Source organism: Pinus tabuliformis, chromosome 9, assembly GCF_031772625.1.
Source record: "Pinus tabuliformis cultivar Carrire ecotype Pingquan chromosome 9, CPIR1, whole genome shotgun sequence".
In the NCBI taxonomy this organism is placed as follows: Eukaryota; Viridiplantae; Streptophyta; class Pinopsida; order Pinales; family Pinaceae; genus Pinus; species Pinus tabuliformis.
In genome coordinates, this window is record NC_142307.1 from 5,277,148 (window position 1) to 5,421,326 (window position 144,179).

A 144,179-nucleotide genomic window follows, 5' to 3' on the forward strand; every position below is an offset into this window, starting at 1 on the left:
GGTTTCCTTTCTTGTAGCTGCATTTTCAACATTTCATTTTCTTCCTGTAATTGAGCTCTTCTGATGCCTTCTATATTCCTGACCATGATCAATTCTTTGCCCATCTCTCTCAACATGTTCTCCATGTGCCCAATGTCTTCTACCCCTTTTGATTTTGCAATCTGCATCCATGTATGGGTCCAGACTCTTTCCTTTTCCAGCTCGAAGAAAAGAGGCACTGCAAACTTTTGTGGGATGATCTTCCCACCTTCCAGAAGGTTGTAGTAGGAGCCTAAGTTAGGCTGAGGTCCAGGCTCTAGTATTTATTTTTCCTTATCTTCCTCTTGGGTCTGTTCTTCTGCCTTCTTTTCAAGTTTTTCAGTTTCTTTGAGCTTTGCTAATGTCTCCTGTAGAGAGGTTTGTGCCTCCTGTAGGACTGCTTTAGAGTCCATTAATTTGATCCTTTCCTTCCAAGTAGAGGTCTTAGGACTTCCTCTCTCGTAAGTGATGGATATTTTGGAGGAAGATTCCTCCTTTGTTATAGTAGGTGCATCCTCAATGATGATGGGTTCTTTCGAAGGTGGCTGAGGCTTCTCCATCTTGATTTTGGTGCTTTTTCTAGCTTTGAATTACATAGATGTTTGTTTTTTTCTTTTCCCTTTTTGCTTAGCTGGAGAACTAAGTGCAGCAATAACAGCTCCCGCTTCCCTTGTTAGTGTCTTAGGAGACACTTGTTCTTGTTGTTTTCCTTCTTCTGATGCTATTTTACCTATGTCTGATGTCTCTGATTTTGTTTCCGTTGTCTCTAATGTTGTTTCCCCTCTACTTGTTGAGTTTCTGCCTTTCCTGTGGCAGCCTTTTTCTGAGTTGTCTTGGGCTTTTTCTTTTCAGTTCTTGTCCTTTTCCTTTTCTCTGCTGTGGTCTTTCCTTTTTCTACTTTTGATGTTGTTTTCTTCTCTGCTTTAGGTCCAACTGTGGTTGTGTCAGGTTTCTCCTCTCCCCTCTGCTTTTCTTCTTCCAATTGAATATTCTATGCTTCCTCATGGATTTCCTTCTCAAGTTCCTCTTTCTGCTCCTCCTCTTCACTGTCAGATGGACTAAGGTCATCAGTGAGAGTTTTTATGTCATCTTTTTTAGTCATGTTCCTAAAAATATCCTAGGCTATAGGGATTGTGTATGGGTGTAGGGCATCCTCCACCAGCAATTTAATAAGCCCATGGTGAGCCAGATGGTCTGAAACCCCTGCATTTAATTTGGTGCTACACTCTATCAAGGATTGGAAGAGAAAATATGGAAGACTGAGTTTCCTAGATGCAAGTAGGTCCATTCCATATCTTAGTTCATGTAACAATCGTAAATGATAACCATAGACTATATTGTATCTTCCTTCACAAGAGATATATGTCATGATCTAGTAGCTAACCTCACCCCATGGATAAGGTATACTTGTCGTTTTGATCCCATTCTTATCCTCCACTGGATGTTCATCAGGCCGGAAAAAGGTCTTTTTAGCAACCTGTCATAGTGGTTTTTCTTCGTTGCTCCAGGGGAGCCCAAGTGGAAGACTTGTAAGTCTCCCGATGAATTCTAGTGTAAGTTTTATGGTTAGACCCCTGAAACTGACTGTAGCATGTGTTTTTGAATGGGGTCTTAAAGACAATAAAAATTCCTCTGTAATTTCCTCATCATACCCATGAAATTTCTCAAAGAAAGGCATCCAATTTGCCCTGGTAAAGAGGGCTATCACTTCTGGGTTTTCATGCAATTTGGTGGAATTCAGAGGCCCTTTTCTCATAAATCCCCCTGTCATGATGTTCAGTGACTGCTGAAAATTCTCAGGTGAGGAGGAAGGCAGCAAATTTCAAACCCGAAAACAGAGGAATAGCTGAGGTTTTTTTTCTGGAACCAAAGAGAGTTTTTCGTGTTTCCTCTTTTTAACAAAAACAAATTGTAATTTTCCTACCTTTCAAACTCTATTTTCAACCTTAATTTACTTTTTGGGTTGTTTGAGGAAATCAATATCTTTTTCTTTTAGAAAAACACAGAGAGCAAGACAGTGTTTTTCTTTCACACAGTAAGCAGACCACCCAATGCAAATTCACTGTTTTACAGGCTTAATTTCCTATGGTTGCATCACTTCTTCATATAGGAGAATACCACGGAGGAGAAAGAGACAGACTTTCAGTGCAGAGAGTAAAATGGAGAGACTGTATATATTTCAAAGAAAAACACAGGCAGACTTCTGTTCTCACTTTCCCTTTCTTTTTCAACTCAGTACTTCGTTTCAAATCCACCACCTTTTGTAGATAATTCACATGCAGAGTGGGTTGTCCGAGCCTACCTTCTTTCGAGCTCGAATTTGGCACAAAATCCCGAATTTTCTCTTTGCAGAGTTGCTCACTGGCCTTCCTATAGAAAGGCTCTTGTAGACTGTGTTTTCGCTCCTGTAGAGTGCGATAATGCTCTTGTAGAGCCCGATAAGCGGAAGGGTTTCAAAACTGGCAGAGAGCGACTGTTTCGAGGTTCTGAAGGTGGTAGGTGAGTTGTTGCAGCCGAGAACTCGTCGATGCAAATGAAAACAAAGGTGGTGGAGGCTTCGACTATAACATACTTAAGCTTATGGCGTGTTCTGCAGTGACGAGGTGAGGTGGCAGGAAGGGTACGTTATCCCCATCCGGACCGTTGGTCCCTACTTCAGTGCCATTATGATACTTCATGCCGCCTGCCCGCAATCACTTCCATCATTCCCGTTATACGCCGCCACCACTACCTGTTTGAGTTTTTCTTCCCGAGTTGACTGAACACACGTGCCGATTGCATCCACTGAACGTTGTTTGAATTGGACGAGGCTTGTTCGAACTGGACAAGGGTGGCCAGTTATCTGGCCACCGATTTCGTTTAATCGCGACCATCTCAATGGTTCATGCAATTTCTAAATCATATTCATGCAATAGAGGAACGGGTTTAGCCACTTACCTATTAGTCGCTACCGTGCTTTGCATGTTCAGACTTTGGCACTTTGTTCTTGGATTGCTGTTGTTGTTGGCGCTCGTGGCTTCTGAACTGGTGGCTTGGCTACCTCATGCTAGTGATCTTTGATCAGGAACGGCTCCTTGCACGTTATATAAACTTGTGGCTGCATTGACCCTGCCTCTGGAGCTTGTTTTGTTAAAGGGATCAGTTGTTATAGGAATCGCAGGATTTCCTGTAACTGCTTCTCCCTCTAAAATTTTTGGCTGAGGTTTGAGCAGAGACTGAAAAGATAACTGAGGAAGGTTCTAAAGAAAAGGAAAATCAATTGGTATGCATCATGTAAGAAACAAGTTAAGAATGTTGTTGTTTATTCCTCATTCATTTTTTATTTTTTTAAACAAAAGAAACAGGATTTCTGTGTTTTCTTGTGCAGGGAAGAAAGAAGCGAGTGGAAATGCAGTGGTGTAGGGATGGAATGGAGAGTTAGGAGGATGAATGGTGGCAGGGAGGTCCACAGGTCTTCTGGACAAATTTCTAGCCCTCTGATTCTTTTCTGAACTTGATTTCGAGCCCTCTGTGGTTTCTACAGGAGCCTCCTGTAGAATGCACAGAGCTTCCTGTAGGATGCAAAATTTCCAAAACAAGTGAGACCAGGGCCTAGGAAAAGACAATGGCGATGGAGAAATGAGCTATCAAGGGTGTATTCAGCCTGGCCATGTCCTTTTTTCTTCTATGACCCTCCTGCAATCTGCAATGCATTCAAAAGAAGTTAGTTTTTTTGTTTTTTTCTCTGTTTTTTCTTTTTCCTTTTTTCATTTTTTTTTTTTTGAGACAGTTGGGGTGCCTCCAGGAGGTTTTCACCCTCATTGCCTGCCTTGAGCGCATCTAGGAGGTTTTCACACAGGGATCTTTTATTCTCTTTTTTTTGTTTTCTCTCTTTTTTTTGTGTTTAGAGTGTGGGTGGAGTGGAGGCAGAGACCTGCTCCACTACCAACACTGTTTTACTCAAATTTTCAATGAATTGTTGCTTGGAGAGGGGCTTCCTATAGATATTCAACCTATGCCCATTGATGAGCATGGAGATGGCTTCTTCATCGATGGTCCGGATTAGAACTGAACCATTGTCATTGCATTTTTATACTATGTACAGTCCCATCCATCTTATCCTCAGTTTGTCCTTGAAATCTTTATATCTTGAATCATACAACATCGCCCAATCTCCTTCCTGGAATTGTTTTTCTTTGAGGTGTTTTTCATGCCATATTTTCCTTTGAGGTTGGACTACCTCTGAGTGGAGAAGGGCCTGCAATCTTTGTTCATCCAATCCATTTAGCTGAAGTAACCTTTCCTTTTGTGCATGGCTGAGATCTAGGTCCAGCTGAGCTGCCATCCTTAAGGTGCTATATTCCAATTCTATTGACAACAAAGCCTTCTTCCCATAGACCAGCTTGTAGGGCGTGAACCATGTGGTGGTTTTCCAAGTGGTGTTATAGGCCCAAGTGGCCTCAACCAATCGATCTGCCCAATCCTTTCTGTTGCTGCTCACTACCTTGGTCAAAATTCCTTCCAAAGCTCTATTAGTGACTTCCACCTTCCCATTCAGTTGCGGATGATAAGGGGTGGAATTTTTGTGCTTAATTTGTGGTGTGTGAGCAGGTCTTAAATCAGATTGGATGTAAACTGACTCCCTTGATCTGTGACTAATTCTCTTGGATATCCAAACTTGTAGAATATATTCTCCCTCAAAAACTCAACTACTTTTTCTTCTATTGCTGCCTTGATCGCCTTTGTTTTTGCCCATTTTGTCAGATAATCAGTGCACACAATGATGTAAGATTTTTGTTTTGAAGGAGGGTTGATAGGACCCACAAAGTCCATGCCCCACTTCTCAAATGGCTCGAAAGTCACTTGAGGTTGCAGGGGCATCTCATCCTTTGGAGTAGGTTTCCCCATCCTTTGACATCAGTCACATTGGCTGATATATCTCCCGACATCTTGATGAAGAGTGGACCAATAGTAACCTGCTTGCAGAATTTTGAAGGCGGTCCTCTTTGCTACAAAATAGCCCCCACAGGGCCCATCATGATAGGTTAGGAGAATGTCAAAAACTTCCTCACCCCTGACACATCGCCTCAAAATCTAATCTGGGCCAAGTTTGAAGAGATTGCCCCCAATCCAAGTGAATGGAGCACTTTTCCTCACGATCTTGCTTTTTTCTTTTGAGGACAGGTGTGGCGGAAACTGTGTTGAAACTAAGTAATTTTCTATATCAGCAAACCATGGAGAGAGTACTGAGATAGCAAATAGGTGTTCATATGTCATTTCATCATCCACCGTTCCTTCTTCACATGTAGGCAAATCTAATCTAGACAGAAAATCAGCAACAACATTTTCCTTACCCAGCTTATCAACAATGGTTAGATCAAATTGCTGCAATAAAAGTAACCATCTAATAATACGAGCATTTACATCTGGTTTGTTCATTAAATACCTAATTGCAACATGATCATTGTGTACGAATGTTTGATAGTCGGTGATGTAGTGTCTGAACTTATTTAGAGAATGGACTACAGCTAGGAGCTCTTTTTCGATTACAGTGTAGTTTAATTCTTCCTTGGAAAAGTTTTTACTTACAAAATATATGGCATAAGGCAGCTTCTCATCAACTTGCCTAAGGCTGCTCCTATCGCTTTGTTCGAGGCATCTGTATGAATGTGGAAAGGTAGGGCCCAGTTTGGACCTCTCAAAATTGGGGCAGTCACCAGTTTAATTTTCAAGGTATCCAAAGCCTCTTAGCAGTTGTTAGTCCATATGAACTCAACATCTTTCCCCAAAAGACCAAACAATGGAGAGGCTAGCTTACTAAAATCCTTAATGAATCTTCTATAATACCCTGCTAAGCCTAGTAAACTCCGAACATCTCTTACCTTTTGAGGAGGTGGGACCCTTTGGATGATGGCAATTTTGTTGGGATCCACCTGTAATCCTTGCTAAGAAATTGTATGACCTAGCACGGTCCCTTTAGTCATCAGGAATTCGCGTTTTTCAGGACTGAGGGGCAAGTTCATTTCAATGCACTTGGCTAAAAATTTTCCCAAGTTAGTCAAAGCTTCCTGGAAGTTAGAACCATAAGGGGTAAAGTCATCCATATATATTTCCACTAAATCATGGACCAATTCAGCAAATATACCCAGTACTGCTCTCTGGAAAGTGGCGGAGCATTGCACAACCCAAAAGGAAGGACCGGGTATGCAAAGGTACCCCAAGGACAAGTGAAAGTGGTCTTATCTTGGTCTTTCGGGCTAATTTGGATCTGGTTATACTCGCTAAACCCATCTAGGAAGGAGAAGAACTTCTTCCCCGCCAGGCCATCTAACACTTGGTCTATGAAAGGCAAAGGGAAATGGTCCTTCTTGGTGGCCTTGTTTAGTTCTTGATAATCGACACAGATTCTCCACTTCCCATTTTTCTTTGGCACTAGCACCAAAGGAGAGACCCATTCACTGTCAGAGATAGGGTAGATGAATCCTGCATCCAACAACCTTTCCAGTTCTTCTTTGACAATGTCATTAAGGGATGGATTCAACCTCCTTTGAAGCTGCCTGACTAGTTTACAATCTTCTTTAATGTAAATGTGATGAGTACAAACTGAAGGGTGGACTCCCTTCATCTCCTTATAGCTCCGAGCAAATGCATCCGAGTGGTTTTTCAATAAGCTACACAGTTCTTTCTCATGAGAGGTGGATAGGGATGAGTTGATCTTCAAGGTTCTTTCTAGGCCAAATTCCACATTCTTAACTCGGAGAGAGGTCGGATCAGCCACACAGAGATCAACTAAGGGATTGGCTTGGGTTTCTTCCACTAGCTCTTCTAATGGCAACACACTAGGGGGTGGATTCTGAATCAATTTTTCAATAAGATCATCCTCGGTTTGTGGGCCCCCCATGGTAGCTTCTACTATACACAATGGTGTGGAATAGACTTCATCCTCATCTTTCTCCTCCAACCAGAGAGGTAAATCATGTTCTAACAAAGGTTGGGCGGGAAGATATAGGACTATTTGCTTTGACATATGCCCATTCTTGATTGTCATGTTCCTAGCTTGACAATTGATGTAGGCATCTACAGTAGCCAACCAAGGTCTTCCTAGGATGAGGGGATACCTAGTGAGCTTTGCCTTTCGCTGGAGAACTAGGAAATCAATAGGGTACTCCCAAGAATCGATGGAGACCATTAATCTTCCATAATCCCCTCAGGGGTCACGGTGGAGCGGTCTGCTAACTGCAGCACGGTTGTGTTCTTTCTCAGGGAGCCTTGAAGGTTGAGCTTGAGCATAGTGTCCTTGGTCATCACATTAATGGCAGCCCCTAGATCAATCAGGGTATGGGGGATTACGGTGCCATTGATGTGGACATTGACTACAGGACTTCCAGGGTCTAGATATTTCGGACAGATCGCCTGCCCCAGCATCAAGTCGGACAGTTGTCATATGACATTGATGGTTGGAGCATCTCTCCTGCGCCTGCCTGGGTGCCTGAAGCACTTCTCCTTGATCATTTTGTTGTATATAGGCACATCCTTTATGGCTTGGAGAAGTGGTATCTTTACACATAACTATTTTAATTCTCCCAAAAGTTCAGTTCTTTTGGGGTCAGTTGTGTGGTTCCAGTTAATCTCTCAGGAAAGGGTGGAATGGCCTTTGGTTCACCTTCCTGTTTTTCCTAATCCTCCTTAGGGGGAGGTTGGTTATCTAGGAGAACCTTCCCAGATCGTAGGTTAATCTCCTGAATCTCCACAACATAGGTCAGGCATGATGTTTCTCCACTATATACCTGCTGGGCCTGTCTGTTATTGGGATTCGGGTTCGATTGAGCAGGTATTTGAGGTTGCCTTGGTGGAGCAAGAGGCAATGGTTGTGGTTGAACAGGTAGTGGAGGTAAAAGAGTGGGAGGAGAGTTGTACTGGGGCCTCCACCCCTGATGTGGTGCATTCCATTGAGGCTGTGGCTAAGCATAAGAGTGAAGCGAATGAACAACTGGCTGAGCATGGTATTGAGATGGATATGACCAAGGAGGGGGTGTGGACCAAGAAGGATGAACAGGGGGACCCAAAGAAGGCATGGAAGTGGCTTGATTAGGGTTGTAATAGGTCTGGGATGTCCCTTGCATTCCTTGCTGGTAAGGTCTAGGCCCATGTGGCCTCCTTTGGTTCATGAAATAGAGTGGTTCAGTGGCTCCTTCGGCCCCCTGATATGTAGCTTTAAGTCCGGGAAAGGAAGGGCACTTATTCGTAGGATGGTCTTCTTCACAGACTAAACACACTTCTATAGAGTTCAATGGACATTCGTTCCGAGGGTGCCTTCTAGTGCACCTAGGAAAAAAGATGGCCAAAGCCCTCTCGTCTTCCTCTTGATATGCAAGGTATCCATTTGCATGGAAAGAGACTGCCTCATCTTGCTCTTGAAATCTTCCAGCCGATTCTCAAATTCACTTCTAAGGGATGAACTGGATGATGATGTACTAGCTAAAGGTTGACTTCCCCTACCTTTCTTTCTGGCTGACCTAGAATGGTTTCTAAACACAGTGTTTATGTCATCATAAGGTAGTTGGTAGATGTCTCCCCCCAGCCAACAAATGGAGGGTATCTAGAAGGTCTTCAGGGATTCCTCTGAGCATAACCAACTTCAGAGATTCAAGGTCAAGTGTGCACCTGGCCCTTTTATAACTGAGCTGAAACCTCTCTTCATAGTCTTCTAAGGACTCATCACTTCCCATGGTCATTCAGAAGATTTCTTCCTTGGTATCCTTTGATCTACAGTAGTCCCGGTATTTGTTGTTAAAGGCTTGTTGCATCTGAGCCCAAGTTGTGATGCTATTTCCAAGTAACCCCATGAACCAGCGCAATGCTACATCCTTGAGGGTAGAAGGAAACAATTTCAACTTCTGAAAATATTCTGCATAGTCATAGGTTCGACAGAGAACAACAAATTCAAACAAGAAGGTATCAAGATCTTCGGTAGTCAATACATGGAAGTGAGGTAAGGCTGAGGGACTTATGTTTTTCATTTTAGTGTCCCCATTGATCTCCCAGATAGGAAAGGCACCCTCTATTCTTTCGCCATTTCCTCTAACGTTTCTGTTTTTAGCCATGGTCTCAGGAGGAATGGTTTCTTTCTCTTCTTCTGTTATAGGATCTTCGTATATCTCTGGAGGTTCACCTATAGGTTCTTCTGGATCACTGCCACCAAAGAAGAAAGAAGGGTGACTTAGTGATGTGGTGGGGGTGTTAGGTAGGAATTTTCCTGAATTGTCTCTGTTCCTACGAGGCATGAAAGGAAATCTCTTTTTGGGTGATTTTTGTTTTTTCTACTTGTACCTGCAAAACTGAAATGGATTGAACAACAAATTGCAACTAACTGAAATGAATCTTGGTTAAATGGAAATTGCATAGTTGAAATGAAAGTAGGAGATAACTAATCTACTTTGTTGGAATGGAAATTGCAGAATTGAAATGAAAGCAGGAAATGCCTAATCTACACTTGCTGAAATGAAATTGCAGAATTGAAATGAAAGCAGGAAATGTCTAATCTACGCTTGTTGAAATGAAATTGCAAAATTGAAATGAAAGTAGGAAATGCCTAATCTACGCTTGCTGAAATGAAATTGCAGAATTGAAATGAAAGTAGGAAATGCCTAATCTACTTTTGCAGAATTGAAATTGCAGAATTGAAATGAAAGCAGGAAATGACTAATCTATTTTACTGAAATAGAAATTGCAGAATTGAAATGAAACAACTACTCTATTTTCGCTGAAATAAACTACTTGGCAGAATCTTGCAGTAGAAAATAGAAGAAAAGCAGTAATCACAAAATACTCTGACGATTCCCCGACAAAGGCATCAAAAAGTAGTGAGCACCAGTATTGCAGCAATTATGCTACAAATCTTGGGGCTTCCTACCTTACTTTTATCAACCCAGTAGTTCGTAACAAACTTGGAAGCGATGGTGTTGTATGCACAAGTACTAGCTCTTACTGCAGGCTGTCACTTGATCAGCTGGCACAAGTTCGCTAGGAGTTTAAGCCAACTTCTATGAGTTTTCAGAAGAAGCTTTGACTGTGATGAAAGAAAACTAACTCTACAGGGGCTAATCTATTTGCAGAAAGAAAAGAAGAACTGAAATGTAACGCAAACCCTAGCAAACCCTAATTTACCTATTAACTCTACTTTTGTAAGGAAAGAGATAAAAACTGAAGAAATGAATGCCATTAACTACTGAAAAGGTAAATTGCATTTATTCAAGCTACTTCTAAAAAGAAATGAGAAGAAAACATCTTTTTGTGCTTTTGAGTGTTTTTATGTGAAATTATTATGCTTGTGATTTATCTAGTTGTGATTGTGCAGAGGTTTGGTGGCAAAGGAAGATGGAGTTGGTTGTTGCAGAGGTGAAGGAAAGTGTGGAGAGGTCCTAAAAAGCCCTTAGTACCCTTCTGGAGACTTCTATAGCGATCGGACTTCAAAAAATCACTCACATGAAATTCTACAAGAGGCTGCAGGGGATCTCCAGGAGAATATACAGGAGGAGGCTAAGAGCTATTTTTGGAATTTTGAAGGTGGAAAAATGATAGGAAAGGGGAACTGAAGGCTAGATGAAGGTGTTGAGGTGTCTAGAACTTGTCAAGGAAGATCAAGAACGAACGTGATGGTTGGATTTGTTCAAATGGCAAGAAAGCAACTTTATGGAAATAAATGCAGAAATTAAGGTAGATTGGCGAAATGTTGCGAATGAGTGGGGAAATCTATGAGAGGGGGGGTTGGTGTTGGTTGTTCTATGGGTGTATGGTGAGCTTAGATGTCCTGTAAGAGATCTGCACATTTATTTATCAAAACTGACCAAAGCAAGAACTAATTATACCATGAAAACAAAACTTTGTCTAGCTTGACCTCATTTCTTACCTATAAACAGAAAATGTTGAACAGTAACCGATGAACAGAAAGGCATGTAGAGAGATCTATGGGAAAAGAACAGGAAATTATCTAAGCAACTGAATCTAAACCAATATCAACTTTCCAAATCAAATTATCACACTAGCAGTTGCATGGAAGAACAAAAACTGTGTTTTTGGTGGCAGCAATAGTGCCTTGACCTCAAATCATAGTCCCAGGAATGGATAAAGGAGATCAGGGCCTGATGTTGGCCTTTTTGAATCTTATTCTGTCACTGCAGTAACTTACTTAAGCAACTTGAAACAAAAACAACTATACTAACCATCAAAAGCAATCTAATCTAACAAAGTAAAATGAATCTATGCAATATAAATTAACTCATGAATTGAAGCAAAAACATATAAGTACACAGTAGGAGGTGCTTGGTAGCTTGCGTTGGGCCCCAACCTAAGAGCTTCAGCCCTATGAAATAGATTAGTGCTGGTTCAAAAACTATTTCATCCTCATTATCAAAAATAACAGTTACATTACATAAACTGTTCTAAAAAAGGAACTCGAAAATAAGTTGAACACAATGCTACACAAAAGTGCGAAAATCTACTAATAATTGGCTAACTTACTGAGGCACTAAGCCTCCTTATTTATACAAATGGGGACCTCCAATAGTCCTCCTAAAACCAAGGAACTCGGCACCCCAAAACTGAAGATAAATAATAGTCCTACTTTACTTGCTCGGCTGCCCCTTGGGATGATGAATGTGGACCTTTGTGCTCCGAGTTGCTGATGGAAGATTTGAGGGAAGGGGTCATAAATGAAGGAGACACCCCCCCTACAAATCCTCTTCCCTGTTTTCCTCGAGTTTTGGCTGCCATTTTCTCATAAATTCCTTGACTTTGTCCAAAATTGTCAAAAAAATATGCGTAAAACATTCATTAGACTGCATGGAAAAGTGACTAACCTAGTTCACTCTATTAGCATAAATATATTCAAAAACATGCTACAAACTAGTGAGAATGGTGGATTAAGTCGAAATAAGAAGCCGAATGAGCCCATATAATTACCCATTCTAGGGTTCATCATCTTGTAAAGCATTGGAAAGAATTACCACTCATCAAACTCTCAAGATAAAAGGACATATCAAGATAAAAAGGTTCAAGAAGTGAAAGATCACATTGAAAAAGAAGAAATGAATCCGACCATATCTTGTAATGCATTGGACGGAATTAGCATTCCTAAAACTATCAAGATAGAACGACATATCAAAAAGAAAAAGGTAATAGTGTTGATTGATTCAGACAGTACCCATAATTTTATTCATTGTAAGATAGCCAAGGAATTAAATTGCTTCCTATATCCAACACGAGAGTGTCAAGTGATGGTTGCAAGTGGAGGAACCATAAATTTCTTTGGGAAGTGTCATAATTCAAGCTATCCATGGGAGAATATGTATTGAAAATCCCAATGCTTTCCATTCCAATGTGTGGTGTTGATGTTGTTATAGGTGTCCAATGGCTACAATCCTTGGGTATAATAGCTTTTAATTTTGATGAACTTCTCATGAAATTTTATTCGGAAGGAAAGGAAGTTGAATTAAGGGGTATCACAGGGAAACCGAGAAAGATAATCAGCTCTAACGGATTGACAAAGCTTCTAAAGAAAGAAAAACGAGACGTAATTGCACAATTATGTTCGCTAGAGGTTCCCACATCGAAATCATCTATTTCTTCAAATCTCCAAAAAGCCTTGGACAATCATTCCAAGATATTAGAGACTCCCAAAGGCCTCCCACCTATTCATGATCATGATCATTCTATTCATTTGATTCCAGGAAGTATTCCTCCAAACATCAGGCCTTACACATATCCCTATGCCCAAAAGAGTGAAATTGAACGTATGGTTGCAGAAATGCTAGAGTTTGGTATAATTCAACCTAGTCAAAGTTCTTTCTCTGCTCCAGTAGTATTGATGCACAAGAAGGATGGGTCATGGCACATGTGTCCGTACTATAGAGGACTCAAAAAACTCACAATTAAAGATAAGTTTCCCATTATTGTCATTGATGAAGTATTGGATGAATCCCATGGATTAATTTACTTCACCAAGTTGGATCTTCATTCAAGATAACATCAAATAAGAATGAAGACTATAGACATTCTGAAACAATATTATTGAAGAAAGATTCATTTTCATGGACTCCAGAAGCAATGAAGGCCTTTGAACATCTTAAAGAGGTAATGTGCCAAGCACTGATCTTAGCTACGCTAGACTTCACAAAAACCTTTATTGTTGAATAAAGGAAATGGAATTGGTGATGTTTTAACGCAAGAAGAAAGACCCATTGCTTTCAAAAGTCGTCCAATCAAAGGAAAGTATTTACACAAAGCTATTTATGAGAAGGAAATGTAGGCAAGACTATATGCACTTAAGAAATTGCGACCTTACATAATGAGAAGATCTTAGTTCAAACAATATTGCTAGAACTTGACTAGGAAGGAAAAATCATATTGGAACCTGGAGCAATCACAAAGACAAGAACCTATCAGCTATGAAATCGATCAATTTCAGAGTATCTCATCGAGTGGAAGAACTTACCCGCTGAAGATTCCACATGGGAGGACAAGAATTTTATACATAAACATCCATAACTACTCAAGCATTGAGAACAACACTTTTTGAAGGAGAGGGACATGTTAGGTCTCTATACTACTAGTGTAACCCCTTATTGTTATTAGTGCATCCCCCTTATTATATTGTTCTGCCCATATAGTCCCCCTATTGTTATTATTGTGCCCCATAGAAGCTCACTATTGTTATTATTGTGCCCTTACATTATTATTGTTATGTCAGCTCTGATTATATTAGGACCCCTTAGACTCCCATATATAGAAAGGAGGTCTTGTCATTTGTATCATCCAAGAATTGTTCATTTGTGTAATGTAAAGGAGGTTGCCCCTACGAAAAAGCTGATTTATAAGACGTTTATCTATCTTTTATATCTTTTGGTGAGATGGTTTCATAAGATCCCTCTATAGAAAATGTGTGGTATGTGTGTAGATAATAAATATTATAATAAACAAAACATTAATTTACAACATCATGTTTGACATCTTGAAAGAGTTTTTATGATTTTAATATCTCATCTATTTCTTGAAATTTGCAAGTTATAAGAATGGAAGTAAAGATATGAAAATAGTGGTTGATTTTGAAAGATGTATACATAAAAAACAATTAAAAAAAATAGATAGAGTCATAACCACACTAATGGATTGTTCAAATAATAATATATTTTTAAATAATGAATCCATACATGTGAGGATAGTTTTAGATAGAGGAGGAATGCCCTGTTATAGAGTTTTATGAACCCAACGTTTCGGACTACCAAGTGAATCCATCATCAACAGATGCGTCAATAGATATTCTAAAGATACTAATGATGTATCCATGAGCTATATTTTAGGGTATATATATATGGGTTATGAAAGAATTAATCTAAGAAATTAGGTCGGCCATTATCCAATTAATTTTTTAATATTCAACTTTTATTATTATTATTATTTTATTTATTAATTATTTACTTAATTTGTTTAATTATTTATTATCTAATTAATTTGTGAATTAATCAAACAAATTAATTAATTAATTAAACAAATTAAATAATTAACTAAACAACTTATTAATTAAACAAACTAATTAATTAATTAAATAATTAAAAATAATAATAATAAAAATAAAAATCTGAATATTAACACACTAATTGGATAATGGCCGCCCTAATTTCTTAGATTAATTCTTTCATAACCTATATATATAACCTAAAATATATCTCATGGATACATCATTAATATCTTTAAAATATTGATTGACGCATCCCCTGATGATGGACTCACTTGGTAGTCCAAAACGTTGGGTTCATAAAACTCTATAACAAGTCATTCCTCCTCTATCTAAAAATAATATATTTGCTATCTAAAAATAATATATTTGCTTTACACAATCATACAAATTATAATAGATTAAGTTTTAAATAAAGTAAATAATAACCAATAAAATAACCTGTTTTCTATCCTCGCAAAAAGTTTGTCTAATAATTGTTACCACTTGCCTAATTCTCATTTTACAAAGTTACTAATTAGTCTTAATTTTTTTGAAAACATTGTCAACATTAATTAAATTCATAAATTTTCATATCTTGGAGTACTTGATTACAGCGACTTCATTATATCAAAATATTTAAATAGCATCCAATCCTTAAAATTACATATATTCCATATTACTAAAAGTCTCGTCATAATCTATATACCTTTATAGAATTTGAAATGCATTTAGATTAGCGAAAACAATGCCATTGTAAATATATAATTTAGAAAAATGAGTATTTTGTAGAGAATTTTAAACTTGCATGAAATGCATTCATGCTAGCAAAAACATTGCAATTGTAAATTTGTAATTTAAAAAAATAGATAATTGGTAAAGAATTTTTATTAACAAACTTTATATCCAATTTTTCCATAATTGTTATTATGAAAACATTCATTTCATAACTTTACAATTAACCAAATTAATTTTTATTATTATAATATATGTCGATTTACTTGCATCAAATATATGGTGCCCTTCAAATAATAGGGTATATATCCACTTTTCAACGCTCACATGAAAAAAAAATCAGCCTATCCATCCCATACTACTTTGTTCAACCACATTGCTAAAGATCCCCATTTCTAGATAGCAACCATTCATTTGACGTGTTTATAAAACTAATGGACTACAAAACATGAGCCTTATAACGCTTCGATTGCCTACAAGACATCAAGATAACACACATTATAAGCAATACACGTTTAAGAGATGGTAGTTTAGTGATTATATACATGTCATCTAGCTCTCCACTTTGTTTTGTTATCCCCCACAATGTCTCAGGCTGAGAGGAATCGACAGAGGTAACCACAGACCAAGCTTTTAGTTTGGTAGCTAGCCTTACCAAACCAGAAGAGGCTCTCTCTATGGAATCACAGCCAACAGATGCCTGAGATGTAAAGGATTTAGGCTAGATATGTTTAGATCATGGTTTGATTGTTTGTTGGATGATGACTTAGGTCTAGGGAGCTAGATCTAGGCTTTGAGAATCAGATTTGCAGAGATGTAATGGGGCAAGGTAGGCACACACTTTAGCATTTTAGGGTTGTCATTGTGTATTTGGAAGATAGGTGGGTTTTCTAAACGAGCATGAGTCTCATGAATTCGTTTATATTAGAAGAAAAATGGACAATAATGTGAAAGCTTCTCCAAAACAAAGCATTACATGTTGAAAATAGCAACAAGAAATGCTAAATATAGAAATGCTAAATTTAGCACTGCTATAAGTCGCATTTCGGGATACCTTCGTATTTTAGTTAGTCCCTGAACTGAAATAGAGAAGTAAATATTTGAATTTGATCTTAGCATTAATTCATCTTGAGTTAATTAGTTGTAGAAAATCAAACATGAAGTCTATGTGGGGACATGCAACAATTTCTCCATTGATTGAAAATTTTATTCATCAGTTAAAGAGATAAGGATGAGTTGTAATATTGAGCTGTAATTAGTTGGATCAGTTAACTAAGTCAAGTCCAATTAGATTAATTCAAACAGTTTGTTGAATTAATTGTGAGTTCAGTTAGTTAATGCATGCATACATGTAACTACTGCACTTCAGATAACTGAATATTCTTTCATAAATAACTCATGCATGTTAGTTCAGACAGAGACCCAATTGAGATCAGATAGAGGGACAATGTACTATCAGTTGCAGGAATATTTCATTGTGAATATCTCTTGCATGCAGAAGGAATTCATTCCTTGGAGATTGTGCAGTTACTTTTTCAGTTAGTGAATGTGATGAGGCCAATTCACACATGTGGCATCATTGGACCCCAAGAAAAACTGCGCAAGGAAATAGGAGGCTTGAAGGGTTGAGGGAAGACATATCTAGTGTCTACCCAGTCTGTGAGCTATATTGTTTGATTTTAGAGAGAGCAGGATAGCTTGTGAGCTGATTTTTTTTGTAACTCGAACATATTTCCACTTGTATGATAATACAAAGTTTGGGGTTTAACGTTGAGGCTTTCCCCAAGTTATTTTTCTGTGTTATGTGTGATTGATTTATCATTCTCAGTTATATGTGTTCTCAACTGATCATGCTCAAATTGATTAAGCTTCCGCAAAGTTTGTTGTAGAAGTAGATCTTATATTTTGCTTTAGTATATTGCATAAGCTATTGATCTACAGTGGGAATTTCTACATGGTATCAGAGCAAAGGTGATCAAAGCAAAGAACAGTCTACAAGAAGGGAGAAATTCGAAGGTTGAAGTTCTTGAATATAGTAATCGAGTTCTTATCATATCTCAATTTCACCAATGGTGTTCAACGGTTTAAGACTCGAGTATGCCCTTGATGGCAACTCGAATTATATAGCTTGGAAGGATCGCATGGAAGCAATATTAGAGGATAATGGTCTAAAGGAATTCATTGATAAAGAAGTCCCCAAGCCAATTGATCTACAAAATTGGTGGAATGGGAGAAATGTGTGGCTAGAGCAAGGAGAATCCTTTTGGAGGGAGTTCGATACCACATAGTCTTGAGTCTCCATGGGAAGGAGACACCGTTTACGATGTGGAAAACATTAAAAGAACTATATTAGAACAACAACGATCAGAAGAAGCTGGCGCTGAAAGACAAGCTTCGGAAAATCAAGTGTGAAAAGGGCGACACGATCTCTACATCTTTGAACAAGGTCACCACCTGCAGGGATGAGCTTGGAAGTGTAGGGATCACGACAGCCGATGATGACATGGTGAGTCTTGCACTCCTCGATCTTCCTAAGAGTTGGCATAGCTACTAAAACTCGATTAATGGAAGAGAAATATTGCCATATTGGGAACGAATTTGGTTGGATCTGATGCAAGAGGAGATAGCAAGAAGCACTAGAGATGGATCCTCATCAAAACAAGATGATGAGGAAAATCTAGCCTTGGCAAGTAAGGCGAGGAAAGGGAAAGGAAAGCGTCCCATCCCAAATCTGGTTCTTCCCATGGTAGGAAGAAGTTTGAAAAATCGAAAGTGCAATGCTTTCATTGTCATGAAGTGGGCCATTATGCTACGAATTGTCCACAGAATAAATCCAAGAAGGGTTCCTCGTAGGGCTCTGATGGTGAGGCACTGGCCTCACAGTTTGAGTTGGATTTCTCGCTTATCACATGCATGGTTTCATCCATGGTGGGATGTGTGTGGTACCTGGACAGTGGAGCTTCATTCCACATGTTAGGTGACAAGAATCTTTACAGTGCCTTGGAGGAGAAGGATCTCCAGATGTGGATCGAGAAGGGCGATGATGGAAAGTATCGTGTTTCAGGTGAAGGTATGGTTTTGTTTCAGAGGGAGCATGGAGCTCCCCTCACCCTGACTGATGTAGAGTATGTACCAGGTCTGAAGACGAATCTTGCGTTTGTCACTATGCTATAAGATAAAGGCTATGATGTACTCTTTAATAAAGGAAATGTATTCCTGAGGCATATCGGTATTGGACAGACCAAGCGAATTGGGATTCGAGTAAAGAATCTCTACAAGTTGGAGGTAGACGATTGTGCTGCATTGAGTTCCAACGCTGAGATGGTGTAGAGCCAAGATGTTAACGAGCTATGGCATAGAAAACTGGGCCACTTGCACCATGGAGCCCTGAAGATCATGCAACAGAGTCCTACCAGACTACCCAAGGGAAAACTGGAGCAGATGAATACATGCAACGGTTGTACCTTGAGTAAGTATGCGAAATCTTCCTTTTTGGATTGAGATAGTAGAGCTGGAGCAATCCAGGAGCGAGTTCACTCAGATGTTTATGGACCATTCTCTACAGCCTCCACCGCTAAACAAAGGTACTATGTTATTTTTATTGATAATTTTTCTCGTAGATGTTGGATCTACTTTATGTAAAAGAAGAATTAGACCTTCTTGAGGTTTTGTGAGTTTAAAGCCTTGGCGGAGAAAGAATCTGAAAAGAAAATAAAAGCCTTGTGTAGCGACAATGGTGGAGAGTATGTCTCCCAACAGTTTAAATACTTTTGCGCTGCAGAAGGAATTAAACGGGAATTGACAACACCCCATAACCCATAGCAGAATGGGGTGGCCGAAAGGATGAACAGATCGATTGTGGAAGCATCTCGAGTGATGTTGCATGACCAAAGCCTACCACTGCATTTGTGCGCTGAGGCATGCAATATAACAGTATACTTGCAGAACAGAAGCTCGCACTGTATATTGGGGATGAAGACACCTATGGAGGACTTTTTCGGGAAGCGACCAGATGTGAGTCACTTCCGAATCTTTGGATCATCAGTTTACTGTCATGTGACCAAAGATGCCCCGAAAACGCTGGATCCAACAACGGAGTTGGGAATACTTGTCGAACACACGGATACACCCCATAACTATCGGGTGTACTTGCCTACCAGTCAGAGGACAGTGGTACGCAGGGATCTTAAGTTCGACGAGCAGAAATCCATGTGATTATCACTTGAGAGGGAGCTCAAGTTGCATGCAGAGGGGGAGCTTTCAGTTCCTAAGGAAGAGGAGCCTTTGATTGATTCGGAGCAGCCGCATGCAGAGGATCCGTGAGTGGAGACATCCACTCATGCCGAGACTTCCAGAGATGAGAGGAAACGCTCAAGGGACGCTGACAGGTTGATGCTGGATGCGCGGGAGAATGTGGGACAACCATCTTCTCAGCGCAGACAGAGGAGGTCGCCAGAGCGGTACACTGGGTACATGGCCCTAGTTGGGAAGTGTGTAGATATCGAACCTTCTTCATTCGAGGAGGCAGTGAAGCAACTAGTGTGGGTTGATGCAATGGTAGAGGAGTATGACTCTATCATTCGAAACAGTGTGTGAGATGTTGTCCCAAGACTTCAGGGCAAGTCGGTGGTAAGTTCCAGATGGCTTTACAAGATAAAGCAGGCAGCTGATGGCAGTGTTAAGAAACATAAGGCAATGTTTGTTGCTCGAAGTTTCTCACAGGTCGAGGGGATCGACTACAATGAGACCTTTGCTCCCGTAGCAAGATATTCATCTATCAGATCGATGTTGACACTATCAGCTCAGGTGGGTTGGAAGATCCACCAGATGGACATGAAGACAACATTCCTCAATGGGAAGATTGAGGAGGAGGTGTACATTGAGCAGCGAGAGTTTCGAGACCTTCGATCGTGAGTCGCATGTGTGCCGGCTCAAGAGGGCTTTGTATGGGGTGAAGCAAGCACTTCGTGCTTGGTACACCAAGATCGACAATTATTTCACTGGGTTGGGCTTCACCAAGAGTGAAGCAGATGCGAACCTTTACCACATCATGGTAGAAGGTAAACCATTGATCATTGTTCTTTATGTCGATGATCTGATTTTGACAGGTGATGATCAACTGATATAGTGTTGCAAAGAGGACTTTGCAAGAGAGTTCGAAATGAAAGACATGGGTCTTATGCACTACTTTCTAGACATGGAGGTGTGGTAGAAAGATGGTGAAGTATTTGTGTCTCAAGGCAAGTATGCCAATGAGATACTCAAGTGCTTTCACATGGAGAAGTGCAAGCCCATGCAAACTCCTCTAGCTGGGAACTGGAGGAAGGAGGTTGTTACTTCAGGTGAGGTAGTAGCTGCTACTGTTTATTGGCCACTCGTGGGTTCACTTATGTATCTCGTGAACATACAACCCGACTTATGCTTTGCGGTGAACCAGTTGAGTCAAGCTATGGTTCAGCCTACCAAGTTGTTTTGGAAGGCAACGAAGCATGTGCTGAGATACCTCAGAGGCATATCTCAGTTCGGATTGTGGTACAGACGGACAAAGGGAGTGAAGCTTCAGGGCTTCACAGATGTGGATTAGGTAGGGAGTCCATCAGCCCAAAAGAGCACTTCTGGAGGAATCTTCAACCTTGGTTTAGCTGCAGTTTCCTAGTACAACAGGAAACAAAGATCAGTGGCACTTAGCTTAGCAGAGGCTGAATACATGGCTGCTAGTCAGGCTGCATGTTAGGCCATTTGGATGCGGAAAGGTCTAGTGGGATTGTTTGGTGAGAGGATGGATCCAACCGTGATCTACTGCGATAATCAGAGTTGTGTCAAACTCTCTAATAATTCAATTTTTCAAGACAAGTCCAAGCACATTGATATCCGATATCACCATCTTCGAGACTGTGTGGTCAAGAGGATCATGTTGTTGTTGTATGTTTTAATCGAGGAACAGAATACAGATATTTTGCCTAAGGCATTGTCAAAATGCAAGTTTGAGTTCCACAGAGACAGGATTGGAGTTACTGATAATCCCTTTCGTGTTGACAGGGAGTGTTGAAAATAGCAACAAGAAATGCTAAATATAAAAGTGCTAAATTTAATACTGCTACAAATAGCATTTGGGATACCTTCCTATTTTAGTTAGTTCTTGAACTAAAATATAAAAGTAAAAATTCGAATTTGATCTTAACAGTTGTTTGTAAATAATTAATTAATACATCTTGAGTTAATTAGTTGTAAAAAATCAAACATGAAGTCAATGTGGGGACATGCAACAATTTCTCCATTGATTGAGGAATATATCCATCAGTGAAAGAGATAAGGATAAGTTATAATATTGAGTTGTAATTAGTTGGCTCAATTAACTGAGTCAAGTCTAATTAGATTAATTCAAACAGTTTGTTGAATTAATTATGAGTTCAATTAGTTAATGCATGTATGCATGTAACTGCTGCACTTCAAATAACTGAATATTCTCTCATAAATAACTCATGCATGTCAGTTCAAACAGAGACCCAATTGAGATCAGATGGAGGGACAATGTACTATCAGTTGTAGAAATATTTCATTGTGAATATCTCTTTCATGTAGAATGAATTCGTTCCTTGGAGATTGCGCAATTACTTTTTCAGTTTAGTGAGTGTGATGAGGCCATTTCACACGTGGCATCATTGGACCCCAAGAAACACTGCGCAAGGAAATAGGAGGCTTGGAAGGCTGAGGGAAGGCATATCTAGTGTCTACTCAGTCTGTGAGTTGTATTGTTTGATTGCAGAGAGAGCGGTATAGCTTGTGAGCTGATTCTTTTTGTAACTCGAACGTATTTCCAATTGTATGATAATACAGAGTTTGGGGTTTTAAGTTGAGGCTTTTCCCAGGTTATTCTTCTGTGTTATGTGTGATTGATTTCTCATTTTCAGTTATATGTGTTCTCAATTAATCATGCTCAAATTGATGAAGCTTCTGCAAAGTTTGTTGTAGAAGTAGATCTTGTATTTTACTTTAGTATATTGCATAATCTATTGATTTACAATGAAAATTTCTACATTACATGAATGAATTTTGTTTATTGTCTTAAAAAACAAGCACATGAAACATGGAAATAGAAATGAAAGATACAACGCATTCAGACTTATGATCACATAAGTAAAAACATTGCTAAAACACATACCACAAGAATCCCACTATAATAGTTGCAAACTTTGTCTAGTAGTTCTTGCCAAAGTCTCAATTACACTACCACTCAAGGCTTAATTCCATTGCATCCAACCCTTGAAAATGATTACAAAAAGCCTTATATAGGCTCTAAAGTCGAAACGCTCCCTAGGTGGTCAAATTTCCAGCAAAGAGAGTCAAATACATGCACCTATCTAATCACTGCTACACACTATGGAGGTTACTCAACCATTTCCTCTTTTATCTAACTATCAAAAAATATTTATCCAAAGCATTAAATGGAGGATAAGACACCTATTTACCCATATAATAACCCATTTACATTTACATTCATCCACTTCATCTTTTGACTTTTACAAAAGTCAAACTAAAAACTCTAAAAAATTACACAGTGAAAATTTTAATTAAAATCTCAAAAAATTGCAGCTGTGTAGCACCGAGTTTGAGGCCATTTTTAGGTATCTTCCTAAAGTCAAAATTGAAATATGAAAACAGTAAACTAACCTTGTCTGTCTAGTTTCCAAAACATCTTGAATTTTTGAAAATGACTCATATCAAGGCCTCCAAAAATGCATTCTCCCAAGGTGTCTCCAAAAGATTCGAGCCAGAACCAGAAGGGTCGCGCCAAGTTTGAGGTCATTTTTAGGTGTCTTCCTGAAGTCAAAACTGAAATCTGAAGAAAACGATAAACTAGCCTTCTCTATCTAGTTTCCAGAACATCTTGAATTTTTGAAAATGACCCATGGGAAGGTGTCCAAAAACTCATTCTCCCAAGGTGTCTCAAGAAAGGTCGCACCAGAATCAGAATGGTCACGCTTCTCTACAAAAAGGTCGCATTTCTCCTAAAAGGGTCGCACTTCTCTATAGAAAGGTCACATTTCTCCATTCAAAAATCGCATTTCTCCCAAAATGCAACAAAACCCTCAATTTTCACATTTTTTTCTCTTGCACGATAATCACTGAGAGATGCATGAAATTTTAAGAGTGCAAATGAGTTAAAAGCAACTCATCTTATCCTTTTAAACTTGATTTTGGAACCTTGACACTTTATGACTTCTGAAATTTGAAACTTGATAACTTTATTGGCTTTCTTGAGACATTCGGTCTTTTTGGAACTCTGAACTGCAGCCTTTGGAACTTTAAAGTACTTATTACATATAAAAACATAAAATTACATTTGATATCAAAATTTATTGAAGAGACTTGCTCATTACCACTCCTTTGCCGGATCTAATGCATGAAATGAGAATTTTAGTGACCTTGAAACCCTAATGACCTAATGGAGACACTCCACTGAATGAAATCATGATGGTAATCACTGACATGATGATGATTCTTAATGATGATACACTTAGCTAAGTGATGAAAGTCACTGGCATGTGAAATTCTCGAAAGAGTGGAAATAACCTTAGACACTAACCAATGACCAAATTTTATTTTGAAAACCTAGTAACGTGATAAAATTTGACTTAGACATCTAACAAAACTTGGTAAAAGCATATTTGATTACTGGTGGCAGGGGGAACTGACTGACACTAACATGTTCAACCACAGTGGTTTAGTGATGATATACATGTTATCTAGCCCCAACTTTGTGCAACCACATTGCTAAAGATCAGCATGTCTAGAAAGCTAAGTTCGCCATTCATTTGACCCGTTTATAAAGCTAATGCACTACAGAACATAAGCCTTATAAGGCCCACTCGATTGCCTACAAGACATCACGATAACGCACATTATAAGCAATACATGTCTAACCCCCTATTCTGTCCGACCGCACATATAAAGACAGCACACATTATAAGCTCTACAGACCTATGAGACACATCGGTTAAATGATAGACAAGCCGTAAACCCTGCCACTCTATCCAACCGCACTTGTAAAGATTGCATCAACATTATAAAGATGCCCCACATGGCATGCTATAAAGATGGTGCACCGAGTTTCACAGGCCAACGAGAACTAAAGAACCTAACAATACATGACCACCATAGGCCCACAAAGATAACTGTTCATTGATAAACAAAGACACATGTATAGCGTGTGACATGTATTATAAAAACTGTCAGATAAGCTACTTGACAGAAATCCATACTAATCTCCGTGTTTAAGAATGTATAAGCACCTTGTTCTTATCATTGTCGAAAACTGCATTGATCCTGAATGGACAGTTGATAATAAAAAATTACTAGTCAGTTGAAATGAATAAAAAACTTTTTATGTGCAATAAGTTGTTTATTCGTCGAAAAAAAAATATTGTTCAAGCTTGAAAAGCAATTGCTTGCCCGATATGGGCATGACGATCAGAAGATATGCTATTCACCCGTAGCAAAACTCTGCTGAAATTGCATGCAAAGTATCTGCATCAAATAATAAAGATATTACACGACCATTTTCTGGCCAGGGATAATATATTTTCCATGAACATAGCAAAAAATTTCAAGGACTGTTAAAATTTCAAATGTAGTATTGGCAACCAAATTATTGTTCATAATCATGTTGTCACCATACAATGAAGCAGTAAATGCACGTATATTGGAATAACTTGTCATTTCCTCCGTGAGAAAAAAGATGATAGCCTATGCTTTTGACAAATTGCCTGCCATCATGTGATTATGATTTTAATCACAAAGAAACACCATGCATTAAAGGAAGTCCCATTTTACTATGTCTTCGATTTTGACTCAGAAACGTTCATCTTTAAATCGAAACCCTCACAAACCAGTTTAGAAACCTGCACAGCATAAAGGGAATCCAGATTTGATTCTCCATGCATCAAAAGCAGCTCAACTGAACACTGAACACCAAACTTTGAGAAGTAGATCAGACTTCTGTTGTGACTCTGAATTGCATTGTACACTGGTCATTCTTAAAATCTGTAGCCAGGAGTAAGCACTTTAAATTTAATACCAAGAACATAATTGCCCATAACTGGTGGTGCTTGAGACAGATTATAATATATAGCTCAGTTATTGAGAATATAAAGGAACGTTCCATTAATTCTGTCAAGGAAATACAGACAAATAATGAAAGAATGCTGCCAAATTTCTAATGACATCAGGCAACGCTCTCATCCATTTGACCACCAAAATCCCCACTCCAGGACAACATGCAGGCTGCTGACCTACTCTAGGTGGCATTGTGATTGAACTTTAAAAATATTTTATCTCTCAGTCTGGGCATGGTTCATATATAATATATGCTTCCCTGGCTACATTTGATTGATCTGTTCTACACCTTTTCACACTTTTCTCTCGCATTGCAACCACTTGAATGGATGTGTTCAGATCCATAAACTTTAGAAATTACTTTCATCTGCTAAAAAATCCTTCAAAAATCTAACAATGCTCAGTTTGTCAGGCATATCTTTCAATGAAATCACACCTTGACAAACTCGAGAGTAAAGTCTTTCGAGTTCTGGAATTCCATAATCATCAGTGCATTTTACAAATTTCTGTTTTATCCCTTCAATCTGCCCTACCAACTGCTTGCTTATTGGTGCTGCTTTTGCAGAGGCTCGGATTTCACCAGCCTCGACGACTTCTGGCACCACATTTTCTGCAACACCAGTGGGACCCAATGGAACTTTATCCCCCTTGTCATTTTCAATATGCACCTCAGCATTTTGATGTTGGACTTCCTGAACTGTCTCATTTCCCACACCATTTTGAAAGGTTTTAATTGTTGAAGAAACATTCTGCCCAATTGTATCAGTCTCCATAGGGTCTGATTTTTCCTCAACCAAGTGACCAGAGCCTCCTCCGACAGCTTCACCTGCAAAAGAATATATTCCTCGAGTTTCAGTGTCAATTTGAAAAACCTGATAATAGGATAGACACAAGCAAGCATGAACAAGATTACCTTGATCAGTATCATTGTTCCGCTTTGAACGTTTCAAGACTTCATAACTTTGTGAAACATTCATTGCAGGCTGAACATTGCGTAAGCGAGCACTTGCTCTTGTAACATGAACTTGCTGGACAACAGGATTTAAATGAAATGTTGTTGCTGAATCCTCTGGCAAGCGAGTTGGCCCACCCTGAGAAGCAATTGAATCACAGAAGGCCACCAAAGCTGGATCCATTTGAGAAAGCATGCCATGAACCTGCTTATGCACAGAACCTAAAGTAAACAAATTTACGTCCAGAAAATAAATAAAAAATCTCCTGCGTGTATCATAACATATAAAAGCACAAGTTCCAAGTAATAATACTTCTATTATAGAGCATCCCAGTTAAACATAATTTGCCAAGTTCAATAACCAATAACATTTAAAATGCACGAGCTTCAACTTATAAAAATTATTTTTATAGAGCACCCCCATTAATTGTAAATACATAAAACCATACTGCATCTCTTAGCGCATATGCTCTGCTGACAATCCTAGCTCCATTGTAATCATCTCCATTATATGCCTGTTACAGAACACTGGCTGTAGGTAAGATAAACTAAACAAAAGCCATGACTCATTCTTTCCAAAAGAAAACTCAAAACCTAAACATATAGAATTATGCTCACTTTTGCATTGGCAGGAATAAGTTGCACATCTTGCAGGAATGCGGAGCATGTCAAGTAACGCCCACTATCCACACGCTGCAGTAAAGTAGCCACATCCATGGGATTTTGAACTATGGAATGATAATCGGGAGCATCTTCATCCATAACAGGATAGTGGAATATACTGAACCGTTTTTCATACAGAAGTCTGCATGTAGAAAGCCCATTGTAGAGGGTAAGTGAATATGCACTCCAAAGTAATTTTCCCACTTGGCAAATGCTTCCTCAACAAGTAAATTAACAATCATCAGCAATTACATTACCTGTTACAAACATCTCGAAGACACATTCGAAGTCGACGAATGGCATGTTCCTCTGCCTCTGCCTTAGACCGTAGCTCACTCTCACTGGGACCCCTTTCTGACTTCGGGACCTTTAATAATGCAGGAAGAGGGACATTTTTTTGTGGCCTTTGGGTAGCTTCTTGATCAGGTATGGTAAGAAAAGCATCAACAATCTTTGAGATGAACTTCAGCCTATCATCAGAAGTTGGCTTTTCTACTTGGTAGCTGCATGAAATGGGAAAGCTTATTATTCAAATTTAATCAACTCCGTGTGCAATCATTAACCATCACATACTAGTAATGATAATGATAATAAGACGTGAAAATCCCCCAAGGTAGAACTTGGAAACAAATAAATGTAAAATTTAAGATGCAATCTCCATGCTATAGCAGACCTCCAATATGAAAATGGGAACGTATGCAGGCAAACCGTAAAGGAGGCTTGTTTCCATGTGGGAAACAGATACAAAAACTTCAGGAAAATGTAGACTATATGTTTCATGCACAAAGCATCTTGTACACAATTCCCAGATGTTCCCTAGTTAATTTAAGTTTGGAAAATCATGTTTCCGTAATGCAAAAATAAAAATAAAAATAAAAAGCTTTTTAAATTAGGCATGTGTGGGCTCCATTGCTTAGAAGCTAAAAGGATGATTTAATAAAACAATAAAAAATAAGCATTTTAAATATGAAATTTTGAAGATTTATACTCGTACATCTATCTGCACATTAAACAAAAATTCTGCCTACATAAATAAGCATGCAGTTTCTCTGTTTCTTGAAATTTTCAATGCATCAATCTCAAACCCCATTTCCCCTTTCCCTAATCCCAACAACCAAGGCCAAAATAAATATACAAAAAACCCAGTGCTACAGTTGCAAGTCAGACCCCATGAATAATTGTTCATAATGGTAAGAATAAAGATTGTGTAGGTTTTAACCCTGTACAGAAATTACCTGCAAACGAATTCTTCAAACAGAAAATAAACAATGGCAAGAACAGCAAAGAAATATACAGAGATTTTCCCTGGATCCCAAAACTTGGACTACCAAATTGATTTTTCATTATATTTTTTTCAATGTTTCAATACATATATATATACATGTCAAAGCATTCATAAACCCCAATCCATTAACCATGGATTAGAACATAATTGCAGTTCCCTTGACAGGATCTACAAAATACCATGCGTAGAAAACCATCATGCCCAAACCCATGTGCAAACCCATGCACAAAACCATGGATAGGTCTGCCCACCATCTTTGGGTCTGCCCCCATCCTTGGGTCCGTCCAACTATTTTTGGGTCCGCATAAAAATAAAAATAAAAATTCCCAGGGCGCCCCACCCCGTTGTGCCTGGCGCAATGTATAGCCCCTGGTTCTAGTCGTGGAAATAATATAACACATACCCAACAGATTGTACACAATTTTCTTATTCAAATACCCATTTGGCCAAACGTGATATTGGTTCCATAAGCCCAATACTTCACAACAAACACTGGACATAAATCAAAACACAACTAGCATAGATCTAACCCCATATCTATTAAATGCCAAGATGGATGAAAAAACTCAAGGCACATACAAACTTCGCATAGCTTAATAGATCCAAGGTTAAGACATATATATGCTTGTGTGTGTGTGTGTGTGTTTGATCTTTCTAAGAAAGGTAGTTCTGAAGATGTGATACGATGGCATTTCATATCAAAGAAAAATCAGTACGAGTGTTTGGTGGGTACCCTTATACCCAATTAATCCATGAATTCATACAAATTTCAGTATTACAACTTTAGTGAGAACAATATTTTTCAGGTGCTAGTGCTATATTACCTTAACCCTAACACTAATGCTAACAACCATTGTGGATCAATATAAACATTGTAGAAAATTTTGGAAATATAAACATTACAATAATCTGCACTTAATGTTTAAATGGGGAGGGAATACAAAGATTAACAATGACAACATTAACCTGACCATGATGAGGTGCAGACAAGCTTTCAATGAAGAATCAATCTGCATAAATTGTAGTCTCCAAAAAGTCTTCACAAAAACCTCTTTAAAAACGGTGCAGCAAACAGGCGTGGCAAGCATGGTTGGGGGTCATTCTTGGCCTCGAGGAAAACCAGGAAACAACATATAAGTGGGATTTAGGGAAGACCACAACAATGAATCAAGCCATTGGTTTCAGTGCAAGGAATGATGATTCTAAAGCAAATGGGCATAAGACAAATCTCAGTAATAGGGGATTTCTTGCCAATAATTTGTCACATGATTAACCACTCATTGCCACAAGAGCCTCAATTATGGGGAACGAAATGTCAAGCTCAACCAATGATTGGGGGCTTCAAATCCATTGCATTTTTTCATGTCGTGGAAGAGCACAATTCCATGGTTGATAGAATGGCAAATGAACCGTGCACACTGCACACTGGAGCAAAGAGAACAAAAAAAGGGGCCATCTTATTTTGTTATCTCCCATGAACTCTATTATAAACCATAGGCAAAGTGTAATGCATTCAATCACATTGGGCCATATACAAAAGGGCAAATCGCAATTTAATGGATATGTCCCTTCATGCATTCTCATATCTATTTCTTCAGGGTGATATCCACATCTACACCCTCAAGCTAGGCACTCAAAGCACATGTGATATTAACTCTAAAACAATATGGAGCTCACCACATCTTGCTTGTCATGCCACTTTAGCTCAATGGACACAACATTCAGGAAAGGATAGTCTCTGTGGTTTTACAAGAATGGAAGTGGATGGCAAGTTGTATTGGTTAGCAGGGGAGCAGAAGTTTGGGCAGATTCAAACTTTGATAAGATGGGCATGAACAATGACAATCCTGGAAGATGTGAGTATGGAAAAAATTTGGAGATATACAGAGGCATTTGAAGATGTGAAAGGCACAATCATGAAGCTCAAGATTTCTTGTTAAATGTGTGGAAGTGGCAAGGCTGGCAAAAAGATTGGGAGCAGAAAGCTTCACAGATTACAGGTGATTCATAGGTAAATGATAAGGGCCAAAGAAGAGATAGATGTTGAAAGCTGTAAGTCAGACAGGTACTTCTAAATTGGCTTTGTGTCTAGCATGGGGAAGTGTTTGAAAAGGTACTCTCTCTAGATATTAACTTTATTTTATAAAGTTAACATAACTTTTACTTTATAATAATTAAAAGGTGACTTTAAATTGTGTTAATGAGAGATTAAGTCACAGCCGTCAATCTAAAGTGATCAAGATTAGATCTTGACTGTCAATCACTTTGGATATAGGGCTTTAGTCATTGGATGTTCTAAAAACAAATCTAAGGAGACAAAGAGAGACACATTGCATGAACAAGTGAGAGTTTGACCTGAAGAAGATGAGGGAAATAGATTGCAGCAGCAAAAAATTACAAGGGAAGCAAGGAGGGCACGCATTTCAAGGCATCATACACAAATTTTGGTTACTAAGTTCCAGGAAGCAGAGAAGCAGTTTTCAGGCAGCAAGATAGCAACAGCTTGCTGTATCATACCATATGGATTCAGTTCAATTCGTGCATATGTATGGACATGCTGTCAAAGTCTAAAAACCGCACTGTGCAAAGCTGTTTAGGAACAGAATTTGAGGCAGATTTCTGTGGGTGAATTTATAAAAATTTTGGGCCAAGTACAGCTTCATAAATTGCTGCAATAATTTTCAAAATTATTTTCTCTGTAGACTGAAATAAAAGAATCACCTGTTTGTTGGTTTTCCCCATTGGGGTTTCCATGGTAAATCACATTGTCGAATTTTTGGTGTAAATCGTTTTTTATTTCTGCTGCATTTTAAAGTTAGTGAACTCAATGTATTTCTCTTTATAAAAATCAGGAAAATATTTCATTTTCTGAGTTTAAAAATCTGGGTATAATTTTTTATTGAAAGCAATCATGAGAGACCGGATGAAGCAGAGGACATAATTAGGCAATTTCAAAGAACTGTGAAATGGTAAATGGAACAAAGACCTGGTTATGAGTAAAACAGGATAACAACTTCCCTTGTGCTTCTATTGGCTCACTTGGAATATGTTGAGAAGTGTAACTATGTTCGGTTTTCATAATGACGTGTAAATGTGATTTTATGTAATTATGTAAAGAGGAAATATAAAATTACTTTTGTAATGCTTGTCTCCTGGGTTTCATGAGCAAGGAATTTTATTTTTAGTAATGGCTCCCATTGTGAGCCTTTAGGATTGGTCATAAAGTCAAACAGAGTCAATGTCATGTATAAAGGACAATCTTGGACATGTTACATTTTCTATGAGTCATTAAAAGTATAGGAAAGCTCTCCAAGACCAAGCAAAGTCTCCTCCTACAAGTCGGCTTCAAGAAGGATAATAATATCTTCACAAAAGGACACGTCGACTCACCTACATGTCATGTCGGCTAATTAGCATGGGCAACAACTATTAATAGGGCAGCTCAGCCTTATTTCTGTTAAGATATTCCGACACATAGGAAATAGTTAAGTATCACTTGGTCTAGTGTAGAGTTAGGTAAAGTGTGTTTCTTTACTATGTACTTTTGTAACTTACAATCCAACGGTCACGATATGTAGTGATCCGACGGGGTTCGTTCTCTCCTCGGTATTACCTACACTTGATCCATGGCCTAACACCCGATTGGTCCATGATCTCTATTTAAAGAGCATGGAGGGTCATTTGTAGGGTAACCGTTCATGAGAGAAGCTTATGTAAATTTTCATTCTTTTATTAATAAATTGCCTAAAGTGGCCACGTTGGCTCAAGCCGTGGACTGTTTCCCTCTTTGAGTGTTTTAACCACGTCAATAATATTGGTGTATTGAACTATGATCTGTTTGTGAGCGGTGTCCTTTGGTGTTCTATCTGAGGAACTTACCCTGTAAATTCCGACAATTTCAATGACAGAATTTCAGAGATGAACTTTCGGTCAAGGTCTGAAATAGGAGTGCAAAAGTCACTTAGAAGAAGCCTAATCATCAACAAAGATTGAAGGAAGGAAAGCGAAGTCTTTGGGAGTGTTTTGGGACTGTTTTAGGTTGATCTCCCTTCACACGTGCAAGGTAAAGGAACTATTCTCTAGTGCAAAAAAGGTCGAAGTTATTGTAGACCTATTCGAAGGGTAATTCAAGGAGGAAGCTAGGGTATGCTACAAGTCGAGTTACCAAAGAAGAGACCTCCTACTAAAGCAAAGGAAAACAAGGCATAAGAGAAGGTCTTATGTATGAGTTAGGGTTTTTGATTTAAGGTTTCTGATAAAGGAGGCCAAAATAAGTCTGAAGCAGAAGGAAGCCTAAGTTGAAGAGAAGTCGAGGAGGAAGGAGCAAAAGGTTGACTATCATTGACTAAGGATCTCTTCAGGGAAGCTTTGTGTCTTGGTCTTGGAGTGGCATATAGGTCAAGGGTCTTGGTCTTGGTATTCGTCAATTGGAATCTCTATAATAAAAAGAATTTGTTCGGGTTTTCCTCTCAAGAGTGAGAGGTTTTTGCCCCAGTAGATAGCCTATATTTTTTGTCGCTTGTCCCTTTATGCCATATGGTTTATGCTTGGTAGTTGTTTGATGAAGAATAACATTATAATAACATACGTAAAATAAGATCCTAATCAAGAAGTAAAAATCATTCACGAGCAGTTATCTAACTAAGAGAAATCACCTAACCTCGATGCACTAAATTTCTCAACAAAATAGACCAGATGGCAGTATGGAAGAAGATACAGTCTCCAGGAGGTCGAACAGGGACTCGAACCAAGCCCCAATCCACTTCTCATGAACGTTAGCAGCAAGAAGACTACCCCTAGCAAGAATGGGCTTGCCAATTTCTGAAACTTTCTAATGTATTGCAAGATGTTTTCTTTTGGTAGGGTGATATCTAATTCTATAAACTAGTCATGTAATCAGCCAACTAGAACTACTAGAACAGTCCATATATGAGGCAAATTTGTTGAAGCCTTGAATTTTGTTAAATTTCCTAAAACAGCTTTGAAGAATAATCTTTGTATTAATCAGTTGGAAGGTTAGGCGACAGCCTCCTTTTAATACAAAAAGGACACATTTTGTTAAACTAAAAAGAAAAACAGTGTAGCAAACAAAAACTCTTCCATCAAAACCATCACCTCCAAAAAAAACACCTTAACATGAACCTCTTCAAAATTAGAAACAAATACTATTAAATTTCTAATACCAACCAAATTTATTCTCATGGCAATTAATTTATCCCCATCAATTTATTTAATTACCCAAATAATTACTGAATGACCAAAAAATAAAAACACTGGTATTTTTATCTTTTTACATTTTCGACTTAAAATATATGCAACTAAAATAAACCATAGAGATCAATCACAGATTGCAAAATAAAATCACCCACAACAATTCAATGTCATCTAGTTATATGGATAATCTGGGTTTTTCGACCCACAAAGATACAAGGAAAAATACAAAGTCCTAGAGGTGTAACTTACTAACTCGGCTCTCACAAAGTGAATTTGGCCCAATGAACTTGGTCTCTAGGAAATTAGCCTTTAGATAAAATCAGCCTGGATAACTCAGCCCAAATACTCAGCCAGAGACCCAACCTGTGCCCTCCTTGCATGTCACTGATGCGCACTAGGAAAACTCAGCACTCCAGCGACTCGACGCCTCCAAATAAATCAATCTCCTTCGGATTTCCAGCAACCCAACCATTCAATCTCCTCTTCCTTGGCCATCCTGGATTCACCACAATCCACTCACACTTCTCCTTCCTATGCTCTTGGTCCACAGAGCCACTTGCACTTTTAGAGAAAATTCCTCTCTGAATGATGACTCAATCACACACTTGTGTCTTCAGCTCCTCACTAGATTCCCTTTATAATCTTCATTTAGTCCAAATCCCTAACCCCAATCTTCGTTCTAAAACCATCTTGGAGATCAACGATTAAGATTATTTCCAAGTCACTTAAATAATTAAATAATTTATCCTTAAAAAATGACTCAATAGTCCACAATAATTAATTTACTCATAGGAAAAAAGACATAAATCACTTACTCCACCAAGCAAGCACCTAGAAAAGGCAAATAATTTCTTCCACATGCTAAGACACCAATCCTACGCAGAAGACCTTTCGAAGCTACCACCTACTTCAACAATCCCTCCTAGCAAGGAAGGTATTCTCCACTACCCCTAGCTTATCTCGATACCTCACAAACTTTCCTTTCACTAGAGGCTTACATGTTCATTTGTAGAAATGTACTACAATCTCGCAGAACCCCCCTAGACCCTCCCACATCTGATGAAGTGGTATATGATCTCGATATGCTTGGACCGGTCATGAAACATAGGATTCTCGGAGATCTTAATGCAACTGTGATTAAATAACCCTACAGACATACTTCTCAATTGATCCCACTTCCATTACGAAAATGAACAAAACCTCCCTTCGAAATTGGGCACAATCTCGGTACCCAACTCTAAATTACTTCAAAATTGAAGCACTCTAGCCCCCGTGCCCAAAAGCTTCAAGAACAACCAAAGCTCAATTTCCTTCTGTCAGTGACTCTCTTCGAAATTCCTACTGTGCAATAAAATTTCCCTCAAGGGTCAATAACCCCTCAAAATCAAGGAAAAGTGTTCCTCTTATTCCAAAGAGAACACTAACAATATTTGCAGACACTGTAACAACCAATGAAGAGTGTTCCTCCACCCTCAGAACCCCCTCCTTCCTTTGTTGTCTTCTCTCTTATACACCATCCCTTCCACCACCTTCCTTTCCACCGTCTCAAGGTCCTGATTAGTAAAATATGTTCTTCCTAGTTCTTTGTAGGTCACAGGTAGAGCGAATTTCAGCTCCCACCTTGCTCTTTCATTTCTTAGAGACGGTCACGATTTGAGTGATGGACTTAGTTTATATAATTCATGAGAATCATAGTTATTTTTTTAGCCATTTAATTTCTTAATGTCTTTTTTTATTGATCTTATATTTTATTACAATTTATTAATTTAATTTACTTTTAATTATTGAGGTTGTTTTGGTTGTTTGGGATTGACTTATTTGAAAAGATTATATATATATATATATATATATAAAGTTCTATTTTATTTAGTTTCTTTTTAGTGAATATAATATATATAAGTATTTTTAGTTATTATAATTAAAATTCCCTTTTATTTTGTATAACCATTGTATTAACTTTATTTTTGGAATCATCTATTATGATGATGGTACGCATATCAAGTACCTCATTTGATGTAATCGTTATATTCCGGTGCGCTAGATATTTACTTCAAAACCAATTCATTACCTTATATTAGCTAGTATGTATACTAGTGCAGTGCATGAGATGCATGCATATATAGCTATCATATGCATGCTAATATTCACAAGGAAGGTATTCTCCACTACCCCTAGCTTATCTCGATACCTCACAAACTTTCCTTTCACTAGAGGCTTACATGTTCATTTGTAGAAATGTACTACAATCTCGCAGAACCCCCCTAGACCCTCCCACATCTGATGAAGTGGTATATGATCTCGATATGCTTGGACCGGTCATGAAACATAGGATTCTCGGAGATCTTAATGCAACTGTGATTAAATAACCCTACAGGCATACTTCTCAATTGATCCCACTTCCATTACGAAAATGAACAAAACCTCCCTTCGAAATTGGGCACAATCTCGGTACCCAACTCTAAATTACTTCAAAATTGAAGCACTCTAGCCCCCGTGCCCAAAAGCTTCAAGAACAACCAAAGCTCAATTTCCTTCTGTCAGTGACTCTCTTCGAAATTCCTACTGTGCAATAAAATTTCCCTCAAGGGTCAATAACCCCTCAAAATCAAGGAAAAGTGTTCCTCTTATTCCAAAGAGAACACTAACAATATTTGCAGACACTGTAACAACCAATGAAGAGTGTTCCTCCACCCTCAGAACCCCCTCCTTCCTTTGTTGTCTTCTCTCTTATACACCATCCCTTCCACCACCTTCCTTTCCACCGTCTCAAGGTCCTGATTAGTAAAATATGTTCTTCCTAGTTCTTTGTAGGTCACAGGTAGAGCGAATTTCAACTCCCACCTTACTCTTTCATCTCTTAGAGGCGGTCACGTTTTGAGTGGTGGACTTAATTTATTTAATTCATGAGAATCATAGTTATGTTTTTAGCCATTTAATTTCTTAATGTTTTTATTGAACTTATATTTTATTACAATTTATTAATTTAATTCAATTTGAATTATTAAGGTTGTTTTGGTTGTTTGGGATTGACTTATTTGAAAAGATTATATATATATATATATATATATATATATATATATATAAAGTTCTATTTTATTTAGTTTCTTTTTAGTGAATATAATATATATAAGTATTTTTAGTTATTATAATTAAAATTCCCTTTTATTTTGTATAATCCATAGTATTAACTTCATTTTTGGAATCATATATTATGATGATGATACGCATATCAAGTACCTCATTTGATGTAAACGTTATATTCCGGTGCGCTAGATATTTACTTCAAAACCAATTCATTACCTTATATTAGCTAGTATGTATACTAGTGCAGTGCATGAGATGCATGCATATATAGCTATCATATGCATGCTAATATTCACATCCTATTTGTAATTGTAGGTGGGTCATTACAACCCTTCAAAAACATGGTTCAGTGTTTCGAAAATGAAAACTCATACAATTTGTCGTTGAAACATCACTAATACATTTCTTAACCATTTCACTTTTTTGGAAACAACAAATCGTAGTTCTGAAACATTTCGGACATTTTAAAATTTTTATGGATCCATTTATGAAAACCCAGAAACGTATCGCAAAAAATTGTGATTCATTTCCGGATTTCCATAATAGGATCATTGTTTTAGTCGTTTTTGCTTGGGGAAAATTCACTGCCCCAGGGGCCTACCCACCTCTTAATCTATATCAACATGTAAACCATATTTGCATGCCATTTCATTTTTGGAGGAAGTCGTCAAGGGGCAGTTCGAGATTCCTTTATGGAGCAATTCAAGATTGTTTGTATGATGGAGCAATACGGGATTCCCTTAGTGAGGGAATAATTTGAGATTGTCTGTATAGAGTAGTCCGAGATTCCCTTAGTGAAGGATCAGTTCAAGATTCTCTTTATGAAGAAGCAGATTGAATTCTCTAGGTGAAGTAGGCTGAGTTCTCTTGGCAGATGACTTGATAAAAGAACTATTAGACCAAGTTTGACCAAATCATGTTTATGGTTATTTGACCTAGTCTTTGACTTGGATGTATCTCTGTTGAACTTAATCATTTCTCTAAGAAGAAGAGTTGTTGGTCTTTTCCCCATGTGGTTTTCCCAGGGTAAAATGGTATTTTCTTGTGTGGTTGTCTCTTTATGATCCTCTAGCTTCTTGTTTATTGATAGATCCTCTATATAATTGCTTTATGATAAATATAATTGTAAGAAAAGGATTAACCTAATAGGATCATAAGAAGTAATTATCAGTTTAAGAGGATGCTTGTAAAAATCAACAATGGTGACTTCTGCATCTCGCTCCATCAACACACATTTAAAGTGTACATCTTTGCATGCTTTTTAGCAAGTGGAATTTTCTTGAAGAATGATTTTGGGATTATTTTTGAGTTTTTTTTCCAACAATTATTGTTATTACAACACTTTGTTTTACATTTGATCGGTGAAGATCCTCCAACATGTTCTTTGTGTATTATTTGTTCACTTTTAAGTTTTTTTGGAGTCATTTTTTTGGCCAATAATCAACTCATGCTTCAACATTTTTGTGAGGTCACTTTCAGCTTCAACATGCTCTTTACCATCTATTGTGTCATTTTTGGATTGTTCTTTAACAAGATTGTGGGATTTGAGTCACTTACATTGCTTCTGCATATGCATATGCTCTTTCACACTTTGATTTGTGGTTACTAGTGTTTTTTTGAAATCGGTGGTAGCTTTGAAAGGTCCTCTGCATAGGGGAGGTGGGGTTAGGGATTTGGACTCAATGAAGATTATAAGGGGACTTAGTGAGGAGGTGAAGACACAAGTGTGTGATTGAGTCATCAATCATTCAAAGAAGGATTTTCTCTACGTCCAAGTGGTTCTATGGACCGATAGCATAGTGAAGGAGAAGTGTGAGTGGATTGGGGTGAATCCAGGAGTGTAGGATAGGAGGAGATTGCAAGCCGAGTTGTCGAAAGGTGATTATTTTATTTGGAAAAGGTTCAGTTGCTGGAGGGCTTAGTGTTCCCTTGTTCGCATTTGTGACATGCAAGGAGGGCGCAAGTCAAGTTGCTATTAGAGTATTTGGGCCAAGTTCTCTAAGATGATTCTATGTTGAGACTAATTTTCTAGAGGTCAAGTTCCTTGGGTCGAATTCACTCTGTAAGAGCCAAGTTACAGGTTTTGGGATTTTGTATTTTTCCTTGTATCTCTATGGGTTGAAAAACCCAAAATTTTCAAATAATTAAATGACGGAGAATTGTTGTGGGTGATTTTATTTTGCAATGTGTGATTGATCTCTCTTGTTTATTTTTGCTGCATATATTTAATTCTAGAAGTTAAAAATACTAGTGGTTTTATTTTTTGGTGATTTAGTGATTTTTTGGTTAAATAAATAAATTGTTGGGGTTATTTAAATTGCCATGAAAAAATAAATCTGGATGGTATTAGAAATTTAACATGGTATCAAAACACTTTAGAAGACTTTGAGAAAGAGATACGAGATCACGAAAGTTCGCAACAATGAGTTTCCTTTTGTGTCAGCGTAATTATTTTCTAAAATTTTGCAGTTGGGTTTTGTGGCTGGATCGATTTGTGGAGATGGCATCATTGAGTAGTTTACAATATGAAGACAAGTTGGATGGGCTTTCAAAAGCTCACGGGCAAGGATAATAGTAATGAGACATAGTCAATGCTCAAGACTTTTGATTATTAATGTGTAGTTCTACTTGCTCGAGACGGAAATAAATTTTTGTTCAAGCGGAGATGATTATGAAGATGAATGGTCTTTGTGATCTAGCACGTAGAGGTGTGTAGGTTCCTTCAGGTCCGAATCTTGCAACGTAGCATAAGTTCAAATACATGAAAGCACGTTGCATAATTTTGGATGGTGTGAGGGATCATCTAATTCCTCACATGTCAGGGAAGGACACCGAAAGACAAGTGTGGGTAGCTCTAACCAATCTTATTAGAGTACAAATGACAATAGAAAAATGGTGTTGCAAGTGAAGTTAAACCACATTAAAATGAACAGTTCTGAGATTGTGACATCCCATCTCACGAGGGTCCAACCGACTCGTGATGAGCTTGCAGTTGTTGGGAAATTGTGCTTGATTTGGAGTTGCCTAAAGTTGCTCTAAAGGGGTGCATAAAGTAGTGCTCCACTTTTGTGGATGGGATTCTTCCTTGTCAACAACTTCTTGATTGGAGCCGATTATGGGATGTTTTCACCTAGAAGGAGATATGGGAAAACTCATTGACTGGAGGAAAAAGAAAGGGTGGTGAGGAGAAACATGAGTGTGCTCTTGTTGTCCAAGAAAAAATGAGCAAAGCAAAGGCCAAGCAAAACTATGGTGGAGGAGGATCTTCATAGAACAAGAAAGAAAAGGACACGAGCAAAGTCAAGTGCTTTGCTTGTCATAAGTTCGGGCATTTTGCCAGTCAGTGTCCAAACAAAAAGAAGGGCAAGAGAAAAACTCTTAAGTTGCACTGAAACAAATATGACAAATTTTAAGATTTTTGGATACGATATGACAAGGAAATGACACACACACATATTACTCAAATTAAAAAAATCATATTACCATTCATCTTTTAGAATCTAGATTCTGTATTTAAAATTTCATAATTGTCATCATGAATTCGACATAAACAAACCATCATCATCATTGTCATCATAATCAATGATTATTATAACATTCAACATATCATCATGTTTTTGTTTCAAATTTCAATCATCAACATCATCACCAAAATTAATAATGCACACTACATAGTACAAATTACGAAATGAACTATGATTAACAGTCTAATATCATATGACATATTATGGTATTCAATGTTAATTGCTCAAAAGTTTAAAACATCATCATAAATTACATTTACCTATCATCAAATATGTCTTCATCCATGTAATTAAGATCCACATCAACATTTGAAACCTCTTCAGGAGTGGGAGCGTTGCTACCATGTCCACTTGAAGATGCAATTATTGGTGAATCACTAAACAAAGTCAAATGAGACATTGCATTCAACATCATATCCAAGTCAATCAACTCCAGTTTCGTCATACCATAGTTTGGTGGACCCAAATTTGTATTCGTCACTTTTGTGTGACAAAAGGCGAAGGTTGGAATGAACATGCACTAGTTCCTCATCCTTCTTGGAGCCCAATTTGTTTTGTGTCTCTGAATGGATGAAGCCATATGTACTTTAGTTCCTCTTTGTTGAAGAGGAACTAGCAATCTCTGACAAGATCTTGATGGCCAATTTTTGGATATGTGGAAGTTCCCCACCATAGTTGTTCCACCAATCAATTCAGCTCATCAATGATGAAGCTCCACCAAGGTCACTGAAGAAAGGGGCTATATTAATTGTCCTCTAACAATCCCCTTTTGCTACTTCAAAGGTTACTGTACCAAGGTCTTCAACACAGTGATAATGCTCTTGCATTTATTGTCAACACAGTCCTAACATATGCTGTCCAAACACGCCTTGTAGGACAGACTTTAATGCATACCCTTCAGCACTCTTCATCATGTCATTCAAATCATTTCCAAACCTTCCTTATCTGCCTGAAGCTTGACGTTGTTCCTGTCTAAACAGATTAGACATCATTCAGCTTCCTCCATGACTGCGGCTAGGGCATGCTTGAAGCATTCTTCAATTGCGAATGTAGGGCAGCTTCTAGTGCGGAATAAGCTCAACAGTTAGAGCGAATCCGGACTGCAACTAGGGCTCTCCTTAGGACTGCGTAATGCCTCCTTTTGTTGTAGATAAACCCCTTATTGACTGCGGCCTAGGACAACGTATTAGGGATCTCCTTTAGGGCTGAGATAAGGCTGTGTACAGGTCTCCTATAGACAGCGTTAAGGTCTCTTCACCATGACTGTATTTAGGGCAGTGTTAGGGCATTTAAGGACAGCGTCTTACGGTCTGTTATAGACCTGCGTTTTAGCCACTCCTTGTTGTGTTTCCATGACTGCATTTAGGGCAGTGTAGGTCTCTTTAGAAAACCTTTTCACCTCCACGTCTAGGGCTTCTCCTTGACTGTGATTAGGGCCCTCCTTGGCAGTGTATAAGAAGTTGTGTCTCCTCCATGGCAGCGTTAGGGTCTAGGGCATCCTCTAGGGTAGTGTAACATCTTAAGATCTCTCCTCCCACTAAAACCCAGACAAGTGGAGAGGAAGAGATCACAAGAGGTGTATGTCAAATGACTTGCAAGCCACTTCTTTTTATATTAAAACGATGAGGATAGATGGGGGCAATTTGGCTGTTGGCCGACCTTGCCAAATTGTCGCATAACACAAATAAATTTATATCTCCATGAATACATGTCGGAATCGGATGATCTTTAGATCAATCCTACACCTCTCGATGAGACGAATGCAAGAAAAATATCAGCTGTCATGAATAAGAAGACCCACATGGAGTTTGGCCCTGGTTGCAAATTTTAACACTTCACCAACTTGAAGAAGGTGTTGACGCTTGGTAGTGTTGGCTTGTATAATTTCATCAAAAGCATTGATTTATAGTCACTACCTAACCTAGTGCTAATTATTGATCGTTGTCACTTTCATAGGATCACGGCAATATGCTGCCCATAGCCCCGAAAAAGACGCAGTATAAGTAACGACATCTTCCTCCCAAAACAAGTATGTCATCTTTGTCTCTTGGCGTCGTTGCGTTCCAAACCCTTTTGATGTGATTCAGATAACACTAGTTTCAAAATCAGAGACATTAGGGAGAATGCAGGGCTTCTGTAGATGTATATTGTTTATATAGCATGGCTCAATTGAGCCTTTTGATAACTCTTTGTTACTCTTCCAAAAGTTAGATTAGGTGAGCCACAACTCTATTGATTCTTTCCCTCCGTTTTATTGGGGTCATACAACCCATGTTTGACTTTGTGTTCACTTTGGGTTATTCTATCACCATAGTTATCATAATGCGCAACACTCATCCTTTATTCTTATGGGCATCTACCATGTGGAAATCCCCACAAACCAATGAATGGGCCTTAAGGATTTCATCAACCATCCATCTCTAGAAAGGTTTTCTCTCATTTGCATTGTTGAAAGAACATGTAGATATGAGTCAACATGTAAATGTCCATATTGCAATGTTTCATATTACTTAATTGCCCAAGAGGAGACAAAGTAGCCCATCCAACCTCGTAAGCCATTGTCAATGATAAAGGGAGAAACCATTGTCTAATGTTTTTGGGGCAACATTGGGTAAATTGCGGCAAACGTGTGGAGGAAGCTAGAATTAGGGTTAAGTGGAGGGAAACTTGTAAACACTTGTATTAAAATAAGGAGAGGAAATCCCATAAAGAATCTATAAATAAGAGAGGAAAAATCATTTCCTCGTCATTGTGGATTAGATATTTATGTTTTGTGCACTAAGGCTTTGAGGGTTTTAAGACCCCTTTTTCTTTTGATTGGTTTTGGTGGTGATGATCCCACACTAGCCAATCCCTTCCTTTCTCTCATCTGTTTGACACAATTGTTTTGAGGCACTTTCATATGATTTTTGGCATTCAGGGAGAGATATTTGTTTGGTTGTCGGTTTGAAAGGCATTTTGTGGTTGTTAGAAGCTACTTAGTGGTAGCGAAGGTTTGGTCAGGAACAACTAGAGCCAACCTTTGGCAACACAACCTTAATCTAAAGCTTGTGGTTGATTCTTGAAGAGAATTACCTGAGTAGTGGATTATTTGTGGAACAAATCTGGGCAATGACACCTTCTGAGGTCTTGATTAAGGGAGAGGCCTCCTTGTAAGGGGTTTTTTGTGGTAATTCAAAAGTGTTTAAGGCAGTGGTATTCATGAGGGAGTAATGACCACCTTGGAGGATATTTTTGTGAAGCGGCAAAGTACTAGTTGGCAGTGGAGCACTACTTGTAGTAGCGACCCAATTATGAGTGCATCTATGTGACAACATAACCATCTAGGGCAGCATAAACCTTCCTGAGGAAGAAACTAACCCAAAGACCTGTTCTCTATACCAACGAGGCAACAAAAGGGTAGAAAAATAGTCTTAAGGGGTTAGTACAGTACCTTTGAGGTCTTACAGTGGTCCTGGGATATCCTTAGTTGCACAAGCACCTCTTGGTCCTAAGTTGGTAGAAAAGAAGTTGTAGCAGACAACAAAGTAGCATCAAACAACCCACACGATCATATTCGCCTAACAAGTCAGAGCAATGGTATAGGGAAATAGGGACTGCTTTGTACAATAATAGTATTAGATGAAGAATTTAAGCTATAGGGTACATTTGACTTGTAAATTGATTCATTTGTATGAACTATTGGTGGAATATAATACTACTTGTGCTTTCAAGAATCAATTACTGTCATTATTACAAATGCTAAGCAACCATGTCTATTGGTGTAATAGCCCTAAGAGTAGTTGCTAAATTGAAAGTGATGTGAACTATTGATGTATTGTGAAACCTATTGCTTGAATATTACCTTTGTTGTAATACTGTGAAAATCAATAGAATTTGTCTTGTGATCTCATAACCGTAAGGGCAAAAATTCCCTAGGGACATTACACATATTCTACATTATCTAAACAATTTATTTTTTTTAGGGATCAAGGCCACCACTCGCTCAACATCGACCTATAGTACCATTTATATGCTTCTTTCAGGTAGATCTTATTTTTTCTTTTGATAGAGTAGCAATAGGAGTGTTTGCACTCTATAATGATGCAAATATGTGTTGACAAACTTGCATGAAACTTTTAGATAGTCAGCTCTGTAACAATTGAAAGTCATCTAGGGGGTGTCCCTAGATGATGTATGCTATCATCCGCTTAATATTCTTGTGTAAAACTTCAATTCGATTAGCATACAACAAAGCTTCACTTTTGATTCGACAGTAAGCAACCAAAAGTGGAGTAGTTCTTGAGAATGGAATTTATAATGGTTGAAATCAGATTTCTAAGAGTAATAGTAGCAACGAAATTGAAAGTGATGCGAGAAACGAATGTACGCTTGAGTGAAATAATTCAAAACAAGTGCACTTCAATATACCATCACACTACAAAAAAATTCATTCAATAGCCTCCAATGTATTCAAAGAGTTAGAGTCAAACATAATTGAACGAAATCACAAGTTACCCAAGAAGTCGGTTGCACCATAATGAGTACTGAGTGACATGCTGCCTTGAGTTCCTTCGCTTGTGGTGGAGGTAGTGGTCTGAGGAACTAGAACATAGAAAAGTGAGATTTCTGTTGCTACCAAAGCATTTAAGAAAAATTGTCCAACCCTTGTACTGGTACTCCAATATGCATATATGGAAGAAACATTTCCTCTCTCAAACTAGTTGATCCAATGGCTCAAAGCAAGGAAAAGTTGGAAAGGCCAAAAACTTTGTAAGTAAACCAACCTTTTCTCCTTTTCCACTTTCAATTATTTTGGAAAAACACAAAATCTGCTTTCTTTGCTCCGTTTTTTTAGTAAAAACATCAACAAAAAATTCATTTTTTTTGCTCCACTTCTTGAGTAGAAACATCAACAAAATCTGCTTTCTTTGCCCACTTCTTGAGTGGAAACATCAACAAAATCATCTTTTCACATCTCCTCGTTAAATTGGAAAAATATTTCCTTTCCCCTACTTATACTCGTGAAGACATTTAGTAAAAGCTCTCATTCTCTCATTAAAACTATTTGTCTCCTTTACCATGTGATAAAATAATTAAATAAAAATTTAATTATTTATTTTTTCCACAATTTATGACTTTGAAGTCATAATCCTTGAAAATTTACCCAGAGATATGATTTAGATCCACACCAAGTGTTGGTTCAAGATAGAAGCTAGTGACAAAGATGCTACTCAACTACTCACTTTTCCATGCAAAGGAAGCTCATAACACCCCTCAGTTGCTAAGCTAGGAACTGTGACCAACATTTGCACCTGCCAAATATGTGAACTTACTAATTACATACATGGCTAAAAAGGAAATCTCCCCCCCAAAAAAAACATGAAAGTACATCTTTTGGCCAAATGACATAATCGCCCATAATAACAAAAAAACATAAAGCAAAAAATAACACAAAAGCAAAGGAGCAAGTGCCATTTTGGATGAGTGAAAACAATCCCATTGGACTCACTTTTCTGCAAGGGTCAAGAGGTAGTCAAATTTGATGCGTGGGACCTTGATGGTTTGAATATCGAAAAAAATAAAACTACCCAAAAGACTAGTTTGTTGAGAACTGTCAAAGTTGGATATATGAGGTCCTTTGATCGACATTTGTGCAATAAAGTGTTTGGAGATAGACCAATGTGACTGAGTCTTATTGGACCTTAACCCTTCGATAGCAAGAAGTGCCATTGGGGTTAACACACTCCCACTATGTATTTACACTAGATGTACTTTTTTTATTCCCATTAACCTACTTATTGTGGAAATTTGCTGCACACTAAAAATATTATTTTCTCTATCTATTTATTTATATATAAGATTTCATGTAGACATAATCCATTTTTTGCTCCCCCTCTCAAGATCTATGAATTCCCTAGCTTATTTTTGTGCACTATCAGCAACAAAGTTGACCCTCCATTTGCATTCGTTACTTCTCAATGGTTTTTCTCATGATGATATGGCTTAGTAGTTTGTATATATTCATATTGGTGCTCTCATGCTGATTTGCAACGAGTCCATGTTGAATCTTTGCTTGCTCATGGTTGTTGAATTTTGTAGCTAGAGTCAACGTTCATAATTATTATTTTTAGCCATTGATGTATTGGTAAAGTATGTTCTTCATGCTCGTGTCAAAAAGAAAATGTATTGGACATGTTCTTCATGTCGGTTTCGAAAAGAAAGAATTTAAAATTTAAAATTTAATTATTCTGCCTCCTAAAAGGTTAAGTCCGACCTCCACAAGCTTAAGTTGGCCCCACATTTATAAGCATCCATTTGGCCTCCTAGAAAGATATAAATGAAGACCTCATCCTCTTCCATGATGATGCAACAACCAATCAACTCGAATCTATTACAAGAAGGGTATATCTGCACCTCTAAACAAAGTAACAGAAGGAAAGGACAAGTATAAAGAAGTTTCTCTCTCTTCATTTATCTAACCTCGCTCATGTGAGAGATAAAACAGTTTTCTAGGTAGACCAATATTATTCTCTTTATGGACGAGAAATCCGAGATTCTCTATTCATTTCCTTGCTTGGAGTTAACGGAGGTCGACATTGCTTGGAGTTGGAGGTCGTCTCAAGACTCAGCGTGGACGAGAGCTTGGACTCAGTATTATTACCAGGGGTCATTACTAGGTTAGTGAGTATTCTCCATGATCTATTTGATCTGTGTTTTGTGCATATTTAGCAACTACATATTGTAATTTGTGTTTCACTACTTAAACTAAAATCATCTACAAACAATCTTCACAATCAATATTATGCACATCAACCAAAGTCTCTTTGACTAACGAGCTAGCTAGTGACCAGTGCCTTTATAATCTAAAGAAAATGGCAGAAAATGCATTTATAGAATTGTTTTGAGTCTAAAATATTTTAAAATATCATTTTCAAATCTACGTAGACTCAAATTCTTATTTTTTTGTACTTTCGAAATAAATTTCAAATTTATGTTCTATGTTTTGTGCATTCCCAACATGAATATAACTTAGAAATTTAGATATCTAGGTTACATTTGAATCTTAACTTTCCATTTCTAGATCATGACTTAGACTCATCCATAGGTATTCCATTTTGGAATTCTCTTGATTTCCTTCATAAAGTTCAACATTTTTCACTCAGGAGCTGAAGGAGGATCCTGAGATGGTGGGGGAGGATTGTCATCCTCACTTTCATCATCTGAAGAAGAAATGTTTTCATGGGTAGAAGAGATAGGGAGAGGTGGCACATCCGCCGAACTAGGCTCGCAGGCCGATATATTTTCATCAAATTTTACATCTCTTCTAATGATAACATTTTTGGACTTAAATGGAATAAGTCTATAGCCTTTGACATCTTCAGAATATCCAACAAAAGTACATTTTTCACTCTTAGGTTCTAAAGCTTTATGCTTTTCATCTGGAATATGGGCCCACGCTTCACTTTCAAAAACACGAAAGTGACTTACATCTGGTTTGATTGAGCTCCATGTTTCTTCTGGAGTGATATTCTTTAAAGCCTTAGTAGGAGTGCGATTTATTATGTAATTTGCACAGTTAATTGCTTCTGCCCAAAAACTAAGACCAAGTCCTTTAGATTGTAGCATAAAATTAGCCATTTCCTTTAAGGTGTGATTCTTCCTTTCAGCTACACCATTTTGTTGTGGAGTATATGGAACAGTATGTTGCATTTGAATTCCATTCTCAGTGCAATAGTTGATGAATGTGTTTTTAACATATTCTCCGCCATTATCAGATCTTAACTTAAGAATTTGATGTCCAGATTGTTTTTCAACAAAGGCCTTGAAGGCCAAAAAGGTGTTAAATACTTCACTCTTGAGTTTTAAGAAGTATACCCAAGTGCGTCTGGAGAAATCATCAATGAAAGTTAAGAAATACTTGCAGCCAGAGAATGACACAACTGGAAGTGGACCACATAAATCACTATGCACAAGCTGTAAAGGGGCTGAGGCATGCCAAGAGGCACGTTTTTCAAAACTGTCCCGATTATGTTTTCCGAGTACACATCCGGAACAAACACCATCTTTGCAAGATACCATAGGAAGACCTGTGACCGTATTTTCTTTACATAGATGCTGAAGGGAGCGATAGTTTAAGTGACCAAATTGCTCATGCCAAAGTTTGCTCACTTCATCGTTATGAGCAACAAATACTGAGGGAAGATTTGATGACCCAAAGTTGTGAAACTTATACAACCTTGTCGAATCATCAGCAATGCCAGTAGCCAAAATCTGTTTAGGATCTCTTAAGTCCTTGATTACAACATCATGAGGTGAAAATTCAACGATTTTACCTTCACCTCAATGAGTTATCTGATATACAGATAGAAAGTTGCAGGATAAGGTTGGAACACATAATACATCATTAAACTGACCATTGTCTAGATGAACAGTTCCAGTCCCTACAACATTAAGAGATCTATCATCACCAACATATATATTTTTGGTGTTACAATCATTTACAGAAGAAAACATGGCTTTGTTTTTGGCCATGTGATAAGAAGCTCCAGAATCAATGAGCCACTCATGAGAATGAGAAGAAGAAGATACATTTAATGCATAGCCAGACCGAGATGCTGGACAACCACATGCAGAAAGTGCCATTCCTGAAGATGAAGTTGAAGTTGAAGATTTCCCCAAATGGATGTTATGCTTCTTCATTGCTGCTTCCAAGGCTTCCATCTTCTTAAAGCATTTTGATTCTAAGTGGCCATCTCGATTACAAAAATTGCAATGTCTATCAGTCTTCTTCCCTTTGTTTTTATTTGTCTTATCATTTTGTTGAAATGATTTTTCATTTTGGGGCTGAAATTGCTTAGGACCCTTGTTTGGTTTAGGACCATTCTTTTTAGGATATGACTTCTTAGGATTCTTTGAATTTGGTTGCTGCTGGGCGGCTAACGCTTTCTTGGAAGAGTTTCCAAGATTAAGAAGACCAAGGTGTAAGAGTTTTTCTTGTTCTCTTATTAAAGAATCACAAAAAGAGTCAAAGGAAGGGGACTTGTAGTCTGTTCCTTGAGAAATGAAGGCTTCTCTTGTAGAACGGAAGGTGGAAACAAACACAGAGTAGGCTGGTCCCAACTTTGTAAGAATGGAATAGATAAGGTTACTATCTTATTTCTTAACTTTAACACCTTCCAAGAGGTATCTAAGGGTCTTGAACTTGGACAAGAAATCTTCAATGCAAAAAAAATTATTAGGGTCCAATGTAAGCAACTCATTTTCAAGTTGATGGGCTCTAAGTTCATTTTTAATCCCAAAAACTTTATTGATTTGTTTCATTGCTTCATCAGGAGTATCAAGTTCTGTAATATGGAATCTAAGATCTAGAGAAATAGACATCCCTATCAATCCACGTGCTTGATCTTGCCTATTTTCCCATTTAGCAACCTTATCTTCATCCTTCGGTTTCTTTTCTTGGCCTGAGGCTATTCTGTAGAGACCTTTACTTCTAAGTAAATCCTCAATGTAGGCCAACCATTGGAAGTAGTTGGTGCTGTCAAGGGTAACTTGGTATTGACTTTCCATTTCAATGGAAACTGAAGCTAAAGATGCTAAAACTAAGTGTTCCAATGGATAGATCTTGAAAAACTAGGCTGGTTTAAAAAAAACGGCTCTGAAAACGGCTTCCGGATGAAGAAGTTATGGCTTTTTGAAAAAAAGTTGTTGAAGTTGCCGACGAGGTGCCAGAATGTGCGGAAATGAAAAAGTCTGCCCCCACAAAATGGAGACTTGAACCCAAGACCTCTACTCTCTTAGAATAGCTTTGAACCAATTGAGCTATACAAAAAATTTGAGAGAGAGAGAGGGGGGGGGTTGATGCTTTGGGTTGCGTGATTGCTTTGAGAAGGCTCTTTTTCCCCACAAAACAAAAAACACAAAACCCAACACAGACATGCAAAGAAAACGAACCTTACGGCTCGAAGTTAGCTTTAGCCGAAAAACTAAATATTTTCAAAAATGAACCTTGCGGCTCAAAGTTAGCTTTGGCCGGAAACTAAATTTTTTCCTCAATGTTTCTGATTTTCCGAGATCACCCTAAGGCGCAGGGAAAAGAGCATACGCATGAGAAAAATCCTTCCTTTCTGTTTCTGATTTGCCCAGATCGCACAGAGTTGCAGCGCAAAGAGCATACGCAAAAATGAAAGGTATAGATCCGGTAATTAAAAAAGCTAAATAAACCGAAACCGAAATAAACAGAGAGAAAATAACAGTAAACTGCAAATAAACACTGTATACCTCCAAATCTTAAAAATGACGCAGCGAGGGCTACTGGAAACCTTTTCGCGTGAAACGAAAGGGGTTCCTCACTGGAACAGATGCTCCCAACACAACAGAGCAGTCCTCTCGGCCCGAAAGCAGTCAGAAACAGCAGATCTAGGAAACAGCAGTCGGATGCAGTTCTACCGGCTTCAGATTTGGATCACCAACGGACGCGGCCCTCAAATAGCTCCGATACCATGTAGGAATTTACAGGGTAAGTTCTTCAGACAGAACACCAAAGGACACCGCTCACAACCAGATCGCAGATCAATACACCAGTATTTTTGACGTGGTTAAAACCCTCAAAGAGGGAAACAGTGCACGGCCTGAGCCAACGCGGCCACTTCAAGCAATTTATTAATAAAAGAATGAAAATTTACATAAGCTTCTCTCATGCACGGATTACCCTACAAATGACCCTCCATGCGCTTTAAATAGAAATCATGGACCAATCGGGTGTCAAGCCACGGATCAAGTGTCAGTAATACCGAGGAGAGAATGAACCGTCGGATCACTACATATCGTGATCGTCGGATTGTAAGTTACAAAATGTACAACGGTAAAGAAACACACTTTACCTAACTCTATACTAGACCAAGTTGTACTTAACTATTTCCTATGTGTCGGAATATCCTAACAAATCTCAGAGTGTGAACCACTCTCACTGATCCCAAATCAATGGAGGTCATCCTAGCATAGGGAGTACGGTAGATACAGCGATGCGTCCATCGATAGCACTACTATGGTCCCTATCCTCATTTCCTTGCTCATTGATCACATGAGAGGTACTTCCCATGAGTCCCAGACTGAATGGGTAGGATGCCTTGACAAAAGAACTAATCATCCTGGCCTATAGGAAAACTAATCACCCTATTCCACAGTCGCCACGGAGAACAAATCATCCTGGCCCACGGGAGAACTAATCATCTTGTTCCACAGTCGCCACGAGGTGTCACAGGGGACGGTTGAACCTTTACCTTGTACATAGTGCACCGCCAGGGGATGGTGAGTCGCCCTATGGTCACATGTCGCTCCAAGAAGTACCTCGCACCCTCCTAGAGCTCCCAAAGCTCAATACACCATACTTGACCCTCATAAGAGGGTCTCTGAACAACATCAAGTCGTTCTCGAAAAGTTGGGAATTTGACCTTTCCTAGGGGCTTTGTCAAAATGTCAACGACTTGTTCATCTATATCGATATGTTGGAGCCTTATTGCTCCTCGCTGCACCATATCTCGAATATAGTGGTACCTGATATTGATATGCTTGGAGCGATCATGAAATACGAGATTTTCTAATAAACGAATCTCGCTCTGGTTGTCGCACAGGATCACGGTGGTATCCAATGTAAATCCAAATAGCTCACTGAAGAGCTTTTGCAACCAGACTATCTCATAGGAGCCCATGCTAGCAGCAATGTACTCTGCCTCGGCGGTGCTCAAAGCCACCGACTTCTGCTTCCTGCTCATCCAGGATATCGAGGCAGATCCCAAAGAGAAACAGCACTCGAAAGTGCTCTTTCGGTCCACCACACTGCCTGCCCAATCAGCATCAGTATACCAGAGTAGTCTCACATCTCCGGCAGTGTATCTCAACCCATGAGTGATTGTACCACGAAGATATCTCAACAGATTCTTGGCACCAATCCAGTGTGAGTGGTGAGGCTCAACCATATGTTGACTCAATGTGTTGACTGCAAAGAATATATCTGGACGAGAGTTCACCAAGAACATTAATGCTCCGACGAGTTGACGATACTCTATAGCATTTCGTAAAACAGGTTCAGCAGCACTACCGCTTAACTTCTTGAATTCAAGCTCCATCAGAGTAGTTACGGGCTTGCAGTCTACCATGTTGAATCTCTCCAATATCTTCACCACATATTTTCCTTAAGATAGAAAAATCTCCCCTGGTTTCTTCCAGACTTCAAGTCCTAGGAAATAGTGCATAAGTCTTAGGTCTTTCATCTCGAACTCAGAAGCCAACTCCCTCTTACATTCGTGAATGAGAGGGTCTACACCTGTTAGAAAGAGGTCGTCAACATATAGCACCAGTATGAGAAGCTTGTCATCTATAACCTTAAAGTAAAGGTTAGGGTCGGCTTCACTCCTAGTGAATCTCAGCTTCATCAAGTAGCTATCGATCCTCTCATACCATGCTCGTGGTGCTTGCTTTAGCCCATAGAGGGCCTTCTTCAATCTGCACACATGAGATTCTTGATCATAAATCTCAAATCCCTCGGGTTGCTCCACATAGACCTTCTCTTTGATCGAACCATGTAAGAACACAATCTTGACATCCATCTGATGTAGGTTCCATCCTTGCGAAGCAGCAATGGCTATGACGAGCGGATGGTGGTATATCGGGCAACAAGTGCAAATATCTCGTCATAGTCAATACCTTCCTTCTGGGAGAAGCCACGAGCGACAAAACGAGCCTTGTACTTTTCCGCACTTCCATCAATTGCATGCTTTATCTTATAAAGCCATTTTGAAGTGACAACTGCTTTGCGCTGGGGTTTGGGACCACATCCCAAACATCGTTTTTCATAATGGACTCATATTCATCGATCATAGCATCCTTCCATACTTGATGCTTGACAGCATCAGTGAATGACATAGGCTCATTTTGGATGACTGTGCTCATAATGATCAAATATCCCTGATACTTGTTCGGCTTCTAAATTTCACGGAAGGTTCCTCTGGGTGTAATGTGTCCTTCAGCATCATCAAGTGTCCCCCTAAGCCATGAAGGCCTCTTCCTAGAAGAGGAAGGCTCTTGCAAAGGAGGATCAATAGGATCCATAGGTTCTTCCACATCAGGCATCGTCTCATCTTCCTTTTCCTTTGGTTCCCCGGTGTCAGCTTCTTTAGATCCCCTTAAAGTAGGAAGATTGTCTACTTTGCTAAGAGCCATATCTTCGTCAAAGGTGACATCATGACTAATCTCGACTTCCCCTTAACCAACTACATAGATTCTATAGCCCTTAGTAGTTTCACTATAGCCCACGAAGATTCCTTTCTTTCCAGATGCACCCAATTTATTCCTTTTCCCTTTTGGCAAATGAAAATATACACGGCTTCCAAAAATTCTAAAATGAGATATGTCAGGTTTCTTACCGATGAACATTTCTTCGAGAGTCTTGGAAACCAGTGCTTGATGAGGGTATCAGTCATCGATTTTGTACATATACGACAGTATTTGCAGCTTTGGCCCATAGAAACTTCGGAAGTCTTTGATCATGGAGCATAGCACTGACAGCTTCCACAACTGTATGATTCTTCCTTTCCGCCACACCATTCTGCTCAGGAGTATATGGTGTAGTAGTCTCCCTCTTAATGCCAGCCTCTTTGCAAAAGTCATGAAACTCATTGGATTCATATTCAGTCCCATTATCAGTCCTTAAGGTCTTGATCTTCTTTTCGGTTAGATTCTCGATCAAGGCTTTGAAGTGCCAAAACTAGGAGAACACTTCATCCTTATTTTTCAAGAAGTATATCCAAGTCTTGCGAGAATAATCATCTCTAAAAGTGAGGTAATATAAATATACTCCCAAGGAGTTCATAGGCATCATGGCGGATATGTCTGAGTGAACCAACTGCAATATATCAGAGGTCTTGCTTTGGCTTGAGGGGAATGGTCCCCTTTTGAGCTTTCCTTCAGCACATCCTGGACATACACCTTCTTGCTCTAATCTGAATTCGGGCATCCCGGTCACCATTTTTCTTACATCGGATACAACTTTATAATGAAGGTGAGCAAACCTCTGATGCCATAGTTCGGACTAAAGAGATGTGTCACAAGACATGACACCCAGCGGACTTCCTCCAACCTTGCCATCGTTGAAGGCCACCTTGTAGCCTTTGTCTTCCATTGCCAAAATGGACACCAGGTTCTTTTTGAGATCAAGTACATATAATACATCTTGTAAGTGGATGGTATTACCCTGATTCAATTGAAGAGTGACATTTCCTACGCCTTTCACGGGATATTTTGAATTATCTCCAAGAACAATTTCCAAGTTGGTTTCCTTTTCTATCAGATTATTGAGAGCTTCTTTGTAACCAGTGAAGTGCCTTGAGGCACCACTATCAATAAGCCAATTTCCAGCGAGTCCGAGGGAGCAGTAGTAGATAGAGCTGCTGGTAGATAATATTCATCTTGCTTATTGTCAACAGCGTTAAATTCATACCTGGAATTTCTTGCCTTCTTGAATGGTTGTCCTCTTCCTTGATTTTCGGCACTTCTTTTACCTCTGCCATTTGACCTGCCATTCCTTTGATTGCCTTGTGAGGGATTTTGATCATCATCCCGATGTGAGTCCCTTTTATCAGGGCACTCCCTTACATAATGACCTGTTTTATTGCAATTGTAACATCGTCCTTTTCTTCCACCCTTTGGTCTAGCCTTTCCTTTGAATTTAGCCCCGGAATCTTTCTTCTTTTAGTATGAGAAGAAAAGGCAGAGGGATAACCTTTAAGTATGGGCATTTCTTGCTCTTCCATCCTTGTTTCTTCTTGAATGCATCTAGCCATTAGTTCCTCAAATCCAGGAATTACATTATTGTTGAGAAGAGTAGTCCTGAATATATTCCATTCAAATGGCAGTCCTCCAAGAGTTGTGAGTGTCATTTCCCTATCAAGAATTACTTCCCCAATAGATAGGAGATCATTCTTGATCTCGGTGATCCTTAAGAAATATGCTTGCATACTCTCATCTTTGTCCTTCTTAATTTCCTTCAGCTTATTTCTAAGAAACAAGACTTGATTTGCATCATTAACTTTAAATAAACTCACCAGTCTATCGTAAATTTCCTTGGAGGTGTTTAGTTCGGAAACATAAGCCACCAAGCGCTTGTCGATAGAGTCTCAGATGATCTTCCTTGCTTTGACTTCTCCCTTGGTCCATTTGTTCCTAGCAGCAATAGATGCATTTGATAAAGGCTCAACAATTCCACCTCTCACATGGTCCAACACTTCCTGTTCTTCTAATGTTAGATCAAAAGACATCTTCCATCCGTGATAGTCAGACTTCTCACGGAGTTTGTCTTCAGCAGAGAAGTGTGTTGAGGACCCCGTGATTTCTTTAAGATAGCCTTGCCAACCTTCTCTTTGGTGATTGCTCTTGCTCTTGCTTGGGCTTTGTCTTCACCTCAGCTCCAATACCATGTTAAATTATGGTATGTTCTATGCTTAGAGCAGTTTACTTATTTTTCTTCTTATTACCCACAGATAGAACATTAAATGATCAACAGAAAACAAGCCAAGACAAGAGACACAAGATGTGGTGGCTAGCCAAGGACAAACCCCAATGTGGGGAAAACCTTTGATCAAATCTTCTTTTATCTTCAATAGCTCAGCAAAGAGAAATAGTACAAAATCTGAATTCTGTAATTTTATATCAACAGCAGCAAACCCTAGATCAGCAAAGTCAAACTTGGTCAAACTAGTTGAAATTGACCTCTAAAATGCTTGGTCAATTTCCAGTCAACTTGTCCTCGAACAACCTGAAGAAACAGCGCTTGAACAGCCCCAAAAGTACAATCAATTTGCAAATTTCTGAAGTCAACTTGCAGCCCTGAACTAGGGGAGTCAACACCGGTCAAACCAGAAGTCAGATCACCTCAGTTTTCGTGCCAAAAATTGTGGCCTGCCTAAGAGAGGCAACTACACCCAATCCGCACTTCTGAACGGTCAACGCTGGTCAAAGAGATGACCTGCTGCGCTAGTGTGCTTCTTTCTGCATCTTCCTTGCCCTAGGACGTCTTCCTTTCAGCCACACGTGAGAGAGAGAGAGACTCCTTTTATGCGTAGGGGAGAGAGAGAGAGAGAGAGAGAGAGAGAGAAGATGAGTGAATGAATTGTCCAAATGAGGAGGAGGCTCCTTGTATTTATATGCAAACGTTGAAGATGAATAGATGTGACTGTTGGGCTTCTGTGCCTACATAAGTTTGTTGGACGACCTTGACAATTTGTCCATAAACAAAATAAATTCATATCTCCATAAATACTTATTGGAATCGAATGATCTTTAGATCAATCCTACACCTCTCGATGGGAGGAATCTAGGAATAATATCAGTAGCCATAAATAAGGTGATCCACATGGAGTTTGGCCCTAGTTGTCAATTTGAACAAAAATACATAAGCAATGAGGCTCTAAATGACCTATAAAGTCCCAAAACAATGTTGCAAGCTATGAGGCCATTGGCCTACTACAAGTCTACAGTGTATACATGATCAATCATCAAGTTCATTACCACTACTAGCCACAAGATCATCATCAGGAGCTACATAGACATCATCTGGTTCAGATTTTGAGGATGCCTCAACCTAATCTGCAACCTCAGTAGCAATGCCACCAATAACAATAGAAGTGGACCTAATGGAAGCATGAGTTTGTCGACCTGCATGACTAGTGCCTTCCATTGGTTCTTTGCCTTTCCTTGATGCCGCTACTGATCCTGGTTTTGATGCCGCCACAAAATATGCTTCATCCCCCACTAAAGCCATGTCGATATCAAAATCAGCCTCAAACACAGGATCTTCAGTCTCCTCCACCCATTCTAATGTTGGATCAATATCATCCCACACAATGGGATCCAGATCAGATGCTTTGTTCATCATTTGGTTCCTCCTCAGTCGAATGTTGTATTGCACGAAAACAAGATCATTAACCGTTTTTGTTCCAAACGGTTTCTTTTCTTCGTGTGTATGCGCCCAAAAACATACCAATTGCGCTCACAACCTGAAGCACTGCAAGTTTGACTCCTTAATTTCCCTGCAAAACCCCTAAACTACCTTGGAAAAGCCGCAATGTGGGTCCTCAATGGGCATGGCAGGTAACCGGCCGATTTAGGACGAAACTGGCCGGCTTGCTCCAAACCGGCTAGTTTCGTCCTAAACTGGCCGGTTAGGACTGTTTAGGGCCAAATTCTCGCCACAGTGCCTCCTTAACCAGGTTTTTCAACCGGTTCCAACCGGTGGCCCTGCTGACCAACTGGTTAGACTAGTAACCAGTTAGCTAGGCCGGTTTTAAAAACTATGGTTATAAGTTAATGCATTTATGCAAATGGCCTCCCCTTTAACCTTATGTGATCTCCTTAATGGGAAAAGATGATCAAAGCAATGAATGAAGCCCCAAAAGGGTACAAGAGCCTTGGATATGAGAAGATCCACACTACATTGTTGACTGCTGAGAAGTTAGATTTGGAGGCTAAACTAAACCCCATTTGTAATTCATGGTGCATTTCAGGGGTGTCCATCATTTCTAATGGATGTAAGATCAAAGAAATAGGCCTTTCATCAATGTGATTGCTCAGAGCCCATATGGAGCAATGTTTTCCAAGGCAACGGATTGTGAGCACTTGAAAGACTCCCAATTCATTGTTGACATCTTGATTGAATCAGTTGAAATGGTGGGGCCAAAAAATGTAGTCCAGATAATAATTGGCAATGCAACGATGTGTAGAGCAACAGGCCTAATTATTGAAGGCAAATATCAACACATTTTTTGTGTTGGAAACTCTGAGAGGGGGTGAATCAATATTTCTCTTACAGTGAGTTAATTTTCTTTCACAAAGCATTAATTAGCTTCACCATCAAATCGAAACATAAGTCAACAATATTCATAATCAAAAGATCGTAGACACCAGATTTTTACGTGGAAACAATAACCCTTCTGAGAAAAAAAACACTGAACACTTCTGTAATCATTTATGAATACATTAAAAGCTTTAACTCCAACTAAAAAGAAAAGCCCCAACTCCCTAGTACTCTAAAAAAGCATTCAATTTTCGAGCTCCAACTGGAAGGATGCTTCAACACCCTTGCAATTTCTAATTTTCCCTAGCACCACCCTGCCACCCTAAAGTATTTTCAAGCTACAACCTGAAGGTGACTTCAATCACCTGCCTTGTACCACCCAACCACCTTGAAAATGATAATGAAATGGACCAACTATGTGGGCTCCCGTACCAAGGGCAATGACCCACATACAATGATTTTCAACAAAACCCTTACAGTAAACCCTTGCCGCAAATAAAACCCTTATTGTGAAATGAAGAAATATGACAATGTATCCCTTACTACTAAACTACTGCAAGATGATATGAGGATGAAAATCTTATTGTAGTATGATGATGAGACCACTAAACAATTGTTGCTCTGTAGACAACATCAATGGTTTTATGCTTTCTGCCTTGCCAAAATATGTCGATGCCTCTACTTGTAGATGTTTTCCTTAATGTGTAGATGCCTTACAATGCCCACTGGTATAGTCTAGAATAGTATTTGTGTCTTTGCTTCAGAATCTTGCCATTCTTCATTAGTTGATGAACTTTATGAAAACACAACAATTATGCAAGGAGACTTCAACACATCATACCTCCATGAACCCCTTTTGTACTAACCTTTGTCCTCTATCTTGTTTGCAGGAGTTTTACATTCAAGATTATACCATTAGAAGTTCAAAACAATGAGCGATAACCAAAAATTATTTCTTTTGATCTGAACTAACATCAATTTGACATTGGCTACAAGGATAGTTAATTGCAGGAGTGAAACATACCTACATACACTACAATTCTTTGCTTATAGTTGTAGGTGTAGATGTTGTTAACGAAACTTTGAATGGCCAAACTTTTTGACAAGTCAACAACCTAGATCACTGTAACAAGATTTCAAAAACTACAGTTCAAAGCATTCTAAGGCAATTAAGGCAAAAAAATCACAACAAGTTCACATAGTCTTTGTCTAGATATAGATCAAATTGCTCACTTCATTGCACATTAATGTTTGTCGCAAAAATTTAGTCTTTTAAACAAGGCCATAGAGGAGATGCAATCAAAAGATGGTCAAAATTGCACAGAAATATAGGTCACAATTCACTTCAGGAAGCCATGGCCTTGATGATTCAATTACCCAAAATTCTTGTGGTAGCCAGTGAATCCTCCGTTATGCTCAGAATTGCTTCAAGAATAACAAGATTCATTGCATGAATGCTTCAACGTTACATGCAATAATAGGTTTAAACGCCAACAAAACCCTATCCCAAGAACATGAACCATAACACACAGTCCATGAACCCTTCAAAACTTCTCAAAGTTTGGCCTCTTGTTTGATTTGCCTCCACAAGGCTGAAAAAATTTCAAAACAAAATCACTTCGAATGATGTGTGTTTGATGCATATCCAAGAGATGGAGCCACAATGCCATTATATAGAATTTGGAGGATGCAAATTAGGGCAGCTGCCATAATAACTTTAGGAGGGAAGGGTCTAATTTCAAATTTTGAATTTTTAAAATTGGAGCCAAAAATCGAGGCATCTTCCTCATTTTGCTTCTCACATCGTAGTTTTAACAAGGCTTTTGCAAGTGAAAGAAGTGTTAAAATCAATGTTGCACTAATCGTTATTGGGATAAATTCAGCGCGGGGAAAAATTGGAAAAATCATAAAAATCGAGAAAAAATTAGTAATAATCGGGAAAAAATCGTAACATACAAAAATATTCATTTTTTTCAATATTTTTAATATCTAAACCATCTACAGGAATAGTAAGTCCTAACTCCTAAGGAATAGTAAGTCCTGACTCCTAAGTCCCAACTCAGCCTCAAAATATCAACAAAAAATATAATAATGTATCTCATGAGTCATAATGTCATATACAATGAAATGAACAAAATAATTAAAGTCTAATACTATTGATTTCCTCTGCCCCTCTTGCGAGAAAATGCCATAGCTTTCCCTTTCCCTCTAGATGTAGATGCTGGTGGAGTTGGCAGTGGACTCTGCTATGCCCTAGAAGCTGAAGAACTAGGAGCCATAGGAAGTACACCACGTCCTCTACTGGTGGCAGGGGTAGCCTGAGCAAGTGGTGTCACCTCTTCCTCCTGTTGCTCCGCCTCCTCCTCCTCCCCCTCCACTACGTCCTGCACTAACCAATCATTAGCAGACTCCATGAGAGGCCTCTCGGCCTCAACCCTCCATGCAGCAGTGGTGTCAACCCCATCCAATGAGATGGCCTCCATATCAGGTGTCCTCTCAAGTTGCCTCACACACAATAGAAGATTGTAGTAGACGTAGACCATGTCATTGAGTCGTTGGGACTCCAACATGTACAAAGATTATGAAATAATAATTATAAAGAAAATATTGTTTAATAAATTCAAAAAATTATTTGTAAATTTGCAATATTTTAAATTTTTAAGTGTTAACCTGTTGTGCTTCTTGTTGTGTATTTTTTCAAATACACTCCAGTTGCGCTCACACCCTGAGGAGCTACATGGTTGGCTGAGGATTCGAATGGAAAGCTTTTGTAGAAGGGGTACCCTGGCACCATACATTCTCCACCATGCATCTACAACAAAATTACAAATAAAATTTTAAATAAACATAAGAAAAAAAATGGAATTTGAAGAAACAATGAAATTTGAAACAAACTAAAAAATTCCTGGCATTTTAATCGTCCTATCAGTCACAGCCATGTCAAAGACAAATATGCCACCTGCCATCCTATATGTCTCAATTTCTTTAGAGATTTCTATACGTTCCGCTAGAGATCGCACCATCCTCTGAACACAGGGTAAGAATCCATCCATGATCTCAACATCAAATACGAACCCACATGCGTAAGAAAATGCGGGGTTCAAGTAGATCCCTGCAACATGAATGAAACGATGGAGTGTGTTGTTCCATCGTTCATCAATCACTCCCCATAGGAGGAGTTGTCTTTGAAACCCCTCATCTCCCTTATCATCATAGTAGGCCCGAATGGATTCTTTCGCCTTATCCATGGCCTCATACAAGTATGTTGACACCTAATCCTCTGCGATTTGGTGAATTTATGTAAATAGTTAAATTAGGAATGTGAACAGTCATCAGGAGATGAACTAAGCAGTCACATCCTTTGTATATAACAATAGCTACCTGATGAAATAAACACGAATCAGTTTTCTGCCAAACTAGAGTTACTCCTGGCCTGACATGGTATCAGAGCCAGCTCCTTTCTGCTCCACTACTCCCCATATAATTTAGTAACTGATTACCTGCTTCTGTCTGCCATCCCTACGCTCTCTGTCTGACATTCATCTAACATGGGAACGTTTGCACTGCCCTTATACCTGCGCTCTCTGCCTGACATGGTATCTCTGCGCTGAATTAGGTATTAAGGCGATGGTCATAGTAATAATTGAACATTGTTTGAACGTTGGACATGGTATCAGTCTCATATGCTTGAACAATGGAAATTTCATATATCTGAACGTTGTTACGCATATAGTTTCTTTTTCAATAAAAACACTGTTGTTGTTAATACGCCTGAGACTGCGCACTGCATATTTGAGACAGCATGATATGCCTGCTCATGTTTTGTTAATAAATCTGATATGCTTGGCTATTGTGGTGATAATACCTGAGATACGTGGAGATGTGTTGTTGGAGTGTGCTGCATTCTTTTTCATTTGAACGCAGATAGAGTCTATCCGATTGCTGGTGATTTCAGACCTAGTTTGGATGAGTCGCAGCTAAATTTCATAAACATTTATGTATTCATCACCCACCAGAAGTAGGTGTATCTGCTATCATCTTAATGTCAACATTTATAAAAGAAATATTTATTGTGAAGGCCAGTCGCAAATCTGAGATAACTCCTGCGTTCTCTGCTATTTTTCTGTCCCAATCAGTTATTGCCTCAATTTTGTAAGACTGTACAGAGACTGTCAATTGGTATCCAAAGCTCTGTGCATTGTTTTTAGATGAGCGTTTCCCTGTATTTTTTGATGAGCGTATCTTTGCTCCTCCATGAAAACTGGTCAATGTCATATTTCTGCTGGAATCCACATGACTGAGCCCACTCCTAGTCGAGTCATTTGCAATCATTGACATTTGTAATCAATCCACATGGAAGTCCACGGCTCGGAATGCAGCGATCTGAGAATGCACACTCGTAATCCGCCTTCGGTTTGAGAGGATTGAAACATTGTAGGATTTTCTGAGAGATGATTTGGTTGATGTGGATGATTGAAGCGCTGGATGTGATTTGAGTGGAAGCAAATGCCTCTGGTCCGACTGTTGGTTCGTGAGGTGTGACCAGTTTCAGGCCCAAGTTTCATCACTGCCTCAATACATTCAACACAACGGTTTTAGCAGCCTTGAATAATTTTTTTGTTGCGCTGGAGGACTAAGTTGCGATACTCCCTTTTAAAAAAAAATTGGTTGAAATATTCTCTTTGGATTGAATAATATGTTGCCATACTTCTTTCTTTTAAATTCTAGTCAATATATTGAATGACAGAGGTGTGAAATTGTTGTATGGTGAATGGTGTCAAATACATTTTCAAATGTTGTTGTTTCATGTAAAAACATTGGTGCAGTGAGCGTGGAATGAAATTTTATTAAGTTTTTTTTTATGGCAATATGTTATATGCTTGAGAAGTGGAAGGTGTAACATATATATTGTTTTCTATAAGCAGAAGTAATTTCTTTTCTTACAGAATGCATTCAATCATCTCCATGGTAGGAATAGTTCTCACTGGCAAGGAGAACTATCCTGAATGGTCCCAAATGATAAAACACACCCTCATCTTCAATGAGTTGTGGAAAGGAGTGTGTGTCGGAGAAGGAGACAAAGACCCAGTACAGCGTACCTCAGACAAAGAGCTCGTCATTTGGGAAAACAAGAACAGCAAAGCTTATGCATTAATCGCAGCATCTGTAAATGAAGAAATGAGTCGCCATATTTCGTCATATTCAACTACCTTTGAAGCCTTACAAAAGCTGAAAGAACTCTATGACTCACATTCTGCACTTGAAGTTGTTCAGCTCATGATTAAACTCTTCACTCTTGAACTGAAAAATAATGATCCTCTTGCTCTTGCATCTGAAGTAAAGTCTATAATGCATGATATCAATTCCACTAAGGTTGAGTTGGATATCCCTCTTATTGCTTTTCTCAAGGCACTCTATCCTACTTACTCCAATTATCTTGAGTCTTTGCAAGCAAATGGAAATCTCAAAGATATAACCTTTGACTCTCTTGTGAAAAAGTTTGTTGAAAGAGAGAAAGCTTTTGGAAAGAAGATAGCCCCTGAATCTTCTGAAGAGACTGTGTGCCTTGCTCATAAAGAAAAGCAACCTGCTCAAGATTCTACAAGAGGAAGAGGTGGACAAAGAGGAATAGGAAGATATTTCAGAGGCAGGGGGGGCAGACATTCTCAAGGAGAAAAGGCAGATCTGCACTGCATTCGCTGCAAAAGAAATGGATCACATGATGCCTCTACATGCAAGCTACCATGGGACAAAATTAAGCAGAAAAGAAACCAACAGAAAGGTAAAACTGATGATACAGACAAAGGTAAAGCACCTGAATCCGCTCACTATATTGAGGCACAATGTAACATTGGAGTAAATGAAGATTTGTTTAATGCTTCACTTGCTTCTTCGAAAAATGATTGGTTACTTGATTCAGGAGCAACCTGTCACATGACTCATAGAAAAAAAAAATTGAAGATTTCACTGACAATGTTGATGGAGCAGTGTACTTTGCAGATCAGTCAAAAATCAAGCCATCAGAGCTTGGCACAATCAGGCTTAAACTGCCTGGTCTTCCAGACGTTCTTCTGAATCATGTTCTATATCTCCCACAGCTCAAGAGAAACTTGGTGTCCTTAGTCCACATCCGCCAACAAGGTCACTCCATTCATATGTTTGATGGCAAGCTTGAGGTAAGAAAAGCCTCTGACCACTCACTTGTCATGAGGGGAATAAAAGAAGAAAGGCTTCTCAAACTGCAAGGAACCTCTGCTCATGCACAACATTTCTCATATATTTCTCATCATGAAGAAGGTACACTTCCATCAAGTTTATTATGGCATGCTAGATTTGGACATTTAAACTATGATAGTCTCCGCTTATTGAAGAAAAATGGTGTTGCTGGTTTGCCTACAATTCCTAGGAAACATAAGCAATGTGATGCTTGCATTCTAGAAAAGCATAGCAAACAGTCTTTTCATGATTCACATTCAAGAGCACATAGGAAGCTTGAACTCATTCATTCAGATTTATGTGGTCCAATGCCTGTTCCTTCTGCAAATGGAAATAAATATATCATGACATTTGTTGATGATTACACCAGAATGTGTTGGGTTTATTTATTGAAGAACAAATCTGATGCTTTTCAAACCTTCAAGAATTTTCATAAATGGATTGAAAATGATGCACAATCTCATATTGGGTCTATTCGCACTGATAATGGAAAAGAATATACATCAAATGAATTTGAAAACTATCTTCGGCAACATAGAATCAAACATCAAACAATTGTGCCTTATAATCCCCAACAGAATGGTGTAGCTGAAAGAATGAATAGAACAATCTTGAATATGGTACGATCCATGCTTTTCTTCAAAAATGTAAAGATAATGTTTTGGGCTGATGTTGTTCTATGTGCTGCATATATAAAGAATAGATGTCCATCGAATGCTATAAGAAACAAGACTCCTTATGAATTGTGGTATGGACATGTTCCTTCGGTAAAACATCTCAGGATCTTTGGTTCCACCTGTTATGCTTTGATACCAAAGGTACATAGAAACAAACTTGGTGCTAGAAGTCGTAAGTGTATCTTCCTGGGGTATTCAAACACCTCCAAAGCATACCGCCTCTATGATGAAGTGAATAAAAAGTTTGTTGTATCTAGAGATGTAATTTTTCTTGAATCATCCAAATCTGACAATGTTGTTGAGCGGCAACTTGATCGCTTGGATAGATTCGCAAAAACGAAATCATTTCAAGAATTTGATAGTCAGATTCCACATCTTGAAAGGGGGATTCCTATGCTAGATCAACATGTGGAATCTTCTTCTGAAGAACAATCTCCCCTGCATGAAACTCCAACAACGGATGATGCTTTAAGTGATGTAATTGATAGAATTGGGAGACTCAATCTTGATTCAGTCCCAACTCAATCAACAGAGCAACCTGAACCATCTCAGAAAGGTCCCCCAAAGTGGCTGACAAAGACACTTGAAAGTGTTCATCCTGATGAAATTGGAAAAACAGGAACCAGAAATTCAAACCAACAAAATGGAGGTGATGTAGATGATTCTAATTTACCTGTTGATATGGATGTTACTTATAATTGTGAATTGAACTTGTCTACAGATTTTGAACCAACTTCCTTCAAAGAAGCTGCTTTTCATGATGAATGGAAAGAAGCAATGCAAAACGAGTATGATGCTCTCATAAAGAACAGCACTTGGAAGCTGGTTGATCCTCCATTTGGAACCAAACCAATTGGCTGCAAGTGGGTCTACAAGAACAAGTACAAAGCTAATGGCTCACTTGACAAGCACAAAGCTAGGCTTGTGGCAAAAGGTTTTGCACAAAAAGAAGGGGTCGATTATGAGGAGACTTTTGCCCCCACAGCAAAATGGGCCACCATCCGGACACTCTTTGCACTAGCAGCTCAGAACGGTTGGAAAGTACATCAAATGGATGTAAAAACTGCTTTCTTGAATGGAGATCTAAAAGAGAATGTTTTTATGTCCCAACCTGAAGGATTTGTTGTGAAAGGACATGAACATAAAGTATGCAAACTTGTGAAGTCCTTGTATGGCCTCAAACAAGCACCGCGAGCCTGGTATGAAAAACTAACTAAGCATCTTCTGAAACTCAACTTCAATCATTTTGATCTTGATGATGAAACTTTATTTGTCAAGAAAGTTGGCAAAACAGTTGTATATCTTGTGGTATATGTAGATGATCTTTTAATGACAGGGAACAATGAAAGCTACATTGCATCCATAAAGAAGGAATTGGGGAAAAGTTTTGAAATGACTGATTTGGGCTATGTTCATTACTATCTTGGCATTGAAGTAACCCAACATCCAAAATCCATATTTCTTTCTCAAAAGAAATACATTGGAGATTTGTTAAACAGATTTGGCATGACAGAGTGCAATCCTCTTTCTACTAGAATGGAACAAAACTTAAAGCTCACATCTACTGAAGGAAAGGAATTTGAGGATGCAACAAAATATAGACAGCTTCTAGGAAGTCTCAACTACCTTACTACTACCAGACCAGACATTTCATTTGTTGTTGGAATCCTCTCCAGGTTTATGCAAAAGCCTTGTGAGGGACATTGGTCTGCTGCAAAAAGAGTTCTAAAGTACTTGAAGGGAACTCAAGACTTTGGAATCAAGTACACACCGGTGGATGACTTCAGTTTGATTGGATACTCTGATTCAGACTTCGATGGAGACAAAGAAACTGGGGTATGTACTTCAAGATATGCTATGAGTCTTGGATCAGGAGATGTCTCCTGGAGATCACGCAAACAATCAGTTCCAGCAAATTCCACAACAGAAACAGAATACGTGGCAGCAACTGAAGCAACAAAAGAAATTGTGTGGCTCAGGAAAATTCTTGAAGATTTGCAGGTAAAACAAGTACAATCAACTCCACTCATGATTGACAACACCTCTACAATAAAGTTGGCCAAGAACCGAAAGTTCCATGATCGTACAAAGCACATCAATACTAAATATCATCTAATCCGACATCATGTTGAGGCCAAAACAATCCATCTCCATCATTGTTCCACAAATGAGCAAATTGCAGACATCTTCACCAAAGCGCTTGGAAGAGAAAAGCTTGAAAGATTCAGAACGATGCTTGGACTCACCAACATCCCTTCAGATTAAGGGGGGGAATGTTGACACCTAATCCTCTGTGATTGGGTGAATTTATGTAAATAGTTAAATTAGGAATGTGAACAGTCATCAGGAGATGAACTGAGCAGTCACATCCTTTGTATATAACAATAGTTACCTAATGAAATAAACACGAATCAATTTTCTGCCAAACTGGAGTTACTCTTGGCCTGACAAAGTAGCCCATTATGGGCTTCTCACCATCAACTAATCGAAGAACCTTTGCCAAAGGTTCAGTAATGGCGCACACCTCTTGCACTCCCACCCAGAAGTCTTCCTGGTATGAAACTAGTCTGCATATGGCCTCTCCCTCTAATTTGCGGCTCATTGTCAAAGCACGCCACTCCTCTGAAAAAAGCATTCTCTTCACACCCCACATAGAATTCAAGAAGGATTGAAGAGATATGAAACTGGTGGCAAATGTAGGCATTATGATACAAGTGTTGTCCTTGATGGCAACTCACTCAGAGACAGGTACAAGTGATGGCAACTTGATCAGAGGACAGATCTCAGTACAGCAGGACAAGAAAGAGATACACGCAGGTTCATTAAGGAAAACCAGCGTGTACACGTAGGTTGGCTTCAGTAAAAGCGCGTACATGTGAAAAGTACCTTTGTTCCGTGGCAGTTAGTCCTTGGAAGTTGTGCCTATGGTTTTGGACCACGGTGTCTCGACGGGCGTGTCGATCCCTAGTTTTGAAGTTGATGGTATTGTGTTACTATGGTTTTGGTCCGTGGTATTGTGAAGTGCCTAAGGCTATATAAGGAGAAGATCATTAGGCAAAGTATGGTATGTATTGTGTGTCTGACGAAGTGAGAAGATCTGGTATTGCTGGTTATCTGTTCGGGACGCTTGGCAAGGGTCGGATCTGACAGCGAAGGTATAAGTAATTATTTCTAGATCTGCACGCGGGTTGCCTTTGGAGAAAGTGCGTATACACGCGGTTTTGGTACAGTGAAGTAGCGTATGCATAATAAGATTTGATATTTCAGGTTGCTGTTGATTCTGGTGGTTGTTGCAGAGTTCTGGGCTCTGGTTTGGGTTCTGTGTTCTTGGTGACAGGGTTTCAGTGATTCAGTATTGGGTTGTTTAATGAATTATGATGCAAGTATAAGTTGATGATTGTATTGCAGTAATGTTTGTTTTGTACTCATGGATCCAGTCTGAAAATTGATGAAACGTGGTCCCTGAAGGAAAGAGGGTTGTAGCCTTCTGTAGGGTCAGCACCTACGTACTAGTAAATGGATCGGCTAGTACAAGAGCTGAGGGGGTTGTAGCTCCCTTCCAAAAGTAGTTGGAAAACGAGAGAGGGTTGTAGCCCTCTGCAGGTTGTAGCCTGCGTACTGGTATAAGGCTGCACCAGTACAAAAGATTGTAAACTGAAGTTTCTTATTAAAGAAAGAAAGAGACGACTTGCAGCAGGTGGTTTTCACCCACATTGGGTTTCCACCTTATATCATGGTGTTCATGTGTGTGGCTTTTATGTGATGATCTATTCTGTTATACTGCACCTGTTTACTGTCAATGTGGTTAATAATGTTCTGATGCATTTACTGAAGATAAGCTAACTGAATCATAAGATTTCTGGATATACGCTAGTTGCTTTAGACACAGTAGCGTGTACACGCTGGTTCACTTAACTGAAGTAGCGTATATGTTTCTGAGCATGAAATTTGAAAAGTTTTATTGATCTATTAATACTGATTCACCCCCCCCCTCTCAGTATTATTTCCAACAATTGGTATCAGAGCAGGTCCTTCAGAGGAAGCTTGATCGCTTGAAGGAAAAGATCCATCAGAATGGCTAATCCAGAAAGAGAGGCACACATCAAGCCACCAGTCTTTGACGGGAACAATTTTACTCACTGGAAGATAAGAACCACTGCATATCTACAATCACTTGGAGCAGAAGTTTGGGGAATCGTAGGAGGAGGATACAAATTCCCATCAGCAACTCCTACAGATCCAGCAGAGAAAAAGCAATATGAGCTCAATGCCAAAGCTGTTACTGTCCTATTGAGTAGTTTGACTCAATCAGAATTTATGAAGATCATGCATTTCAAATCAGCTAAGGAAATATGGGACAAAATCGTTACAAGCTACGAAGGAGATGATCAGGTAAAAAGAGCAAAGCTTCAAACTCTCAGAATCCGGTATGAAACTCTTAAGATGCATAGTAATGAAAGCATAGCTAATTATTTCCTGCGTATGGATGAGATTGTGAATTGTATGAGGGATCTGGGTGAAGAATTTGAGGAAGTTGTCTTAGTTGAGAAGGTTTTGAGATCTCTGTCTACTAAATTTGATTCTAAAGTATCTGCCATAGAAGAAAAGGAGAATGTGCAGAAAATCACCATGTCACAACTTCACGGGATCTTAACTGCTTTTGAAATGCGACAAGAGGTACCACCAGAAGCCGCATTCGAAGTGTCAGAGGAAGAAGATGAGGTAAATTTTGTCAAGAATCTTGAACGGGGAACTGGACGGTTCAAAGGTAAACTACCTTTCAAATGTTTTCTATGTGGTAGAGTTGGTCACTATGCTGCTAGATGCCCTCATAACAAAGGAAAGATATCTGAAGAAGATGGTAGAAGCTATTATACCCATATTAAAAGTTCATTCAATGATAGTGAAGATATTAGAAGTCTCATGGCACATGAAAAGAAGAATGCTTCATCCAATAATAGCGAAGATATTAAAAGTCTCATGGCACATGAAAAGAAGAATGCAAAAACTGAAGAAGATGCCAAATTAAAAGAACAATTGGAGACAGAAACTAGGGTAAGGGAGCAATTACAGGATATAGTAAAGGATCAGAGCACAACTATTCAGAGACTTGAATCAAAGATTCTCTCTCTAAAAGAAGATCTTGAAGATCAAGAACATGAAGTGATCAAACTAAAGCGACAAGTGGAAGAAGGAAGAAAAGCTGAAGAAGACCTAAGGAATCAGTATCTGAAAAAGGAAGAACAACATCTAGTTGAGGTAAATATCTTGAAAGGTAAAATAGAAGAAAAGGATAAGCTTTTACGATTTCAAGATAGTACTAAAGTCTTGGATGATATTCTTAATAGTCAAAGGTCTCCTGCTATCAAAACTGTTCTTGGTTTTCATGAATATGTTGAAGGTGAATCTAGTGCACAAGGTGAGGCAATGAATTCTAATGAGAAATCTAAAATGCTGAACAAGGAACAACCAAGGAAAGAAATTCCTCAAGGAAGATCCTTTACTCCTAACTATGAAAGTGATAGACGATTATTTCCCCCACTGAATAATGTTGAATGTTATGTATGTCATAATCTTGGACATGTTGCAGCCAGATGTAGAAGTAGAATGGGTCAAGACCATTACAAAAGATCATCACATCCCAGGTATTTCAGAGGATATTGCTTTGCCTGCAATGCATATGGACACAAAGCAATTGATTGCGATAGAAGGAACATGAAATATGTAAGATGTTATACATGCAACAACTATGGGCATAAAGCAAGGGAATGCAGGAGCAGATTTCAAAATTCAAAACAAGAGAACCATACATCATCACAGTTCCAGCAATGAAAGAAGACAGAACTCTTGGGGGCAAACCAACTCTTTGTTGTTGGTGAATTTTCTCATCAACCTAAGCACAGATGTATGATTATATATAATTTTGGAATGCTTTTTGATGACTCAACAATATCTTTGACAAAGGAAATTTTCCATGTCCTCCAACATCAAATCAATACAATGTGCAGCACAAGGTGTCCAAAATAAAGTAGGATGTCTGTCCATAAGCATCCTGCCATCAGCAACATAATTTGCAGCATTGTCTGTTACGACTTGGACAACATTTTCTGCACCCACCTCCAAAATAAACACATCCAGCGAATCACATAAAGTTTTTGCATCTTTGATAGGTGCAGATGCATCAACAGATTTGATAAACATAGTCCCCTTGGGACAACTAACCAAGAACAACAGATTTGATAAACATAGTCCCCTTGGGACAACTAACCAAGAACAACAGATTTGATAAACATGGTCCCCTTGGGACAACTAACCAAGAATTTTATAAAGGTTCTCCCATTTTGGTCAGTGCAACCATCTAACATCACAGTGCATCCTGTTTGTGCCCATGGTTCCCTAAAATCCTCCAATCTTTTTGTGCAATCAAGCTTTTCATTTTGAAAAATCCGGCCTCTAATGTCATGATAAGAAGGGATTTTGTACCCTGGGCCAACAATTACAATAGCATCAACAGCAGACTGGAAAATGGATTATTCCTTACAATGTTGAAAGGAATATCACTCCAAAAGAGAAATTTGGCCAGCAACTTGTCAGCTTGTTCTTTCTCAGTTTTTTAAGCATTGAAGTGATAGATGGTTGTGAACCAGGTGTGGTTCGAGAAACAAAAAATGATGAGACAGCTACCGGGTTGGTTGATGCTGCAGTAAAACCATTGCCACTTCTTTGTTCAGTTGACTTTGTTAGTTGCCTCTTCATTTCTGCTTTGGCCTCTCTAGTGTGATCTAAATTTTCCAACGATCTCATGGCTTTTCGGATGATTTCAGGATTTGTATTTGTGTAAGGCCCTACATCAAATCCAGGGATTTGTGCAAGGTGATACTTCAATCTGTACAACCCCCCCCCAAGACATATGGTGCCCACACAACTTGCAAGACAAGTTTATTCTATCATTCCCTCCATCAGGTTCACCAAATTCCCACAGAGAGTCCAATTTCCTTGGCATGTTTGACTTTGAAGTTTTGAACTTTGAACTTTGAACTTGAAGTTGAAAACTTGAATGGTGATTCGGTGAACCTATGGCAAAATAAGGATTACAATTTACAAGTTACAAACTTAAAATTTACAATGTACAAAAACTAAAAAAAAAATTACAAACAATTTAAGAAATTTTAAGTTTTAACAAACAAAATGAAAAATCAAATGACATTGGACAAATGTCAAAAACCCCATCAAGATTCAAATCAATACAAAAATATTTGATAACCCATTGAATTATTTTGATAAACAATGGGTTATCCAAATTCCAAACCCAACCAAAAACATAGAAAAAAACCAAAACAAGGTTACAAAACACAAAACGTTGGTGCCCATGCCGATTTTATGGAGAAAATTCGTCTCCTCCTTAGCTCACACTTCGTTTTTCTCCTCCAATTAGCAGGTTCAGCTCCCAAATGACCAAGAGCTCACTCCAAGACTCCAAACCCCCGTCACGCGCCTCTCTGTTGTCCAAATGAGAAAAAAAAATCGTGTTTTTTAGTTATAAATCGCGCTGTCTGCAAGGGGCACGATTTTTACCGAAAAAAAATCGTGATTTTTCATAAAATAAAAAAAAAAAATAAAAAAAAAAAAAAAAAAAAAAAAAAAAAAAAAAAAAAAAAAAAAAAAAAAAAAAAAAAAAAAAAAAAAAAAAAAAAAAAAAACGGCTAAAAAAATCGTTTTTATCGCCCAATTATATCGCAAAATTTAAAAAATAGCAATTTTACGATTTTATCGCGATAAAATCACGATTAGTGCAACACTAGTTAAAATCAATGGTATGCAGTTCTTGTTAGACATTGGCTAAACCAACGCTCCTTGTGTGTTTCATGACATGTGTTTAATAGCCTCTCGTGGATCTGTTAACTTTGGCAATGCATTCGTTTACTAACCCCTGCAGCTTTTAATGTAATAGCAATTGTGATTCCAACAAGTGGTATCAGAGCCAAAGGTCCCGAGTTTGAATCACACATGGCTCGCACTGGGGGGAAGATTGTTAGACATTGGATAAACCAGTGCTCCCCATGTGTTTTGTGACATGTGCTTAACTGCCTCTCGTGGATTTGTTAACTCTGGCGATGCATCCGTTCACTAACACTTGTATCTTTTGGTGTAACGACAATCGTGATTCCAACAGTTCTCTTTAGAACCAATGGAGGCAATCTCAAAGTGAAAGAGCACAAGCAATGAAAAGGTTGGTTATTGATGATGAATGGTAGTGTTGTCACCTAAAGTGCACACCTAAGGCGCAACGCTCATGTCACCTAAAGTGTACACCAAAGGCGCACTGCTCATGTCATCTAAAGTGTACACCTAATGCGCAATGCTCAAAGTGGGGGTTGTCACTCTAATCCCTACTCACTTCGTTCAAACTCTTTCCTAGCTAAGTCAAGGGGGGTAGTCCCTAAAGATGATAATGAGTGGATAACTTGTTGGAACAACAAGTCCTAGGAGAGTAAGGGCAAGATCAATACCTCTCTAGGCAACTTGAGATAAATTAGCAAGTATGTTTATTAAATGAGCAAAGTAAATCTTAACAAGATGAAGCAATTACGGGTAATGAGGCAATCGCAAGATTAGTAGATATAGACTAGTGCCTTAAGACAATGCTCAATAAAGATTAAACCACTTGCAAAATGGAAATACTTCAAGTTACAAGATATCCAGTGTTGCAAGGAAAGAGTTAGTATCAAATCAAGGTAATTGAAAACATGAGCAATAGACTTTGAGATGATATTAATAAGGCACAGTAAGCCAAAATTTGAAATTATAGATTTAGCTCACAATTCCAATTATAATGATCAATGAAGCAAATTAAGTGTTATTCAATGAAACAAAAAAAGATGCAATTATGTTAGAGCAATTAAATCTAAATAATATATCAAAGTGCTTCAATAGAGATTAATGTGCTCAAACACAAAATGACTTTATTGATGTTTTTATTAGATGATGTCACTTTACTTGTAATATATTTCAAAAGTATTTAGAGCAATATAGAGCAAATGTTAATAATGAAGCACAATTAATTAGGTATAATTGCAAAAATGATTTTAGCCTAAAATGAAAATAATAAAACAAACTAGGAAAATAAACCTAAAATTAAATTAATTAATGCAAGTTAAATCTAATGTTAATAGCTAAGGTTGGATTTAAAATTGACGTAATCAATCAAAGGTTAAAAAAAATAATCTACAAGATTTTCACCTAAAAATGAATGCAAAGTTAGTGAAAACAATAATTAAATTTATTAGTGATCATGTAAGAGAATATGAAGGGGCAGGCTCACTTGTGAGCAGCAGAGGTTTATGATGCTAACTGAAGACACTGTTAGCCCGCAGGCCATAACACAACAGTCAATATTTCGTATGGGTACGAGGGCTTATATATGCCCACATCTTCAGCTATCCTAAGAGCTGTCTTATGAGACATTCTGCTGTGATCTCAGGCCATCTTGATGACTATTAGAGGGCTGTATGGTGCTGTTCCAATATGAGATGGACAGAGCTATAATCAAGGGTTAATTGAGGATTAGACAGCTAGCTAGGTGCAGCATGGTGATAGATGCAGCATGGTGATGGAATCACCTTAGAATAATGTTTGCCTTCACCCGAGTTCAGAACTGCAGTCCATGTCCTCAACACTGCAACCTCTTTATGTCATCTTCATGGTGAAGATCTCTGCTCTTATTTTGACAAGTAAAGTGTTGACTTCTGATGTATATGTACTATCTGTCTCTGCTGAACTATTGAAGAATATAAGAAAAATTGATCAAGAGTTTCCCCGCATTGGGGTTTGTCCCTGGCTAGCACCACATCTTGTGTCCTCTTGTCTTGGCTTGTTTTTTGCGATTTATGTTTGTGTTCTATCTGCACTTTACTATCGTGCTGATGTCATTGTTAATCTGAATATTGTCATTGGGCTAATATGAAAAATTGAAGTAAATTGCTCTAAGCATAGAACATACCTAAAATTAACATGAAGCTCACCATGCCAAGGATTCCCAATAGAGAGGAGCACTCCACTGGCTTTGAATAACAGACCAACAAACAAAATAATTTCTAAAGCACTTGCATCAATAGAAGCTTTTGAAAAAAAAAATATCTATGATAAGACTCTCAAGGGGATGCTCATCCGTAAACAAGGGACTTATATATATATATATAGTCTACTTGCTTCACCAACACATTTCCTCCATGGAAATTAAAATCTAATCTCTGTTTCAAGTCTTGTATTGAGATCTATGTCCTCAGTGTAGCATGCACACACACCAGCCAGAAATCCAAGATAGATGGTTAAATTAAATGGCAGGCTTGGTTTATTATCTTATTGCAGAATAAACAATTAGTTCTCTGTAACCTCTGTTCTGCATTCTCAATTCAGTCTACAGGGGTTCTTCATGAGTCCTTGAAGTAGTGTGAATCCAACAGCTTTTTACCTGTGCACAAACAACCAATTGATAATGTCAATAACAACAAGCTAACAGAGCAATAGTAGTCAGGACTCTGGATTGGTTTCTTTGTTCTAATTGTACAAAAATATCTGTTCTCAGAATAGCTACAAGTGTAGGCTGGGTCCAAAAACTTCTATCTAATAACACTGATCATTTGTAACTTTCATCAATCACAAGACGATTCTAGTGGATCCTATCCAAGGTCTCTTCCAATCCTTTCAGTCATTTTTTGGAAATGTGATATGAAGCATTTATGGACACCAACCATAGTAATTCATTTTTTTTAATTACATACATTTCAACGGAAAAAAGAGGATCTTTAAGTGAAAGTTGATGGGACTGCTTTTCACTAGGTTTCCCTAAAACCGCTTATAGACCAGTCATGCATTCCATTGAGATGACAACTACTTCATGAATTAAAACAATAGAGTGATTGTCACTTGTCCAAACCTCTGCTTGATGCGCTTGAATATAAATTGAGGTCTATCCAACATCACAGTGAAAAGTGGGTTGTTTCCCACAAACCAAGAGACTATGTTCAATCTTTTGCCATAGGAAGCAACGAAATTTCCAAAGCCTCAAGCACACACGTTCATTGATCAGATAATTGGTTCTGGTGTTCTTTTATTTTGGAACAAAGACGAATGATGCCTTTGAGGGTAATATTCTCTCTTTAGCAATTCTTCAGGGAAACATCCTCAGGTGAATGTCCACAACACCCACTTCTCTTGCCAACCACTACAGTATAGCATTTGAAAATGTATGCATTAATACAAAAGGAACCAATTTAGAATTCTATCGCTCCAACACTCAGTTAAGACAAACTGTTACAAGGCACAGCCCATCCAAGGTTGTACACCACCCAGAAGTTATGCATACTGACTGTTTAAGGAGTGTAGAGGCTCAAGGAGAGTTGGGTTTTTGTGAGAAGGCTTGAAAAAATATTCAATAATCATAGTGCACCATAACTGGCTGGAAATCAAAAGAAAAGTTAGAACTAAAAGAGAAAAGTATAACAGCCATCGACCTAGTCAAGGAATTTTCACATTTTTGCATATCAATATTATGTTTCCACTTTACTGTTTTTGTTCTTTATATTGGAGACTTTATGGTACTCCTGCATGTATCAACATTACTATACTCAGCATTCCCGTTGATCTACTTTTGTGGTCATTTGTTGGCCATTAATATAGTTATCTTTATATTATCAGTGCTCTTATTCCAGCAATCCCTGGCACAATGTCGTTCTTGGCTCTATGCCCATTCAACAATTCACACAACTCCTCTCCTTTGCATTCTCTCCTCCTGGCCAAAAATAATGGCCCTTTGAGAAAGAAAGTACAAAAGGAAATAGGGAGAGCTAGGGCAATAGTAAGGCCAACAGGCTTGACCTTTCATCTCCCATTACTCAGTCTTTTCTCTCTTTTTCTTTTCTTTTTTTTCTTTAGTTTTTTTGAAATTCATGTTTTGTTCACCTTTGCCTTAATTCACTTCATTTAGCATTGTCTTTTACATATCAGAACTGAACCAGAAAAACTTGTGAACTGGGTACCGGTCGGAACCAGTAAACCAAAAAAAAAAACGGTTTACCAAAAACACATAAAATATTCATATTTAAAAAATAAAAATAAAAAACAGATATATTCATATGCATCCATATGAATCCAAACCACTTATACACAAATATGCAAAAGTTCTCATTTATATAGCAAGTAATAGTGCATATAACCGAAATAACACTTGGTGCAAAACATCGCTGAACCAAAAATGTTACAACATCGAGAAGCAGGGTCTAAAAGGCCTTTATAGTCCAAAATAATATGATAGATCATAGTGTTATACTACATCCTACAATACTACAAGCTACAACTACAGCAAATCAATGATCAAATCATCAATCATCATCATAATCATCATCTGATTCCTCATCATCAGAATCATCCTCATTTGAAGAATGAGTAGCATGCAAATCTGCAATGGGATTATGGCTTGACTCCCCTGGCCCTGAAGTTGCTACTGGTGCTTCTGATATATCTGCCTCTGCATCCTGTGGAGGTGGGTCCAAATCCAACCAAGAAAGTCTTCATTGTCAAACGTTGGTGCTTGACTCTCCACAACCCATTTTGATGTTGGATCAAAGTCACCCAAGACAATGTTGCTTGATTCAAGGGTTTTATTCAACAATTGGTTGTGTCTCAACCTAAGGTTATACTGAACAAAAACCATGCCATTTAACCGTTTTTGCTCCAAACGGTTCCTCTTCTTAGTGTGTATACGCTCAAACACACTCTTCAAGACTCCAATCAACTCTTCAAATTTGCAAAAAACACTCCCTCAGAACAACCCTGCAAAAAACTCTATGAATTATCCTCACCGAACTCAACTCAAGAATTGCAAGAGACTCAAATGAATATAGTGAGTGAAATAGAGGGGGTGGGGTGTTTAAATAGCTTTGGGGGGGTGGGGGCCTAGAGTAGTGTTAGAAAAATAAATAAATAAATAATTATGACCAAGCCTTGTGAACCGATCTTTGAACCGGTCAGTTCGGTGACGAAACCAGTCAATTCAGTACCAAACCGGTATTTTCCAGTTCGGACCGATTTTGCCCCCAAACCGATCAGACTGGCCGATTCTGATAACCCTAGTACTAACCATCATTAATAGTCGAATAATGCTTGCAAGTTGTCAGTCTTACAGCCCCAAAGGTTAGCTTAGTTGGTCAAGTACTCGTTGGTAAAACACCTATGCTATTAAAAGGTCACGGGTTCAATTCTCTACACTCTAGGGATCAAACTCCGTGGTTGAGCCAGCATGAAGTGATCCCTTTGGGTGGATTTGCCTAGTACAAATATTTTGAGGACATAGCGATCGACCATTGGTGCATGGCTATTAGATAGTGGAGCCACACATCATATGATAGGAGCACTGGAGTTGCTTGACAACTTGACAGAGTGGAACTCAGAGATGCATGTGGAGTTTGGTGTTAATACCCGACATGGTTCTAGAGGGAGTTGGGAAAGTGTTATTCCAGCTTGAGTCAAAACGTGTGTTGAAAGAAAAGGGCATGTTATGGGTGCAAGAACTCAATAGAAGTTTTCTTTTGGTCTCTATGAAAGAGAATAAGGGTTTTGTAGTAGCATTCCAAGATGGACAAGCACTAATCAAACTCGTGGGATCTAGCTTTGAAGATGGCCACGCCATTGGAGTTAGTGAAGGCAACTTGTATAACCTACAGGGCCAACCTATTCAAGAAATGGTACGCAACAAGACAATGGAAGAGAACAAAAAGCGAGAATCTCTAATGGTTGAACACAGTGTTGTTAAAATCGCGATAAAATCGCAATTTTATCGGAAAATCGCGATTTTTTCGCAAAACCGATTTTATCGCGATTTTTATCGATAAAAATCAGCACTTTTTTTTATTCGCGAGTTTTTCAAAAAATCGCGATTTTTCCTTAAAAATCGCAGGCCACGGGGCAGCGGCCTTTTTATATGGAAAATCGATTTTTTTTTTATTTCATTGAGCAGTCCGCGCGGAGGAGGAGGAGAAGAAGTGAGGGAGAGGAGCTGAAGGGTTGCCGTCGGATTTGGGAGCGAATCCAAGCGTTTTTAGGAGGAATCCAAGCCAAGATCACCAATTTGTCCATAAACCAGGTATGTAGATTAATTTTTTTTTGTTTTGCTTCTATAAAAACTTTGTTTTTCATTGTTTTTAAAGAATTTTTGGAAATTTTTCATTGATTTGGGATGGGTTATTTGTTATGACTATGAGAACCAATTTTTTATTTTTATTTTCTCATTTTTTTTAAACATTGTTTATTTTTTTTGAATTTTCATTGTTTTTTGGCATTTGCCATTGGCATTTGGTTGGGTAACTTGGGTTTGGAAATTGGGATTTTGGAAATAATTAACTTGTAATTTTGTAAATGCTAAATTGTAATTTGTATTATGTAATCCTAAATTCTTATTTCCTAATCCTTATTTTTCCATAGGTTTGCAAATTCAAAATTCAAAAACAAACATGCCAAGGAAATTGGATCCTTTCTGGGAATATGGTGACCCTAAAACTCCGAATGATAGACAAAACTTGTATTGCAAGTTGTGTGGAAAGGAGATATTCGGGGGGGTGTACAGGTTGAAGTTCCACCTTGCACAAATCCCTGGACGTGATGTGGTGCCCTGTCCTAATACAAATGCTGAAATTATCCGAAAAGCCATGAGAGCATTGGGAGAATTAGAGCACTCTAAAGAGGCCAAAGAAGAACTCAAAAGGCAACTAAAAAGGTCAGCTGAAGGAAGTGGGCCAAGTGGCACTGGTTCTACTGCAGCGTCAGTCAATCCGGTAGCTGCATCATCATTTTTTGTTCCTCGAACCACACCTGGTGCACAACCAACTATCGGTTCAATGATGAAAAGAACTGAAAAAGAACAAGCTGACAAGTTGATGACAAAATTTCTCCTCTGGAGTGATATTCCTTTCAGCATTGTAAGGAATAATCCATTTTTCCAACCTACTGTTGATGCTATTGCCAGTGTTGGCTCGGGGTACAAAATCCCTTCTCTTCATGATTTCAGAGGCCGGCTTCTTCAAGATGAAAAGCGTGACTGCACCCAAAGATTGGAGGATTTTAGGGAATCCTGGGCACAAACAGGATGCACTGTTATGTCAGATGGTTGGACTGACCAAAAGGGGAGAACCCTTATAAACTTCTTGGTTAGTTGTCCCAGGGGGACTATGTTTATCAAATCTATTGATGCAACTCATCAAATCAAAGATGCAAAAAATTTATGTGATTTGCTGGATGTGTTTATTTTGGAGGTGGGTGCAGAAAATGTTGTCCAAGTCATAACGGACAACGCTGCAAATTATGTTGTTGCTGGTAGAATGCTTATGGACAGGCATCCTACTTTATTTTGGACACCTTGTGCTGCCCATTGTATTGATTTGATGTTAGAGGACATAGGGAAAATTCCCTTTGTCAAAGAGACTGTTGACTCATCAAAAAGCATCACAAAATTTATTTACAATCACACATCTATGCTTAGCTTGATGAGAAAATGCACCAACAAAGAGTTGGTGCGCCCCGCCATTACACGGTTTGCGACGAGTTTCATATCTCTTCAATCCCTCTTGAAATCTATGTGGGATTTGAAGAGAATGTTTGTTTCAGAGGAGTGGCGTTCTTCGCCAATGAGCCGCAAACCAGAAGGAGAGGCCGTCTGCAGACTTGTTTCATACCAAGAAGACTTCTGGGCGGGAGTGCAGGAGGTGTGCGCTGTCACTGAACCTTTGGTAAAGGTTCTTCGGTTGGTAGATGGTGAGAAGCCCGCAATGGGCTATTTGTATGAAGCCATGGACAGGGCCAAAGAAGCCATTCGGTCCTACTATGATGACAAGGGAGATGATGGGTTCCAGAGACAACTCCTTCTATGGAACGTCATTGATGAGCGATGGAACAACACACTCCATCGTCCCATTCATGCTGCTAGGCTTTTCCTGAACCCTACATTTTCTTATGCATGTGGGTTTGATTTTGATGCTGAGATCATGGATGGATTATTAACCTGTGTCCAGAAGATGGTGAGAACTCCAGAACAACGTATGGAGATCTCTAAACAAATTGAGACGTATAAGATGTCAGGTGGCACATTTGGCTTTGATATGGCTATCTTTGATAGGACGGCCAAAATGCCAGGTATTTTTTAGTTTGTAACTTTGTTTCAAATTTCATTGTCTCTTCAAATTCCATTTTTTTCTTATGTTTATTTGTAATTTTGTTGTAGCCGCATGGTGGAAGATGTATGGTGGCAGAGTACCCCTTTTGCAAAAGCTTGCCATACGCATCCTCAGCCAAACATGCAGCTCCTCGGGATGTGAGCGCAATTGGAGTGTATTTGAAAAAATACACAACAAGAAGCGCAATAGGTTAACAACTTAACACTTAAACATTTAAAATATTGCAAATTTCCAAATAAATTTTTGAATTCATTAAACAATATTTTTTTTATAATATTAATTATTAATTATTATTTCATGAACTTTGTACAGGTTGGAGTCCCGTAGACTTAATGACATGGTCTATGTCTACTACAATCTTCGATTGTGGGTGAGGCAACTAGACAAGACACCTGATATGGAAGCCATCTCATTGGATGAGATTGACACCACTGTTGAATGGAGGGTTGAGACCGAGAGGCCTCTCATGGATCCCACTGAGGATTGGTTAGTGCAGGATGAGGGGGAGGAGGAGGGGGAGGAAGAGGAGGAGGAGGAGCAGGAGCAGGAGCAGGAGCAGGAGCAGGAGGAGGAGGAGTTGGAGGAGCAGGAGGAGGAGGTGACACCGCCTACCCGGGCTACCACTAGAGGACGTGGTCTCTGTCTACCTACAGTAGTTGCTACTTCTACAGCTACTTCTTCAGCTTCTAGAGCACGTCAGACTCCACTGCCATTTCCACCACCACAGGCACCAGCATCTTCATCTAGGGGGAAAGGGAAAGCAGTGACATTTTCTCGCAAGAGGGGCAGAGGAAATCAATAGGATTAGAGTCTTAGACTTTCATTTTATTGTATATGACATTATGACATGATGAGATACATTATCATATTTTTTGTTGATATTTTGAGGCTGAGTTGGGACTCAGGACTTACTATTCAGGACATGATTCAATGTTATGTGTGATTTTAGCGCTAGAAATGATATTAAACATCTTATATATTAGTTTTTTTATCATATTTATGTGTCAATGTATTTATTTTATGTTGTAGATGGTTTAGATATTAAAAAAATTGAAAAAAAAATGAATATTTTTGTGCCAAACGATTTTTTCCCGATTTTTTCCGATTTTTTCCCGATTTTAACGATTTTTTCCGCTTTTTTCCCGGCGCCGATTAAATCCCGATCGCGCTTTTAACAACATTGGTTGAACAAAGTAGAGAGAGTCAGTGTTCATGTTCAGGTGTGGAGGAGCAGTCAAATCCATCCAAGTCTCTATCAAAAAGGTCTCATGGTATAAAATGACTTTGTAAGATGTTCAGGAGCAAGTTCAAAGAAAGCAAGCCTTTGAAGAATATTCCAAACCAAGTGGGGCAAGGAAAGCTTCCAGTTGAAAGGTAGTAGCCATGGTAATGGTTGAGGTATGGAACATTGTTCTAGGATCAAAGGTAGAGTCAATTCCAAGTAGTAGAAGCACCTCCCTCGCTAAGAGGGAGTATTGAAGATTGTAGCTCCAACAAGTACTTCGGCACATTCTTAAGTGTCTGGGTGCACATAGCCTGGGTCGTTTTCCCAGTAAGGGAGCACAAGTGGGTTATACTCATTATGAAGAACTATTGATTGGACAGAATTTGTTTGTGTAATGTGTGATTGAGATTGGTTGTGCTTCCAATGAATATCTTTTATTTACATTGAAAACCAAGTTGTGTTTTTATTCAATACGTCTAAGATAGTTTGCTAAGTTAATAAATTGCCGTGTTGGGTTCAAAAATTTAACATTAAATTGAAGTAGTATCCCACCAAGCAACACACTATCAATATCTTAATAATGTCCATGACAAAGGCGAAGTTTCTTCATCTTTGCAAATTATTAGGGATGCGAGAAGTTGTTATCATGAGGGGGAGGGGGGTGTTATTTATATTGTCATCTTCCTCCAAATGTCTTTTATCCCTCTAGTCAACATTAAGAAAAGAAATATAAGAATGTGTTTGTCTAGTGGACACATTTATCATTCCATTGCTTGTCACTATGGAAAGGCATAGTTTATACATAAGGAGGGATTATTAGACTATTGAACTTAAGATCCATTATGAACTCAATACTTTAATAATGAGCTCATCCCTTATTCATCATGGGATATGATCTCCTATCCCTCTAACCTATATAATAGAGGTGAAGGAAGCTCAATTGAAATGTGCTTGTGTGATGCTTAATAGTTGTTTAGATCCAATATGAACTACATACTTGAGTGTGCTCTAGCTCTTGTAATTGGGAAAGTGGCCTTGCTTGCATCGTTGTTTCCCCACTTTAAGGTTTTACCACATAAATCTCGTATCTCCTCTCCACTATTTGATCTACTTTTGTTGATTAGATGCCTTCCATGGGAGTTTCCATAGGTTAGATCATTGGTTGCATGTTTCTACTTATGTCCCTAATATTTCACCAAGTGTGGGTGGAATTTTTGAATGAAAATAACATCCTTCAATTGCCCTCATTCAAGTTGTTGCTACACACATTTTGGAGTAATGATTTACTGCCCCTTCCATTTTTGCTATATTTTATTCAACTGAAATAGCCCTTTATTCGATCTCTTGCCTTGACAAGATTACCTTGGTGGTCTGTCTTTTAACTAAAGTTTTTAAGAGATGAAGTGCGTTCACTCACTTCCTCTTGTCCAATGCTTGACCTTGTGTTCAACTACTATGAAGTTCATAGTTCCATTGCCTCTAATATGCTTTCCAAATCATTAAAGGGCTCTTTCAAAACAAATTAAGAAAAGTTATAAAAGGGTGAGCTTACCGTGTTTCTCTCAATCATTGTGCACTTTCTTGGTTTCTTGGATAACCACTTGTAGCTTGGCCAATGCCTCCTTCATTGCCAACTTCTGGAACAACTAAACCAACATATATAAGTGAGATTTTGTTCTTGTTAATCATCTAGTTGAATGACTTTTTGTCCCAATTCCAAGTAATGAACATTGTTGTTGTTCCAATTTGCTATAACAAAGATGAGTATCCCAGTGTTCGACAAAAGTGTTCTTTTAACAAAGGCAACTTCTTCAAGGTCACAAATTTGACTATTCTTATACCATATGTATCTATGAAGGCTAGGCCTATGGCTCATCCATTTCATCAACACAAATGCTTTTGCAAAATAAAAGAATGATGTCTCTATGATTTCAACAATCAACTACCAATGTTGAAAGAGTCGGCTATACACTCTCAATAGAGACTTTTTGTATTCTTACTCAGTGATGGCACTTTGCAAGTTGCTTGAATCAAAGACAACATTTGTGCTTCATGAACAAATTGAATTTCCCTCCTTCCTGATCTACAAGTAAACTTCGTTCTTCACCTTTATGTTATTGTTCTTTCTTCTTTCCAAGTTGTTAATTTTCTTGAAACTCTGCAACCCAAATGGAAAAACCTGCATTATTTGTTGTGGACTCTTTATTGATTGTTCTTTCAGCAAATAGATCTTTACAAATTCAGTATGTTGCTACTGAAGCCAGCAAATAGCCTCTGAGAATATAATTTCCTAGCTCCACAATTGCTCTCGACCCTGCCTTTGATCTGAAAATCACCCTATGAGTGACCTCAATTGAAGATTTATTAAACAAAAGGTATTACAAACTCGTGCTGGTGTGTGTTCTGTGTTATTGAAACAACAAATCGATCAGATTGCCAATACACAGACATTTTAAATTGAAAGATAGCAAAGAAATACAGTAAGCAACACAAAGACACAAACAGTTTTTAATAAGGAGTTCACCCTATTCTCCAGGGCTACGTCTCCAGTCCAGCTTCAGTGGTGGCCTTGTTTTATTGTGTCTTTCAGCAGAGAAATTACAATGCAGGGACTCAATATGAGTTCTCCTGAAGCAGATTTTGCTTGGCAGGGTGGTTCTTGGATTCCCCAAGCCACTTGGAGTACACAGACTCTTGTTCTTCCTACCAGCTCTGTGACCCTCGGTCTACAGTGGAAAGAGCCAACTGTGATGCTCAATCCAACAGATTCCTCTATGGGAAGGCTTGATTCTTCAAGCTCTCTGGTGCTCGATGCTGCCTGTGGTCAGCTCGGCCCTCTGTCTCCTCTGCTTGGCTTTACTGTTCTCTGTGTTCAGTCCTCCTCTCAAGGTTCACTGTTCACTGTCTCTCTTAGTCGCTTGGACTCTTCGCTCTTTGGTGCTCTATTCGACTGTCTTTGTTCATGGCTTTAGCCATTCGACCTCCATGCCCGTTCGGTTCCTCTCCTTCCGCCTGTGTGTTAGGAGTTTCCTGTTCGACGTCAGCATGAACGCTCGGGAAGTAGCCACGTGTCTCCATCGGAACAACGCCAACCTATTCGTCGATTCGTTTCTTTCTCCACCGTGGCGGTCAACAGATTCCAAATCCCCTTAAATCGCAGCTTAATTCCATGTCAATTCCGCTCTGTCTATCGGGCGCAATATCAGCGGTCCGATCTGGGCTCCTCCAAATCCAACGTCATTCGCACGTCGAGCGCGGTTGACTTGCTCGACCGATAACGCGCGATCACAAAGGTTTTTCTCTCACCTCCGCTGCCACGCGTCGATCACTGAGTGTGATCGCTCCGCTTTCTCCAAAACTGCTCACCGTTCAAGGGCGCCCCGATCAATATCGCTGGTTTCTAGGGCGCGGGTCTCGCCTTTGTACTTTAGCGCCTTTACCTTTTTCCACCTGCGGTCCTCTGGTTCCCCCACGCGACCGAGTGCTTAAGGCTCCTCCTTTCCAGCCCTGTTTGCCCAACGATGCGCGACGCGCATCGAAAATCAGCGCCTTTTCCCGATCCAGGGCTTCCAAGGGCTATTTTGACCTCCTACACAGTCTCCATGGGCCTCGGTCAACGCGCTTTGACTGAGGCCCTCGTCGTTTCGCGCCGGCTGCCATGGCCACTAGTTCAAGGTGTTTTCGATTGTTGTTTTGGATTTCATTCGAAATTTGTTTCGTCCCGATACAGTCATGGTTCTATGATAGTCGTTTATGGATCCGATTTGGATCAGCCTTGATCACTGCTCTCGACTTTGAGAAGATATTCTTAGTCCTACCTATTGATCTCGACCTACATACACAATTGCTTACTACTGAAACTAATCTCGACTTGCTCCTCATATCCCTGATCTTATCTCCTCAACCAATACGCACTGCCAACAACAAAGAATCATCAATCTTTTGCCTTTGTCCTTCTCTTGCCTTTATAGGCTTTCAATCCATGGAAAGAAATCAAGTTCAAATAGTTGTTCGCACTAGTTTAACAAGTTCTTTTTGCCAATTAACTAGAGCAAGTCTTAGTTACACTTTGACTAGCTCCCAATTAACTAGCTTAAGTTGCTCCTTGATGTCATCTAGTTGTGAACCAAGTTAACTGAGGACTTAACTCGTCCTTTCTTCACTTGCCAATGAAGACTTAACTCGTCCTAACTTGAACTTGATTCTGCAGTCTTAACTCATCCTAACCAGACTTGTCTCTGCCACATAAGCCTATAATCTATCTGAAGAAGACTCCAACAAACTAAAGCTCCAACGCTATGCATTCAATCTATTGATGACCATTCCAGTAAACTAGAGATCAACTCATCATACTGAAGTCTATCTCATGAATTTGCATTCATGCTTAGAGAAAGATGTTAAAATTTGGGTACCAAAGAACAAGTATTTCCCTAAGGCTTTGATCTTTGGCCTAGGGAAAAGTGTCCAAATTTATTTGTACTTTTCTCCTAAAGTGACCTTGTAAGTGGTAAAGTCAATTTAATTTAAAAGTGATTTTATAAGTGGTAAAGTTACATTCTAATTTAAAGGTGACTTTATTAAAGTCAATGAAGAATTAGAAAGTGAAAAAGTGACTATGGAAATAAAAGGCTAAATGAGTCTTTATTTAAGTGGGTGAGTTAAAAAATAAAAAGTGAAAATTAAATGCATATTTATTCTCACCCCTAGATCTAAATGAATCTGAGGCACTAGATCTTAGGGTAACCCAAAAAGTCATTTAGAGAGTAAAAGGAGAAGAGAAGAGAAAAAGATCAATTCATTCTTTCATGAACATTTGAGAGGAAGAGAAGAGAGAGAAAGGAGAAAATTTATGAGCAATGAGGAAGTGATGGAGAGTAGCAAAAAGGCATTTCAGCGAATCTAGACAACAACATTTATTGGCATGCATCCCAAGGCAAAACCGTACAACATGATAAAGGCACAAAAGTCGAGGAAGGGGGACAATAACAAGGGCACAAATTTCAAGGCAAGTTTCGAGCATGATTTTTGAGGCAATCGTACTGTTGAAAACTATATAGTCCATACAACTTGTCTGAGCACAATTTTCGATGCAGTCATACTGTTGAAATTCGTACAATCTGTACAACATGTTTCAAGCACGATATTCAAGAAAATTCGTACAGCGTTTAATGTTGTTTTATTGCTAGAAACTTTCTGTTATGGCAATTTTCTGATTGACACAATTTTCTAAGCATAGTTCAAGCACGAAAATCGAGAGAAGTTGTAATTTGTGGTTGCTAAAATTTTTACTATGTATTTCAATTTCTCTATAAAAGCATTTTCAGAAATAAAGAAAAGCTCTCAAACTAGTTTTCCCCAAGAGTTGTAGGGGGTTTTTCCAGGGTCACATTGACCAAAAATCACTGTGTTATTTTATGTGTGTGGCTGTCATAATTTTGGTCATGAAATATCTAAATTTGTGTTTTCAGAAAATATTGTCATTTCCAGATTTTAGAATTTTTATCATGCTTGGATTTCAAACTAAATGCATAGAGTGATAAGGAAAACTGATAACCGGAGTGGTGGTTGAAATTCTTCAAAAGACAATTCGAAGTCTTTACTGGCTAAGGCACGAGCCATAAAACCTTCATTCGCTACATTTCCAACACAAGTTGCATTTTTTTTCCATCTCTCACTGGTTATTTTTCATCAAGCAAGCATTTACTTTTATAATGTTCGCTCGGAATGCCAAGTTCCAACCATCAAGTGATTCATTTCATCTTCTTAGAAGACTCTAACGAACTAAAGCTCAACACTACGCATGCAACCTATTGATGACCATTCTAGTAAACTAGAGATCGCCTGATCATACAGAAGTCTATCTCATGAATTTGCATTCATGCTTAGAGAAAGACGATTCAAAGTCTTTATTAGCTAATGCACAAGCCATGAAACTTTCCTTCACTACGTTTTCAACACAAGTTGCATTTTTTCCATCTCTCACTAGTTAGTTTTCATGAAGCAAGCATTTATTTTTATAATGTTCCCTTGGAATGTCGGCATCAAGTGATTCATTTCATATTCTTGAGGTATTTGGTCTTTAAGCTTAAACTAGATTGCCAACGGGTCCAAAAGGTCAAGTTGGACATGTTGACAGTTGAACATGGTGCACCTATGTTAAGAGTTAGAATACTAGGGAGAGCACCCTGCACTATAAGCAAAGGGCATATGTCAATTCTTCCACGCAATATGCCTAATCCAAACAATCTTCAAGATTCAAAGAGAGGCCATGAAGGTAAGGTATCTATGCAAAGAAATGATGGCTAAGAGCCTACTATTCAATATTATGAGTAGGCCAATGATGGTCAAAGGGACCACTCCCAAGCACAAAAAGATGATTCCTATCCAAATGCAGGCCCCATCTAATTAGGAATTTCATTTATGATAATTGCAAAAAAAGTGTGACATTTCCTTTTGTATCCTAACGTGAGAACTTGTTGGTTATATGGCTTTGTGCCAATTAGTTATTTTGAATTGTGGTAGTTTCACTATATGCCCAAGTCACAATTTTGTTGAATCATGTGGTCAAGTAGCTATACAAAGAATGTGTTTTAGCTTGTTACAATTGCAATGCAAACAACTGTATTTTGTTAAAAAAGGCCTATGTCATACTTATATTTAGAGGAAGAATGTCAAATAATTCTAAAATTTGCCTATATTTTAAAGGTCTCAATGTTAACACAATATACCTAATCAAAAGAAGAAGAAAAAAAAAGCTTTAACTAGACCAGTGTTGCGAAAAGCGCAATATTATCGTGATTTTTTGGTTTAAACGATAACGATAATATTGTGCGATTTTTATCAAGTTTTTTTTTTCCAAAAAATCGCTGAAAAAATCGGGATACGAGGGGAAAAAACGCAGGGCATGGAGACAGCGCATTTTATAAGCAAAATTATGAGTTTTACTTGTCATTTTTAGCAACAATGGACTTGTTTGAGAGCTGAGGAGGAGAAGAAGGCGTTAAGCAAAATTATGAGTTTTATTTGTCATTTTTAGCAACAGCGAACTTGTTTGAGCGCTGAGGAAGAGAGGAAGGCATCTACTAGGGCAGAGGAGGAGAAAAACAGGATATTTTAGTATCCCAAGCAAGAGAACTTCGTGTTTGGACCAAATTTCTTTAGCAAACCGTGGTTTCCAGGGATGGGCACCAAATTTGGCCATTTTGTTTTGGTTTTTTTCTTGTTTTTGCTTGGGTTTCTATAACCCATTGATTATCAATGATATTTGATGATGCGGTAGCATCCGGACACCTCAATGAAAAAAAATTAGAGGAAGAAGACAAGTGGACAACCACATGGACAGCCAGGCCAACCTTGAACAAGATTCGGTTAATGAACTAATTTTAGTTAAAAAATCAGTTAAAACTAAATGTATGTGTAATAAGAACTGAAGGATTCATGAGTGAATCAAGAAAAAAGAGAGGAGAAAATCTTGTGCGTGTGAGAGAGGGCAAAATGTAGTTGCTGGAGAAATCTTGATTAAGGCTGAGATGCCTTAAAATTGTAATCTGAGTTTGTACATAATAAAAAAGTGTTTTCTGTGAACTTGTGTCTGTGTGTGTTTTTGCCTGAATTGTTTGCCAACGTTTTGTTTTATTTGCTGGAATGTTCTTATCAGATGGCCAGAGAGAATCATCTCATGCAGGAGACAGCAGCAACGGCGGCTCCAATCCAGCGGAGCAGAGACTCTACGCAACAGTAAAGCATTTAGCAAGCAAACTCGACCTGCCTATGTCTGCGCTATTGAAGAGAATTTATGTTGATGGGCAGAGGAGCCGCATAAAGTTAGGGAGACATTGAATTGGTAGCAGCAACCCGAGCCAAGAAGGAAGCTATGACTATGGTCGGAGTCAAAGAAAAAGGTTCAAGATCTTTCTGCACAACTTGTTGAAATCCAGAAAAAAATGGAGAAGGAAATAAAGGAGGTTGTGAGAAAGATAAGGAGTTACCCTGCGGAGAACATGGTGATCCACGACACAGTTGTGTTTGCTCGGCCAAATGTTTGGAGATGACAGTGGAAGCAATTCGAAGGTGGGAAGTCGAAGAGGCGATCGTGATGAGTAATCCGAGAGGAAGCAGGGACGTGGTGAATGGATGCAAAGTTGCGGGCATTCCAACATTTGGTTCGATTTGGGACTCTTAAGAATCATTTGGATCATGTTTATGTGTCAGTGTATTTATTTTATGTTGTAGATGCTTTAGCTATTAAAAATTTTGAAAAAAAAATGAATATTTTTGTATTTCTCGATTTGTACGATTTTTCCCGATTTTTCCCCTCGCCGATTTAATCTCGATAACGATTTTCGCAACATTGAACTAGACTAAATACCCTAGTAGCACTCTGAAATTTGAAGTCCCTCACTTGACTTTTGATACCATTCACTGTAATGTGTTTCTCAAGTGTCAAGCTTCTAACATTTTAAGTTTTTCATGAGAAAACATGAGATTTGTCAAATAATTCTAGAATTTAATAGGATCTACACAAATCCTCACACAATATACTTAATCCAAGGAAAAAGTTTTAATGCACTCAGGGCCCAATCATGTTCATGTATCTGTCTTCTTGTCACATAATTCTAATGACTAATCCAAATTAGAAAACCAGTAGACAGACAAATGAATGAGAAAAGATTGACAAAGTTCATAAAACTCCACAAAAGAAATTACTTTCAACAGATAAAAATTTCCATATCATAAAATCCAAGGGAAGGACAAAAGCGTTAACTAAAAAACAAAATCTATAATACGTACACATAGCGGTGAGAAAACAATGAACCAATTTCTTCATCTAGTTCACCAAACGGCACTGATGAAGTTGCAAGAAGTAATACAGGAAGATCTGAGGGTAACTCTTCCAAAAGAGTTGATAAAACAGCTCTTAGCTGAAGATGTGCCTGTGAAGTTCATAAGTGCAATCAGACAAAATCAGAAACTTGAATGTTATGGAAACTCTCACAATCTGAACATAAGGCTTTCACAGAACATATACCAAAAAATAGTAATACAGAAAATACAGAAAGCTAATGCAGAAAAAATATACTCACAGTTTCCCACCATAGTTGAAGTTGAGGCAAATACAATATAGAAGGTGTATTCCTTCTTGCTTCTCCCACAATATGTACTAATGCTTCTTCAGGGGTCTTGGCACTTGGATCAGACATAAGTGATGGAAGCCCGAGTGAATGCACAGGGAATCTTTCTAATTCATGTAACACTGCAGGGCCAATATGATCCTGACATTCAGAGGACAAAAAAGAACATCAGATCACTGAATTTACCGGTTGACTTGAGATTCTAAACAGTTGAAGTCAGCAGATTCATAGTTGAGGCATTTTATATCCATACCAAGCCGGCACCTTCCTTTCCACACAGCAAAAGCCTTGGTCTGTATACAACAGGAATTAAAGAGCAGTAGGGAAATCCAAATAAGTTAGCAAGATTACGAGAATTGTTATCAAAGGAATCTTTTGTATCCCCCTTTGCTAATATGGGGAATATTTCAGAAATACACTTTCTAATCTTGTCCAGATGACCTTGTAAGCATGGAGCTATTACAGGTGACAATGGTCTAGAATGCACTATTGCACCTCTATGTGCAGCAGGTGTAATGGCAGACATTGCTTCCAAAAAATGATGTCTCTCCACTTTGACAGAATCCACGTCTATAACAAACTGGTCATCACTACTATATACTTGGGGGTATTTTTGACGGAAGGCTCTGATAGCAGCCTCGGTGCACAAAGCTTTTAGATCAGCACCACAATACCCCACACAAGCTGCTGCAAGTTCCTTCCTTAATTCCTCTGACGGAGGTTCCTTCCACTTTCTTGTGTGTATCTCTAAAATTTCAGATCGTGCCTTACAGTCAGGTAAAGGAAACACAAACTCACGATCAAACCGACCAGGACGGCGAAGAGCCCCATCAATGGCATCAATCCTGTTAGTAGCTCCAATGAGAACTACTTGACCTCGAGAATCCAAACCATCCATAAGAGCAAGAAGTGTGGATACAATAGAATTATGAATCTGTTCTTGTTTGCTTGACCGTACTGGAGCAAGGCCATCTATTTCATCAAAAAAAATAATTGAGGGTTGATTTCTTTGAGCTTCTTCAAAAAGCAATTTCAATTGTCGTTCAGCTTCACCAACCCACTTGCTGAGTACATCAGCCCCCTTTCGCATATAGAAGTTAACCTTCTGACCTGCCTTAGCTGCTGCACATGCCAAAGCCCTCGCAATTAATGTTTTCCCTGTTCCAGGTGGACCACACAATAAAACACCCCTTGGAGGGCTAATGTGGTAATTGGCAAAGAAATCAGGATAGAGAAGAGGGAAGAAGACCATTTCTTTCAGTGCATCAATGTAGTCAGAGAGACCACCAATGTCTTCAAAACTCACTGTCTCATCAACCTGCAGAGGTTGAATGTCAGCTCCACCTTTGGAACTAGGACCTGCAGTTTGTGCCCCTGTAACTCCAGAACCAATAGGATCACCCTGATGGCCCCACCCAGAAGCTGCCACATTCAAACCCCATGCAGTTGTGCTACTCATGTCCAGTCCACCACAAATCCATGGTTGACCAAAGCTTCTATTTCCACCACGCATCAAGGATCCAACTGGACCCTGATCCATCTCATCTACAAGGAGGGAATCATCTGAATCATCTACCCTTTGTGCACGATGACGTTTATGCACTCGAGAACCACCTCGTCTCACTTCACGCCCACTCTTTGTTCCCATTCCTTGATGTAAAATTCTACGAGGAGGAGAACGTGGTCGCTGTTTCTCTTCCTTCTCAGGGGAAAACCGTCGCACTTCAGTACGGTTTCGGAGAGCATACCGCCTTCTCCCTTCTTGTTCTTCACCCTCCTCCTCACCTTCTTCATCTTCTCCATCTTCCTCTCCCTCATCCCCACCTTCCCCCTCATCTCTATCATCCTCCTCTGATGATTCTTGCTCTTCATCATCAGAATCCTGAGAAGACTGCTGCATGGTTGCTCTTGTTGACCTGCGGGGCCGTAGTCCTTCTCGTCGTGGCAAAGATGTTTTAACTCTATTTTTCTTTCGTGTGACCGGACTGGACTGTTCATCTTGACTAGGATTATTATCAGCTTTGACAATAGAGGTCCGATATGTCCGTCTCTGCGTCCACCAATCACCTGACTTTAAATGAGTAATATTGCCATTAAAGTTAAGTCTTTGTGATCCTAAGTATGGACCACAAAGTCATAAATACTACAGGAAACAAGGTAAAAAAGGAGCTCACCATCAAATCTGCATCCTCTGTGTCTGTATTATCTGTCTCATAATCTTCTAGATTGACAGAAACTTTTCTTTTCCTAGTAGAACGACGTAAAGTGATTGTATGCGACTGCAAGGATTTATAAGTTTGTCATACAAAACATGGTATGAATCTACATATTCAACTGTAACGAACAATTCAAAAGCGTCTTTGTCAGAGAGCAACAAATTTTACTTGGACGTTTTTCCAAACCTGTTCATTCATGTTCTCCACTTGAGTTGGTGGACCTGCAGCTGTCTGGGCCGGAGAAAGAAACCCAAACTACTATTAGATACCTTGATACAAGGGAGGAGAATATCATCTGTGCAGTTACTTGCATGGTAATTCATAAAGGATGATGCATTGCGTGTGAATGAAACAACAATTAGCAAACGGCATGGTTACTAATAAAAACTAAAGATAAAGATCTTTATATGCAGAAGAATAGATAGTTAAGAAGGCATAGACAGGGTGCCTCGGAGGAACCAATGGGATCAAAGAAGGCCATAGATGCCCAATATCAAGCCATAAACATAAGAAATGCAGAGTTAATAAGTGTCTATCTCTATAATGAACCGCCAAAGCAACATGAAAACTTACACCGTAGAGGATTTACAAGAAATTATACAAGAAAGTTTACAATTCAAAGAGAAGCTACTTAAAGTCGTGGACTTTAAGAATCAATGTTAAGGGTGGGAATTCATTTTCGATGAAACTAGTCAGATTCCTTCTATTTAAATATGTAACAATATGTATAATATACACAAATTTGGCCGTTATTTACACAGCGAAATTCATTGCAGCACCTCTATCCCCTTGTCATTGATCTTCCGACAAACAAATGTTGGGGACCACACAACACACCAAATCCGTAATCAGCTCTTTCGATCTCCAAAGATTCATAGCACCACCAGGTCGCGTGGTTCTAGCAGATGTTAATGCCCCACCTTGAAGGGGTGCGTGTGGATGAACGGTAAATTAAAACCCTAAGAAATACCCTATTGTTTGAAGGAGACCAAGAGCAAGCAGAGAGTCGAGTAAACCCTAAAACAAATAAATATGCCGACGGGGACCTTAGTTTGTGAAGTTTACAGAGTATTAAGCCATCCAACAGGGTTTCACTTTTTATGTGCTCAGCGCCCACCTTCCCCTCGAGGCAAATGGTAAGTGACAAAAATAAAACAAAGACAGGTGCAATGCCAGGGAGACTCTGGCATAATATATTCCCTTAAGACTGCAGGAGGTTTGAATCTATAGACTGTAGATGGAATAAGAAAATAATGCAAAAATAACTTACATTGGAGCGCGAATTGTGCCCGGGCTGCAGCATCTTGGCGATGCGGGACGCCGCTGCCCGGCGTTTGCTCTTTCCTTTCTTCTTCAGCTTGGGTTTGTAGTACATGTGATGTATGCGGGGCAGCAGGTTATGTCGCCTCCGGAGGCGAGCTCTCAATCTATCGCTTGTGCGCAGGGGCCTGTTTTTAGAATCATCGTCACCAAATACATCGGGGGGAGTTTTTGAGGAGGAGAAATCCGTCGGCTTAGCGGGAGGATGCTGCCGATCGATGGATCCACGACTGCGTTTACTTGGAAGCGGCGACGGGGAGGATGAGGAGGTTCCTTCTTTTCCATCCATAATAGCGAGGTAAGCTTAGACAAAACGAAAGCCAAACAAGGGCAGCGGAATGCGTAACAACCCCTTATTTTTTTCCTTCTTTTTCTCTCTATGTTTTGATGGGAGAGTTCTCTTTCAATGTTCTTCTTAGTGAAACACGCACCTCTCGCTTTTGAAGAGAGACAGACCCTCTATCAAAGATGATAGAAAAAGAATATCAAACGCCATTGAGCACTATATAAGGCCCTTCTATTTTCCCTCCATTTTTTTTGGATACGGAGTTTGCAGGATAAGTCGTTACTTTCAATACCTTCGAGAGAGAGAGAGCCTAGAAGAGTGTGTAATGTGTAAATATGAATTTAAAAAAACACCATTAAAAGGTTTTGTGCGGGTGATTTAATCCAATTTGCAGTAGTGTATAGAGTGGAAATTTGAATTTAAAAAATATTATTAAAAAGTTTTGTGTTGATATTTTAATTTTTGATTTGATGTATAATTTGTATTATAAAAGTATTTATATTACAAGAAAGTTATACATATAATTAGGTGTAGAGATTATAATTTGTATATTAATTAAGCATATATTAAATGAGGCTTGTTTTACTTATGTTTGATTATTTTTCCAGTTATATGTTTGTTTGTTTCGATTCTTATTTGTTTTTTTGTCTCATGATAAAACATTTTTTCTCTTTCGTACAGTCATCTTGAATCATGCTTACTATTTATAAACAACTTTGGTCTTGCATTATGGCATTAGTTTTTGCTTGACTTGCACTACAAATGATCCATTGAACATTGGTGTTGGTATTGTGGTCTCCACTGGTTTTGCAGTCCTTCCCCTAGTATTATGCACCTCTAATGTCCATTAGAAGGCAAAAAAAAAAACATGTATACATCAACCCAAGCAACTACAAACTTGTAAAGTGAGGTAATAATTCAGGCATTGCCCCCACTGATGTGAGAAACTATTAATACATTTGTGTATTTTTTTCGAGTGTGCAATCATTTGCATTACTTTGGTTTTAGTTGGTTCATAACTAATTTCTTCTATTATTTTGTAGTTTCACTATATCTTTCTAATTATGCAACTAATGTGAAAGTAAGGATTAGCATAAACTTTTTTTAGAGGCATCATTAAGAGGGATGGATGTTGAGTTTGAAATAAAAATTGTTGAATGTGTGATTAAAGCAAAGATTATATATATATATATATATAGAGAGAGAGAGAGAGAGATGGGGCGGGGCGAGGGTGTATTTAATAATACATTTGCATTAAATTAGCATCTGTAGTAATGGAACATAGCTTGTGTTTATGGCACATATAAGTAAATAAATAGGTTTTCGTCGTTTATCTCCTTATGAGCACCTTTGTTGTAACTTTTTAGAAAGGTAATTTACAGTGTGTCCTAAGTTGTCATGACTATTGTCAATATAACCAAGTAAATAGTGATATAAATTTGTAATGTAAACCTCCCAATTCACAATCAAAACATGGAATCTAATAATAAGCATTGAATTTCATTCTGGACTTTGACTTTAAAAACTCAACAAGAAAACCAACATTCCTAAGTCAAACATCTCAAGGGTCTATCAACATTCCTCTTTTGGTCTAGAATCACTTTCCCACAGGTGTGTGTCATAATCAAATAAAAAACATATAAACTCCATAGTATCATCTCATTTTTTTTTGTATATTCTACATATATTTTCACATCAGAAGTACTCTTCTATGCAAAAGTATCATGTTTTTGTTGCTCACTTCAACCCATACAATGCCTTCTTCAGTATACCTTTTATAAAAGAAAAACCTCAAGGTTGTTCCATGTATACTTCTTCTTAAACAAAATCATTCAAAAACACTCTTTGCATTCATTTAGTGAAAGTCGATGTCAAATTTTGTTGACAATGTCAAACTTGCTTAATAGTGTTCATCTTTTTTCACTTGCACAAAGATTTTGTTGCAATCGACTACTTCTTTCGCCGCATAACTCTTTCTTGTTAGCCTTGTTTTTATATTTGTCAATAAAAGCATCAAATCTAAACTTTATCTTGTAAACTCATTCACAACCTTTTGTTTTCCTTATTCTAGATATCTCTACTCGTTCTTATAGTTAATTTGTGTGGATGGCTTCCACTTTGGCCTCACAACTAACTACCATTCTAGCTTGCGTATTGCTTCCTTGAAGGTAAGAGAACATATTTTAGCCCAAGGGGTTAGCTCAACCCCTTTTATGTTTTTCAACAAAAGCATCAAATCTAAACTTTATCTTGTAAACTCATTCACAACCTTTTGTTTTCTTTATGTTAGATATCTCTACTAGCTCTTGTGATTGATTCGTGTGGATGGCTTCCACTAAGGCCTTCAAAACTAACTATCATTCTAGCTTGCTTATTCTTTCCTTGAAGATAAGAAAATCAATATATTTTAGCCCAAGGGGTTAGCTCAATTGATTGCTCTCAATGTTGTTGGGCATTTAACTATTTTCGAGTTAATAGGCCCCAATTCAAATTCTCTTAATTGAGGTGCACCAATCTACACCAATAAGTTTACCAGGGATTCTTTCCATTGATACTGGGGAAGCATCTCTTAGGTTTCCCACAATGTTTTCTAGCTTGCTTATTCTTTCCTTTAAGATAAGAAAATTAATATATTTTAGCCTAAGGGGTTAGCTCAACTAATTGCTCTCAATGTTGTTGGGCATTTAGCTATTTTCATGTAAATAGGCCCCATTTCAAATTCTCCTAATTGAGGTGCACCAATCTACACCAATAAGTTTACCAGGGATGCATTCCATGAATATTGGGGAAGCATCTATCAGGTTTCCCACAATGTTTTCCTATAAGATAAAACTCAATGTATCTACAATAACAAACACTAAGACAAAATTAACTATTGGTTGTTTCTTTAGCCCAACACTCCACTTGGATTGTTAGGATATTCCGACACATAAGAAATAGTTAAGTATAATTTGTTCTAGTGTAGAGTTAGGTAAAGTGTGTTTCTTTACTATGTACTTTTGTAACTTACAATCCGACGGCCACAATATGTAGTGATCCAGCGGTTCATTCTCTCCTCGGTATTACCAACACTTGATCCATGGCTTAACACCCGATTGGTCCATGATCTCTATTTAAAGAGCATGGAGGGTCATTTGTAGGGTAATCGTTCATGAGAGAAGTTTATGTAAATTTTCATCATTTTGTTAATAAATTGCCTAAAGTGGCTGCGTTGGCTCAGGCCGTGGATTGTTTTTGAGGGTTTTAACCATGTCAACAATACTGGCGTATTGATATGTGATTTGTTTGTGAGCGGTGTCCTTTGGTGTTCTATCTGAGGAACTTACCCTGTAAATTCCTACACCTGCATTCTTGCATGGGGACATGCATGAAGAAATATATATGGAACAACCCTCTGGCTCTATACAAACAGACTCCAACCTTGAATGTCGGCTTAAGAAATCCCTTTATGGTCTCAAGCAAGCCCCTCGGGATTGGTATGCCAAAATGGATAGCTTTCTTTTAGAAATTGGATTTTCTAGGTGTCATTCTGACAATATTGTCTACACCAAGAAAGTGGGCAAGTTCCTTATCATTCTTGTTCTTTATGTTGATGATCTTATCCCTACTAGTAGTGATCCCAACCTTATAAACCATGTGAAGTCCAGCCTTAAAAAGAAGTTTGAAATGATAGACTTAGGACACTTGCATTATTTTCTTGGTCTTCAAGTCTTGCAATCCAAGGAAGGTATTTCCCTTTCCTAGTCCAAGTATGCATGTGATCTTCTATGCCATTTTCACATGGAAGGCTGTAAGCCAGCCCCTTCTCCCTTTCAGTCTCGAGCCAAAATTTTAGTCACTTGTACTTCCCCTAAAGTTGATGCTACCTTATACCATCAACTTGTAGGAAAACTTTTGTATCTGACCCATACTCGTCCTAACCTTTCCTTTGTTGTTGGCCTTATTGCTCGGTTTATGCAAAACCCACATGAAAGTCATTGCAAAGTAGCTAAAAGAATACTTGGTTATGTTCGAGGTACAGTGCAGTTTGGGATTCATTACAATGCAAAAGCATCTCCTCTATTGGTTAGTTCATTGATTCTGATTAGGCTGGTGACCCTGATGATCGGAAGTCTACTGCAGGTTATGTGTTCACTCTTGGTTCAGGACCTATTACATGGGCTTGCAAGAAACAAAGTACCATTTCTCTTTCTTCAGCAGAAGCAGAGTATCGTGGTGTCGTAGAAGCTAGTAAGGAAGCCCTGTGGCTTCTTAAGATCCTGTCAGAGTTTGGCTTTCAGCAGTAGCATCCAACTACACTTTGGTGTGATAATCAAAGTGTCATTCAACTATGCAAAGATCCAGTCCAACATCAGCGCAGCATACACATTGAACTGCACATGCACTTCATCGGAAAGCTCATTCACGACCATGTTCTTGAAGTGGAATATTGTTCAACAAATGATCAAGTTGCAGACATCTTTACAAAGGCTCTCACAGAGGCGAAGTTTACTAAACTTCGATTTATGGTTAGAGTTCAGGAAGTTGTCACTAAGGGGGGATAGGTTCTAATGCCTCCTTCCTTCTCCTATTGTGTCATATTTGTACATTCTTCAATCCTATCCCAAGTTGTTCTTAAGGGGGGATGTTAGGATATTCTGACACATAGGAAATAGTTAAGTATAACTTGGTCTAGTGTAGAATTAGGTAAAGTGTGTTTCTTTACTATGTACTTTTGTAACTTACAATCCGACGGTCACGATATGTAGTGATCTGACGGTTCATTCTCTCATCGGTATTACCGACACTTGATCCGTGGCTTAACACCCGATTGGTCCATGATCTCTATTTAAAGAGCATGGAGGGTCATTTGTAGGGTAACCATTCATGAGTGAAGCTTATGTAAATTTTCATTCTTTTATTAATAAATTGCCTGAAGTGGCCGCGTTGGCTCAGGTCGTGGACTGTTTCCCTCTTTGAGGGCTTTAACCACACCAACAATACTGGTGTATTGATTTGTGATCTATCTGTGAGCAGTGTCCTTTGGTGTTTTGTCTAAGGAACTTACCCTGTAAATTCCTACATGGATTGTGCCCCTTTCACAAAGTTTCTAACTTGTGGCTTACATTTGCTTTCTTGTCTTCATATCTTCGCTACACTCTAGTTCTAAAAATCAAAAGCCTTTAATGGCTATCTAATCTAGTTTTGGATTATTCTTTGTTGTCTTGACGTTTTATGTATTCTTGCATGATTCAACTTCTTCCAAGAACCATAACTTTTAAAATTCCTAACCATTTCCAAAAATATTTGCTCTACTTTGTTGTTTGGTTATCTTATGAATAGTTCCTCGAAGTCATATATGGGTTTAAATAAGTTCTTGCTCATTGATATCCCGGAGATTATAAGCTCTAATCTCCTCATCGTATGTAAGAAGAAAACAAATGTGTGGCACGTAAAAAAAAAGTTATATCATTTTTGGTGTCATTGAGTATGAGATGTTGTGCTCCAAGATATTTGCAAATATCTCGTGGGTGGTTTCCTACCCCTCCAAACTTCCTTTAGTTTCCTTTTCTTATTACACCACTAAGACTTTTGTTAACTATGTGAACAACATACTATATTGTTTTTGTCCAAAAATTATATGGAATTTCTTTGTGTTATAGGTACATACTATAGCCACACTACTACATGAGCCCATTTTTTTAATTCTATTTTCAACATATATCTTTGTTTCACTTGTTTAGGTCAAAATTTTATCATATTTTTAATTATTTTAAAATGTGAATTGTGTTTTACCACATTTGCATAATGTTTTCGTATTTTATTATGCTAGTCATAATACATGTTGAAATATTGGCCATAATATAGGTTGCAAGTAACCATGAAACCAAGATTGGTAAATTGATTGAATTTTGCTTTTTTAATAATAATAAATAAATAAGGATTTAAAAAAAATAAAAATAAAAATAAAGATAAAATAAAACATTTAAAAAAGGGTCAGTATTTTACAACTTCATAAAGGGGAGAAGAGAGATGTGTAGAAGAGACCTCGAGAGGATATCAACATTTCTACCTAGGTTAGGGTATTAAATATTCGAGATTTCAAGGTTTTCCATTTACATTCTAAATTTATTTAAAGAATAAATAAATTTACCCTTAAATATACCAATTCTGCTTGGTTTAATACAAGGGAATGAATTATATTCCTCAAAGTTTTAACTATTTTGTTCATGATATCAGGGAAAGGGTAGGTGTGCCTCGAGATTAAAATAGTTGATGTTTTACATGTAGGAGTTCCTAAACAACTAAAATTGCACAAGGGGTGAATTTTTCTTTAGTTCTCTGCATTTTCAAAATGTAAAATTACAGTGATTATGTAATTGCCTTCATTTTGTATGATTGTAGAGACTAGGAGATTCAATAACAATGAGGCTCTTTAGCAAGAATCACTTATAAATAATGAGCATATTATTATGTAGTCATTGAAGCCTTGTGCATAACAAATATATATGGGGTCAATAAATTTCCAATGTTTACATACTCTAAACTAATTTGTAAATAGATGTTGGGTAAATACAACATCAAGACCACCCGGATGCGGGTGGCATTCAATGACATTAATGAGTAGCCGCACAGAGCAGGCAGCTGGCCTTGCACCTGGCTGGCGGACGGCCCTCATCGCATGCACCTTGGTCTGGCAGACACCTTCAAAGGCACGCGAATTGACTCCGCTGCAGAACGGTATGATGTTCTCACAGTTTGGCATTTATGAGCGCCTGGTTCAAGAGCATTCAAGTAAGATTTTATGTATGGCTCTGTTTTTAATTCACGCCATTGTTACTGGTTCATTTCACCTCCGCGCAGAATTCTCCCCGCACCCTTGCCTGGTTCATCATATTTGGAAGCTCGCCTGGCCTTTTGATGTTTTTGGGCTCCTCTGTGCTCAAATTCTCACTCGTCTGCTCCGCCTCAACCCCTTTCTCAGTCAGCCTGTTATCCTAAGCATGCCTCGCCGTCGAGGAATCCCGCGCAGAGGAAGCAACACTGGAAATAGAGGCAGAACCTCTCGTCCTGCTCCTCAAAACGTCATTCCCATTGCCTCAGCCTCCCCTTCTTCTCCGCCCTCGGGTCAAGCTGGGTCTCTTCCGAACAATTCTTTTCAGACTACCAGGTTCACATTCCACAGTAGGCTCAACAGGCCGGTATTGACGGCAAGCATCACAATTATTCTCGCTGAGGAAGAGAATAATCCTATCAGCTCGGCTCAAGCCACTTCCTCTCAATCTCAGGAAGACAACGTTCTTCAAGGGGAAATGGCCGAGGTGGTGTCTAACGCGGACAATATGCAGGAGGACACCTCTGTTTCTGAATAGCCTCAACATCCGGTCGACCCAACTCAGAACGAGATTCTGGCCTGTGGGTCGTCTCAGCGTGCAGGCTGCATTCTCAATCTGGTGACTACTCCTGAAGGCGGCATTGAAGGAAATGATGACAATGGCTTCGTCACCTGGGTAGCTTCTTCCAGCCAGGTGGATAGGGACACGCCTGACTCTCCGCAGCATGCAGACTAAAGCCGACTCTTCACCGACGAGTGGCATTCTTGCCTCTGCTCTGTGTAATTTTGACTACGTGTCTTCGTTTCCAAGTCTATGGTCCTATGTCTGGTTTATGTTCTTGTTCAAGCTCGTGGCGCTAGCCAACTTGCTCTCTGTTTACTGTTGCAACTGTGGGTTTGATGGGTACCTTTTTGTCTTTTTTATTAATGGCGGGCATGATAGTATGCGTCTTAGTAAAATTTCTTAGGGGGTCATGGTCCAAACAAAATCTTTTGAAGTCTGCAATGTGAAATCAACAAAAAGCATGAAATGTAATATCTCTGAATATCTGGCTGAGGGATGGCATCGGCCTCCTCTGAGGTATTGACATCATTGTACATAATTTTTTTCTTTTTTAATAGAATTAGTATTTACGCAAAAATAAATAAATAAATAAATACAACGTCAAGACCAAACATATTATATCATTGCATTTAGTGGTTAGGGTTATTACCAAGAAATTGTTTATTTTTTATTTTTCATATATATCATAATGGTGAAGAAGGATATCGTGCTGAGGCCAAACAAATGTACTCTTCTCTAGTGTTTAATTTTGCTAATTCAAACATTAGTTATTTAATCTTATAATTGAGTTTAGTTCCAATTGCCTTTTAGTCTTGTTATTTGCCCTTTCCATTTAGCCTATTTAGTTATGTTAATTTTATTTATCTCAAGCACTTTGCTCTTTATGACTATATTTTTCAATGTCTTTCGAGGAAAGTTTTCATAGATTGGATATTTTCTCCTTGCAACCTTTGCTCATGGTGGTTGTCTCTCTACCCTCTTTTTCTATAAAATTCACATAGGAGTGGAGGAGATGAAGCTTTGTGTTATGGTTTCTTGAGTTAGGGTTTTAGTAAGTTTTTTGTTGTCAAGGATAGTGTGTGGTCTACGTGCCTTTGTAGATTTGGAGGATGGATGACATGTTCCAACTGGTGGATTATTATAACAATGATGTATTAGAGGATCAAATATTTTGTTCACCATCTAGAGTCACCTAATTAGTGGACCAAGTTTATAAGTCACTAGATATAAAATAATTTATGTCTATGGTGTGGATGGATAATGAATATGCATATGAACTAGAGTTGGAGCGTCGGGTATGAACTTTGGGGGAAGGTGTAGGATAAGGTACTTTGGTCCATTCACATATATGTGTTGGAGCTAATGGTTCAAGCTCTCTACCTTTAGTGTTTATGTTGCAACAAGCAAGGAGGTTATGTTCAGATCTGGTTTGAACAATTGAAATTCAACCCTTTTAGAGGACAATTGAAATCTAGGTTATTTTCCTTGTACTAGCCCTCAATTGAATGCCTTTGATGATACATAGGGTTTAAGCTTTATGGGGGTCGAATTATGTATCCAACACCTTCTAGTTGATTATGTACACCAAGAACCAAGAACAATCCATGAAGGAAGAAGAAAGTCTTAAAATCTCATGCAAGTGAGGTAGATGTAGTTGTGGGGAGGGATATAACAATTAATGAATTTCTTGACTTAATGAGTTGAACTTTGGTTGGGAAATTTGTTAGTGGAAGGGTGGGTATGAATGTGTTGCTAGAGAGCACTTGGGGGATATGTGTGGGATATATGCCAACAGCAAACATTTAGGAAAGGTCTAGTTGGGTTGTATCTTCATATAAAAGGCAAATGTATTATTAGTGTTGGAAGATGTTTGGTTTATGGAATAGATCTTGTGTGTATATTAAACCACGGCATCCCCTCTTTGATGCCCGGGATGAGCATATGGCAACAACCCCTTTTTGGATTATGTCGTCAAGATATCCAAAGGATCAATGTTATAGGTGAGAGGTGACCAACTTGGTAAGACCATTTTGGTTGATAACAGTTTCTTATATGAGGTTTATCGATCTTTTGCTCGTGTCTTGTTGGATTTAGATGTCAATTTTACATTTTTTGAGTCTATAAATCTTCTTCTTCTTCTTCTTCTTTTTTTTTTTTTTTTTTTTTTTTTTTTTTTTCGGGTAAAAGAAAATATGCTAGGGCTTGGACTATATAAACATATCCTTTTGGTGCTTAGGATGTTATAGATATAGACATGCACATATGGATCATGATATACCCTTAATGAGAAAAAAAAATGGAGGATGAAAGAAAACATGCACTTGTTGGATTCAAAATGATCAATAACACAACACATTTGTGGAATTTAGTTAGTGAGTACAAATGTGGATTCTCCTCTTCAGACTAATTCTTAGAAAATTAGGGATATATTAATTCAACTTGTTAGGGTCCTATAAATATAGTGACCAAGGTATGATTATCTAGCTTTTTATCCTTAGGGATGTTGTAACTTATTTTTTACTTGTTTTTATCCTTCTAAAATGAAAAGAAAATAAAAATAAAAATAGAAAAATCACAAAAACAAAAAAGGAAGAAAAATAGAGAAAAATAATAAGGGGATAAAAGAAAAACATGTGAAAAGTGAATAAAAATAAAAAATCTCCAAAGGGCGTGCTAGTTAAAATGTCACCTTAAGTTTTATATTATGGTTAATTTTGATTGATTAGCAAAAGTTTTTGTTTAAAATTTGTAAATAAAGCAGATGTGATGTTTTGTCCATTTCGATAAAGCACTTGCGTGATTGAATGAGCGAGATCTTCCCCGCCCGGATCAACGGCGGAGGATGATGTTCGAACCCCCCCACTCCCCCCCCACCACCCCGAGCTTTCGGAACTTAACGGGGGGGGTCCAAAATATGGTTTTATGGAAACTATTGAAACCCACGCGGTGACTCCACGGTGATTTCGGGGCCCTCCCCTCCTTTACCGCTTACCATTTGCACCCCCCCCCCCGAAAACCACCACCCGCTCCATTCAGGGCACGCTACCCGTCATCCACTCATCTACCCATGCCACATTACCATTTGCCATTAAATCTTCCCGCCAACAGTCATATGGACGTTGGCCATTAATGACTCTCGCCAACATTTAATTATTTTAATGAAACACTCCAAAAACGGTAATGTTTTCGTTAGTCACCCCCCTCTCGCTTTAAAAAACCTTGCATCACCCTGCATTAGTCCGTTTTGCCATTTCATTTATCTGTGCAGGTTATGACCCAAAGATTTCCAGGTGCATTAGAGCTCTTTACAACAATATTCCCCTTCTATAATCAATCGATTGCAATCTGGTAATGTTATTTCCTTAGCCTCCTATCTTACCTCCTGTTTTTAAATTAGATGAATTTCCTTTGGTCGACACACAATATAAAATAGTGAAAACCTAGTGTGAGTTCAACTTGTATGAACTTCACAACTAGGCAAATAAAAATTTCTTAGATAACAATGATGAGTTAAGTACCTGGGAGTCATTCTTACCTCAATTCATTTTTCCCCAAACTCATGTCTTCCAATAATTTGTTACATGGTGTCATCTCAGGTATCTCCCTAGCCAGAAGGTTGTAATTGCCCAAAATAATGAAATCTTATTCGCAATTACACCGGAAGCTATCTGCCAAGCTCTTCAGATTAATCCTCAAGCTCCCTTACATCCATTTTCCACTGATTCACTCATGGAAATATACCAGAAGCTTACTTTCTCTCAACGAGCCCATATTTTTTAGTCTTTTCTGCTTGAAAATTTTGAGTTACCCAAAAATAATCCCCCATATTCTGCTTCTATTTTCCCTGAAATGTCAAGGCAAGTTATTTCTGTGGTTACTTGCCTATTAGGTTATCCCACATATCAATGGGTAGATGAAGTAGTGTTAGGATTTTTGTGAGTGTTCTCAATTGGTCAGAAGCCATCAATCATTTTCAACTATAGTCAATATCTATCAAATGTTATTCATGATCAGTTTTTGAAGTTTACTATTGAAGGTGCATTCAAACACCAGTTAGTCCTTATATATTTGATGTTGTTTTATCAAGCAGACAGGTTCAAATTTCAGTTGCAGAAGTTGGATGTACAGGGAAGACCACTATCAGTCATTCACTGGACTTCCTTGGTGAGAAAGAATTCAGAGGAATATTCATTTAGTAATTTTGTAGATCAATTTTTGCATGTATCCTTATGTCTTCTTAGCAACAATGTTATACCAAGGATTTCACCAGAAATCAAAAGAGTTTTACATCTTACAGAACAAGCCAAGGTTGGAGACTGGTATCTTTACCAGAATTATACAAAAATTCAAATCTATGGATGTGAACTCCCTTTGTACAGGTTACTAGTTTTTGTATTAGTAAGAATCTTTGCCTTGGAATATATCAGACAAATGTTGAATATGGATGACCTGCATTTTGTGTCAATAAATAAGAAGGCACAGTTTAAACTGAAGACGCACATTGGTCCTTACATCGTCAACACCAGAGTAGCAGTAAAGGAGGCAGATGATTTACTGAAACAAATGAAATTCAAGTTGAGTTTTACATGGTCTTATGATACAATAGGGATACTTTCAAAATTAAGAGTTGAGCAGAAGACCACACCTTATGTATATACACCTAGGCTGGAAATTAAGTAATATGCTAATCAAGAGGAGTGGACAGAGAATACACTACAAGAGGCTGAAGAGAAAATTGTCAGTCAAACATCTCCACAAGCTCCTATTTCAAAGGAAAAAGAAGCTAAGATATGAAGGGAAAGTATGTCTCCTACAGATGTAGGGTCTCAAGCTACAAAGTTTCGTGTTTTAAGAGAAGGAAGAAGACAAATCTTAAGGCAAATACTAAGATTGATACTAAAAATGATACTCAGACAAATACTCAAGAGGAATCATCAGATGAAAAGGGCTCATAGGAGAAAGCTACATTTGTTTTAATAGGTCTTCCCACCACTGCCTTCCCATACATTGAATATACAACCGAGCCACTTGTATCTTCTACATCCCAGATTGTTACACAACATAACATTTTTGCCAGATATAGAGATTAAGAAGAAAAATGAAGCATTGAAGGCTACAACATACTCAAAATTTTGGAAGCAGACTACTACTAATCAACACAGATTGTTGTTTACACTTGATATAGAGAAGGGACAATTACAATTAGCCTTCTTAGAACCTACAGTTCCAATCCCTAAAGGTGCAGAAGATTACAAAGCCTCTACCTTTTCTTTTGATACCAAGAAGATTCATGTAGTCAATCAATTCGACTTGCATAAACAAGCTAGTGAAATGATATACTCAACATTATCAAGTTCAACCATGGCAGCCTCTAAGTTGTAGGCCTCTCTGAACAACATGCACAGCTAAATATGGAGTGAATGCCATCATTTGCCGAAGACACCTAAACCAAAGCTCTTGAAGATTTGGTGATTAAACTATGATATGATCCTAGTGACATCAAAGTAGCTTAGGAGATGATTAAAAACAAAAATGTTGATATTCAAGCTTTGAGAAAGCAACTCAAGCTTCCAACCATAAAGCACCCACAAACCAAAGAAATCACTCACATGGAGGTAGAAAAAGAGAATTTGTTCAAGATGATAGTTGAACAGAACATTCTGTTGACAAGGCGAATTTTCGCTATGCCAACAAGGGGAACTAACCCGATTGCAGGCCCCAATTAGATCTACTTTCGTTTGGAATGGCTAGTTCCGATGGGTTTTGGAGGATCTCGTAAATTGTTATATGTGTTGAAGGATTGCTTCTTGGAGGAAGACTTCAATTAAATCAACAAAGAGAAATAGCTAACCTATAAGCATCAAATCCTATCTACACTGATTATAACTACTTATGCTAATCCTAGCTATCCTAATCTATCCTGCAGGAGCATAAAAGAGATTAAACATCATATATAGATTCCAAGTCCAAATGAATCAATTATTGGTTCACAGATGAACAAGGCGGTATTAATCTTTATTGCAATCTGACTACTTATATAGGAATACACATTCATTTCCATACAAATAACACTTGCAACTGATGTTTAATAAGGTTTCGAATCAACAACCTTTCATGAATTAACCATGGTAACAAATCACATTTGAATGACCAAGACTAATCCAGAACTGTTTGTTATCAATATGCACAAAAACAAAACATATTTATATTTATGCCAACGACAACAGTTTGATTATAAACACATGAAAGAAAGAAAATAGATCTGAAAAAGGCTCTTTCTCGACCAAACAATCTTCTTTATTCACAATAAAACAAAATCTTTTCTGCCCAAAAAAAGTCCAACTCTCATCTCCGGAGGTAATATTTATGCCAAAGGAACTGACCCTCCATCTTCCCTTAACCTTTCACCTCCCTCTTCTTTTCAATTTACAAATTAGAATATACGATCGTAGAGTCGTTGGTGTAACCATTGACTGCTGGAGCGTTTCATTTCCTGGGGAAATGAATAAATGTCGATTGAAAGGAGGAGGTATGCACGTCATTTCTTCATGATAAGGATTGAGACCGCATAACCTTCGGAACACACAGGTAACACATGAAAACATGACCGCTAATGCCTAAAGCCAAATCTTTAAATAAAACATATCCACACATAAAAACTCTTTAATCCGCTCATGCATCTTTTATCTGGAGTCATACTTGATGCTTATACATCTGTTCTTCGAACTCGCTTGCCTTCTCTGGGTCCTTGCCTGCAGAGATAACAGACATCAACTATGCTTATGAAAATACGGTAGAAATGCTTGAAAAACATAAGTCTTGCCTTCATTAAACGTTTATAACATCAAAAGGAATAAATGTGAAAGAATCGGCCCCTGTTTTTTAATTCACACATTGATTAAGTCCCGCAAGCGTAAACTCAATTTACATTGAAAATCACCGCATAACACATAACCAGATCCGAAATACGGGCTTGAAATATTATAGACGGGAACCTATACCCTATCAGGTCTGCTAATCGCATCGCGCCTTATGTTTAAGCTTTGGGCTCTGCTGATTGTGCTTTGCGACAGGCTGGACCCGACATATATATGTGTTGCGGTTTGTAATGCTCGCGGGTCCGCAATATAAGACTTCCCTTTGAAAACTGGGACCCCAACACTTTATCGAAATACACAGAAAACATGGGAAAACCAGCAGCCGAGCCATAAGGCCGAACTTGAAATATTATGCACCTGGGTCTAAAGTTATCGTCAGGTCCACCACATTGCATCGTGCTTTATGTATGCGCCATGGACTCTACCAATTGCGATTGCAATAGGGGAAAGCGAACCCGAAATACATATATTATGTTTAATAACATCGACGGGTCCGACAGATCGCAATGCGCTTTTATGTATATGCCATGGACTCCACCGATTGTGACTTGCGATTAGGGAGCAGACCCAATATATCTATCTCTCTATATATATATATATATATATATATATCTATATATATATAGATGCATTGTCGTTAATAACATCGGCAGGTCCGCCATATCGCATCGTGCTTATGTATATGCCATGGACTCCGCCGATTGCGATAAGCGATGTAACGGTAGACCCGATATATATATGGATGCGATTAATTGTATTTGAAGTCCGGAAGGTTCTTGCTTAGCGGATGCGAAAGAGGAAGGCGCAGTATAACCGCAAAAATGGAGCAATTGCGATAGCGATAGAGGCAGGCATTGAGAAATGTATAAAGACTGAAAAAAAGCGTGGAAAGGGTAAGTTAAGGATGCTTTGCGAAGCGAAAAGGGTTATAATGGGAATAAAGATGCGATGGGAGGTTTTGAGGGGTAACGAGAGGGGTGATTATATGTGCGGGCATAGGGCACCATGAACGTTTATGAGGATTTGAAAGAGTCCCGATGAAGGATATGAATGAAGGGCTAGACTAGGTTGTGGATGAATCATGCAGCAGAGATTTATTAAAGGGGGCTCTTGACCATTAAGAATTGCAGATTTGACTCGGCAAAGAGTTAAAATCCCTACGATAAAATAGATCATTCGGAGAATTGAAGGATCAAACTTCTAGGGGACCCATTCAAATTTGCTACCAGAGCATGTTTTAATAGGGTGGTGGTTGTGGCCACAACACATTCAAATTCAAAAAATGGACGAACTTTTGAAAGAAAAAGAACTGTTGATAGCTACAGGTACATCAGAACAACAAACAATACAACTAACAACAACAACGACCTCAACAGAAAGGGCATAAAAATTCACTACAGATTCTTCTAAAAAGTTAGTGAAAGCTCTAGAGATTTATCATTAACCAACCAAGAAAATGAAATATTGTTAGCATTATTGAAAATAATGGAGGAAAATAAGATCAAAGATGACAATGCATATTTAGCAGAAGTGCAGAAAAAATTTCAAGCTTACTCAACAGCTTGGAAAGTATGAAAATCAATCATTAACAACACAAATGTTGGCAGAGGCTAAGCAAAGCATATGACATAATATTAATGCAAATATCACAGAGTTGTGGTCATCATTCTAGATTATATTTGAGCAGGAGGAACTAGTACAGAATGTCAAAGCAACAATTGAACAAACAAAGGTTGAAATTGAACACAGGCCCATAGAAGCACATAGAATTATCAAGATGTTGAACTCTAAGACTAAGGATGGGCTTGAAGAACTTTAAATTCAAGACAGAACATGCACAATCATGGAAGTGAAAAGAGTTATAACAAAGAAGAACCCGATGATACAGCTTGAAAACAAGTGCAAAGAGTTAGAACTACAAGTAAAGAGATTTAAGAGAAAATTTAATTTGTTACAGGAGAAAGGGCTTCCACCTTTGAGAGCTTCTAATGGAAAATTGATTCCATTAGAGAACTACCAGGACCAGTTGTGTAATATAGTTGTAGATACATCCAAATTCACCAAAGTGAGAGGAATAATAAGTGGAGAAGCTTTCATGGAAGGCCTACAATATGACCTCTTCATTCAGCATGAAATCCATCATCTGTTTCTCAATAAACCAACTTTTCAAACATACACAGAAGTGGATGAAATATTTCGAAATATGGTAAATTTCTCTATTCCTACTGAAGAGAGATTGGATAAATTGTTGGAGCTTGTTGGGTAAAATCAAATAGAAATTCTACAAATTAGGAGCATTCAAACAGAAGAAGCAAAAATATAGCTACAATCATCAACAACACTCCTCAAAGTGTGAATAGAACATCCGAATTAGTCCAGAATTGCTATCATTTAGTTATATTTTTTTAAATATCTACATCTTTTGTTAGATATTATTTTGTAATAAATTTTAGCTGAAGTCCGAATTAGTTCAAGACAAACTCTATAAGTATTTTGTAAAAAAAATTAGAAAGGGTTGGATCATGTAAAAAGAGAAGATCTTTCTTTGATTGTAAGTTGTGAACTTTATTTTGAAGTAATTAATTCAGAAATACAGAGGAAATATTGTTTCAGAGTTATCGTGTCAGATAAATGGTGATGTTTATCTCTTTGTGAAGTTTTTCTTCTTTCAAGTTATCACATTAATGTTTCTTTCTTGATTGTTACATGAATATTACGTGTTAAATTTACTTATAGTACTCTGCTCCACCTTGTTTAAACAATGTGAATCTTTTCCTTCTGAAAATTAAATATAAAATCCATTTGTGTATGCTTTATATTTAATTTATCCTTACCTTATATTCATCTTATTCATACCACACATAATTGTGAGATCCAGGAGTTTGCCTAACTCACCCTGTTTCAACTATTCTATTTATTTGTTATTGATTACTGAAGGTTTTCATGGCTCCATACCCAATGGACTTTTCTTCCATCTTGCAACCAAAACTTTGAAAAACCTTATCTTTGACCACTCATACATAGCCCAAGATCTAAACAACAAATTAAAATCACACAAAGAGAGCCCTCTTTGAAGCTAGAAGGGCTAGATCCTAGCTTTAAAAGTGGTTTGTGATTACCTTTGCAGTTTCCTCTTCAGCCTAGGAAAACCACGAAGTGCTAACATTCTAGCGACTCCACTGGGGAACTAAAAGCTAAACCTTCCCTGGAAAAATGTTGAATTGAAAAGTTTAAAGCTTAGTTCTTGTGGGTGACAACGAGTTAGGAAATCTTTAGGCTGGAATTTTCACCCAAAAGTTATGTTTAAAATTAGTTGTGAGAAGTTCCCTTGGAAATCTGGCTCGTAGAAATATTTACACAAGATCGTATCCAGATCATGATCCTCCTAAAGTTGTGAATGATCCTGAGAGGTTGATTAGGAAAAATAACCTTGAAGAAAGTCAAGCGAGAAATAGCCCTCTACCGAGATCTCACTCACTCCCTGAAATCCTTCTAACAGTTGAGGATATTGAGTTTGATTTGCCTTTCGAACATAGTCTTTTTAGAACCAAATCAGAAAGCCTTGTCCTTGAAACAGTCATTGATGAAACCAAATTAAAACCATACATCTCAGCACAAAAGCTTGTTATTTCAAAATATGATAAAGACATCTTACAACAATTTGAAAAGCTTGAAAATTTGGTAACTCAATTGAATCAGGCTACTAAAAAACCATTCATAGTTCAACAGACTATCATTTCTTCTTCTACTCCATCATTGACCTCCCCTTTGATTCCTCCTTTTTCTACTATCCCTATTACATCTGTTATCCATACTCCTTTTATAACAACTCAACAGATCACAACCCCACCACCTTTGCCACCTCTAACATCAGGCACAACTACAATTTCATCTACCTCTCATATTCCAATCATGGCAACCCATTATGCCCTTTTGGTTATGCAACAGCCACTAAATGACATGCCACTAGATTATATACAACATATACCCTATTTTGATGGCACTACGCCCACTACAACTCAACAACACATTGATAAGATGAATGATTTTGCAGACCTAGAAGAGGTTGATGATGATGATGTTCAAATAAGGTTGTTTTCTCAAAGTTTGATAGGTGAAGTGAGAAAATGGTATAGGGGATTGGCAACAGGTAGTGTTGCTAATTTACAACAATTTCATCAAGTTTTTCTTTCTTGTTGGGAGGTTAAAAAGAATCCACTTCAGATTCTTGCATAATATGAAAGTTTAAGGAGAGCTCTAGGAGAGTCAGTTCAAGATTATTCAGATAGATTCAACAACCTTTATAATTATATTCCAACATAAATAAAACCCACTCAAGGGTTGGCCTTACTTCAATATCTAGATGGCTTTGATGCCAACATGGCCTATTAGTTGAGAGAAAGAAATTTGGCTACCTTAGAGGAGATGAAAAACAATGTTGTTAGTGTAGAGGCCAATCTGCTGGCCAAGAAAGCTAAGTTGAGGTCTGAGAAGAGAGTGACTATTAAAGAAGAACCTTCTTTGTCATCAGATGTAAAACTGGACACTTTGGTTAAAACTATGGAGACAATGATGGAGAGAATGACTTTGACAGATAGAGCTGCACCAAAAGAACCACAAGGGGGTCCTCAAATCAGGAATCCAAATTTCAGAAGACAACAACCTCAAATCAAGCAAAGAGAACCAAGAAACCCAGTAGATCAACAACAAATTAGACCTCCTTTTCAGGAAAATTATGCTGATGAAGAACATGAGATAGTATAAGAGCTAGAAGAGAATCATATGGAACAAGATTTGTTCTTGTTACCACGACAAGATGTGATGCCTATAGAATTAGAGGATTACAAAAAGGGCTATCAAAATGCCATTATGGAAGTGCATAAACAATATAATTTAAGAAATAAAAAACCTGTAGAAAATCCTCCTAAAAATATACAAACTAATACACCTTCTACAAGTCAAACAAAGGTTGATCCTCCAAAGGAAGCCCCTCAAAGGCAAGATACAAATGTGAAAGAGGTAGAAAAGCCTCAACCTTCTTTTAACCTTGAAAATGAGTTGTCAAAGGTTAAAATTTCTGTTCCATTGACTGAATTAATGAAAAAGGATGTATATAGAAGTCAAGTTATAAAGGCACTAAAGATAGAAGAAGGAACAAATACTGTAAATATAAGTGATGACCAACCTAGATTGTTGTTTGGACCAGAAGTTGAGGGAAATTCACAAGATGGTAATGTGCCACCATTTTATGTTAGTCTTAACATTCATGATTTCATTTTTCACAATGCCATGTTGGATTCAGGTGCTTCACATAATCTCATGCCAAAAGTAATTATGGAGAAACTCAGATTAGATATAACTAGACCATATAAATACCTCTTCTCTTTTGATTCAAGCAGGGTAAGATGTTTAGGTTTGATCAAGGATTTGTGTGTGACCCTTACCCAAATCCAAACAAAAAGTATAGTGATGGATATTGTTGTGGTTGATATCCCTCCAAAATATGGAATGCTCTTGTCAAGGTCTTGGGGAGCAAAGTTGCAGGGCACATTGCAAATGGATATGACATATGCAACTATTCCTATTTTCGGGCAACAAAGGAGATTGTACAGGGAGACTCTTATGAAATATATGGTAAGCAGTTAGGACAAACCCAATAATTACCCACTCTATTATGTACATTCAGACATGGATTCTTTCATTTTATATAATGATATATGTTTGGAAGAAGAAATTCAAGACATGGAAAGTGAATAAAAAAACAAGGGATGTGAATTTAAATACTGAATCAGAAAGTTATAATGATGAAGGCCTTTGGCATATGGATTTTGATGGGGCAGTCAGCAAGGAAGGAGTCGGGGTTGGTGTATGGATCTTAGACACAAAATCAAGTAGGTCAAAGAAGTATTCCTACAAGCTTGCCTTCCAATGTACCAACAATGTTGTTGAATATGAGGCACTTATTTTGGGGTTGCAACTATTGAAAAGATCAGGAGCCAAAAGGATTTCGGTTCATGGAGATTCTTTTTTTTTCTCAGTAAAACTATGCTATTATATTATATTATGTACAGATAAACATTACAGACAGAAAAACATGTTGCCCAAGTCCGACTGTGGCACTGTGGGTTGGCTTCTTGCAACTCCCAAATAGCCCTTACAGGGGCGACGTTTCCCTCCGGAGTTGCAACCAGTACATCAAAACACATAATAGTTTTCATTCCAGACCATGAACACCCACGTAGGGGCTTTGAAGCAAAAACTGCCCTCGCAGGGGCGACCAACTAACTGAAACAAAGCATATAGAAACCTGGACACGAACCTTAAAAACTCAAACTTAAACATGTGACTTATCCCATACCCAGACACAGATAGCGAACGAGACAGAAGACTTAAACAGAACCTGAACAAAAAGATGGTCGACGCAGCCTGCCGCGGAGTGCTACTCCTCAGGCTTCTCCTCAATGATTGGAACCCATCCATAATACTCAGGGACGCCTTCCCCTTCTTCCTCTGCAGCGTTCTTGGAGGACGACACTTCCGGCTTCTGAGATTGGGCGGGAGCCTGCTCCGGAGCTCCTCCCGTTCTTTCCTCATCAATTACCGGATGTTCAGCGAATGGCGTTGCCCTGCTGCCCTCACCGTCTTCATTTTCCTTGGTATCCTTAATGAATAGGACGGAGAGGTGAGCACTGATGCTTCCAAGAGTAAAAACAGCAGTGCCAAATGCTGGAAGGGAGGGTGGTTCTGAGTTGGGGCTGCCCGCGTCCATGAATTGGGAAGCCTGCATGTGGGTAGCCCCGGCTCTTCTGTGACAGTAGCAACAGCAGCAATGGTGGTGGGAATCCGCTGCTGGATGGCGTGAGGAGCTCCCTCGACCAGAGCCGCGTCTACATGGCATTCTTTCCCTTGGCTTGACCATTTTGGCAGAGGAGCTGGCGGTGAAGAACAGAGCTTCAATCGCTGGAAGCCCCTGCTCGAGTCTCCTCCCAACGCAGCGAAGTATTCTCTCCTCGCCTCTTGGCAATAACACAATGTAACCCGCAACTCTGTCACCAGGGGGGACAGGCGCGAAATATTCCTTAGCAGCCGCAACACCTGTAACATCCACAGCGTCTGCCAGAAGGAGGAAATTGCCCAAACCAGCCTGCGCAGCGAGCCTCTCACTCTGAGTATGGTTCGTCCCCATGCCCATCTCAAATTTAACCAACTCGACATTCTCTTGAACCTTGGGCGCCATAAATGCGCTCTGCAACTGCAACAGTTCACCTTAGGTTTCATTGAAGACTCTGAGCTAATGCCTCGGTATTTAATACCTCGGCGGCGTTCTGTGTGTCCTCCCTTATATCACCTCGAGGCGGCACATGCTGGCCATGTGGCCTCCTTTCCTCTGCTGTGCGAACACCCGCATCCGGGGTTCGGTTCATGGAGATTCATAACTCATCATTAATCAAATTAAAGTTGAGTATTCGGCCAAACACCCTAGGTTGAGGGCATACAGGAATGTTGTTTTAGATTTTTTGCAGTGCTTTCCAGAGTATCAATTGTCTTTGATTCCTAGAAATCAGAATGTGTTTGTTGATGCATTAGCTACCTCAGCAAGTACATGTAAGATTCCTTTCCACCCAAATAAGAAATATGAGATTGAGGTAAAACATAGGCCTGTTGTCCCGGATAACATAAGGTATTGGCAAGTGTTTGACAATGACAAACAATTAGATAATTTTTTGCAATTAAAGGGGGAGTTTGAAAATTTGCATATTGATGTAGAAAATAGTGTTGATGATAATAGACAAGAAACTATTTTGAATCAGATCAGTGAGAACTCTGATGAACATGAAACAGAGCTTGAAATCCTGCAGTTAAAGGACAATGTGATACCAAGAGGTTTGGTACCACTTGAAGAATTATTTGATTTCAATGATGTGGCTCAAAATCCCAAAATGCAACCTACTAGAATTGAAGTGGAGGATTGTAACATAGGGACTAAAGAAAAACCAAAGATTGTGAAGCTTTCTAAGTCCTTACCTCCGGAAGAGAAGCATAAATACATTGATTTGTTGAGAGAATACTTTGATGTTTTTGCATGGGGATATGAGGATTTGAAGGCCTATGACACATGTATTATTCAACATACCATTCCTATCAAAGAAGATCATAAACCTTTCAAGAAAAAGTTAAGGAGAGTGAATCCTGTTTTGCTGCCCTTAATTGAGAAAGAGGTAAAAAAGATTTTTGATGCCAAGATTATTGTACCTTTGAGATTTTCTAAATGGTTATCAAATCTAGTACCAGTGAGGAAAAAGACTGGAGAAATAAGGTTATGTGTAGATTTTCGGAACCTCAATAAGGTTTCTCTCAAAGACAATTACCCCTTGCCGAAGATGGATCACATTTTGCAACAGGTAGTTGGTTCTAGAATAATTTCTTTACTTGATGGTTTCTCTAGTTACAACCAGATTTTAGTGCATCCAAATGATCAAGGCAAAACAACCTTCACAACACCACGGGGAATGTTCATGAATGTGAAGATGCCTTTTGGGCTTATGAATGCAGGGGAAACTTTTCAGAGAGCAATGGATATTGCTTTTGCAGATGAAAAAGACAAATTTATTGTGATATATCTTGATGACATCACTATATTTTCTAAAATTGATGAAGATCATTTGTTTCATTTGAAAATTGTCTTTGAGAAATGTAGAAATTTTGGTATTTCTTTGAATCCTAAAATTCTCTTTTTGGTCGGGAAGAAGGAAAGCTGCTAGGTCACATAATTTCAAAGGATGGCATAAGAATTGACCCAAACAGAATTGAGGCAATTATGAAAATTGATCCCCCGAGGAACAAAAAGGAAGTGCAGTCTTTCATTGGCAAGATTAATTTTCTAAGGAGGTTTATTTTGAATTTGGCTAAAATTTTAAGAGCTATCACCAATATGTTGAGAAAGGACAATGAAATAAAATGGAATGCTGAAGCAAAAAGGTCATTTAGTGAGGTAAAGTCAACCTTGACTCATGCTCATGTTTTGGCTAATCCTGATTACACTAAGGATTTCATTATCTTTTCCTTTGCTTCAGAGCATACTATTGCGGCAGTACTGATGCAGAAAAACAAGAAGGGACATGAACAACCTATAGATTTTTTCAGTAGAGGATTAAGAGATGAAGCTTTAAAATATAATATAATGGAGAAGCAAGCTTTTGCGTTGCTAAAATCCTTGAAGGATTTCAGAGTGTATATATTGCATTCTCATATAATTTCTTTTGTTCCCAATGCAATAGTAAAAGACATCCTTACTCAAAATGATCCAGAAGGGAAGAGAGGTAAGTGGATAGTTGTTATTTTGGAATATGATATTGAAATTAAGCCCACAAAACTTATTAAGGGTCAGGGATTGGCCAAATTGATGGTTGAATCAAATTTGCATGCATTGGATATCAATTTTATTGCTGCTCAAGATGGTGAAGAAGAGTCTGTCCAACAGGTATCAGAAAACTTTGTTGCTTCCCCCTAATATACAAATATTATTTATGTTTTGCAGAATTTACAAGCTCCACCTGGTCTGACAAAGACTAAAGCAAGGTTTCTCAAATTAAAGGCTGTCAAATTCTGCATTCTAGATCAGGCTTTATATTGGAAGGATGTTGGAGGAATTTTATTGAATTGTTTGTTAGAGGATGAGGCAGATAAGATAATGGAAGAGTTTCATAAAGGTGACTGTGGAGGGCATCTTTTCTAGAAGACTACAACAAATAAAATCTTGAGAGCTGGTTTCTACTGGCCTACTTTGTTTGTTGATGTGCACAAAAGGGTTTCTACTTGTCATCAGTGTCAGATCTTTGAAGGGAAGAAGAAACTCTTACCTTTTCCTTTGAAGCCTATTTCAGTAGAAGCACATTTTCGGCAGCAGAGTTTGGATTTTATCGGGGAGATTCGTCCAAGTTATTTGGCCCAACACAAGTGGATTCTAACATCCACAAATTACTTCACCAAATGGATAGAAGCAGTTCCAACTAAGCAGGCCATAGAATCAGTAATCATCCAATTCATGGAAGGTAATATTCTTTCTAGGTTTGGCTGTCCTCATAAGATCATCATTGATAACGTTACTGCATTTAAATCTAAAAAGAATGTTGATTTATGCAATAAATATCATATAGTGGTAGGACATTCTACTGCCTATTATCCTCAAGGAAATGCGTTAGCAGAGTCTTCTAACAAGAGCTTAGTCAATATAATAAAGAAGTCGTTACATGAGAACAAAAAGTCTTGGCACAAAAGGTTGATAAATGTTCCATGGGTTGATAGGGCAAGTACTATGAAGTCAATTGGAATGTCACATTTCCAATTAATTTATGGAGTTGATGCAGTTTTCCTTATTTCCCTAGAATTCCAGTGTTGAAATTATTGCAAGAATTAGAGGTAGAAACAAATGATGTGTAGAGAAGGATAAATCAAATGGTGCAATTGCATTAGACCAGAGAAGAAGTCTACAACAACACTTAGCTAATCCAGGATAAGATCAAAAGGATTCATGATAAGAGGGTGAAAGCTGATGATTTTTAGCTTGATGACCTTGTGTTAAAATGGGACGCCATAAATGAGGAAAAGGGAAAACATGGAAAATTTGACAGTTTGTGGAAGGGGCCTTACAAGATTGAAGCTTTTTGTGGGACCAATGCATTTTTGTTGAAGGATCTAACAAGGGAATTAGTTGTTAGAGTGTTAGGTCCCTATAATACTAGTGATTCCCCCATTGATATTGTCATTGCATCCTTTATTGTTATTATTGTGCCCCTATTGTCCCCATATTGTTATTAGTGTGCCCCATAGAAACCCACTATCGTTATTGTTGTGTCCTTATGTTATTACTGTTATGTCGGCTTGATTATATTATGACCCCTTATAATCTTATATATAGAAGGGAGGCTTAATCATTTGTATCATCCAAGAATTGTTCATTTGTGTAATGTAAAGGAGGTTTCCCCCTCAAAGATGCTGAATTCTAAGGCATTGTTCTATTTTTTCTATATTTTTGTGCGCTGGTTTCCTAACATTTGGTATAAAAGCATTGGATTCTAGGGTTTCGCTGCTCCAAACAGGTCATTGTGACATTTTCACTATTTTTTAATTAATTATTATATTATATATATATATATATATATATTTTGCGACGTTTCAGAAGCTAAAAAAAAAAAACCCATTTGAACCGAAATCGTTCTGAACTTTGGGTCCAAATTTCAGAGCTTGTCTTGCTATATTTTCGGAGATATGATCTAAGGAAGTTAGGGTTTTTGCAGACTCCCGAATTACATTCCAAACAAGTGACCTGGGGAAAATCATCATAACTTTTGTTCTGAACATTAGATTGAAATTTTGTAAGACGTTTCAGAAAGAGGACGAGCTGTAGTTTTCTGTATATCAGTTTCAGGTACTAAGGTCGAAACAATGACACGTGGCACTTTGTACAAGTTCGCTCTACTGAACTAGTCTATAATCAGGTCACCGTGGGAGATTTGATATAACTCTTCCTTGGAGAATCCAACCTTTATTAGATTTTCAGGGTTAAAAAGAGGATTGAAAGAGCTATTGCAGGGCACGGTTTCAGATATTCGAGATCCACAGTTATAGAGATACAACAGATTCAATATCGAGCTCTTACAAAGTGAAAAAAAGGTGTGTAGTTTTTTTTTTTTTAATTTTGCATAAGATTGGTTTGAAAAAATAGTTTGAAGGAATTCAAAAGGAAAATTGAAGAATTATTAGCATTAATTAATGCCCTGAAGAAAGAAAATGGAAACACTTAGTAAGCAACCTAAAAGCTCTAGCATGAATCGTGAAGAGGAAGAAATGCAACATGATATTTCAAAATTACAAGACCAAGTACAACAAATTTCACTCTCACAAGAGGTAACTGAAGCCAAGATGAATGGCATGGAAGCTAATATCAATGCCATGCAAGTGAAGATGGATGGTGTGGAAGCTAAGATGGATGGCATGGAAGCTAAGATGAATGGCATGGATGTTAAGATGGAAGAATTGAAGATAGATTTAAATAAGTTGCTACAAGAAATGGTTACTAATGGTGAAAAGGTAGTAAAGAAAACTCATGATGAGAACAAAAGAAATGTTAATTAGGATTTCATAGACTTTAATGTTGGATTGAAGACCCACCATGTTCCAAAAACCGATATGAGGAAGTTTGATGGCAAGGATCCCCGAACATGGATACTATAGATGGAGCAATTTTTCGATCTCCATAATGTGCAAAACACACAAAAGGTACGTATTGCAACTTTATATTTGGAACCAAATCAGTTTGTATGGTATCGATGGCTTTGCTCTAGTAAACAAATTGTCACTTGTGCAATTTTTACAGAAGAAATGAGATCACATTATGAGAATACAAAAAGCAACACCTTTTTTAGCCAATTGATAAATCTCAAACAAAAGGGTTCAACGATGGAGCACATTGAGGACTTCCAAAAATTGAACATAAGGGTAAAAGATATTATAGAGGAGCATAGGATTGATGTGTTCATAGGGACTTTAAAGGATAATACTCAACATGAAGTTCGCCTTTGAGAACCTGATTCATTGGAGAAGGCATTCAGGTTAGCAAGAAAAATGGAAAGGAAAATTATGGCAACCAGGAAGCCTACCACTCACAACTATAAAGATGGAAGTGTTGTTGTTCATAGCCTTCCACAACCTACAAGGTTGACACCACAACAATTGGAAGAAAAAATAGCAAAAAGGCTTTGTTACAGTTGTAATAGTAAATACACTAAAGGTCATAAGTGTGCCTAGAATAAATTATTCTACATAGATTGTGAAGAGGAGGAAGAAAATGAACAAGAAATATCAAAAGAAGAGAATATACTCCAGGAACAAACCCTAGATAAAGAAGAAATGAATCCGACCATATCTTGTAATGCATTGGTTGGAATTACCACTCCTCAAACTATCAAGATAGAAGGACATATCAAGAAGAAAAAGGTAATAGTGTTGATTGATTTGGGAAGTACCCATAATTTTATTCATTATAAGATAGCCAAGGAATTGAATTGCTTCCTATATCCAGCACCAGAGTGTCAAGTGATGGTTGCAAGTGGAGGAACCATAAATTACTCTGGTGTAATAGATCTGACCTGCAATATATGAAATGATGCGAATATACCCAATAACTGTAAACGAACACAAAATGTAGAAATGCTTCTTTATTGATCAAAACCCTTAAGGTAGGGAAACACCTTACAATCGCTCCTTAAGGAAGGAGAACACTCCACAATCCATATGCTTGTCCATACAATATTCCTTGACACCTCTCAATGGGGAGTCTCTAGCCTCTATATAGGATTCACACATACAATACCATGGGTAATTACCATGGTTCTCTCAATATCATACAACTAATACCATGGGCTTATCACATTATTGTTGACAACTTGTAGTCCCTTACATGATGTGGTTTAACCACTTTATTTATTAACTATGGCCCATCCCATTATTACATTATTCCCTTAGGTACCTCCCTCTGTACCCCATACTATCCCCCCCCAGGTATACCACATTCCACCCTCCTTAAACATGTTTCGTCCCCGAAACATAAGAAGAACACAAATAATAAGATCTACTCAAAAGAGTAGTCCACTGGTACCATACACTTGCATCTAACCATCCAAGAGATAGGTGATTACTCGATTTAGCCAGTGCCTCGCTCGCTTGAGATGGGAGTTGATCCTGGCGGTTCCTCCGTGTTAATGTGTTGTGGTTGGATCTTCGTACTGCTCTATCTATCGTGCGGGGGTTGTTGTCCTTGTGGCTAATTTGTTGCCATCTTGTTGGTTGTTTTCTTGCTGGGTGATGTGGGTGGTGATATGTTGAAGTTTTAACCAATGGTGTATCTTTCTTTAATTCACCACCTAATGGAGCCTGATTGGTATCTAGTACTTGTTGTGGCGCATGTGGTTGTTGCTTATCTTTCAGTATTACTTCAACCACAGATTCCTCATCTGATGTGTCAGTACCTGCAACATCTTCTGCTTTAGCCTCCTTGGACTCTACCTGTTTATTGATGGAAATATCCTATAATGTAATTTTCTTCTTTTTATACTAGAGCTTTAGGAATTTCTTCTGCACATTAATATTGATAGTACCAACAGATTCCATCCAAGGGTATCCCAAACCAATATCCACATTACCCATATCTATAACATAAAAATCAGAATGCAATACATACTTATCCATAGAAATATTCAAATCTTTATAAACTTGCACCTGCTCATTATTAACTTTTGTGTGCTCCATTTGTTTGGTTGAGACTTGCAATCTTTTAGCCAAATGAACATTAATAAAATTATACTTGCAACTAGGATTGATAGACACAATTATCTTCTCTTTCTGAATACATCCGTGAACCTATAATAAGAAGATACCATCAAAAAATAACCCCTTACATGTCTCATTCTCATGTTTTCTAGCACGAGACCATTTGTCTAAAAGGACTTTTTCAAACTCTTCATCAGGAAGACTTAAATGCTTCTGGTAGTCAGTTGATTTCCACCATATGGCAGCGTCACCTCTAAACTTAAACCATGCCAAAGGTCGCCAAAATTTCCCAACTTCTGACTTTGCCTATTTTATGAATTCTTCAATAGTAAGGTCATCATCTTTTCCTGTAAAAATAAAATCCTTGCTAGGTTTTTTGGTTTCCTTTTTTCCAGTATGAGACCATTTGTCCAAAAAGAGTTCTTCAATTTCGTCAGCATGACATAACTTCAGAATCTCACTGTTAAGTGATTTCCACCATATAGCAGCCTCATCTTTCAAATAATACCCTATTTTGTCCTTCCAACACCATGGTCTGTCACACTTGTGATCTTGTATAAATTTTTCAATATTCGGTCCATCAACTTTTCCTGTAAAAAACATATTGCTAGAAGCCATGAAGAGAGTTTTGAAAAAAAAAATCACTTACTTGGTGAAAATTTACAATGGCCACAATTCAGTCAATATTTCTCAGAATCTTTGTTACGACCTATTTTCAGACATGGAACGACCATTCTGCATCTTCCCATGTGATAGAAAACCCAATCTGGGCAATATAATTTCCGATTTGTGCTGCAACTATCCCGCTGTCATAAAAATTTCTAAAAAAAATAGTGTTGATTTTAAATCAGCGAGATCTCCCTCACTCGTACTCTGATTCAACCGATTTTTATTTTTTTTTGGTAATTTTTCAAGAGGATCTTAGATATGTAATTGTTTTCTCAAAGTTCCCCACAAAAATGACAAAAATTAACAGGAGATCTGCCGTCCACGAATTTTCATCAAAAATTTCCTGTAACACAACTGATTTTTAAATCAACGATATCTCCCTCATTGAGACTCTGATTTTTTTTTTTTTTTAATTGAGTTTTTTTTTTTTGCAAAGAATCCAGATCTGCAATTTTTTTCTTCAAAATTTCACCAGAAGTTACAGATCTAATCTGCAAACTTACCGCCCCAAAAACTTCCTGCAAAAAGGAAAAAAAAAAATCTCTGCTTTGCCCAAGACAGTGCTCTGATACCACTTGTAATAGATCTGACCTGCAATATATGAAATGATGCCAATATACCCAATAATTGTAAACAAACACAAAATGTAGAAATGCTTCTTTATTGATCAAAACCCTTAAGGTAGGGAAACACCTTACAATCACTCCTTAAGGAAGGAGAACACTCCACAAGCCATATGCTTGTCGATACAATATTCATTGACACCACTTAATGGGGAGTCTCTAGCCTCCATAAAGGATTCATACATACAATACCATGGGTAATTACCATGGTTATCTCAATACCATACATCTAATACCATGGGTTTATCACATTATTGCTAACAACTTGTGGTCCTTTACATGACGTGGGTTAACCACTTTATTTATTAACTATGGCCCATCCCATTATTACATTATTCCATTAGGTACCTCCCTTTGTACCCCATATTACCCCCTCAGGTATACTACATCTGGAAAATGCCATAATATCAAGCTATCCATGGGAGAATATGTATTGAATAGCCCAATTCTTTCCATTCCAATGGGTGGTGTTGATGTTGTACTAGGAGTCCAATGGCTACAATCCTTGGGTACAATAGCTTTTAATTTTCAATAACTTTTCATGATTTTTTTTGTAGAAGGAAAGGAAGTTGAATTAAGGAGTATTGCAGGGAAACTGAGAAATATAATCAGCTCTAACGGTATGACAAGCTTCTAAACAAGGAACAATGAGGCGTAATTGCACAATTATGTTCGCTAGAGTTTCCCACATCGAAATCATCTATTTCTCTAGATCTCCAAAAAGTCTTGGACAATCATTCCAAGGTATTTGAGACTCCCAAAGGCCTCCCACCTATTCGTGATCATGATCATGCTATTAATTTGATTCCAGGAAGTGTTCCTCCAAACATCAGGTCGTACAAATATCCATATGCCCAAAAGAGTGAAATTGAATGTATGGTTGCAAAAATGCTAGAGGCTGGTATAATTCAACCTAGTCAAAGTTCTTTCTCTGCTCCAGTAGTATTGGTGCACAAGAAGGATGGATCATGGCACATGTGTCTGGATTATATGGAGCTCAACAAGCTCACTATTAAAGATAAATTTCTCATTCCTATCATTGATGAATTCTTGGATGAATTGCATGGATCAATTTACTTCACCAAGTTAGATCTTCGTTTAGGATATCACCAAATCAGAATGAAGACTGAAGACATTTTGAAAACAACATTTAGAACTCATGAGGATCATTATGAATTTTTGGTCATGCCTTTTGGCCTTACCAATGCACCTTCTACATTTCAAGGTTTGATGAATTCCATTTTCAAACCCTTCCTTAGAAAATTTGTGTTAGTATTTTTTGATGATATACTAATCTACAACAAGTCTTGGAAGGATCACATTGAACATGTTGATAGGGTGCTCAAACTATTGGAGGAGAAACAATTATATGAAAAAAACTCCAAATGTTTCTTTGGAGTACAAGAGGTGGAATATCTGGGTCATATTGTCTCATGAAGGTGTTAAGGTTAACACTAGAAAAATTAAAGCCATTAAGGAATGGAAAATCCCCCCATCCATAAAGCATTTGCAAGGATTTCTCGGGTTGACAGGGTACTATCGCATGTTTGTTAAGAATTATGCATGAATAGTAGCACCTCTAACAACATTATTGAAGAAAGATGCATTTTCATGGACTCTAGAAGCAACAAAGGCCTTCGAATATCTTAAAGAGGCAATGTGCCAAGCACTGGTCTTAGCTACGCCGGACTTCACAAAAACCTTTATTGTGGAACGTGATGCTTCAGGAAATGGAATTGGTGATGTTTTAATGCAAGATGAAAGACCCATTGCTTTCAAAAGTTGTCCCATCAAAGGAAAGTATTTACACAAAGATATCTATGAGAAGGAAATGTTGGCAATACTACATGCACTTAAGAAATGGCGACCTTACCTAATGGGAAGACACTTCAAGGTAAAAACGGATCATGATAGTCTTAAATACTTTTTAGAACAAAGATTATCATCTGAAGAGCAACAAAAATGGGTCACAAAGATGTTGGGTTATGACTTTGAATTAATCTACAAAAAAGGGAAACAAAATGTTGTGGCAGATGCACTCTCAAGAAAGGATGAGGATGTGGAAGCATTCCTGTGCGCCATTTATATTATCCAACCAGATTGGATAAACGAAGCAAGGGATGAATGGAAGAATGACGAATAAGTGTGGGCACTCATTCAAAAGATACAACAAGATCCCAGTACATCTGATACATTTAGTTGGAAAAATGATTCGTTATGGTACAACGATCTCTTATACCTATGTAAGAATTCCCAACTCAAACAAAAGATTCTTATGGAATTGCACACTTCTCCCTTAGGAAGGCACTCAGGATTTTCACAAACTTACCACAGGGTTAAGAAGGAATTTTTTGGGATGGCCTTAAATTGGATATTCAAAAGTTTGTGGCAGAATGTTTCGTTTGCCAACAAAATAAAGTTGAAACAATTAAGACCCCAGGTCTATTACAATCTTTATCCATTCCAAGCCAACTTTGGGAGGAGGTTTCAATGGATTTTATCACAGGTTTACCCAAGTCCGAAGGAAAGAGTGTCATCATGGTGGTAGTTGACAAACTTACCAAGTATGCACACTTTTGTGCATTACCGCATCTGTTTAAAGCCAGTACAGTTTCTATTGCATTTATGGAAACAATTCAAAAGCTACATGGAAAGTCAAAAATTATTGTAAGCGACAGAGATCCCATTTTCACTGGAAATTTTAGGACAAAATTATTTTCTTGTCTTGGTACTCAGTTAGCTCATAGCTCGTCTTATTATCCTCAATCTGATGGGCAAACTAAGATAGTAAACTAATGTTTGGAAGGATATCTTCGTTGTTTTATATCTGATAAACAGACACAATGGGTCAAATGGTTGCCTCTGGCTGAGTGGTGGTATAACACTTCCTTCCATACTGCAGCAAAAATGACCCCATTTATGGCACTTTATGGATATCATCCACCATCCATCACATCATACTTAAGAGAAAATTCTAAGGTTCAAGCAGTGGAACATCACATTGAGCATCAACAACAAGTTCTCCAACTCTTAAAGGATAACCTCGCGTTGGTGCAGAATAGAATGAAACAATACGTAGATCAACATCACAGCGAAAGAAGTTTTGATGTAGGTGATTGGGTATTCCTATGGCTACAATCATATAAACAAATGTCCCTCAAGAAAGCTAAGAAGGATAATAAATTATCGCCAAAGTATTATGGTATGTACAAGGTGTTGCAAAAGATTGGTACTATGGCATACAAATTGGAGCTTCCTGCAACTTCCTGAGTGCACCCAGTTTTCCATGTTTCATGTTTAAAGAAGGTTATAGGTGACAAGTTCTCAGTTCAAACAATATTGCCAGAACTTGACGAGGAAGGAAAAATCATATTGGAACCGGAAGCAGTCACAGAAACAAGAACTCGACAACTACGAAATCAATCAATTTCAGAGTATCTCATCAAGTGGAAGAACTTATTCGTTGAAGATTCCACATGGGAGGATGAGAATTTGTTAAAATTGGCAACTAGGGCCAAACTCCATGTGGGTCATATTATTTATGGCAGCTGATATTTTTATTGGATCCCTCTCATTGAGAGGTGTAGGATTGATCTAAAGATCATCCGTTTCGATAAGTATTTATGAAGTTATGAATTTAGTTATGTTATGGACAAATTGTTAAGTCGACCAACAACTTATGTAGGCTCAGAAGCCCAATAGTCATGTCTATTCAACCTATACATTTTAGTATAAATAGAAGAGGACTTCAAGTCATTTCTACACACACTTGGATCTCTTCCTCTCTCTACTTGTTTTTGTGTTTTAGTAGGAGGAGAGATCCTAAGGAAAAGCTGGAAAAGTCGGAACTGCAGGAAAAGCCGGAAAAGCCTGAAACGCTAGAAAATCTGGAACTGTCGGAACTGCTGGAAAAGCCGAAAAAGTTGGAATTGCCGGAAAAGATGGAACTGCCAGAAAAGCCGAAAATGCCGAAAATATCGGAAAAGCTGGAAAAACCATAGAAGCTGGAAATGCCAGAAAAGTCAAAAAAGCTGGAACTGTTGGAAAAGTCGGAACTTCCGAAAAAGCTGGAACTGTCAAAAAAGCTGGAACTGCCAGAAAAGTCGGAACTACCGGAAAAGCCAGAACTGCCGGAACTTCCGGAAAAGTCGAAAATGCTAGAAAAGCCAGAAATACCAGAAAAGCTAGACAAGCTAGAAAAGTCGGAAAAGCCAAAAATGCGGAACTGCCATAAAAGTCAGAACTACCGAAACATCCAGAGCATTTGTCTCCGAAGAAAGGCAACATGATGTATGAGATCATGGGTAGCATAATAAGCAACATGATGATATGAGCATGGACAACATAATGATACATGATGATATGAGTATGGGCAGCATGATGTATGAGATCATGGGCAGCATGATGTATGAGATCATGGGCAGCATAATAAGTAGCATGATGATATGAGCATGGGCAAAATAATGATGCATGATGATATGAGCATGGGCAACATAATGATGAATAAGATCATGAGCATGGGCAGCTTGATGATGAATAAGACCATGGAAGATGCAGCATGATGAGCAACATGAAGATGAGAGAAGCTCAGTCATCAAGGTTCAACACATGTGACAATACAGTAAGGTGTCACATGATAATGTGCAGCAACTAGACGAGATGCAACACTATGATAAGTGAACCAGTCACCTTAGAGAATCAGTTGAAGCAATATGTCTTCAACTAATCTCATGTTGATATCAAAAGTCAGAGTTATTGACTTCTATTGTAAATGTACTATCTCTCTCACTTTGCCTGTTGAACTTTGAAGAACATAAAAGAAGAATTGATCAAGGGTTTCCCCACATTGTGGGGTTTGTCCCTGGCTAGCGCCACATCTTGTGTCCTCTTGTCTTGGCTTGTCTTCTGCGATTTATATTTATGTTCTATCTGCAGTTTACTTTATGTTGATTTGATTGCTAATGTGGAAAAGGAATTGAAATAAATTTCTCTAGCATAGAACATACCTAAAATTAACATGGTATCAGAGGTGAGGTGAAGACAATGCCCAAGCAAGAGTGAAAGAGCAATCACCAAAGACAATAAGACAAGACAAAAGGATCAATGAGTTTCACATCTCTGTTCTAAGTTCGCTAAGGGTGAAGTGGAAGCAAAGAATATTATTAGAATGACACAGTGGAAGATCACTTCATTGGGAAGTTTAGATCTAAGGGTGGAAGGAAAGGCAGATGCCTTGGTTGCAATAAGTTTGGCCATCATGCAAAGAGCAGAGACACATCTCTTGATGAAGATAACAATCATTCCAAGGACATCTTCAATGATCAGAGGAATGATAAGTAATGCAGGTCATCAAGGAAATGGTCGACTCTTCAAAGAAAGCAAGGAACCCCAAAATATCTTTTATATACCTGATCGCAAGAAGAACCTGGTGTCCATCTCGGAAATGGAAGTTTAAGGTTTCAGGGTGGCACTCATCGATGGAAAGGTATGTGTTTGAAAATAGTTTTTTCAAAGATCTTTTAGAGTTCATGGTTGTATCAAGTCCACTGGGGACCATGTCCATTAACTTAGCACCGGAAGTTTGTGAGTCAGATGGTGACCGGGATGCTTGAATTCAAAAAGAGCATGAAGGTACATGTCTGAAATGTATCGAAGGAAAATCTTACAAGGGGACGATTCCCCTCATGTAGCAGGTCCACAGATTTGGAACAACCCGTGGAGTTTGAGATTCATGAACGAGAATCTCATGTATACAGGTGGAAGAAAGCCCTCTATGGCTTGAAGCAAAACACCTCGGGCGTAGTATGAGTGGATTGATAGTTGTTTGATGAAGTTGAGATTCACTAGGAGTGAAACCAATCCAAACCATTACCCGAAGGTTGTGGATGATAGACCTCTCATACTGGCACTTCATAAGGACGACATATTTCTGACAAGTGCAGACCCTCTCATTTGCAGAAGTAAGAGGGAGTTGGATTCCGAATGTGGAATGATAAACTGCAAGCTTGTGACTACCTATACTACTAGTGTAACCCCTTATTGTTATTAGTACAACCCACATATTATATTGATGTACCCATGTAATGCCCATATTGTTACTATTGTGCCCCATAGAAGCCCACTATTATTATTATTGTGCCCTTACATTATTATTTTTATGTCGGCTCTGATTATGTTATGACCCCTTAGACTCCTATATATAGAAAGGAGGTATTTTCATTTGTATCATCCAAGAATTGTTCATTTATGTAATGTAAAGGAGGTTGCCCCCTCGAAGAGGCTGAATTCTAAGGTGTTGATCTATCTTTTCTTGAGCTGGTTTCATAACATTTGGTATCAGAGCTTTGGATTCTAGGGTTTTGCTGCTCCAAACAGGTCATCGTGGCATTTTAGCTATAATATATATATATATATATATATATATATATATATATATATATATATATATATATATATATTTTACGTTTCAGAAGTTGCAAAAAAAACCCATTTGAGAAGAAATCGTGCTGAACCTTAGGTCCGAATTTCGGAGCTGTTCGCACTATATTTGCGGAGATATGATCTGAGGAAGTTGGTCTTTTTGCAGACTCCTGAATTACATTCCAAACAGGTGACCTGGGGAAAAGCGTCATAACTTTCTCTCTGGGGATCAGATTGAAATTTCGTAAGAAGGTACAGAAAGAGGACGGACTATAGTTTTTTGTAAGCATTTTTCAGATCCAAAGGTCAAAACAGTGACTCGTGGCACGTCGTACAAGTTCGCTCTACTGAACTAGTCTATAATCAGGTCACTGTGGGTGATTTCACATAACTCTTCCTTGGAGAATCCAATCTAGATCAGATTGGTGGCATTGGAAAGAGGACGCAGAGGGCTACTACAGGTCACAATTTCAGAACTTAAAGATCCAAAAGTACAGAGTTACAGTCGTTTCAAGATCGAGCTCATAAGATCAAGAAAAAGCAATATGAGGAAGTTTGATGGCAAGGATCCGGTAAATTGGATACTCCAGATGGAGAAATATTTTGATCTACATGGTGTACAACTGTTACAAAAGGTATGTATTGCATCTTCATATTTAGAACTGGATCAATTTTTATGGTATGAAGGGCTTTGTTCTCGTAAACAACTTGTTACGTGGTCAATTTTCACGGAGGAAATGATAGCACATTATGAGGATACAAAGAGCAACACCTTCTTTAGAGCAACACCACAACAATTGGAAAGAGTAAAAGGGCTTTATGACATATGGAAAGCAAAATTATGGAAACCATGAAGCACACCCCTCACAACTATAAAGATGGAAGTGTTGTTTCTCCTAGCCTTCCACAACCTACAAGGGTTACACCACAACAATTGGAAGAAAAAAGAGAAAAAAATGGCTTTGTTACAATTGTGATAACAAATGCACTAAAGGTCATAAGTGCACTGAGAAGAAATTATTTTACATAGAATATGAAGAGGAGGAAGAAAAGGATCAAGAAACATCAAAATAAGAGGATATACGCAAGGACCCCACCCCAGAGAAAGAAGAAATGAATCAGACCATATCTTGTAAAGCATTGACAAGAACTACCACTCCTCAAACTCTCAAGATAGAAGGACATATCAAGAAGAAAAAGGTGCAAGAAGTGAAAGATCACATCGAGAAAGAAGAAATGAATCCAACCATATCTTGTAATTCATTGGTCGAAATTACCACTCCTCAAACTATCAAGATAGAAGGACATATCAAGAAGAAAAATGTTCAAGAAGTGAAAGATCACATCAGGCATCAAGCAATGAATCCGACCATATCTTGTAAAGGATTGGAAGAAATTACCACTCCTCAAACTCTAGAGATAGAAGGACATATCAAGAAGAAAAAGGTTCAAGCAGTGAAAGATCACATCGAGCATCAACAACAAGTTCTCCAACTTTTAAAGGATAACACCACTTCGGTGCAAAATCAAAGGAAACAACAGGAAGATCAACATCGTAGTGAGAGATGTTTTGATGTAGGTGATTTGGTATTTTTACTGCTACATCTCAAGCAAGCTACTTTATGAGAAGGAAATGTTGGCAATACTACATGCACTTAAAAAATGGCGACCTTACCGAATGGGAAGACTCTTCAAGGATGAGGATGTGGAAGCATTGTTTTGTGCTATTTCTATTATCCAACCAGATTGGATAAACAAAGCAAGGGATGAATGGAAGAAGGACGAAGAAGTATGGCCACTTATTCAAAAGTTGCAAAAGATCCCAATTCAAACAATATTGCCAGAAATTGAAGAGGAAGGAAAAATCATATTGGAACCTGGAGCAGTCACAGAAACAAGAACTTGACAGCTACGAAATCGATCAATTTCAGAGTATCTCATCAAGTGGAAGAACTTACCCGCAGAAGATTCCACGTGGGAGGACAAGAATTTTATACAGAAGCATCAAGAACTACTCAAGCGTTGAGGACAACGCTTTTTGAAGGAGAGGGGCATGTTAGGCCCCTATACTACTAGTGTAACCCCTTATTGTTATTAGTACAACCCACATATTATATTGATGTACCCATGTAATGCCCATATTGTTACTATTGTGCCCCATAGAAGCCCACTATTGTTATTATTGTGCCCTTACATTATTATTGTTATGTCGGCTCTGATTATGTTATGACCCCTTAGACTCCTATATATAGAAAGGAGGTCTTTTCGTTTGTATCATCCAAGAATTGTTCATTTATGTAATGTAAAGGAGGTTTCCCCCTCGAAGAGGCTGAATTCTAAGGCATTGATCTATATTTTCTATCTTTTCTTGAGCTGGTTTCATAACAATGGTTGTATCAAGTCCACTGGGGACCATGTCCATTAACTCAGCACCGGAAGTGTGTGAGTCAGATGGTGACCGGGATGCTTGAATTCAAAAAGAGCATGAAGGTACATGTCTGAGATGTATCGAAGGAAAATCTTACAAGGGGACCATTCCCCTCATGTAGCAGGTCCACATATTTGGAACAACCCGTGGAGTTTGAGATTCATGAACGAGAATCTCATGTATACAGGTGGAAGAAAGCCCTCTATGGCTTGAAGCAAAACACCTCGGGCGTAGTATGAGTGGATTGATAGTTGTTTGATGAAGTTGAGATTCACTAGGAGTGAAACCAATCCAAACCATTACCTGAAGGTTGTGGATGAGAGACCTCTCATACTGGAACCTCATAAGGACGACATATTTCTGACAGGTGCAAACCCTCTCATTTGCAGAAGTAAGAGGGAGTTGGATTCCGAATGTGGAATGACAAACTGCAAGCCTGTGACTACCTCGAGGATATTAACTTTTAGAAGTTATATGGTAGTGATGTCAGACCAGATTTGGGAAATGCCTCTGAGTTTTATAAACTCAATAACGTTTATGTTCTTAGTGAACTCCGGACATATGTTTTGCAGTTAGCATGATGAGCTTATATTTGGTTGAGCCTCACTGGATTGGTGCCAAGGATCCTCTGAGATATCTTCGAGGCACAATCTCTCATGGATTGAGATACACTGTCGGAAATATGAAAACTGCATGATTATTCGAATGCTGATTGGGCAGGCAGTGTGGAGGATCACTAGAGCACTTCTTAGTGCTGGTTCTCTTTGGATTCTACTTCGATATCATGGATGAGCAGGAAGCAGAAATCGATTGTTATAAGTACCGCCGAGACCGGATACATAACTACGAGTATGACCTCGTATGAAGTTGCTTGATTGTGGAAACTCTTCAGTGAGTACACATGATGAATACCATTGTGATTCTCTGTGACAACCAGAGGTGGGATTCGATTATTGAGGAATCTCGTATTCAATGATTGCTCCAGAAGATAGACATCAGATACTGCCTTATCTGGGATATGGTAAGTAGATGAGAAAGGAGGCTCCATCGCACTGAGATGATGTAAAGGTTGCTACACTTTGTCAGAGCCCCGGGGAAAGATCAAATTTGTGATTTTCCCGAATGATTTGGAGTCGTCGAGAGACCCTTGTAAAAGGGTCCTACATGTTGCATACATTGAGCTCTGGGAGCTCTAGGGGCTTGCGGTTCTTACTGGAGCAACATACGACCACAAAGTGACTCACCCTCCCATGGTGGTGCACACTGGGACAAGATGATTCACTTTCCTATGGATAGGATGATTCGCTCTCCTGTGAACAAGATGATTTTCTCTCTTGTGGGACAAGATGATTCACTCTCTTGTGGGACACGATGATTCTCTCTCCTGTGTAGCAGGATGATTAATTCTCCTGTGAGGTCTGGATGATGTGTTCTCCATGACGATTATGTAGCAGGATGATTAATTCTCCTGTGAGGTATGGATGATGTGTTCTCCATGACGATTGTGTAGCAGGATGATTAATTCTCATGTGAGGTTTGGATGATGTGTTCTCCATGACGATTGTGTAGCAGGATGATTATTCTCCTGTGAGGTTTGGATGATATGTTCTCCATGACGATTATGTAGCAGAATGATTAGTTCTCCTGTGAGACTTGGATGGTGTGTTCTCCATGGCGATTGTGTAGCAGGATGATTAGTTCTCCTGTGAGGATAAGATTGATTAAGTTCTCTTGTCGAGGCATCCTATCCATGTAGTCTGGGACTCATGGGAAGTACCTCTCATCTAATCAATGAGCAGGGAAATGAGGATAGGCACCATAGTAGTACCGATGGACGCATCGTTGTATCTACCGTACTCCCTATGCTAGGATGACCTTCATTGATCTGGGATCAATGATATTAGTTTGGGACCGGTGGTAGGAGTTGTACCTACTATGAAACTGACGTTGGGTCGATTGAGGATTGGTTTGGGACCAGTGGTACATACTCTGAGACTGACTTCGAGTCAGTAGAGTACTGGTCTGGGACCAGTGGTAGGAGTTGTACCCACTATGACACTGACTTCGGGTCAGTTGAGGACTAGTCTGGGACTAGTGGTACATACTCTGAGGCTGACTTTGAGTCAGTAGAGTACTGGTCTGGGACCAGTGGTAAGAGTTTTACCTACTATGACACTGACTTCAGGTTGGTTGAGGATTGGTTTGGGACCAGTGGTACAAACTCTGAGACTAACTTTGGGTCAGTGGAGAATGGTATGACACATTTAAGTATGGGGGATTTACGCAGTGCATTATATTAGATTTTTTGGGATTCAACTGCGTTAAGTAAGTCATTCAAACGTATGACCATTTCCATGAGAGGTAGTCGTAACTGACTAATTTCTCATGATTTTTGAATAGTTCACTTAGCACTCATTGCATCGGGTGATGCTCACAGGGGTGAAGAAGTGGGATTGAAACTAGTGAAATGTGGAGAACGAATCACATAGCATCAATCATCACTTCCGGGGCTTGCACCCGGTAACCAGGACTTCCCAGGAGGTCATCCATCCCAGAACTCCTCTGGCTCAAGCGCGCTTAACTGTGGAGTTGGTCACACATTCTCGATCAATTCTTCTTCTTCATGGTTCAGAAGAGCTAAGTTGAGCAGAGCAGAGCAGAGGCAACAGAGCTGAGTAGAGCGGAGTAGAGCCAGCATAGCTTAACAGAGCAGAGCAGAGCCAGCAGAGCCAGCAGAGCTGAGCAAGTAGAGCTAAGCAAGCAAAGCTGAGCAGAGCCAACAGAGCTGAGCAGAGCAGAGCAGATCCAACAGAGCTGAACAGAGCTGAGCAGAGCAGTGCAGGGCACTGATGGTAGAGATAGTACAGTTGGACATATGGATCAACAGATGGAGTTCTCCCTAGTTGAGAGAGAGTGTTAAAATTAGCAACTAGGGCCAAACTCCATGTGGGTCATATTATTTATGGCAGCTGATATTTATATTGGATCCCTCTCATTGAGAGGTGTAGGATTGATCTAAAGATCATCCGATTCTGATAAGTATTTATGAAGTTATGAATTTATTTATGTTATGGACAAATTGTTAAGTCGACCAATAACTTATGTAGGCTCAGAAGCCCAACAATCATGTCTATTCAACCTCTACGTTTTAGTCTAAATAGAAAAGGACTTCAAGTCATTTCTACACACACTTGGGTCTCTTCCTCTCTCTACTTGTCTTTGGGTTTTAGTAAGAGGAGAGATCCTAAGGAAAAGCCGGAAAAGCCAGAAAAGTTAGAAAAGCTGAAAAATCCAGAAAAGCCGGAATTGCCAGAAAATTCGAAACTGCCAGAAAAGTCGGAACTGCCGAAAAGCCGGAACTGCCAGAAAAGCTGAAAAAGTCGGAACTGCCGGAAAAACCGAAACTGCCGGAAAAGCCACAACTGTCGGAAACGCCGGAATTGCTGGAAAATTCGGAAAAGGCGAAACTACCAGAAAAGGCGAAATAATAGGAAAAGCCGGAACTGCAGGAAAAGCCGGAATTGTCAGAAAAGTCGGAACTGCCGGAAAAGTCGGAAATGCCAGAAATGCCGAAAAAGCCGGAAATACCAGAAAAGCTAGAAAATCCGGAAATGCCGAAACTGTTGGAATTGTCGGAAAAGTCGGAACTGCCGGAAAAGCCGGAACTACCGGGAGCTGCCGAAACAGCCAGAGCATCTGTCTCTGAAGGAAGGCAACATGATGTTTGAGATCATGGGCAGCATAATAAGCAACATAATGATATGAGCATGGGCAGCATAATGATGCATGATGATATGAGTATGGGCAACATGATGTATGAGATCATGGGCAACATAATAAGCAGCATGATGATATGAGCATGGGCAACATAATGATGAATGAGATCATGAGCATGGGCAGCTTGATGATGAATAAGACCATGGAAGATGCAGCATGAAGATGAGAGCAGCTCAATCATCAAGGTTCAACACATGTGACAGTACAGCAAGGTGTCACACGGTAATGTGCAACAAATAGACGAGATGCAACACTATGATAGGTGAATGAGTCACCTTAGAGAATCAGTTGAAGCAACATGTCTTCAATTGATCTCATGTCGATATCAAAAGTCAAAGTGATTGACTTCTATTGTAAATGTACTATCTCTCTCACTTTATTTGTTGAAATTTGAAGAACATAAAAGAAGAATTGATCAAGGGTTTCCCCACATTGTGGGGTTTGTCCTTGGCTAGTGCCACATCTTGTGTCCTCTTGTCTTGGCTTGTCTTCTGCTATTTATATTTATGTTTTATTTACAGTTTATTTTATGCTGATGTGATTGCTAATGTGGAAAAGAAATTGAAATAAATTGGTCTAACATAGAACATACCTAAAATTAACATAATTTTATGCAGAAGCATCTAGAAGTACTCAAGCGTTGAGGACAACGCTTTTCGGAAGGAGAGGGGCATGTTAGGTCCCTATAATATTAGTGATTCCCCCATTACTATTGTCATTGCATCCCTTATTGTTATTATTGTGCCCCTATTGTCCCCATATTGTTATTAGTGTGCCCCATAGAAACCCACTATTGCTATTGTTGTGCCCTTATGTTATTACTGTTATGTCGACTTGATTATATTGTGACCCCTTAGACTCCTATATATAGAGGGGAGGTTTAGTCATTTATATCATCCAAGAATTGATCATTTGTGTAATGTAAAGGAGGTTTCCCCCTCGAAGAGGCTGGATTCTAAGGCGTTGATCTATCTTTTCTATCTTTTTGTGAGCTGTTTTCCTAACATAGAGGACTTATCAATGGAAAGTTAATCAAACATTAGTTTACCTAAAATTCAACTGTTTTCAAAAGCATCATTGTATATACCATTTTATTTTTACAAATACTGCAGGTGTGGGTGGTTGTCATCAGAAATTGAAGCCTGGAGTGAAGGCCCTAAGTTTCTAATGAGTTGCTACCATATGTAATGAAGTTTCAGTCAGTCAAGTCAGTTTCAGTTGATTGAGGGTCAAATAAGCGCCCAATGGATAAGGCTACTAGTCTACGATGTTCTTGGCACCTCACAGGGAGGATGCCATCCCCATTGGAGCCACTATTAGGGTCCTATAAATATAGTGATCAAGGTATGATTATCTAGCTATTTATCCTAAAGGATATTGTAACTAATTTTTAACTTAGTTGTTTTCATCCTTCTAAAAGGAAAAAAGAAAAAATAAATAAATAAATAAACAAAAGAAAAAGAAAATTAGAAAAATCATAAAAAAAAAAGAAAAGAAAGAAAAATAAAAATGGGATAAAAGAAAAACATGTGAAAATTTAATAAAAAAAAATAAAAAATTCGTAAATGGTGCACTAGCTAAAATGTCACCTTAAGTTTTATGTTATGGTTAATTTTGATTAATAAGTGAAAGATTTTGTTAAAATTTGTAAATAAATATATGTGACATTTTTGTCTATTTTGATAAAGCGCTTGTGTGATTGAATGGACGAGATCGTCCCCGCTTGGATCAACGGTGGAGGATGTCCCCGAGCTTTCAGAACTTTACCAGGGGGGGTCCGAAATATGGTTTTGTGGAAACTGCTGAAACCCACGTCGTGGATCCACAGTGATTTTAGGGACCTCCCCTCCTTTATCGATTACCATTTGCATCCCCCCCCCCCCCCCCCCGAAAATCACCACACACTCCCGCTCCATTCAGGGCATGCCACCTGTCATCCACTCATCTGCCCACGTTGCATTATGTTTGTCATTTCATATGGACGTTGGCCATTAATGACTCTCGCTAACAGTCATATGGACGTTGGCCATTAATGACTCACGCTAACAGTCATATGGACGTTGACTGTTAATGATTCCCGCCAACGTTTAATTATTTTAATGAAACACCCAAAAAACGGTAATGTTTTTGTTAATCACCCCTCGCCCTCACTTTAAAAAACCCCAAATCACCATGTATTAGTCCCTTTTTCCATTTCATTTATCTGTGCAGGTTTCACCTGAAGATTTCCAAGTGTACCAGAGCTCTTTGCAGCAACATTCCCCTTCTATAATCGATCAATTATAGTCTGATAACAATATTTCCTTAGCCTCCATTATAGTCAAATATGTCGTCTCATAAAGGAAAGGCGAAAATGGTTGTTCAAAGTCCTGTATTACCTCCTATTTATAACTTAGATGAATTTCCTTTGGTCGACACACAGTATAAAAATAGTAGAAACCTAATGTGAGTTTGACTTGTATGAGCTTCACAACTGGGCAAATAAAAAATTCTTAGATAACAATGATGAGTTGAGTATCTGGGAGTCATTCTTACCTCAATTCATTTTTCCCCAAACTCATGTCTTCCAAGAATTTGTTACATGGTGTCATCTCAGGTATCTCCCTAGCCAGAAGGTTGTAATTGCCCAAAATAATAAAATCTTATTTGTAATTACACTGGAAGCTATATACCAAGTTCTTCAGAATAATCTTCAAGCTCTCTTACATCCATTATCAACTAATTCACTCATGGAAATATACCAGAATCTTACTTTCTTTCAATGAACCCATATTTTTGAGTCTTTTCTGCTTGAAAATTCATAGTTACCCATAAATAATTTCCCATATTCTGCTTGTATTTTACCTAAAATGTCAAGGCAAGTTATTTATATTGTTACTTCCCTATTAGGTTATCCCACATATCAATGGGTAGATGAAGTTGTGTTGGGATTCCTTTCAATGTTCTTATCGGTCAGAAGCCATCAGTTGTTTACAACCATAGTCAATATCTATCAAATGTTATTCATGATCAATTTCTGAAGTTTCCTGCGAAGGTGCATTCAAACACCAGTGTGTCCTTGTATATTTGACATTATTCTATCAAGCAGACATGTTCAAATTTTAGTTACAGAAGTTGGATGTACAGGGAAGACCACTATCAGTCATTCACTGGACTTCCTTGGTGAGAAATAATTCATAGGAATATTCATTTAGTAATTTTGTAGATCAGTTTTTGCATGTATCCTTATGTCTTCTTAGCAACAATGTTATACCAAGGATTTCACCAGAAATCAAAAGAGTTTTACATCTTACAGAACAAGCCAAGGTTGGAGACTGGTATCTTTACCAGAATTATACAGAAATTCGAATCTATGGATGTGAACTCCCTCCCTACAGGTTGCCAGTTTTTGTACCAGTAAGAATCTTTGCCTTGGAATATATCAGGCAAATGTTGAATATGGATGACCTACATTTTGTGTCAAGAAAGTAAAAGGCATAGTTTAAACTGAAGGCATAGATTGGTCAACACTATAGCAACAGTAAAGGAGGCAGATGATTTACTGAAGCTAATGAAATTCAAGTTGAGTTTTACATGATCTTATGATCCATTAGGGATAATTTCAAAATTAAGAGTTTAGCAGAAAACCACACCTTTTATACATACACCTAGGCTAGAAATTGAGCAATATGCTAATCAAGAGGAGTGGACAGAGAATACACTACAAGAGGCTAAAGAGAAAATTGTCAGTCAAACATCTCTACAAACTCCTATTTCGAAGGACAAAAAAACTAAGAGATCAAGGGAAAGTATGTCTCCTACAAATTCAAGGTCTCAAGCTGTAGAATTTCGTGTTTTCAAGAGAAGAAAGAAGACAAATCCTAAGGCAAATACTAATACTGATACTAAAAATGATACTCAGACAAATACTCAAGAGGAATCATCAGAAGAAAAGGGCTCATAGGAGCAAGCTATAGTTGTTTTAACAGGTCTTCCCAACACTTCCTTCCTGCACATTGAAGAGACAACCGAGTCAGATGTATCTTCTACATCCCAGATTGCAACACAACAAAACATTTTTGCCAGATAGAGAGAGATTAAGAAGAAGAATGAAGCATTGGAGGCTACAACATACTCAAAATTTTGGAAGCAGACTACTACTACTCAACACATATTATTGTTTGCACTTAATACAAAGAAGGGACAATTCCAATTAGCCTTCTTAGAACCTATGGTTCTAGTCCCTAAAGGTGCAGAAGACTACAAAGCATCTTTCTTTTCATTTGATACCCAGAAGATTCATGCAATCTATTAGATTGACTTGCATAAACAGGCTGGTGAAATAATATACTCAACATTAACAAGTTCAGCCATGGCAGCCTCTAAGTTGCAAGCCTCTCTGAACAACATAAATTCATAGCTAAAGATGGAGCGTCATCCTTGGCCAAAGACACCAAAACCAAAAGCTCTTAAAGATTTGGTGATTTAACGAAGATACAATCCTAGTGACATTAAAGAAACTTAGGAGATGATTAAAAACAAGAATGTTGATATTCAAGCTTTGAGAACGTACCTAGAGCTTCCAACCACAGATCACCCACAAACCAAATAAATCACTCAACTGGAGATAGAGAAAGAGATTTTTTCAAGTTGATAGTTGAACAGAACATTCAAATTCAAAAAATTGAGATAGACATGGAGGCACTTTTGAAAGAAAAAGAATTGTTGATAGCTACAGGTACATCAACACAATAGACAATACAACAAACAACAACAACGATCTCAACAGAAAGGGAAGAAACATCCATTGCAGATACTTATGAAAAGTTAGTGAAAGCTCTAGGATATTTATCATTAACCAACCAAGAGAATAAAAGATTATTAGCATCATTCATTGAAAAGAATGGAGGAGAATAAGATCAAAGTTGACAATGCATATTTAGTAGAACTCCAAAAAAATTTCAAGCTTACTCAACAACTTGGAAAGTATGAAAATCAGTCATTAACAACACAAATGTTGGTTGAAGCTAATCAAAGCATATGGCATAATATTAATGCAAATATCACAAAGTTGTGGTCATCATTCTAAATTATATTTGAGTAGGAGGAACTAGTACAAAACATCAAAGCAACAGTTGAACAAGAAAAGGTTGAAATTGAACACAGGCCCACAGAAGCACAGAAAATTATCAAGATGATGAACTCCAAGAATAAGGACGAGCTCGAAGAAATTCAAATTCAAGACAAAATAGGCATAGTCGTGGAAGTGAAAAGAGTTATACCAAATAAGAACCCGATGATACAATTTGAAAACAAGTGCAAAGAGTTAGAACTACAAGTAAAGAGATTTAACAAAAAAATTAATTTGTTGCAGGAGAAAGGGCTTCCATGTTTTAGAGCTTCTAATGGCGAATTGATTCCATTAGAGAACTACAAGGACCAGTTGTGTAATATAGATGCAGATACATCCAAATTCACCAAAGTGAGGAATAATAAGTGGAAGAGCTTTCATGGAAGGCCTACAATATGACCTCCTCATTCAGCATGAAATCAATTATTTGTTTCTCAATAAACCAACTTTTCAAAAATACACAAAGCTGGATGAAATATTTCGAAATGTGGTAAATTTATTTATTCCCAGTGAAGATAGATGGGCTAAATTGTTGGAGCTCGTTGAGTAAAATCAAACAAAAATTCTACAGATTAGGAGCAGTCAAACAGAAGAAGCAGAAATATAGTTGCAGCCATCAACAACACTCCTCAAAGTGTAGACAAAACATGTGAATTAGTCCAAGATTTCTATCATTTAGTTATATTTTTAAAATATCTACATCTTCTGGTAGATATTATTTTGTAATAAATTTTAGTTGAAGTCCAAATTAGTTCCAGACAGACTCTATAAGTATTTTGTAAAAAAAATCAGAAAGGGTAGGATTATGTAAAAAGAGAAGATCTTTCTTTGATTGTAAGTTGTGGACTTTATTTTGAAGTAATCATTTCAGAAATACAAAGACAATATTATTTCAGGATTCTTGTGTTAGACAAATGGTGTTGTTTCTCTCTTTGTGAAGTGTTTCTTCTTTCAATTTATCACACGAATTTTTCTTTCTTGATCGTTACAAGAAGATTACGAGCTGAATTTACTTACAATAGTCAGCTCCAACTTGTTTAAGAAATTTGAATGTTTTCCTTCTGAATATTAAATATAAAATTCATCTGTGTATGCTTTATATTAAATTGATCCTCACCTTATATTTATCTTATTCATACCACACATAATTATGAGATCCAAGAGTTTGCTTACCTCGCCCTGTTTCAACTACTCTGTTTATTTGTGATTGATTACTGGAGATTTTCATGACTCCATACCCAATGGACTTTTCTTTCATATTGCAACCAAAACTTTGAAAAAACTTATCTTAGACCTCTCGTGCCTAGCATAAGATCTAAACAACAAATTAAAATCATACAGAGTGAGCCCTCTTTGAAGCTAGAAGGGCTAGATCCCAACTTTAA

At 38.3% G+C, this 144,179-nt stretch overlaps 2 protein-coding genes across 4 annotated transcripts; one reads left to right on the forward strand and one right to left on the reverse strand.

Annotated features, from left to right (window-relative positions):
• Window positions 1-24,828: 24,828 nt before the first annotated feature.
• LOC149146829 (cell division cycle protein 48-related / CDC48-like protein) lies at window positions 24,829-95,359 on the reverse strand. Of its 3 annotated transcripts, none has more exons than XM_089439073.1 (11): window positions 94,847-95,355; window positions 93,763-93,807; window positions 93,535-93,639; window positions 91,614-93,431; window positions 91,313-91,501; window positions 91,020-91,162; window positions 27,212-27,457; window positions 26,910-27,096; window positions 26,741-26,806; window positions 26,253-26,496; window positions 24,829-26,165 (listed from the first exon to the last, which is right to left on the reverse strand). In XM_089439073.1, the coding sequence occupies exons 1-11, from the start codon at window positions 95,183-95,185 to the stop codon at window positions 25,690-25,692; spliced, it is 3,858 nt and encodes a 1,285-aa protein (XP_089295199.1). In that variant the 5' UTR covers window positions 95,186-95,355; the 3' UTR covers window positions 24,829-25,689. The 3 variants fall into 3 exon arrangements, 2 of the variants coding, with proteins under 2 accessions (XP_089295199.1, XP_089295200.1); XM_089439074.1 differs by having other exon boundaries at window positions 91,614-93,410; window positions 94,847-95,354; XR_016262453.1 differs by lacking the exon at window positions 24,829-26,165 and having other exon boundaries at window positions 26,421-26,496; window positions 26,741-26,819; window positions 94,847-95,359.
• Window positions 80,346-81,432, forward strand: LOC149146830 (uncharacterized). The gene is made up of 2 exons (XM_089445616.1): window positions 80,346-81,193; window positions 81,317-81,432. The coding sequence occupies exon 1, from the start codon at window positions 80,408-80,410 to the stop codon at window positions 80,972-80,974; it is 567 nt and encodes a 188-aa protein (XP_089301742.1). The 5' UTR covers window positions 80,346-80,407; the 3' UTR covers window positions 80,975-81,193; window positions 81,317-81,432.
• Window positions 95,360-144,179: the final 48,820 nt, after the last annotated feature.

What these genes read in the sequence shown, in the direction of transcription:
- LOC149146830 (XM_089445616.1), top strand. Translation starts at nt 80,408, where the DNA reads ATGTGGGATTTGAAGAGAATGTTTGTTTCAGAGGAGTGGCGTTCTTCG.
- LOC149146829 (XM_089439073.1), bottom strand. Translation starts at nt 95,185, where the DNA reads ATGGATGGAAAAGAAGGAACCTCCTCATCCTCCCCGTCGCCGCTTCCA. An exon ending in GAAAGGAAGGTGCCGGCTTG is followed by an intron (nt 91,502 to 91,613) that starts GTATGGATATAA and finishes TCTGAATGTCAG; the next exon opens with GATCATATTGGCCCTGCAGT. An exon ending in TTCAACTATGGTGGGAAACT is followed by an intron (nt 91,163 to 91,312) that starts GTGAGTATATTT and finishes TGAACTTCACAG; the next exon opens with GCACATCTTCAGCTAAGAGC.